The sequence below is a fragment of the Tyto alba genome, unplaced genomic scaffold, assembly GCF_018691265.1.
Source record: "Tyto alba isolate M040663 unplaced genomic scaffold, T.alba_DEE_v4.0 Super-Scaffold_21, whole genome shotgun sequence".
NCBI classification, from domain to species: domain Eukaryota; kingdom Metazoa; phylum Chordata; class Aves; order Strigiformes; family Tytonidae; genus Tyto; species Tyto alba.
In genome coordinates this window covers 6,511,465-6,633,267 of record NW_024881295.1, presented here as the reverse complement: position 1 = coordinate 6,633,267, position 121,803 = coordinate 6,511,465, and the positions used below count along the sequence as shown (strand labels likewise).

Genomic DNA, 121,803 nt, shown 5'->3' with positions numbered 1-121,803 from the left:
AAAATTGCAAGTTCGTGATGCTCTTGAGCAGAATAATGGTGATTACTTTTAGGGAAAGAAAACACAAAACTACTCTGGCTGTCATAGAAGCCAATCAAAGTATGTTAAGTGACGTTGCTACCTGCTGTGGGGAATTTCTCCACCCTAAATCTGGAGCAAAGGTCTGACTCGAGGAAATTCTTAGTGTAAAAGATTCTCGTGGCAATCTGTGGTTTTGGATATGTTTGTAGTTCTTTAATGTTTAAATTGGATTGGTATAAATCTTTCTGTGTTTCATTGGAACATTAACTAGCTAGTTATATATGTAAATGAGATGTATTTTTCAGTGTATCTCACTGCTTGTGACATTACGCAAAGTGCATAGCTAAGTCTTTGAAGTTCCAGTAATTGGTGTGAGCAAATGAGTTTGAAATTCTGTGTATGGTTGGTTGCCCTTCTTTCATTGCTTTGCCTAAAGAGCAATTAAGAACTGTGACTGTAAGTATCCAACCAAGTCATCATCCTGTCTTTGATGGGAGAATATTAATTTCCAGCAACTGTCTTAGGGACTTCTGGAGCTATAGGTGGTTGTTACTACAATTAGTAACTACACTGTAATAGAAAAGTCTTACGCTTTTTCAATCTACGCAAATTTAGCATCCAGGATGTATTGTTGCAGACTCTCATACCTTTTGTTTGTTTGTTTTTGAACCTGACATCTTCACACTTTGTTTGTTTCTTGTTAATCCTCTTATGAAAATATTTTAATAAAAGGTGAACAGCTGTTCCCTGTATTCTTCACAGTTTTTTAGACCTCTGCCACATCACTGTTGAATCTTCCTTTTTATAGGCTGAAGAATCCATAGTGGGTTCAGTTATTCTTCATTGAAAAGCCGTCACATAGATTTCTCAGTCCTTTTTACTCATTTCTGTACTTTTAAAAATTTTACTGTATAACTTTTTTGAGATGAGTGGGTCAGAAGGTTGTGTAATAGGGATATTTTCTTATTCCATATTTTCCATATTGTATGTGTGTATATATATGTATATTTTCATATAATCTCAAAATCTGTTTTCTTGAGCACTGAGATGCATTTTCATAGAACTCTATACTGTAACTCAGAGATCTTTTTCCTTACTGGTATCAGCTAGTTCACGGCCACCAAAATATATATAAAATTAGGGTTGTGAGGGTGTTTTTTTGGTATGCATTACTTAATGGTGTTTTCTTGTATCAAGCTTTACCTACCGTTTTGTCTCCCCATCACTCAGTATCACTAAGTTCTCATGCAGCTCTTCGCACCATCTTTTTACTACACAGGTAGGTTAATCTGATCGGTAAAGTATATGATCACAATATTTACCTCTTATTTCAGTATGTTGAGTAGCATTTTACTGAGGACAAGGGCTTGTGGGACTTCATTAGTTATTTCCCTTCAAAGCAGACCATTCTTGGCAACCTGTTACTGTCCATTGTGTATGCTGTTCTGTAATGTTTTTAATCAACATAATGGCTTGAGACATCTACTGATACATTACATACAATAAAGGATTCTGCTTTGGAACCAGCCCTACTCTTCTCCACTGTGAACACAGGAAAACAATCTCTTAAATCTGTTTGTAATGACCGTATTTCTTCTGACTCCTGCTCTTCCAAATTTCATCTCCTAAAGGCTTCTTTTTTCAGATTACCTGCTACTGAGGTATTCAGAAATTAATGCAAATTTTATACCTTTACTTTAGAGATCCTTAAACTTTTTTTGGTTTGTGTTGTTAAGTTTTACATTTAACTTGCCAGAGTTTGGGTTTCTTTTTTTTTTTTTTTTTCCCACTGCTTCTGACACCAACCATTGGAGGTAAGACAGCATCCTTGAAAAAGTTTACTTTGTTGCCTAATAATGCTTGGGGAAGCTTTGTTCTCTCTAAGGTCCTGATAATGTTTAATTTTGATTACTTTAATATTTTTAGTGGTTATTTACTTAACTAGGAATTTTCATAACCTCTAGAAAATGAATTTAAAAGATCATGTTAAAAATATTTCCATTGGTTTTATTTTACTATATAGGTGAGAGAGACATAATAAACAAACAAAAAACCCTGTTATCCTCATGCCAATGGGCAGTTTATTTTTTTTCCAAGAACATATGAATTTTCCAGTTTTATTGGTTAATTTGAAGTTTTAAGACAAACAAGTCTGCTGTTTTATTTGCTATTTTACAAGAAGAGATGGCTGAGTTACTAAGTTGTGATAATGCCATTTCTTTCTCCAACTTATAAAATTCAGAAAAGCCTAGTAAGAGTCATGTGGATATTAGTGAGCTTTGGATCAGAAGTGAGTACGCATGGTTCAGCTCTTTTTTTGTTAAAAAATCAGAAATTACCGCAATTAAATATCACAGTAGCCAATGAAAGACAGCTTTGAAGTAAAATTTAATACTTCTATTAAAGTTAGATTGTTTGCACAGTACAAGAAATGTGTTTAAAGTGTATCTCTAATGTAAAAACATGCTGAGAAACAAAGCAAATTTTCAGTTAAAAAAAGCCAACAGACCATCATAAATCCAAAAGGACTAAACAGACCTTATAAAATAGTTTCTTAGTGTTATTCTGGATGAAGGTTGACCCTTCACTAATTTTTTTCATCTGTTGAGTAAAATTAATCTCTAAATTGAAATAATCATAATTAAGCCTATTATATTACTAAATTTTGTATTTGGTTGGGTAGGTGACATATCACAAGCCATAAAATTCTATACAAATAGAAGACATGTCTGCTGGAAGACTGCAAATCTTCATGTGTAAAGTTGGTATACTAATATGGATTTGAAGTTCACTCAGTAAATTGCTGCTGTTATTTTGGCAAGTTGCATAAGTAAGTAGTGGAGACTCATGTTCATAATATTAAAGACATTTCTGCTCTTGTAAATACAGCCATTTCAAATACTGAAATTTGATTACAGAATAAGAAAAAGTAATAATTCTCTTCTTCTGTTTCATATTTCTGTGAGGATCTTGATATTTCTCTTTCCCAAATAATTCTTTTTAGAACACTTTCTCAGAACCAGTTTTTAGCTACGTGTGTTAAAGTGAAGATGATGTTTTGTATCAAATTCGATTCAGAGGACATTAACCTCAAAGCTTGGCAATGTAGATGCAAATGTTACATAATCACAAATTTAATTTGCAAATCAACAAAGTAAACTATTCATAGACAGAGGGGCATATAGATTTTTAAATTGAAAAAAAAATCATTTCTGAATGGGAAAAAAAATCAGTTTCTGAACGGATAAACTACATTTCACTAAGATTTCCTAGTTTCCCTGCTACAAGGGCAAAGTTAAGTTTTATTTTCAGCTATTAGTGAAATGTTATTAGTATTTTCTTCTTATCTAATGTTACTTTGGTAATACTAATAAAAAATAAAAGCACTTAATGAAGGAAGCCAGGTCAGTTCTGGGTTTACTACTGTAACTGTACTGTTCTTTATTTGCTTCTCATATACCTCCACATTTATTTCCTGAGGGTACTGTGTTCGTTCCCAACCTTGTAATACAACAAAACCTACTTCAGATTCCTGAAGCAAGGAAATACTCTGTATGAATTAGGAAGAAGTTTAATGCTAAGTCTGTTCCAGTAAATTGTATGTGTGAGTTCTGTAATACCATGCAACATACCATGTTGCAATTATCAATGGAGTAAAATGCTTTTCAGAAGACAGTACAAGGAACCAGGAAAAATCGAGTATCTAGCAGACATTCTACTCAGTTGAAGGCTGGTGATGTACTGGGAGTATGAGGAGTACTTCAGGTGAACATTTAACCAGGATAGATACTGCTTTTTGGAAGCAGACTTTTATCTAAATATTAATTTATTTAAAGGTTGGTTTCATTTATTGTTTTTTAGGTAACTATTAAATAGTTTGCTGCTAATGTTCTGTAAGTTTCTGTTGCTACAGATACATATCTGTGCCTATTTTTGCATGAAGCTTTGAATAATTTTTTAGTACTTTACCATACTTTTTGCTGGTTTAAATACTTTTTCAAATATACTGTCTTCTTCTTTTCTAGTTTTATTAAATAGGACTGCATTGCACAGCCAGGCACCTTACTGATTGTATGTACTGTCTGCATTTTATGGAGTCAGCTTCAGAAAAATACTACTTACTACTGTTTAAAGCCATAGTTCTTCATGATGAACTACCAGCCAGGAGAATTGATCAAAATATATACAGGAGACTAGTCATGAAAAGTGAGTGCCATATGAATATATATTTGTCCCAGGTCTAGAGAAATATGCATTAGTTACTTTACTGATGTATAGACAGTAAAGTATTTGCATGAGTATTTGCCAGTCAGGAGAGGAGGACATTACCATTAGAATTTGCTATTGATGCTCTTAACTCAGAAATGTAGTGCTGCTTAGCAAAATCAGAGTGAACTCTTACCCTGAGAAGTCTAATTCCTGTGGCTTCTTATTAGCAATCCTAATTCTTCACAGAAGAAACCACAAAAATCTTGTCTATAGAAGAAACCACAGAAAATAAACAGCAGCCACTAGACGTCATAGTAGAAATTGCACAACTGCAGTTAACACAGCAAAAAAATACTCATGCTAAGCTCCAAAAACTAATAGCCCCTATCCTTAGGAAAGATGGATAAGGGCAAGTAATTATTTTGTAGTAATATGTGATCTAATCTAATAATGCCACTTTGCAATAATACAAGAGAGTGGAAATACTGAGGATCCAGATACATCATCACACCAACTTGAAGCAAAACAGCACTCCAATATGTGCTCTGGCTTTCTTAACAGGATATTTGCCATTACAGTGGTGGTGTTTGAAATATGTTAAAAAAGGAGTACTATAAGTACTAGCTATCTATTTATGACACAGAACATAAAAATTAAAATTATTTAGCTGTGAGCTTTACCAAATTTTCTATGACCTTTTTCCATCAATACAATTTAGGAGTTAATTCATACCATTTCATTGAAAATGCTAGGAAGGAAGTGAGGATTGGAAAATACTGCATATAGTGGAAAAATTGATGAAAAGAAACAGCCGGCTGCATAGAGATATTACTGTTTTTTAAAACATTTCATTGGTAGTATTAAAATATTAGTTGCTGTTGTAATGCTGCCACTGGCAATTAAGTGATGAGATACTAAAATATAGATGTCATGAAAATTGGTTAAAATACTTTAAATCAATGATACTGCCCTGGAATCAGGATGAGTGGGGAAATTAGTGAAAAGATAGATGAGAAAACAGTAAAACTGGTGAACAGTTTATTACTGTAGTACATCAGAAAACTCTGTTAAAAGAAACTGCACAGACACATAATAATTGGAGTTTGATTATTTTACCCATTTGCAACTCGTCAGTCTCCAGCAAGCCATCTAGCTGGAAAATGCTGTCTTACTGAATTCAGAAGAATCCACTGTCATTTCCCAGATTCATGCTCCTGCTGGGGTAACAGTCTGAAGCAATGAAAAGTTTGAGTTGTGAATTCTGGGGACATATGGGTCTCCCTGTATCTGTTACCTGAGTCCAGCTCTAAGATCTGGGTACTAAGTCTATACTCTGGGTAACTGAAATTGCAGTGGATCAATTTTTTAGCCTACCATTGTACATATGAGTGTGTAATATGTAAGCGTAGATGCCTTTACATACACATAAATGAAAGTGCAATTTTCAAAGCCATCTGTTTAGCTTCTGCTGACCTAAAAAAAAAAAACAAAAACAAACCACCAAAAAACAAACCCCAAAAAGCAAACTAACAACAACAAAAAAAACAAAACAAACAAAAAAAAAAAAAAAAAAAAAAAAAAAAAAGAAAAAACTGGGCTTCCAGAAGGATGGCCAGCAACAGAGTACATTCCCACAGAGATCATAAGCTTTTTTCTACAAAGAAAATGTTTTTCACTGAAAGCTTGAATAACTGAAGAATGAGAGATTCTGCCAAGGCTAGCCAAGTGTTATGTAGCTGGTGTAGAGCTGGGAAATTGCTTATTTCTTCAATGAACTCCATTAAGGCACAGTCTAAAGGCTCTTAGGTCTCAAAAATAGAAAAGCTTAGTAGGATGTATAACAATTCCTACAAAACTGATAGCATTAGCAATGTATAGTTCAAACAAGTGAGCTCTGGCAGTGTATACCTATGTGTGTTTAAAAGGTATATAATATGTTAAAACAAACCAAAATTTCATCCAGTATCTCTCCCTATTGTTTTCTGTTTCGTTCCACCCCACCCCCAATAAGCTGTACATAAGGCCTTCACTAGGTGTGCTTTATAGAAACAAAAAGGAGATGATATTGGTAGGACTTCATTTGTTAGATTGTCCATATCAAATGATGGAAGAAAACATGAAGAGCGAAAGACACGGAGCGAAAAGGTTATAAACTCTTTTCTTTCTAGACCTATGTTACATTCCAAGATCTGGAAGGAATAGGAAACAAATCTAAACAATCAACAAATGTCAGTACAGTAAAAATGCAAGAATCTTTTTTAACAGATTTGAAATGCAAAGTAAATGAAAAACATCTAAAGCTTTTAAAAGCCAGCGAATTAACATGAGCACTAGTATTGTTAGTAAGAAAAAGTTTCTCTTACTTTTAAGTATACGTATACTTTCAATTTTAAAAGCGGAACAGTTCTCATTTAAAAAGTGTTTGTTCACTGTGCATTTTCAGTTAGCAAAATTGTGCGCAGACATTAAGAATTGTCGTGGTTTGAGCTTGGTCGGCAGCCAAACACCACACAGCCACTCTCTCCCCCTTCTCTTCCGGCAATGAGAAGGGGCAGATGAGCCAGGCTTGGGGTTCAAGATAGGACCGGGAGGGGTAGATCACCCTTTATGGTCATGAGCAAAAGGCAGACTTGTTAGAAGAAGAAAAAAAGAACATACATTTATTACAGGCACTAACAACACATAACAGAGTAGGACAGTGAGAAGCATTGCTACATCTTGAGAACACCTTCCCCCCACCCCTCCCTTCTTCCCAGGCTCAGCTCTGCTCCCGATATCTCTACCTCCTCCCCGAGTGGTGCAGGGGCAGGGAATGGGGGGTGCAGTCTGTGCTGCTGCTTCTTCCATCTTCGGTGGGGGGAGCTTCTGGAACTTGTTCCTCCTGCTCCATCGTGGTCCCCCTCTCACAGGAGACAGTCCCCCACAAACTTTCTCCAATGTGAATCCTTCCCACAGGCTGCAGCATTTCCTTACACTGCTCTGGTGTGGGACACCAACTTTCTCCAACTGGAGTCCCTCCCACGGCTGCAGCCCTTCCCGAGCTGCTCCGGTGTGGGACACCCCCGCATGCTGCAATCCTCCCAGCGCTGAACTACAACAGCGGCGCTGCCTTTTCCCACAAGACCCCAGCCTTCTTCAGGCACAGCACCTTGGTCAGCTAGGCGAAAATCACAGGCCATAAATCAGTGCCTGCTCCACCGCAGATCTCCATGGGTGGCAGGGGGGGGCCGCCCTGCCGTCTCACCACAGGATACAGGGGGGTCTCTGCTCCGGCACACCTCCCCCCTCCTTTCTTCCTCCGTTCCTCCACTGACCTTGGTGTTCACGCAGCTGCAGCAACTCCTCCTCACAAGTCCCCCTTCCCATCACCACGTCCCTTCTTAAATACGTTATCACAGAGGCGCAGCTGATGGGCTCAGTTTTGGTGCAGAGGTGGAGCTACTTGGAGCTGAGGGAGCTTCAAGAAGCTTCTCACAGGGGGACACCCCTATAGCCCCCTCCCCAGCTACCAAAAAACGCCACCACTCACTCAAACCCAGGACAAGAATATAGCTAAAGGACTTATGTTTCCTGAAAAATATTAACACACAATGTGGAGTTAACAAAACAGCAGGTTTTTTTCATTCCTACTTGCTGCTCAGTACTAGGATGAGAAGCCATTGTTATCATCTCATAGAGAATATATCTTTAGTTATAGATAGAACTTTGCTGGAACAAGGGTTAGTGGCAAGGTTTGTCTTAGGCAAGTAAAACCAGATTTCATGCTAGTTGAAAAAATTGTCCATGTTTTCAGATATCTAACCAAGAAACAGAATGAAGAAAATAGAAAATAATTAAGTAAATAATAATTGATGAAAAATCAAAACCAGCAAAGCATGGCTGTATGAAAATCAGTAAATAGGAATCAAATCATAGAATCACAGAATGGTTTGTGTTGGAAGGGACCTTCAAGACCATCTGGTTCCAGCCCCCCCTGCCCCGGGCAGGGCCCCCTTCCTCCAGCGCAGGGGGCTCCCAGCCCCGTCCAACCTGGCCTGGAACCCTTCCAGGGAGGGGGCAGCCACAGCTGCTCTGGGCAAACTCTGCCAGTGTCTCACCACCCTCACAGTAAAGAATTTTTTCCTTATATCTAATCTAAATCTACCCTCTTTCAGTTTAAAACTGTTACTGCTCATCCTATCACTACACTCCCTGATCAAGAGTCCCTCACCACCTTTCCTGTAGCCCCCTTTAAGCACTGAAAGGCCACTGTAAGGTCTCCCCAGAGCCTTCTCTTCTCTGGGATGAACAACCACAACTCTCTCAGCCTGTCTTCATAAGGGAGGTGCTCCAGCCCCCTGATCATTTTTGTGGCCTCCCCTGGACCTGCTCAAGCAAGTCCACGTCCTTCTTATGTTGGGGGGCCCAAAGCTGGACCCCGCACTGCAGGGGGGTCTCACAAGAGCAGAGCAGAGGGGGAGAATCCCCTCCCTCGCCCTGCTGGCCACACTTCTCTCGATGCAGCCCAGGACACAGTTGGCTTTCTGGGCTGGGAGCGCACATTGCTGGCTCACAGTCAGTTTTCCACCCACTAACACCCCCAGGTCCTTCTCCGCAGGGCTGCTCTCAATCCTCTCATGGCCCAGCCTGGATTTGTGCTGGGGATTGCCCCAACCCGTGGGCAGGACCTTGCACTTGGCCTTGTTGAACCTCATGAGGTTTGGATGGGCCCACCTCTCAACCCTCCCCAGGTCCCCCTGGATGTCATCCCTTCCCTCCAGAGTATCAACCACACCACACAGCTTGTTTTTGTCACATGAAAGCAATAATTGATACTTCTACTTTTTGCAGTTCTGAGCCTCTGAGAGGTAATATATGAACAAAATAGAGCAGAGGTGACTGAGGTTCTGGTCATCATTATGGACACTCTTGGCTGCAGCCATGATTTGAAAGTGAAAATGTGTACAGCTATGACCTCTCTCCCAAAACATGAGAAGCAGCATGTACCAAGATCAAGGCAACAGAAGGTGACAGTTTCTGTAACTTCTCTTTCTCTCTGCAATAAGTCTGCCCCTGTTATTCTGTAGTTTCCAAGGTGCACTGATTCATTAGAATTCTGCAAAGTTGTCATGGTTTGCTACATGCCTGTTACGATCTTTTCCTTGGTCATTGCTGATTTGGTTGTTTACACCTGTCAGTTTGACAAGAAATTACACATTCTGCACAGGCTTACTTAACACAGAAGGACACCTGAGGGACTTACTCCTCTTACAATCTGGATACTTTCTTGAGGAATTGAATAGAAATCTTCAGGTTCCTTCCTACATGATTATATTCAAGACCCATGTGTAGAGATGGAAGAATCACAGGCTACCAAATGGGCACGTATTTCACATTACATTCTATATTGTAGTAAATTAAGCACAAAAAGTGAATAGTACAGAAAAACAGAGGATGTCACAGCAATGTTCTCCTGACTTGCAGTTTTCTTTCTACTCTTCCTGATAAAACTCAAGTTTTGAGTTTTATTCTTTGAGGAAGCAAAGGGTTTTGCATCCTCAATGAAGACAAAAGCCCTTGTCATATTAAGTTTGGAGTACAGCATCAGTTTTAAATTTAGCCAGTCTATAAATAAGCTACAGAACTGTGAAACAATTCCATTTATGAGGAAATGCATCAGAGTGGAGCAGAAAAAAGCCTCTGTTAGACATAAGTAAGGCTGAAAAGATTTTAAAGTAATAGCACACATTTTTCTCTTCTGGAAATATGATTTGTGCTGAAGAAAATACGTTTTGCATTTCTGTAAGTTAAGACCCATATGCCCTGAAGTTACTAATCTATAGCTGAACATACCAAAGGCTTGGGGAAAAAGAAGGGCCTCAGCCTCCTTCTTTAGTGCCTTAGTAATTGCTAGAAGACTGTTTTAGGGTCATATTTCACTATAAAAGAAAAAGCTAATGAACAGTAAAAGTGTACCAAGTTCGGCCAGCACAGCAAATAACTTCTCTCTAGTTATTCTAGTACTATTTGTTAGTAAGATGGACTGTTAAAGATGCCTGCATAACAATCATTGTCCCAGGGTTTAATGACCTACCTTACTATGAAATTAAGTGTTTTTTCAGTTGCATTGTGTGTATTAATTCGTATGTTTCAGTTTACTGGAAAATTCTGTAGCTTATAACTAGCTACTCTAGGATTAAATATTGGATTGTTGGTGTTTTATTGAAGGTAAATGTCAAGATAAAATATTTGAGTAATGCTAGCATCTTCACTTAAATATCAGTTTGTACAGTAGGTCTCTAGCATATAAAACTTACTGTATTCTGATTTTATCATACAGTTATAGAAAAGATTTAATTGGTAAATGAAATAATGGTATTCAAACTTAACCTACGATGGTGCAATTTTGCAGTATAATTAATTCCCAGTCTCCCTCCTGTTCCACCTAACCAGAAACTGTGGTGTTTGTTCAGACGTACAAGTGTGCTGCCTGACTAGCTACAAAGCCATATTGAACAGAAGTGTTGAGCTCCTGCTTCATCCTCTCCCTAAATGGGACAATTAGCTTTGTTCTTTCTACCTTCTCCAAGCTCAACTTGTGAAATTCAAAGGAATTTATATTTGAAAACTTTACCTTCTTTTATTTGGGTTAAAACTGGCAAGAGGTTCAGTGTGTTACTGTGAAGAGAAAGCAGAAATGCAAGCTAGGCAATATGGGCACTGTGACTGTGCAAGTCTTATTTCCATAGGAAACAAGCAAGTCATGGTGATCTACGGACATAGCATAATAAATATCACACCTTCTTTAGCCCAGGTCTCTGAAAACATAAGACAAATTAGGAAGCACTTTTATATAATAGTAACTGCATAGAACAGGTTGCTGATAAAGTCAGTAAACAGCATGATGATATGTTAAACCTAGTGAAAGACAAGGTGTGCTATAAATACTAATGACACCTATTGAGTAGAAACTGTAGCCACTGAAAAAGAAGAGCTGAGACAAGTACAGATAGATGGGGGAAAGCTTAGAGCCAGTTTGACACTGCCCCAAAACCCAAACAGACTAAGAAATTGTGTAACTCAGTAACATATGATCCAATACCTTATTCTTGGCTCTGATTGTTCTCAAAAAATTCTAAAGGAGAGGGGTATTTTGGGGATGAGAAAGAAAAAACAGTTTGAATCTCAGAAAAAAATAGTTTGTGCAATAGTTTAGAACCGAGGAGACCATGATTACATATCCTTGGTCTGCCACACATTGCACATCTGACCACAAGAACATTCTTTAAGCTTTCTCTACTTTAATTTCCAGTCTGCAAAATGAGAATAATTTTGTAGCAAATAATATAAACAAATACTTAAATTAGATTTACTCTTAGTTTCTGTGCTTACTTGAAATTTGAAGAGACTATTTCACAATACTACTGTCAAATTATCAGATTAAATAATTACATCAAATTATAAAGACAGCTAAAGCAGAAGAACTGACTAGAACAAGATAAATATACCAAAGATTTTATGTCACCATAGAAAGATATAAAACCACGTAAGATAAATTGATAGGTACAATGGACTTCAAGTTGTACTGAACAACTGGTAGGCCCGAATATCTCAGCTAGCACACACATATATCAAGCCATTACAGGGGTCTCATATTATTTGGACTTACTAGTTCTGTAGTTCTTCTGGGCATCCTCTCAGGTTTGCAGAGACTTATTTAACTGCCTTCTGTGCCATGTGGTAACACCAACTGCTTCTGGAATGCAGCCAACCTTGAAAGCAGAGCAGTTGCATTCACACAGAGTTGCAACCTAAACTAAGCCTCGTTTGGGATAGCTCAGGTGTCTCCAGTCACTCAAGTTTTCTGCAAATAGTATAGCTGCAAACATAGACAAAGTAAATGGGCCATCTGATTTGTTCTCTCATAACATGAGATAGAAGACAATGAAATATTTGAAAACAACACATAATGCAAGTAAATAGAATCTTTGAGATGGTTTAATAAAATCTAAATTTCTTTATATGGTTAATGAAAATCTATTGAACTACTTTGGGCATGGTGTGAAACTTATGTAAACTGTCATGTTTCAGGGCTTAAGCTAATTATTAAGACCACTGTATGATAAATCACTAAAGCATGTTAAGAACACGCATGGTTTCATTCAAGGCAATGGAACTATTCATGCTTAAATATGGTATGCACGTAAGGGCTTTACTGGCTCAGGACCTAGTGGTTTAATGGTAGGAAGATAATACAACTATGGGCAGGTTCTTTGGCAAGTGTCTATTACGTCTTTATTTACTATCCCCTAAAACAAATAGTGTAAGTTACTGTCAAAGGCAGGATATTACAATAGATGGGCAACTGCTCTGATCCAATTGGTCATTCATGTTTTTATATTTTCCTGTAACGAGCAATTTTTCAATGCTAGTTTTGTTTTTCCTTTTTCTGCGATGTATAGAGGAAAAAAGAATTATGAGCCTTATCTTCTGCATGATCTATTTGACCTCTCTAAAAATAGAAGAGGTATATCTACTAGGAAATGTAAATTATTAGAAATGTACATACTAGGAACAGGCAATGGAGATTACCTTTTTAAAACATTATATAGCATTCAGGGTTTTTTAAGTAGATGGGAAAATCATTTAATTCTTCAGCAATGATGTCATTAAGCTTGTAGCCCAAATGGTGTTCTCATTCTTGGCAAGTGACATTAAACAAAGAATGTATGGTTTTCAAATGCTGTTCAGATTCAGTAAAAAGCATTTATTCAAACAAAAGCTGTTGTTGTGTCTAGAAACTGTTGTTTCTCTTTAGAATGGAGCCATGTTAATAGTTTTAATATGATAAACATGAGGTCCTAGATGCACAGAATAATTAAATTCTGATCATCTGACTAAATAGCACTGTCATATGGTGATCTGAATTAGGACTATGTGCAAGAGAAAGAAGAGATTCAGAATTTGAAGCCTCAGGCTCTAAGTTGTGCACAAATTAGATACCATAGATTCTTTTTTATTCTTACTTTCCATGGAAAGTGTAGTTGTGTTTCTAATTTTTAGCTGTATTTTCTTGAATGGCTAGAGAAAATGTATGGATAATGTGGATAATAGTCATTATGCTGCATCAATATACAAGTTTAATGATCTGATTAAACTGATGTACTTCTTTTCTGGAATCTTGAAGGAGATGTACAATTGAAGAGACATTGTGAATTTTGGTTCAAAGTGGTTAATGACCACATCCAAAATTATTAAAGTCAGTAGTGGGATCTCAGTGATTTCAGTCTCTTCTATTTCCCAATGAGTGCTTATAATTTTATCAAAGGATATGATGGCATTGAGTGCGAATATATAGAGTTATCTTCGTGTTCATTTTAAAGAGAATAAACAAGGACCAAAACTTTTTGGTGGAAAATAGTATCCCTAATAGTAAATACAAATATACAAATAGATATGAAATAGAATAAGCAGCATATTCCTGTGATGATTTACTTGACTGACAATATGAATTTTCAGTTTTAGCTTTTCTGGTTTTACCTAAGCATTTATATTACATTATAAAACAGTGTATAGTGCCATTTTTGCATGGGGCTGTCCTTTTGTACTTGGGATGGAAGTCATTCCCTTGAGAATGACAGAGCACTGGAACAGGTTGCCCAGAGCAGTTGTTGAGTCTCCATCCTTGGAGATAGTTCAAAAGCTGTCTGGACATGGTCTGGGGAAACCAGCCCTAGGTGGCCCTGCTTTGATTAGGGAGTCTCCTGATGGTCTCCAGAGGTCCCTTCCAATTGTAACCATTCTGTGATCTGTGATCCTCTGATTTCATTTCTTGCTTCTAAAAAAAGAAGGGAACATATGTGTTGGTGTTTAGATGAAGAATTCTGTTCATAGCAGCATTCAGAGCTATCTTTGTGAAGATACTCAATACATCACAGGGAAAAACTTTTAAAGTTTCCAATGCGGAAGAGTTAATATGGTTCTCAATTTTCTTAGTTATCCTTCAGTTTTTCTCTACCTATTAGCTAACAGGGGGGAGAGGAGGCAAATGTATGTTTACTGTACTCAGTGTGTCTCTGGTTGGGACCTGATAGGGACTGAGAAAATATTTCTCCTAATTGGTGGGTGCCACCAAATAGACAGTATGATACTCTAGCCTTTTGGGGAAAAGTGTATATGATTATTTTGTGTGTCATTTTATCTGGATGGCTACCCTAGTAAGTTGGCACTCCTTGGCCAATTTCAATCACATTTAACTGAATGGGAAAAGTCTCAGTGAGAAGTTCCCCTAAGTCTGAATATAGGTAATGGAGAAGTATTCGTTAGCAGTCTAGCTGAAGAAAAGCCTGCAGTTTTATTCATTGCCAAAAAAACTACATGGGAGGAAAAAAATCTTAATTTCTTCAGCCACAGGAAACATTTCAACAGGAGTTTGTATCTTTTTAAAAATCTGCTTGAAATAGTGACAGGAAAAAAAACATGTTGGGAATCGAGTGTTAATATTGATGTTTCAGTGTGACTTGTCTTAATATTTACCTAGTGTCCATGAAAAATTATGAGAAGAAAACAAGAAAGGAAGTGCAAGATTGGAGGAGAAAAGAAAATAAATGGTGGCTCTATGAAGTGGGATTTTTTTTCCATTTAAAATGTTCATGTATGTACCTAAGCATCTTTTCATGTCAATATCACTGTGATATTCAGTGGAACAAAGAGGGAACATCTGTGTGTCAGCCACGTACCATACCATTGTAAAGCACAGCCTCCAAACCATTTGGATAACTATGATGATCAAAGCAACTAAGACATTATAATCCATTTCTGAAGTAATATACAAACAGGATAGATTGTTACTTTCCATAGGTTGGTTTCTCATTGCTTTTGTTTGTTTTTCCATGTTACTAAATTGGTCTCAAAAAGTCTTGGACGGTGGAAAGAGAAAGGGAAAACATAACAAAAAAGGATGGAAAAAATGAAGTAAAATGAAAGAAAAGAGAAAAGGGGGGGAAAAAAGGTTAAATGAATATTGTAATAAAAGTAACAGCTATCCATTGAGATCAAAAAACTCCAATAGAGCAAAATTCTTCTGTGCAAAACCAGGAAGTTTTAATCCCTTCCAGGAAGAGTCCAGGATTCCAAAACTTACTCAGTAGTATTTTCAAAATGTATTCAGTAGTGTTTTTGTGGACGGAGTTAATCATTCTACCTTCACAATGAATCCACTCGTATACACATATGAAGCGCAGGTTTTCTAAAGACTCAAAAATCATACATTCTTGGTAGTTGTAGGGAAGCAGAACCAATATTTTCCTGTCATTTAAACAGCACTCCAAGCTGCATAAATAGTACCAATAGACTGCAACTGAAGCAGCCCTATGGGACAGAGAAGAAACGGGACCATTGTCTGGGAGACAGGGAAGGTGGTTCTTTGTCCTCTGCTGCTGTGAGACATTGCTCTATCCCAGTTGAGGTAGAATATTCCTTGTTATTTTGGAATTTGAAGAGCAAATATACAACTTGGTGGATTCATGCATTCTCAAGAGTATAGAAACCATATCATTTAGAATTTGAGGCAGCCATGGACTTGTGTAGATGCCACACAACTTGCCATTTAAAATTGTGAAAAAAAAAAAAAAAATCCATCTTTCTTCCATGTTTTTAAATGACATGGTTTTTTGTATTTGATGACAGAATCCAAGATCTAGTTGTTTATTTTTAGTTGCTATAGTAGGCCTATTATATACAAAAATGTACATTTTTTCCAGTATCGCATTCCAGTTCACAGACTCAGTCCCAGGGATTAAGAATTAATAATCTTTTCTACAGCATGATACAAAATCTTTTTTATCATCTGTACTGCAATATTCCTTATATAAAACTGAAATTAAGCAATCTGTGGATTGCTTCATCTGTTTCTGAGAATCTGAGGCAACTGCATATGATCATTTTGCAGTTTGCTATGCCAGTAACTAATTTATCACTAGTATTTTTTGTAAAATTATGTGCAAAATAATAACTAATTATGCTTGCTTCATATATATTTGTGTCTCAAATTTAAGTCAGAATTTCTAGCTGCTAATTTAGCTTTGCCCAAGGTTGAGAAATTTGTATGTTCTTTCTCTCACCTGCTACCTCTCACATTACAATTCTCTGGCATCTAATTAAGTAGTGACCTGAGATCAGATAAGGTCATTCATCCAAGTACCTATTGTCACAAGCCTTAATGGAAGTTTAAAATGTTTCACACATTCACGTGTCTATTGAATTTGGCCCAGGGCTGTGAAAACAATGTACAAGAGACTGAAGTGTGAACACACTAGGAAAACAAAAGAGGAATTTAATTTAGTTTTTAAAATGTATTTTAGACTATCTAAACTTTTTGCCTCCGTTTCTTTTTTTTCTTAGCCTTTAATGTTTGCCCTAGAAAACTTTTTATCTAATAAGATTGTAACAGTCCAACTAGAAATCACGCAGGAGAATTAAATGTAAAAGGAAATGGCATTAATGGACTTGGAGTACCACAGAGCAAGAATCAGCTGCCGGCAGGTAATTTTAATGTGCTGGGGTAAAAACTTTTTTGCAAATTTGCCAGTATGCTGAATAGACCAGTCTGATACATTGTCCTCTCACATTGGCTCCCCAAGGTGTAACAGAACATAAGTGTGCCTAGGGAAGCAGCAGTTCACAGTGGAAAGTATTTGCCATTCATAGGTAAGGCAAGTTATGATCATTTACCTATAGGTTTTCTGTTGTGTAGGGAATAGTCTTTATCTGATGCTGGGGTGCTGTATTTGTACTTCGAATTACAGTGTCTGGGTAGAGAAAGGATGGATTTCTATTGGGATTCTTCACATTTAAGAAGTTTATGCTTAAGAAGATTCTTTTGGAAAATTCTTGAGTCACACATTATAGGGTGCACTGAAGAGGCAGGTAAATTGAATTTCAAACTTGCACTGGAGATAAGCCTCCCTTATCAGGGACAGCTAAGTATTCCTAACAGATTAGTTTAGATAGAAATGTAACTATAGGTGCAGAATTGTAACTTAGGCTTTGTGCTCACAGGGGTGTTAAAAGCAAAGGATTCCTTTCCACCACCCAGTTCTTAAATCTAGATATAAAAGGTTATGTGGCACTGAATATCTACTTGCTCTACAGTATATTGGGTTGGGGAACAGACACTGGCCTGGCTATCTGAGTTATTTAACTGAAGTTAAATGGATTTTGCATCTTTTGCTACTTTTTTAGACAAAAAATATATTTATGCCAAAGATGTTTTTTGTTTGAGATGCCCTGCAAACAAATCAAACCTACAGCTCATTACAGTCTCAAATAATTACAGTACTTTGTAAGTTAAAAAAAAAAAATCAACAAAACTACACTTTTTTTTTCTATGCAGTAGTGTTTAATTGTAACTATTATTATTATAACCACTAATGGCTAAAAAGTTATTCACTCATGTGCACAGCTTCTATTGCCAAAGACCCAGCAACTGCCCCTAAAATATTCTGATTTTCATCTTGTTGCTATAGCTGCCTCTTTCATCCATGCTGACGAAGCTTACAGTAAAAATGCTGTAATTGTAAAATGCTCCTTGCTGTCTTAAGTGCTTTTCACACAGCAGTATTTTCAGAGTGTTTGTGAAGCTTACCATATGGTTTCCACACTTGAGTGCTAAGCAGATTCTGGCTATTACCAACAGACATGAACAACACATCCTCAGAAACTCATGTCCTTTACTCCTTGCATATTGCACCAGTTTATTTTTGCAAAAGATCTGTGATAAACTAGTCTTCATTAGAACAGGAGAAACTGTAATACATTTTTCTGTATATGTCAAGCTGCTGCCCGCACCCAGGACGCTAATCTGTGCCTGCTCTACTAGCGCTGTTTGTCCTTGTACACATCCTTGAATTTACTTTATAGTTACTTTGATGAATGACTTACTATTGATAAAAGAAAAAAAGCTGAAAATGCTCACTAAGAGGATGCTAAGCAGCTCAACTATTATGACAAAGACAACTAATTTATGAAAATGCTGCCATCTTTCTATTAGACTGTCCTCCATTTGGGTGTTCAAATCTCACTGTAGTTTTCTGTCCTGAATTTTAATAAGGAATATTTTGCACATGTGTGCTTTTGTTTGGCCTCTAAAAAGAATTCTGTTCCCCATTTTGTCCCACATGGTGGAGTTTTAAATATATTTAAGTGCTAATTCATGTTGAATTCAGAGAGAATTAAATGACTTAACAAATATCTTTACAAAAGTAGCCAACCTTAATATAATACTAATTAGAAATGTATCCACTACATTGGGAATGCCATCATGATCCAGACAATATTTTTTCATTCATCTTTGATTTTGCACGATAGCGAGCCTTCATGAATGGGCCTAGGAGACTAGTCATCCTCCAGACAGTAGAAAAAGAAAACATTGTTTAGATTGAGCTTTATAGGGATTATGAGCCAATATGATATATAGAGGATAGAGGGTAGTGCATCTAGCCATGCAACACTGGCTGTGGGTATCACTTAAAAAAAGTAACTTTAGTTAATGTAGTTATTTTAAAATCAAATTCGATCATAGAGAAGGAAAATATTCACAGTTAAATACTGTATTTTGAAGATTTTCCTAGATACGTTAAGTAACCTTTTGCCTGGCTAGAAAGGGTTCAAATAGTAACTATATGAGTTTACTTCCCCAACAATTTATCTTTCCCGGTTTCTAGGTTTTCACAATTAATTGTTTAATTATTTCCCTTCTTATGAATTAAAGAAAAAGAATTAATCATCTGACTTTACATTTTTGGTAAAACCTGTGATTTGGGCTTACAGAATGGTACATTCCAATGAAAGCGAAAGCAAAGCAATCCAGTTTATCATTCATGTAAACCAATACAGCTTCATCAGCTGCTGCTTTTGCATGCTACCAAATCTAATATTTTAGCAGCTTAAAGACTAGAAATAGCATGGCTATGTCCTATGCTATTCCTATATGCTATATGCTATGGCTACAGTGGTGCAGACAGACAGAAGACAGTAAAGCCATTTCTCCACCCTGAAAGATGTCTTCTAGAGTCTTCTGTCTGAGCTCACTCTGCAGGTTTCAGAAGCACAGAATGGCAGATTCTGCTGGGTGATCCTCACTCACTGAGTAACAAGGCCTCTTCCATGTGTTCACAAACCTGAATGGCAGTTTAGAAGATAACAACTTCAGCTGTGCAAAAAAGTTAAGGGTAAGACCATTCTACATCTTTCTCAACTTTGGGATCTGACGTGCAAATGTAAAAGCTGCACCGTACTCATTTGCTCCCCTTCCAGACCAGGCAGCCTGAACATAAATAAGGAGGATTAAATGCAGCTTTGTAGAGCAACTTGCTGAGGTCAGCTACTATTAGCACGTGACAGTGCAAATTTACAGGTAGTGCAGCCCATAAATCAGTTCGTATTCCCCAGAAGTTCCAAGATACTAAGAAGGAATTTCTGATTTTCTGAATCATAATTATTTCCTCAGCAGTCTAGCAGGATGATAAGGTATTGCCCCACCCTTTATACCTTGAGCTACTGGAACTATGGCAAGGATGCATTATCTAACTCTCCTTAAGTCACTGCCTTTCTTTCTTTGCCTTATTGCCCCATACTTGTAAAAACATTACCTGTTTGGGTTTGGAAGTACTAATTTGTTAGTGCTTATAATGTGCAGTCATCTGTTCCATGTGAAATTCTGTTATAAATTCATAATAAAGATTAAAATGAGTGGAAACCTAACTAAATATAATTTACACAAGAGACTCAATATGGCTTCTATAAAGTAAAGTTCTGCCTTACAGACCTGTGGGTGATCTTTCAGAGGATCAACACGTTTGTGGATGAAGTTGTTCCAGGCAATATCAAGTCCCTCACTGAAAGCTTTTAGGAAAATTAATCAGCCATAGAACAAAAAATGTCCTTTCATAGCTAAATAATTGACTAAAATATTGGCTAAGGAGGACAAGTGTAAAAAGTCTGTTTTACAATGGACTGGTCATTTGCAAACTCCAGCAGCAGTCTGTGCTAGGATCTGCTCTATTCAGTGTACTCATAACTAACTTGGAATCAGAGGTAAACACTGAGATTAAAAGTTTCTGGAAAACAGTAGGTTATTCAGGGTAGAATGGAGAAGAAAAGACTGAAGAATTTACAAAACTGAGCGAGGAGACAATAAAATGGCAGTTGAAATTCAGTGTAGATAGATGGGAAGTGATACACATGGTGAAAACAACTCTAGAGTCATGTAAAATTGAACCAGCTGTTACCACTCAAGAGCAAGATTCTGAGGTCACGATCTTTAGTTTCATAAAACATTGATTCATTGCTCAATGTCAGTCAAAAAAACAAATCAACCATTAGGCATTTTCAGGATTGAAAACAAAACAGAGAACACCGTTATGCCACACCATTATGCTCCATGTACATTTATACTTCAACCATGTTTTGAGTACGGGGCAAGTTCTGATCCCTTGTTCTCAGAAAGGAGTATATTAAAACCAGTAAGTGTTCAGAGAAGCCAAACAGGGTGATAGGGGTATGAAGTCTCTGTAGAAGGGATGGATTAGCAGGCTAGGCATTTTTAACTCAGAAAAGAGTGATTTAGAGGGCTGATGACAGATCCACAGAATTCTGGCTTTCGTGGGGACAATTGATGCAGATCAGTTGTTCACTGTCTCTTCTCATACACAAACTAAGGACCATCAAAAGAAGCTGGCTAAGCCAACTTCAAAACAAATATAATATGGAAGTTCTTTATGCAAAGGCTGGTAGATCCATGGAACTGCTCGCCAAAAGGCATTGCAGATGCTCATATTTATGTGTAGTTAGGGGACAGTGGACAAGCACTTACAAAAGAAATCCACTGAAGATTATTAAACAGAAAAACTCCATTAAGCTCAGGAAATTGCATGACCTGAATATAACTGGCGACTATTGAAGAGAAAGTCAAGTCTGTTTACCCTCTGCTGCTTTTCGCTGAGCATCCACTTATGGCTGCTGTTAGATACTAGGCTAAATGGGCCCCTGGTTTGAATCCATAGATGCATTTCTGATCTTATATAAGTCTATAAGTCTTATTTCTTTTGCTCAGTTGCAGATGCTGAACACTCACGCTGAGAATATAGGAAGTGCAGACAAGGTGTTTCTTTTTAAATAACAATAAAGACTGAAGTCACCCAGTTAGAGGTTGTTGGGCATGTGGTGTTCTGTGTTATTAGGCTATTTAGAGATCTAAGAAATAATTTAGAGCTGATATTTTCATAAAACATTAAGGGACCCTGGCTTCCAAATCTTACTGAATTGCAGTCAGGTTTAGATATTTAATTGTATTTGTTTTCCTTGAAAACTGGGGCATAAAATAACATACAGGCAATATTAGAGTAATGATTTTGGTTAAAATTATGTTGACTTTTGCACTTTAGTTAGCAATTCATCTCTCCTCTTATTCTTTAAGATTATTAATCTGCCATACATACTTTCAAAACCGAGAAAGTAGAAACTCATGTTTCTGTTTTAAATTTTCATTCACAAAGCCTAAAAAGAGAAAAATCCCAAAGAGCTCAAAACCAAGCTGATGTTAATCATGATTTTTCAGGCAACATGACTGTTCCATAAATGTATTCTCTTGTTCATTGGAGCAGAATAGTGCTCTCTGCATTTGCTGATTCACTGAGGCTCCTCCAGCACTCCAGAATGTGTAACCCTTTAGAATGTCTTTTTCTGAAGAATCAACTGGGTTTTTTTTTCAGCTAAGACTCAACAAAAAATTACATGGTTCCTTAATGCATCTATTTCTTAAAACCTCAAACTGAACAGTTTAAGATCTAGAAGAATATTGCTGTCCAAGACTATATTAATGCCTTCAAATATTTCATCTGAGACTTTATGTATGAATGGACATTCCCAAAGCATATGCATTAGATTAACATTCAGTCCACCACAGCTACAATGCGTAACATTTTCTTTAATGAATTCCAGGGATTTAGGAAGAGTATATTTTACATTAGTAACTTCAGCTTAATGCTATTAACAGCAATGGATCCTCCTTTGTGTTCAACTTCATGAGATTTATGCAAGTATAGGATTTTGAAAATAATATTTTTATATTAGCATAATACTACTAATGAAGGGATAAATGGTGAAATCACTATTTATTCACTGCCTATCCAGTGAAAATTCATTGTCCATCCAGATGCTACCATACTGTCCATCATTATGCCTACTTAGTTCACAGTTAAGTCTTCTAGTTAGCACACTAGGACTCTGAATTCCGCCTAAAGACTCCTGCTGACTGATTAGAAAATTAGTATCTTTTATATATATATATGTATATAGGGATATAGCAATCTAGAACAAACTTTCTGATAAAATTAGGAATTTTTTTACTACATTAAGACTTTAGCTTATACTATTTGTTGATTTCAGTGTATATTAACCCTCAATAATCATAATCTTCTGTAAGGTTAGCACATCCCTTTGGTTCTTAATGTCAGAATAACGTGCAATAAAACAACAGCCTGTGTCTTGGTCTGCACATCTAGTAAATAATAAGGTGCAAAAATTCAAAATTTTTGAGTTGTAATAAGAGAATTTTTGAAGTTTTGAATGAAGGAGGGAAAACTCACTAAGAATTTTGCTACCAACATCAGTGCATCCAAGACTCAAGTCTAAAAATACAAGCAGTGTAGATCATAATTTTCTTATTTTAATTTTTCTCTCCTCCTCTAGCTCTAAGAAATAATGCTATTAGAAGTCTGCTTGATGGCATTTTGAATTTTTACTATTTTAGCGTATTACTTAAATCATAAAACAGCACATGAGTTCTTGTGTGTTGGGACTTCATTCAGGAAGATGCTTAATGCAGTTTGGCACTTTAAACAGGAGTTGTCTTGTTTGATTAAGAGCATTGTTCAGGTACTTAAAAGTTACGCTCATGTTTAAATTCCTTGCTGCATAGGAGATTTCTTTCTTAAAGTAATGCATGCCACTTTTGACATAACCAAACGATTTCTATCTTGCCAACAGATGATGCATGTTTGGATTTAGGCAAATTGCCAAAAAGGCTCCACTATATTATCCTTCTTGTATTGTTAAAAAATTGCCCTTAGTACATCCGAGGGTCTAGTACAGGGAAATCTGTTTGAAATTCAGATTCTAAACTGGTTGCAAACGGCTAGTTTAGAAGCAATGAAAATTTCAGTCTACATCAGAAGTTGCATTGCCTTGTTTTCTTTAGTCCTTAGGACAGATTTGAGACCTGTGCCTGTGTGGTTATCTTTTAATGTGAATTGAATGTAGTCTGAGAATCGTACTTCTGATCAGCATAGTAGATTTATTTTGCCCGTTCCTCACCAGGAAGTCAAACTGGCTGTTTGAAAGAAGACACAGCAGGTACAAACAAAAAGATTTACTTTTAAATTACTTCAGGATGTTACAGTCTCTTCCTTCTCTTAGTACTTCTAGAAGATTGAGAGAATTGTAAAAATCCCATAATGTTGATTTTCATTCTCATAGTAATCTCAGTGTATTTAATTTTCATAATTAACTTAATATATAACTCATAACTAACAGTAACTACCAGTAATGCTTTGAGCACACTACGGACATCATAAAACCATTTGTACAAAAAGCATTTGTACCTTTTGCCTGCAACTAACGTTTTTCATTCTGACCCCTCCACAATCCATGATAAAATCATGTTCCACTCCTGCTAGTGCCTCAAGTGGGTACCTGTTAGACCCTTACAGACTTGATACAAACAGTCACAGAGCTGGAAGGGAAGACCCAAATTCCGGAGCAGCAGAGCAAGTACTTCTATGAGTTGCTTCTATCCCTTTGTATTCCTGCAGTACTAATTGTAAGACATCAGCCTCTGGTTATGCTGAGTATGTCTGGCTGTCCCTTCAAACAGCTGTAATTCATGTATTTCCAATGTTTGGACACACTGCATCTATATATTTACAATCTGATGGGAGCTGAGCAGCATATGTAGGTGTTTGCTCCAGTTCATGGGGAAAAAACCCCGTCACTGCACTCTGTGGTGATGTTGCCACCTCAGTGTTTTGTGTCATGAGGATCTGCTTTAAGTCTTGGGGCGAGCTTGTTGCATGCACTGAAAATGCCTGTGGCTGTGCCTGCTCCTGTCCCAGCCTGGCGTGGAGGGGTATGGCTACATAACATAATATAAGGCAGATACAGTGATTCCTATCATCTTCCTTTGCTTCCCCCCACAAGCCAAAGTTGCCATTCCTGCCACTGTTCAGGGTGGATACCATTTTGTTTCCTCATTAAATGCTGAAAATAAGACATTTTGAGCTTGAAAGGGCCCTTCCTTTGAGATACTGAAATAGCCTGTAAGACAAACTGGTGAAAACTTACTTGTGGCCTTGCCTGGTTCGCACACTTGCTGTAAGACAGCAGTTTGCTTTTCTCCATTTCACTTACATTGCTGTTAAGCCTTCAGAGCTCTTCTGTTTGGAGACTTTATATAAACCCATTAAAGAAACAGGAGATTAAATGAACAGAAAAGCTACAGAATCTTTTTAAACCAACAGGAAGATAACTCCATGTTAGAATTCAAGTGCAGCTGCCAGTTGCACCAAGTGAAAAATTTACATCAATTTTCTTTGAAGTGAAAAACTCAATTTTTGTGGAAATTAAATTTTAAGCTCCACCTCCCCTTCTCCTGAGCCAAGGCTTCCAAAGGGGATACACCTTCTTCGATGTCCAGTGGCTGTCTGGCTCCCACAATACATCACAGTATGTCAGTGAGAGCAAAGACTACTGTAACAGGAAAGGGAGTCAGACTCTCTAGTACTGCGTATCAGAATAATTATAATGAGCTACAGATACAGCAATAAAAAGTGATCTTGAAAAAGAAAATGGGATCTCACTATTTAAAACCTTTCTTTTCAGAACCAGTGCATCTCAACTGCACTGTTCGAATGCAGATGAGAATATTCACAAGACCATGAATTTAAGAGTAAAAAGTACACATTAATGAATGACATCCTAGAATAATAAATATATGGTTAATTAGTATATGTGTACATACCAACTGCCTGCTAGTTTTCATTTTATTTGAAGGACAGAGTATGTCTAAAGTAAACTCCACAACATAAGATGTTTCACATAACTTGGATTGGATTCTATTTCCTATGAAGTAAGGAGAATTTTGCCATAGACTTCAAGGGATTCAACTCTTGCCCAGATGCTCATATAGTCATTTGTGAAAAAGCAAAGAAAATGAAAGAAAACCCCCACTGTTATTCTGTCTTACTTGCAATTAGCACCAGTGTTAATGACCAACATGAGACACAGGACAGCGGATAATAAAGCTCACAAAATACTGTAATTTGGAGCATGCCAGCATTTATATGTTCAATTATATTGCTACATTGTACTATAGGAAAAAAGCCTTATAAATACTAATTCAACATTTTTAATTGAACACAAGTGCTACTATCTTACTCAATTAAATAATTAACAGGTAGTAAGCCATATCAGGCCATTTCAAGTAGCTGAAATGTGGTAAGAATTGTTAGTTGACTTCAGTGTTCTTTGGACCAAGCTCACATGTAAATGTACAAAACAGTCTTGATTATTTATAATTAGATGTTTTTATTTTTTTAAAGACTAGATTTCAAATTAAGTATGGACTGTTTTCATCCTGTGGGCAGTAAGTATTTCCATTGATTTGTATAATGCAACTGTAACGTAGTTAGCTTGATCCTTCTACCCTTCAAATTAGTGGCAAAATTCCTGCCGATTCCAGCAGCAGAACCAAGTCTACATCATAACTAACCACAATTCCCTCTACTCCTGCTTTCCTCTCCAAATATCTTGTTTATTACAGAAAAATAATTTTAAAATGTTCTTTAACTAATGATCTGCTGAAAGACATTTAACTTTTTCAATGTAAATTTACTTTTTAAACGTCGGAAGTTAAGAAACAGGTTGCTTGATATGAGAAACAAAATACTTTAATTAATGGCTTCTTTTTCAATCTGTGCTTATGCCAAACCTATGGGTAGAAAGGAGATGTTTACATGGTATATAGTATATTGCAAACACTAATGGCATTTAGAAAGACCTGTATTAATGCAATTTTCCTGCTTAAATGTGTCCTCTGTGTTTTGCATGGTACTAGTTAAAGCTTATTATCATAAAAACTAAATGAAAGAGCCTAGTGAAATAGGCTGTTGTCAGATCCCACATGATGAATTGTAACTTCAGGCATCTCTGTTTAAATCTCTCTGCTAACCTGTTCCCAATTAGTGACATCTGGGACCAGATTTTCTTTCATTTGAAGCAGAGACTTTAAGAAGTTTTGACTCTGGGGAAAAAAAAAAAAAAAAGGCATAAAAAAAGGAGACGGGAAATGTAATAACAGAAAGAACTTTAAATCCAAGTCCTATATATGATTTTACAAGCAGTGTCAGAATATTTTTAAGTATTACAGCTAAGTATAGTGCTTTATACCATAATGTGTTAAAGGTCTGATTTTATAGTGATTGGTATTTTTCCAAGTCTAAGTTTCAAAACTTTGGCTAGGATTTCTTAAAAGGCTTTTCTTTCTTTTTTTTTGTTTGTTTGTTTGTTTGCTTGTTTAATGAAGAGATGAACTAGAATATCTTTGAAGAAACACTAGAAAACTTCCAATCCTACATACAGAAATATAGAAATATGTAGGATACGACAGCTCCTTTTTTTCCAAGAGTTGGAAATCTGTTGTAAATTGGCACAGTTTTGTTGAAATGAGTGGAGCCATGAGGATTTACACAGTTGAGAATCTTGACATATATATATTTATACTTCCTTTGCATTTTTGGTTACGATATCACTTCTGTTTTTCTTCATGCCATGGATGACTTTTTAGACTATGTATCTGTTCAGTCTTTCCCTGAAATTAGGGCTGGAGTGCAGGAGTCCTGAAGAAAAAACATCTAACTTGCTGAAATGTACAAATGGTCTTTTAAACAAGAATTCTTCATTTTGAGAGACACTGAACATTAACCTCACATGCATTTCAGCTGGAACTGGAGATGTCTTGATCCAAAACCCAGGCCAGCATAAAAATGCATGCATATATACATAAATACACAAACAAGCAAAGAAAGACATGCTCAAACTCAGCATTTTTGTGGTGTTTCACAAATAATTATGGGTGCTTTTCATATGTATTAGGGTCAAAAGAGAAGGTGGCGATTTAAATAAATTTAAGTAATTTTTTTGTGTGTCCCAGAAAATACATATCCTGTTCTTATAATAACTAAGAGTGCTTAAACAATTAATTATATAAATGCAATTATACATGCTATAGTGACAGCCCCACTCCCACATTGCAAAGGAAATGTCAGCCCACTGTCCTATGTACAGTGGAAAACAGCTATTCCTTTTACTTTTACATGTGTCCCCTGAAGTAGAGAGGAGAACCATGAAAATGCCTCCAAATAAAATACAACCTGGGTAGTAAACGGGAATGCCAAAGCCAAAAGTAGTGCAAGCTAAGTAAAATGTGAACCAGACAAACTCACATTGGCTGAGGATTTTCTCATATTCTAAAAAAAAATATAAATTTTGAACAGTGTCACATGGGACAGAGAGAGACAGACAGAAATCATTCTGTGCGCATTCTGGTTCTCAAGTGGTGTATGACCTTTGCAGTCATAATGTGTAACTTAAAATTGCTGCAGGCTGCTGTATATGTTGCTTAATTACGTCTGTTAATAAGAAAGAGATTGTAAACAAAACCCTTTTGCATTACTGTAAACAGAACAAAGGAACTTTAAAGTGACTTTATTAATCAGTGTGTCACAAAAGCAGAGACTAACCGTGGAATACAATGGTTCTGTGACAGCCAAAGCAACCGTCAAAATGACTGTAAAGAAAAAAAAAAAAAAAAAAAAAGAGAAAAAACCCAAAGAATACCAAGTATGAAATAATTAAAACAACGGCTTGAGATGGAGGAAAAGTACTAATGACTTTATTCTTAAATTAAAACTTTATAGATGATTGTTCATAGATATGAGAGAAGCTTTCTCTAGGACCTATATTAGTTTTAAAAAAACAAATTTTAGGAAGATGTATTTTGAGGTTCTCTTGTCATCATATGTCTAGATGTAAGGGCCACATAGGACATAAGACGATAGGAAAACATTCAGAAAGTACTGTGAATACTCAGAATAAGCTTCAAAGAGCCCATGCTGGAAGCAGTATAAAGCCTGATAAAACCTTTCTGATAAGTGCTTTTTTGACCTTGCCATCCTGCTAGCATGATAGAGAGGACTGTATACAGTCACATACACAATTAAGTCTTGTGTCCACCCTGGCTGCGTGCTTAAGAGCAGACTTCTTCCAAGGGGAAAGATCTCTAGTTAATCTTGTATCTCCAAAGCCCTCAATCTGATGAGAAGCTGTTACCAACTTTGACAGCTTACTACTCAAGTATTTTAACTGTCATCTAAGGCAAATATTGAGTATATTGTATAAGAAGGTGCCATGGAATGTAGGAAGAGAGAACAAATGAAAGGAATTCTTTATTATATAATCAAAAAGGGATTCCTCTTGGTTTTTATTGAGCTATCATCAAAAAGGGATTCCCCTTGTTTTTTATTGAAAGTGCATATAATGTTATTACTATTATTAGTTACTGTTTATATCAAGGCAATATCTAGGGGTCTGTCTTACAAATGGGTTGCCAGAGTGCCAGATACTCTCACAGTATACAGCTAATGTCTGTGTAATCCAATAAAGGAGTGATCATGCCATGTATAACCATGCCTGAAACACCTTATATTTAGCTAACACAATGAACAATAGTCATGGTGATGTGACAGTGTATTTGCCTGTAGTCTACTGAAAGGCCCTACTGCTGCGTCTTCACTCCTGATTAAAGTGAATACGAGATAGGCTCTCCTGAGATAGAAACACACTCTTGTGTCTGTTCTTCAATAAAGTAATTTCTGAAGAAAACTTCAATGACAAGCTAGCTAGCTGTTTGCTTCTTTCACAGAAGGAATAAACTTGGAATATCACAGAAACAGACAGTTCCACCATTTCAAAAGCTAAGGTCAGTTTGAGACGTATGAAAGTATTGCTGACACTACTCATGTCCTCTTCCCCAAATACTGAGTTGAATAGAAATCTAGCAGTGAAAACTTCAGGTGCTCCCGCATGGATTATGTTACTAGAAACAGAACAGCGATACAGGAGAGAATTTACAATTTCTTGTAAGGCTGGCTTTTCCAAAAAAGGAAACAGATCGCCATAACAACAAATGAAGTTAAAATGACCTTAAATTGTGTGACCAGTCAAAAAATACAGAAGGAGGCATGAGTAGTGTGTATGTGAAAAATATTCTCTTGACCCATGGTGGAGTCTGGCAAATGCTAGCTGTTAAGTAGCATTTGAAAAATAGTAGTGAAAGACTACAGTTCCCAACATATACTTTGGAAAATGAAAAGCATGAGTAAGCTTTTCTGTTTAGGACACTTTATATAACCCAGTTCAGTAAAGAATTTAAGGGCGTATATAAATTAAGGTGTGTGAGTAATCCCACTGAAGTTAATAAGACTATTAAAAAATGATGAAGTGTTTTGCTATATTGAAATCAGACTACATACCATCTCATGGGAACAAGTCTTACAGCACTCCGATACAAGTATTACCATTTACTTCAGTGTCCATTACTTGCAAAGTTAAAGTTATTCTTAGCTTTGCTGGGTCAGAGCAAAGAGTCAAATTTCTTTCACCTAGGAGCAGAACAACAGTACTTCAACATCTACTGCAAAACTTCCCAGAGTTCAAAAGAAAAATGCATCTAAGCAGCTAGAAACACTTATCAAGGGGACATAGAGATTTATTTAATGACCACTAACATGTATCTGCATTCAGGATGTATAGCAAAGCACATTAAATATGGAAGATCCTCAGTATATCATTATGGAGAACTCTCCATGGCTGGATTTTTAGGGCTTTTGTTGCACTACAACATTGCTGAATTTTCTGTTACATGTTGAATGCAGAGTTTCTTGTTATCTGGTGACAGTTCAGAACCTGGCTTTTGATCCTTCTGCAGTGGTCAGGGAACGGGCAGAATTAATTTACACACAATGCATCATATAAAACATAATGCAACCAAACCAGTCACCATAATATAAAACATAATATAAACATAATGCAACCAAACCAGTAGAAAGTTAAGTTATGATTGATACAAATGCCCTGGCTTCAGTAAATGAAACAAATAAAATAGTGTTTACTTTTGGTATTGCTGCTGCTAGATGGAGCAAATCTGAGGAGCAAGACACATTATAACTAAATGAGTGTAGAAACTTCAGTAGATTACTGAAGTAGATTGCTAAGTATTTGAAGGATGGTGTGGGAGTGTTATCTGTGTGTCTCCATATTTTGTGCATATATGTCCTTTAAGTGCTTTTTTTTTCTATTCACAAAGTCATCTTTCCATTTTGATGGGAACAAGCAAGCTGAAACATACCAAGCATAGTAATGAATGGTCTGGTGTAAACATGTATTTAAATCATCCATGATTCTGATAGCTTCGGGAGATACAAAATAATATACTAATATTTCACCAAATTTTGTATATTTTAGTGTGTTTATAGTGAAATGTGAGGGCAAAACATTTAATCAGTGTTCACTTAAGAAACACAAGGTGTTTTCTGAAGCTGAGAATGAACTTTTAAATTTCTATAAAAGCAAAACTCACAGTGAAACTATTGGAAGATGTATGTCTGCATAGGTGTTTTCACGTATAAAGTTAGAAGGTTTGTTTTACTCCAGGGTAAAAGTTTGGGTATTATTTATGATGCCAGTTTTGTCTTAAAGATTTGGCAAACTCTCAAGAATAACAGCCTTAGTAATTGTACAAGGTCAGTTCAACTTGTGAGCAGTCTGGATCATGGTCTTAACAGAGGCAGGGCAGTTTCTGAGGCAATCTGGATTTTCCTTGTAGGGAAGAGTTAACAGCACTACTGGCCCCACTGAAGTCGGTGGGAATTTTGCCAATGATTTCCACAGAGCCAAGATTTCACTCATCTTTAGCAGAGCTATTAAATGCAGTATATTGCATAAACTGAGGGAAAAAGTGAAAGCTACAGATAAATAAACTTATTTTTCTGGATTCATGTTAATGATACTGCAAATGTTTTTCTGAACAGCTATCTGCTTTATGAGAGTTAAGACACAATTTATATTACTCCCTAATACAAAGTGAATACACCCATTTAATGGGAAATCTATAATGTTCAAACAATCCTGTTTTCTGACTTGCAATGAAGTGATTACATGCAAAAGTTAGATCCTTATAATGACATGCTCGACGTTTGTGGAACATTTCAGAAGTAAAGTACATATTATGAAATAAATTTCAAAGCAAATGTATATATCTGGTGTTCAGCTGGAAATCTGGCTGTCTGTACATTTCTAAGTTTAGAGAAAAGAATACGAGAGCTATTCCAAACACGGACGCTATCCTAATACAGATGACTATACAGGCTGCTGCTTTTAAACAGGGGAAATAGAAGTTAAGCTAAAATTGGCCTAAATTACTTCATACCACATTCATGGGAAGTTAATGGCTCAAGTTTGCTAGTTTATAACAGCTGACTCTTATGCAGTGTGTTTAATTTTATGGAGCTCAAAACATTTTACACATCAGGTTATTCTTATAGATAAAATGAGGCACAGAGAGGTAAATATCCTGCCAAAAGATATCTCCTATGCCAGAGGGAGAGCTGGAAACAGAACCTCTGTTAAAGTCTGCTCAAACTTGCTGTTTAGCAGGCCACATTTCTCCCAGATAATTAATTCCTAAACAGTTAGGACTTGCAGGGGTGGGGGGTCATTTTTGAGAGCAGACTGAGCATGTTTTTTCTACCTTCTTTTGGCGTAAGTTGCTGCTGTCTGTATGTATGTCACATCTTCTTTTTTATACGCTGCACTGGGGACTGTTCTTCCCTCTCGCAGGAGTATCTCACTGACCCAGTCCCAAACTCTATGACTAGATCTAAAAACAGTTGTGAGACCACATTTGAAAGAAGTGAGTGGTAGGAAAGGGTTTTCAGGAATAAAATGGGTAGTACAGGGCTGGTTGGTTTGAGCTTTTTTAGATGGAACCTAAATTCTGCTTCCAGAGCTCAGCCAAGAGCTAAGAAAGGAGTGTCAGAGTAGTCCCTAATGGACAGAAAACTAAATTTTTATGCAAAACTTGAATTATACTACAGATCTTCTCCAAAGACTCTGAGCCAGTCTCCTCATCTACATGGCCTTTGGCTAATGATGTAGTATATACAAATGAAAATGTCTGCCCTGAGACTTGGGAGCCACAGAATATATGCAGCATGGAACAGCTTAGCCCATTAGGTTCATTTAATAGGCCTAATCTGTTTATTTTTCATTTTGCAGCTACCCAAAGATAGTCTGATCCATCCACCCTTCCAACGAAGAGCCAATGTCCACCAACTTCGCATATCCCAGATGTCCTCCAGTTTCTGTAGAGTTGTGTCAGAAAATATGGTAAATTTATTACATTTTTCTTCCAGTTTGCTACACTACAATAACTTTTAAATTAATTTGTATTAAGGTGTCCTCCCATAGCCACTGCTCAGAACTGTGTAAGCATTGTGTAAATGCAAGCCCCACTCCCTGTGTATAATATTATTAACATGTGTTTGTGGAATCAGGCCACCAAGGATGATCCCGGGTTCCTGGGACAAAGATATTACAGCCCAAGGCTGTAAAGTTTAAAAGATGTGGTACATGAGTAAATAAAGTTTGGGAACCTCTATTAAAGAAACTGAGACTGAGGAAAAGAAACAGAGGCTGCCTATGAGGCTGAGGGAAAAGGAGGAAACCCAGTGTACATGGATTTGTTGTAGAGCTTTATCAGTGTTCATACTCTTTCCGCTGACTGTCTGCTTATATTATACTGGGTTTAAATCGCAGTTTCTACTGGTAAGATAAAAGTTTTCTGGCAGGCTGGGATTGTTTGCAGATGGATAGGACGGCTTCTTTCTTTATTAGACTTACGAAAACACGTTTGTAAATAATACAGCAAATTCACAGAACAATAATGAAATACCACTGAATGAAGCAGACTTTAAGCGATCGTGAGGAAACTTAGAGAACTGTGTGCTCCTAATTTTAAGCTATTAGATACAACAAACTCTGGAATTTTATTTATGCAAACCTGAAATGTCTTATATTCACTTGTATATTTTCTGTTTCCCAAAGATCATTTGGTCACATACTTGGATATTATTTTTGTTTGACAGGGATGAAGCTCATATTTATCAGGGATGTCAGGAAGGGAAATGGCCTTTTGCCAGAACAGCCATTTACTTTATTGATGACTTTTCCCCACCCTTTATAATGAGATTTTATTTTTGTTTGAACAGTGAAAATAATCATTGGTACAGATGATGACTGACAGATTTAAGAGCCACCCTCTGAGAGACCGCAGCTAAAATAATGATTGTTCCCTGCTGTTGTTAGATGTAGGGAGGCCCCAAGCAGAGTCTAAGGCAGATGCCATTGTCCCCTCCAATCCATGTGTGCACGACTCACAGTGCTCTCCAGCTCATCCGAACGGAGCCCGGCCTTCCAATGCCTCAGGTCCTGGAAAATGCCCTGCCTATTCATACATAAGACTAGCTCTGCCCACAGTGACTTGGGAAAGTCTAGAAGGGGAAGGGAAATTTATGGGAAAGGGGAGATCTGAGAGACTGGGAGGATGCATCTCTAGGAGAGGCAGGAAATGCCCCATGAATGTCAGATTGAGTTATTCCTGAATTCTACAAGTAATGCCACAAGGGAAATGACATGGATCATCAAAGCATTCCTTTATGCCCCAATAAACTCCTCCTTGTCTTAGAAGCAGACCCTATACATATTAATAGAAAAACAGTGTGTGTTTTGAGTGTCCCTGATAGCTATATATATCTTTTTCTTAATCAGACAGGAAAGCAGAGAAAATGAAGGCAACACTTACAAAATGGATACAAACTCTGAAATGGGTAAAAACTCAAAATGCTGAGAAGCAATATTGTTGAACAGGACTCAGGGTTATGAGTCCCAGTCTGGAATATTTAACTGATCCATGCAAAGAGGAAAAAAATGTTCAGAGATTAGTCTAGCAGTGAGAGGGTTTGTCTGTACAAGGAAAGGTCTATAAAGTAAGCCAAGCCTCTTCTAACAGTCCTTAGGTATTGGAAACATAGAGTGCAGGTGAATAGATACAAGCATGTGTATTGCTACCCATATAATGTAAGTGGTTTGGACTATTGGCATCCACATAATTACATATATGCTTATATATAATATTACTTAGATATGTACTTTTCTATATATGCAGTATTATTTAGATAAAGAGCAGTCCAAATTTAGGATCGTTATAAATTTCATCTGGCATTTTGATAGTACTGAAAGGAGTCCTGAGCCAGCTTCTGTGCCCGACTTCAGCTACAAGGTGCCATCACAAGCCAGATGGCATAGAAGTGGTGGCTAGGTCAGCCTTCTTGAACAGACTTAGAGGCAGAGTTTTGTACACACTGGGGAACAGAGGAGGCTCTCAGTCCTTCCACCTTCCTTTGCTCATCTAGGGCCTGGCGTGACTCGGGCCAGTACCCGTTTGGTGTGGCTAGACAGTAGTTTGGGATTTGAGAATGGAGATAAGCCTGTGGTGTGGGGGACAAACCTATTTATCTAAGGAGAGGTTTTATTCCAAGCTAATCCCTAACATATGGATATCCTATGGATAAGATAGGATATGGTAGGTGCGTATGAAGTGTCCACAAGCTACACTACCCTGAGGTGCTTTGATGGTCACTGATGATGTACAAAGCACTTAGTACATAGTGACAGTCACTTCAACATGAATACAAGCTGAGAGATCTATTAAAAACTAAACTAGATTGATTTAGACTCAAAATAAGCAACAAATTTTTATCCGTAATGCCATTAACAGTTTCAAGAAATAACCAAGGATTATGGTGCATTCGTTTCTGAAATTCTGACGTGTTTTTCTTTTGTAAAACATGTGTTCTAGTTCAATTGGAAAACCTGCTGGTACTGTTCAGGACAGGAGAGATGGTCAGAATAGTGTCCACAAACCTTAAAAATCAATTTCCAATATTAAGATGCTAAAACTGAAAAATTTCCCAAACTTCTAATATTAAAATGACTATGTGGCACAGTTGTTGCCACATGTCTTTTGGACAGAGGTCATCCTTATTATTCTAATTGAAAAAAGACTCAGGTAGTGTTTTCTCCACAAAGAAAGCCAAATGACAATTGTACTTTGCACATACTAGTACTTGGCGCTAAGCTCATTTGTACTCCAATAGACATGGATTTGCCTACTGTAGAGTTTGGGGTTTTATTTTTATAGTTGGAGATGGTAAAATCCACATGGGCTTTTCTTAATCCTTGTGCATTTGTAGCAGTTAGTGATGTAGTCTTCCTATTGAGAAGGAAAAGAGGTCTTTTTATTCATTTTTAGTGTGGCACATTTCCATAACAAGAGCCAATATGTAACTTCATTTTTTGCCATAGTGCCCAAGGAGCTTCCCTTTAGTAACTACAGCTAGATTTCATTTCTAGGTGAATCTATTTTCTGCCTTGCAACATTCTTCCTGAAAACAGGGAAAACAGAGCAATTTCCTTTCCCTCGCTTTTGCTCAACTTCTGGGACAGATGGGTGGAGAAAAAAATATCAGGATTTGGGAGCTGCAAGAAAACAGACAACCTCAGAGGCACAACAGCTGGGACTACAAGGCAGCTTTGTTTGTTAGGGAGAGGTTGATGTCCTTACGTAGGCTTAGTCAGGCCATCTCAAGAATTCCTGTTCCCATGAAACTAAGTAGCCAAATGACAACTGTGAACCTGCCACTATGGATGGTAATGGATTTGTCAGAGTATTTCTAAATTGTCAGTCTACTTGCATGTATCTACTCTCAATAAGACCCTTGGAAATGACTTGTGCAATGATTTGTTACGCTGTCACTACTCATTAATCTGAGCTTCTGCAAAAGATTTTTATTCTTCTGAAGTAAAATAAAATCCTCATTAAAGAATTTGTTTGTTTTAAAAGTTACACAAAGGATTACAGGGCCTTTGCAATCAGATGGAAGAAAAAATGTGGTTATGCAAAATGTTCCCTCTCATAAGCCCTTACTTTCCAGGACCTTTGAATTGAGCCCGAAGTGCATGGCTCTGCTCACTACAAAGCTTGGGGTCAGTAATTAGAATCACATGTACTCGAGGCCACTGAATCTGATTGTAGATGAGAGTGCCAATTTATACTGGAAATGTGTGTTGATATTATGCTAAAAAACCCTCCCCAAACCAAGGAAAAACCTATTATCAGATCTGCAGATGACCATAACCATGATGGTTTCTAGAAGTATTTCTTAAACTGTTACTTGAATTTGCCTCATTTCTGGTAAACAGCTTGTAGTGGCAAACTAAACAGGAACAAGGAATTCTTACTCTGGAGTAAGAATGTCCACACATGGTGTTAATCAGGATAACTCCGTGTGTGGACAGGCTAGTATGTGTGACTTTACAGTGATTAGTCAAGCTGGTGAACTTCTTTCTACCCACCTTTAATCATTTAGGAGAGCCTTTAACGTAAAGTGAAATAAGCCAATACTGAACTGAATCCAGAGTTTCTATAGAGAGGATTCCACCAGTTCAGTCAAGCTGGTACAAACTTTAGACAAGGTGTGATCTTTGTTAGTTGCCTCCTCCAGCTGATACGTGAAAAAACAGTAGCTTGGAGGCTGTGATGAAACATTGCCAAGGTCCCACTATAAGTGATATAAGATCCTCATAAACTGAGTTAGCGCATGTATTGAAGAGACAAAAATAGATGTGCATGTGTAGAAAAATAAAGCAAAAAATACCTCAAAGTCAGCCATCCATCCTTCTTGCCCTTTTCCAGGTGCCCCTTCCCAAGGGGGAAGAAAAAAATCAAACCATCAAAGAAAAAAGAAACAGCAGTCGAAAACAGATGACCTGGGCATTAAGAGTGTGGGTAGGGGGTCAATTCTCTGATGTCTCTTCCTGCAGCAGGGTTAGGAGGCACCAGGAACAGGTTGGTGGAGCCAGGGTCAAAAGGAGGAAAAGGAAATGGCCCTTCACACAGTCACTGGGAGATCCATGAAACCTGTTGCCAAAGGATATTTTGGATGATAAAGGTTTACAAGATCTCATGGGAAGACAGGATAAATACCTGGAATAGAAATTCACTGGAGGCTACTAAGTGCACAGAAACCACATTCCACTGTGGAAATGCTCCAAACTCAAAGCAGCTGGAGGCTGGGAGAGTGGTTGGGAGAATTACTGCACATGTTCTCCTTCTTCCTACTCCTCCTTTGGTGACCGCTGACCACCACTGCTGAAGACAGGCTATTGGGATAGTTGGACCCTTGGCTGTATGACCATTTTTATGTTCTTGTGTAAGAACAGAAAAGAGCAAGTAACCCGGTGCAGAACAAAACAGGCACACCTTCAACTCTTATTGCCTTGAATACTTTTTCCAGTTGGAAATTTTGAGGAGAGATACTCAGAAGTTGAGTTATTGAGCAGTAAGGTGAGGAACAGTCCAATCGGTGTCCATGGGGCACAACTACCAAGTAAACACGAACTGACTTCCAGCTGTTTGTCTGAGTAAAACCCAGGGCAAAGTATAGAGAGGTGATGAACTCTCCATTTGTTTCCAGTTGCATTTGCCTGCAAATACGATCCCACACATTATCTTTAAGATCTTGGCAACAGCTTAGCCAACTGGGTGCTTTCAACCCCAGCTTCCTTTGACCACTATCAGTGTTTGTGTTCCTGTTTAAATAAGATAAGGAGGTTTAAAAAAAAAAAAAAAAAAAGAAAAAAGAAAAAAGGAGGGAGGGGAGGGATAGGGCAGAGCTGCCTGCCTCATTTGGATTGAAATTCTCATCCCGACTTTTTAAGAGGAGGGGGAGGAAAGAAGGGAATTTCCCCCCCACACACTGAATTTCATTGAAAGATTCTAGAATCTCTCTCCTTTTTAAAACCCCTTTTATTGACAAAGGTGGTGTTGGAGTAAAATCCACAGAAAGACCAAGAACGGGGATTGAAAATCTCCCCTCCCGAGGTTAAACCTTTCCTTCGCTGCTAGGTGGCTTCTTTCTTTTGTTTTGCTTTGCTTTGCCTTTGTTTGTGGCTTTCTCCTACTTGGCACCGAGAGAAGTCGCTGCATTTCTCCTTCCCAGGATCAGTCACGCCGGCCCTAGGTTCATGCGGAGCAGCTGTAAAGTTTTCCGAGCTAAGGGGAGTCACTTTTACAGCGTGTGTGGGGGTGGCGGGGAGAGAGGTTGGGGTATCAGAAGCAACAGGGTCTGTCTGCCTCGGAGCTGCGGTGGCGGCTCTGTTGCGCTGAGCACTTACAGGCTGTATAATTAACCGGGAAGGCAGTGAATTAAATCTTTGTAAAGCCCACCGAGTGGGGGGTTCCTGCAAGCTCTTTTCCAACCGGTCTCAGGCGGCTGGGATAACATCAGAAACAGCAGCAGCAAGCCAAAAAAAAAAAAAAAAAAAAAAAAAAGGGGGGAGCCCGCTGGACGCCGCAGGAGAGCCAAGCCCCCGCTCGGTGCGAGTGCTCCCGCCGGCGGGGAGCTGCGGGCGGCCGATGGACGAGCTCCGCGGGGCCCGGCCGCTGCGGCTGCTCCTGCTCCTGGCGCTGGTGCCTTCGCTCCGGGGCCAAGGTAAGTGCGGGGAGCGGCGCCGAGCCGAGCCGCGGCCGTCAGCCGGGCCGCCACGCGCTTCCTCCCCCCGCTCCGTCCCCCCCCTTCCAGCCCGGCGCCCCCGGGCCCGGCTCTGCCCCCGCGGCGGGCGGCACGGGGGGCCCGGGAGCCCCGGTGCAGCCCCGCCTGGCCGGGACGGCTGCGGGCAGCGGGGCGCCTCGCCGCCCCCCCCCCCCCCAGCCCCGGGCTGGCCGCCCCGGTGGTACCGCTCCCTCTCCCGGGGCAGCGAGCGGTGCCCCGCGGCTGCGGGCCCACGGGCGATGGGGCAGCTGGGCTTCCACTGGTGTCACCCCCCACCCCACCCCGCTTTCCCCCGTACCCCTGGACGTCCCGGGCGGGCTTTAAAGCGCCGCTGCCACGTTCGAGTGAGCCGAAAGGCGTGGCGTGCACCGGCTCCGCCGCCGGTTGAGCTCTGCCCCGCGGGTCGGGACGCGGCTCCGCCGTGGAGCTGGTGAGTCGTGGGGCCGGGCTGCGCTGTCCGCCCGCGGCCTTTTCCCCCCCCCCCCCCCAAACCCCCCGGTCCCACCGGGCGGCTTGGCGGCGGGGACCGGGGCTTTGGGGGCCCGGGAATCGCGATATGTCGGGGCGCCGCCCGCCGTCGCCCCGGTGGCCCTCTGCGACGGAAAGCGGCCGGGGGCGGGCGTCGGGTTAAATCGCGCACCGCGGAGGGGATGGATGTGGCCTGAACCGGCCGGGGGGAGAGGTGTCAGGTCCGAACTGCTGGGGACCAAATTACACCCCAACCCCCCCAAAAAATGGAGAGAGCGGGATCGGCAGTTGCTTCAGATCTCACTGGAGCAGGAGGAGTAGTGGAGCAAAGGATGCAGGCTTTTTGCAGACAAAACGTGGAACATTTGTGAATGGCACTGTATGATGTGGTTGCTTTTCACAGGAGGGATCTGGGTCTGTGCCATGACTCCCTTTCCATACTATGCACTTTTTTCCCCCGATCTCTTAATACTGTATAAAAAGAGGATATTCACTTGATTTAATTCAATGTAGCAATCCAATGCAAATATAACTGGTAAGGTCTGACAAACCACTTTTCATATGGTGATAATGAATTTATCATGGCTAACAGGTAAGTGGCTTTTTCAGTTAGAGTAACCCCCAGGGGGCCATTCAGAGTTGAGGCTTGCTTATGTGATACTCCAGGCAAACACTTAGGAACATTTAGAAACCTACAGTCTCTGGCCTCGGCCCAACAATGGCAAACGAAAGCCAGTGAAGTAAATTACTGGTTACTGTCACAGTATTTTGGCTTTTAGATTTTCATAGAGCAGAGCACTTGTCACAGATATACTTCAAAATGTTTGCTTTTGATAGACAAATGTTAGCCACTCCTTTTAAAGAGGAGGGACAGAATAAAGAAGGTTAGAAAAGCAACATTTAGTGCCAGAATCCCAAGATGTCTGAGAGAAAACAGGAGCTAACAGAGTATATCAGCAAAACTGTGGCATTGATGTATCACAGGGAATGGACGTAGTAATTTTAAGCATTCAACATTATTGTAAAACACCAAAGAATTTAATTTTATAATCTCTGTACCTTTAACCTTAATTACTGGACTACTTTTTAGAAAAATAAGTAATTAGAAATATAAGTTTAGGTTTTCAAAGTGTGGGTTTTTTTGTTTTTTGGGTTGTTTGTTTGTTTTTTTTTTTTTTTTTTTTTAACAGAAAGTATGGACAAATTTGTCAGTAAAAGATATATCAGGATTTTATTCTCAAATAAAATTCCATACTCTAATTTCACTGAGAATTTCTACATCCTTAGAACTTTGAAAACAGTATACTGGAGATTTAATTGTCTAAAAGCAGATGAGGATCCTTGCTTACGATGCTAACTTTTGGAAGAGTAGACTGCTCCAATTAAATAATTACTAGTAATTGTGTTTAATAATTTAATTATTACTGGTCGTTGCAATTGCTGTAAGAAAGATCTTTTTCCTGCATTATTTCACATGGCTATCGGTGTTTTGCAGGGAAATTAAGTAATTATCTCATGAGATCTTGTTGCCTAAATGCAGGCTCTTTGGGGCAGAGCTTGTGTTCCTCTGTGTGACTAGAATAAGGGGGCTGGGGCAAAGATGAGCTCCTAAGTGCTTCAGTGATACAAGTGCCACCTTACTGGGACAACATATTTCTGAAATACGGCTTCTTCCTAAACTTGTTAGGATCAGTTTTCTTAATTGCTCTTCCTTACTACTGAATCATCAAACCATCAACACCTATTAATTAAAGTCCTCATTCTTAAAAAGCAGAAGGGGCTGCCTTCAGTGGAACTGCCCACTGCATATGCGCCTTATTCTTTGCAAGATTAAGGGTCTTGAAAGCCTTCTGAATTTTATAATGCATCTTTGTCTCATTGTAAATACTGCATTTTTTTTAAAACATACTATTCCTTATGATATAAACTACTATCTACTGAAGAAGATGAATTACTCACATCGTTTTGTCCAGTCAGTGTATGAATAGTTCATCCTCTAGCTGCGTCTTTGGCATGTCTTGGTACTTGAGGCACAGACAGTTTAACTCACTAAACATCTGGAAACATGTCTATTCAGGGTGAGCTTATAGTTTGTAATAAAAAAAATGTTCCACTGACTTTGTGGAATGAGTTTTATTTTAAGATTATGATTTTTACATGTGCTTTTATAGCAGTAAATTTATAAGAAGTATATGGGTGGAGGTAGGACTTATAAAAGGCTAAATCTATGCTTTCTTGCCTGCTATCATAGATAAAATGTCCCCCCAAAATCACACGCTATCAAAAAATACAGTTCTAAAATAGGAGTGTTACCTCTAAATTAGTTTTCAGTTGAGTTTTGCTTTAATAGTCCATTTTCAGACATGACATTTTATTGCAATCAGGGGAAGAGCAAAATGTTAAACTTGTTTTTCATCTGTGTAATTGAAAGCAGACATGTTAGTGAAATCCAAGATGAAAATCCATAAACTAGCTTATCAAGTTACCGCAGTATATTTATACTATTCTGACAGATTTCAGGCATTATCTCATAGCAGGTCAATGCATTTTCAAAAGTTATTTATTTATTGTTGCACTTTAGCCTATTCTGCAAGTTTCATATGAACTTTACATGTGCTTTTAATAAATAGTTGTGTTAAGAGCAACTTGTTCTACAATACTTCCATTAACATTTTCTGAAATGAAAGATGGCTCTTAGCCCTCTGGGACCTGACAGAAATAGAGTTACCTGGGACCATGAAAGAATTGAAGTTTGGTTTTGTGAGTTACGGGCAGATCTAAAGAAGTAGGTGGCAAAATCAATTCAGTAAACAGAGAATATGGGTTTACTTTATGTAGCAAAATATCTGTAGAGAATAAAAGGGATGGGACAGAGATGGATCAAGAAAGAGCTGAAATCCAGATTAAAAAACATCAGGGCATGGGAAAGAATTTTAATGGTAGTGGTTTAGTATGAAAGAGATAAATGAACAAAAGCTTTTGTGAAAAAAACAGCAGAAAGTGATGGTTGACAGTGACAGGGAGTAAGGAAAAAGGGTGAAGTTAAGAAAGAACAAAATAAGCAGGTCATTTTAGCCAGAATAGACAGAAGGTTTTGTAAAGCACTCAGAAAATGTCAGGCATGTGTATTTATGTGTAGATTCGATGGAAGGAAGTAGGCCAGGTGTTGAGATTTTAATAGCTAAGTCATCACATATAATTAAACTGGAAGAGTGGATAATATTGCTCCAAGATAAGATGTAGAAGTGGAGGCAGAAGGTTGAGAAGACTGCAGGGTGAAAGAGTAGAAAACATGTCCACAAAGAAATCCACGAAAAAGTTGTCAGGAGCAAAAGGGAAAACGGAGGAAGAGGACACAAGAAGCAAAAAGACAGAATATGAAGGAGAAAAAGGGTTAGTACAGACCAGTAAAGAGCCATAGAAGAATGTGAAGAATTGCTGGCCATAATGTTGTGTGAGTAAAAATTAGTTTAGAGATGCTTGGAATAAAGTGCAGAAGGAATAGTCAAAGTAGTGCCTACCTAAGATGATGTAATGGGTAATTTACAGTGACAGGGAGAGTGCATACAGTAAGGGAAAAATTGTGGCAGCAGCCCGCCTGTTTATCAGACTTGGTGAGGATTCTTGTCCTGCTGAAATCATCTCTGGCAAGGCACTGGGACAGTCCAGTAAAAGTTGTGTTGAAAGTCTTCTCTGATCAACAGGATGCAACAGTTCTAAAGAAAGTTCTCCAGTGGTAATGCTTTCCTGAATATACTGGCACATCTTTGGCTAATGCAGTTAATGAAGCTTCTTGCCTTCACTTTTTTAAACAAGTAACATTTTATTTTTCCCAGCACTCATGAGTACTTTGTCTCTGCTTTGTACTTAAGTATAAGCTGCTTTAGACTTAAAAGTTTTGAGAAATTGCCCGTTGGATTTCAACTGTGCTCTTGGACCTTAAGAAGAATCTGAATTTCTGGATTCTCAGAGGAATTCTTATTAAAATTCTTTTCAGATAATCCAATTAATTGAAAATTTTCATTCAAAAAAAGATGAATAACATCTCTGATGAAGTTGTGGGTACTTACCACAGAAGTATAGGAAGCACATTATCTTCTGGATTATGTTAGCACCCATAAATGACCCATGCTGCACAAGGATGTAAGACGTTCCCTGCTAACGGGTTCACTTCTGAGTCTAGTCAAATCTGGATTGAGACCTTAAGCTTAGGAAATGTATCAATGCCTAAGTAAGTGTATGGATATATAAATACTTTGTCTGGTATGTTCCAGGTTTTTAGGGTGTTTCCCAGGATTTACTAAGCACTGGAAAGATATACTGTAGAAATATGACCAGCAGTACACCCATTCAAAATATTACATTCTCCCAGCTTTGCAGCTCTTATGACTGACTAAATTTCAAGTGCTGAGTACCTCTAATTATCAATACTTTGGCAGAAAAACTGGAAGAGATAGATACCAGTTTGCAGCTCAGTATACGTAATTCCAAAAATGAGGAAAATCTTTTATAAGAAAGTTTTAGTAATGTTTTCTCCAAGAGGAAACCATCCCTAAATCATTGCTATATAATAACATGCAAAAAAAAATGGATCTTTATTTTCTCCCTGCATTATAAAATCTGTGGTTCCTTCCATACTTGAACCTTGTCCCATTGCGCTATAAAATTTGTCTCATCTACATAGTGTTTCCAAACCATTTTTTATGGCAGTAGTAGAATATCAGAATCTTTCATCATTGTCCATATATATATATTTTTTTAATATATTCAGCAGTAAATGTGCCTATAGAGCATATGTGTTTTGCTTAAGCAGTATAGAAAAGCATAGTTATTCTTGATAATTTTCTGGTCAGATGAAAATAGCGAAATCTAACTGTGAAAATGTTTTTCCTGTAACTATTTTACATTAGAAAATTTACATTTAGGAATGTCTGAGCGTATATATGTTTGATACTCTGAGATATGCTGCTCTGTCATAATCTCATATCATTCCTATTTCAGTTGCTTTAATTTGAATACATACATGTATTTGGACTTGATCCAAAGCTCTTTAAGTTCAGTCTGAAGACTGTAATTTACCACAGTACATTTTGGATCATGGCCTTTATACAAATGAACAGGACTAACAATAGAGTAATTGTAACACCTTATATAAAACTTTCTAATGACACTTTTTTAAGATTTGAAATGAGAAAGCAAGAGAAGATAAAAATATGTTCTTAAACAAGAAAGAAAAAGTGCCACTTCAGGCTACCAACACCCTATGAAGTAATTTCATCATTTACATGATTTTTTTCATACAGGGAGGGGTGAAGGACAAAATGTAGTGTGTGCTTGTCAGAAGGAGCAGTTGCTGTTGTTCTTCCAATGATGAGTCTTTTTTGTAAGTCCACCCATGTCATCTTGGTGAGACTGGATTCTTTAGGTCACCTCTGTCCATCAGAGCTGTGAACGTACCCTCTTTTTTCATGTTCTTTTGAGTATATAAAGTCTAGGACAGCCATTACTTATACTAAGCTGTTTACATGATGCTGACTCAGTGGACTCCAGTATTAAGTTCTCTTACTGTCTTTATGTCCTCTAGAAATCTTCAAAACAGCCTTCAGTCTTATAGTCTTAGTATCTTTCGAACTCCAGCCTCCTCACAGAAGTCCAAAAAATAACCTATCCAGAAAGATGAAAAAATTCAAGTTAATTTATACACAGAAAAGACATCCTCATGAAGTAGCAGTCTTCAGATACATAGAAGGTTGTTGAAGTGTGTAAGAGCCTGTGTGTAAGAGGTAGTAACAAAAGAATGGGTTTAAATGGACTTTTGGAGTGGACAGTGAGATAATATATTATCAAAAATAATCTGTCATTAGGGACATTGAAGCACAAGAGCACATTGCCTAGAAATGTTGTGGAATCAGCCTCACTTGATATTGTTTTGAACAACCACATAGAAATCTGCCTGCGAGTAGTGGGTAGGACTAGATTACCTCTTGAGGGCTCCTACATCCCTATCTTTTGTGGTATTTTGATATGTATATAGGATGCCTTATAGTCTTCTTGCAATAGATGGAGTTATGTTTTCTAACATTTTAGTAGCCAGTTGCCTACTTTTTTGAAAGATTTTTTTATTAGACCTGGGACAAAATAAAAAACCCACAGTAAAGCACTTCCTTTCCCCACCAGAGAAAATAAGGCATGTTGCAACATAGCGTTGCCTCCCTTAGGGCTGTTCTTATCACCAAACATAGCATCTACCTCATCACCAGCTATTGCCATGAACAATTTTAAGAGCTTCTTTTATAAACTGCAAACAGACACCTCATAAAATGAGGTTTGGTCATATCTGAAATTGTGTGATGGCCACTGCTGGTGCTACCAGAGCCACATTCCCCATAAATGAGTGTTCTCCAGACCTAAGAAAATTTCCAGTAAAATGTTGGCTGTTTTAAAACTAACCACAAAACACATTAACATACCAGGCATTTCCTTTGGGATGCTGCTGCTTTAGTTAGTGTGCTAACTGGGTTTCTTAGTGATTTCAGCTATCCTGAAATAATCACACTCAGCTGAGAATTCTTCTGAACATAAAGGTTCAAACTCTTTAAGCCTGTTCAGAGAGAATATCGTATTTCTTAACAGCACATGAACTGTGAGTAGTTGTCAGTCCATGAAGATCCCAATATGACCTCCGTGCTTGGAAGAGAGAAGCACTATTGTCATAGGGCCTCTTTGAGAGCAAACAGTCGGCTACAGCGTTACAGGAGAGGGACAGATGAATACAGCCGTGCAGGCTGCAACAGGTGCGTTTGGAGAAGGGCTTGTGCTGTTGTGGGTGTCACAAGAGAGGGCATCCTGGCTCCAAGTTTCATGCATTTGCTATGAAGTTCAAGCTGTTTTATTCTTCAAAGGAACCTGTAAGAACAACCCAGTGGAAGGACTAAGAAAAGTTTGCTGTCCAAAGGTGACCAATGCCGCAGCTCAGCTGTGTCTATTCATCTTATCCCGTCAGCGTATTGGCATATTTGATGTAGTCTTGAGGTAAACTAGAGTGTCTCTGCTGAAAAAAAGAAGGTCCTATTCAGTTTACTTCTCTCTCTCCATATAAAATGGAGGAGGGGCATCTTTCTTCCAACTCCAGCCTGAAGAGATCCAGCAAATATGTCATCTCAGATGGAGAGTGGTAATGCTTTCCTGCATTGCTCCATTACTCCCAATTCAAAGCATTTGTTTCAGGGAATCATGAGGCCAGATTTTCTGCTGTATGTATTTCATAGTTTCAGTCTCCCTCACCCTTTCCTCTACTCAGTATGCCTAATCCCTAGGTTTACATACAATATCAAGATACAACAAGGCTGTACCTATCATGTTAGACTGTTACCAGTTGGGCTTTTGAAGTGAGCTGGCTTCCCTCTTGTCTAAACCAGTCTCTGGGTCTATTTGATGCCTTAAGTGGCCAGCCAGAGTGTATTTGCATTGCCAGAAACAGCATTTCCACATCTTATTGTAAGGACAGCCAAAAAATCCAGACTACAAATCCCAGCTGCCAGCACTTGACTGCCCGCCCTGCTACAAAGGCAGTTGACTTGTCCACAGAATATTAGCCAGGTGTCATTGTTTCAAGAACAATTGGTTTGGCATAGCAGCACAGGCCAAGCACACTTTTTCTGCCCTGAACCTGTAGCACAGTGGAGCCTTGGCCAAAGGGATATGCAGTTGCTCTGGTTTTGTGTCAGGAGAGTACAGACATAAAGGGAGGTTGGAAGACAAAGAATGTGACTGAATAATATGGATGGCAAATCTGCCCTTTTGAGGATCAAATGCTGTATGTAGACTTGTTTTTTTTTTCGGCTGACGGATGAGCATCACTAGTAAGAGAGTTTTCTTGACAGAACAAGAAAGGTTTCGCCAGAAGGGTATGCTGTGAAAGTTGAAAGTACTTTTCTTACTGGAAATCTAAACCAGTGCATGTCTGTTGTAATCATGAGTTCCAAAAATTCTGGATGACATACTGCTACTGAAACGTGTTGGACTAGTGCTGAGCTTTCACAGAGTCCATCTGCTGCCTGTATCTGCATATGCTGGGAAGTGATAATCATGTTGCTTTCTCACATTCCATAGTGCTGAGTTTCTTACAGAGTAAATTAAGTGAAAGACAAGGCCTGCACCATATTTTACAAACTTAATCAATTAGTGTGCTTAAAAGATTGAAAAGTCTTAACAAGGAGGTGTGACTTTGACTCCTTGACCTGGACTGACTTCCAAATCCATACCCAATTATAGCTGGTTAAGCGGACTGGGAAGTCGATGATTTTGATGGTCACATCGCTTACGACGTTGAAGAACTGGAAAGTTTTATTAACACTGGCTTGATAAGCCCACCTAGGATCAGGTGTAGCTTTGATTTGCTATTATCATCAGCTTTATAACTGTTCCGTAGATCAGCACTGAGTAATGAACAGCTATCTAATCCCGGATTGTACACAGGCTTTTCCATCATCAGCATCTGTACAGAATAGCTGCTGTTGTAGATTGTTATTTAAAAAAATCCATCCCTTTTTGATCTAGCTAGAATACTACTACCATGAAAATTATCCAGTCCTTCTTACTTCTGCTTATTTTTTTGCACAATTCCCAGAAACAATTCAGGGTTTCTCGTTCCAGGAATCATGCTTTTGGGTAACATTCTTAAGCTTATCTTTCTTTCACAGAAAATATTCACTGTAGCAGCTGAATAAGCAATTATTACGTCACAGAAGTCTAAGGTTATACAGATTTTAACCACATTTCTTCCTTTGAACTCCCACACAGTATGGCAATCCTGTTAAGATTAGCAAATTACCCTTTTTTAAAACAGCCATATGCTCATACACATTTTGTCTATGTAAGCATAGTTCATAGCTAGCACATGAATGCATCATGTGCACAAAATGTTTGAATTTGTGTGACCTTTAATCACTTCTTGTCTGATAGGTCTTCTTCATGACAACTTTTGCAAAATCAGAGATCTGAGTTCCAGCTGTTTCTACTGTCCTCTTCTTGAGACTCCTGGAGTCTCTCTCAGAATGCTACATATACCACCTTAACATCAGGACAAGAATCCTTGCTGTTATCATACTAACACAACTCAAGTTCTTTTGGATGTCCTGTTGCACATACTTTTTTTACAGGGACAAAGTAGTGATAAAGCTGTGTTTGATTTTATCTAAGATAGACTTGGATTTTCTCAGTTAGTCAGTTAGCATGCAAAATTATTATACCTGAGTGAAAAGGAAGTAAGCATGCTACCATCCTTACAGATCTCTGGTTTATCTTAATATTTTTCTGTCTCATGGTATCAAAAAGCTGAACAATTGCTTCAAATGTATACAATGGACCAGACAGTGTATTCCCGCATATTACGGCTTTCCTGTAGGGTTTCTCCCTCCAAATAAAAGGGCACATTTCAGCTGAACACAGACAATATCATCAGCCTTTCCCAGAAGTGTTTTGTTGTGAGATTTTTCTGGCTGATTTGTATGAAACATTATGCACTTGGCAAAAGAGTTGAAGGGGCAACAGGTTCAGAAGAGCAGTACTGTAATTTCTGTTCGATCATCTTTGGCACTCCATTTCTGAGGGGTGCCACGAGCCCATCAGCTGCAGTAAAAGGCACATGGTCATATTCAGAGAGAAAAGAACCATCGCTTTCTGGACAGTAAGTGAGATTCTTCAAGATGTCGTAATCAGAATAGTTTCTACCATCTGCTTCCCACTAGCCCTTCCTTTCAGACACCCTGCATTACAGACTTCTAGTTATGAGAAACTGAAGAGAGGGCATGGCCCCTCCATGATGTTGGTCCCCAGAAGAGGGTGTAAGGAGGCACAGATGGCCTCAGTATGAACTGCTTGACCAAAAATTTCCAACTGGGAGCCACATGAATATGCACATGTACAGTTGAATCCACAGCACTGGAAAAATAGTTATGAGATGACAAGTCTGTCCTGTTTCTAAATATTCATTAACAGGTCTTAATGCCAAAATAGTCAGAATTGATTCCAGTGCAATCAGGAGCTGACACCCAAAGTGTGAGACACGTACTTTCTGAGAATTTGAAAGAGTAGAGATTTGCCCATGAATGACCATTTTTAAAAGCAAACTGCAAAGCCAAACGAGAGAAAATATTTTTCACTGGTTTATTGTTATGTTTTAGAAGAATGGCCTTGAGGGTGGAGTCCTTTTTTTACTGCTTGTTTTTTACTTCCCTCTATTCTCAGGAGATTTTTGGCAGGGTCTTTGGAGGATATGAATTGTGATGTCACCAAAACAATGAGCCTGGACCACAGTTCTCCCTCAACAAACTATCTGAAATCCTTCTCTGTCTGGATGCACTCCTACAGACGAGCTTGCTTAGCTTGGCTTGCTTTGAATTCTTGAGTTATTTGGTTGGAGTAGAGGTGTGTTGCCAGAGCCGGGAGGGAAGAAGTGGTGTCCAGAGCCAGGGATTGTCCTTCTGGGGAGGAACTTGGCTGAAGACCCATTTGTACAAAGCCCTGCAAAAACCTGCAGCCAGCTCTGCACTTCAGTTAAATGTGTATCATTTTTCAACACAGTTAAGATTGATTGCAGACAACAGCACTAAAAATACAGTTATTTGTAACACATTGTATGAAATTTGATGCATATAATATTTGTTAGCAATACACTGTCAGACAGAGAGCACCAGACAGGGTCCTTATTCCCAAAGAAGAGATCAGACACAAATTCATGTCTTTCACCACAGGCAGATATTTATTTACAAGACTGATTTGCTCTGTAGCATTATAAACTACACTTAGCTTTCAGACATTGGCATGAATTCTGGACGCAGTGAGGAATTCAAGAGAAATATTGCTTTGACTTCATAATGACAGAGTTTTGACCATTATTTTGGGTATGTAAGACTAGAAAAGTGACCTGGGTCATAGAACGCTCTGTTATAAACTAACATTTAATGTAACTCCATTTATAAATTTAATTATTTTCTTATTAAAAGATGTTTGGTTTACTTGATCCCATAATTCTGATTATTGTTTACAGTTGTAGTATTTGTTGACAGGAGCCACATCCTTTCGCAGTCTTTACTTATCTAAGCTTAAAATAGTCTATTTCTTCCACTTTCTTCTCATATAATAGGGCTTTGATTCCCCTGACTGTATTCCTAGCCTTCCTTTACACATTTCCCATTTTGATGTAATCTTCCTAAAGAGGGATAGCCAGAATTATGCTCAGCACTCAAGAGCTTTGAACTGTAGAATTGATAACTACCTTAAGAGTACCTACATTAAGATGACTGATGCATCCTAAAATCTCAATTAACTCTTTCCTTTTTGCTTTGAATTGTTGGATTATAATCACTAGCCAGGAGTATAAGATGTTCCCTGCAAACAACTGAGTTACAGGACGGGATTATTTTCTCTACTTTCTTTCAGCTGCTTTTACTTTTGCACATATGAAGATGTGTCAGTTGAGGTACACATGTAAACTGTCTGATGTGTGTTAAAGTAAGCATGATCATGAGCAGGTGAAATAATATTTCTGCTTATTTTGATAACTGCAGCATCTTCGGAGTTGAATACATGGACAGATGGAAGGAGCCTGTAACCCTCAAACATCAGGAACACCTGGGGGAAAAACAGCTTTGTAACTGGTATAGGAAGAGCCAGAGGAGACAGATGCTTGTCCTTACTATACTCTGCAGGAAGTCATTTGTGAAGATGGATAGTCTTGAATATAATACTGCTGCTTATTGAATTTTGCTCCCTTTAGATGTGCTTGGAGCAAAACTAAAAATGAGACAATCGTGTGAGGCAATTTATGATCCGGTGGAGAGTGGTGGTCTGGGAATGACCTGGTGTGTATTCCCTGTTTTGCCACCAGCTTGCTGTATAATTTGGGCAAGTCATTTCATCCTTCTCTACCTCAGTTTCTCCATCAAAAAGAAGTTAAATGAGATTTGCCTTCCTCTGTGTGGTCCAGCTACCTACAGATGAAAAGGTCTTATTTATTTTTCATTAAGTAATCAGTCACACAATCATTTAGGTTGGAAGTGACCTCTTGAGATCACCCAGTGTTTGAACACTCTCACAGTAAAGAAGTGTTTTCTTGTATTCAGATGGAACATCCTATGGTATAATTTGTGTGAATTGCCTCTTGTCCTGTTGGTGGACACTGTTGAGAGGAGTCTGGCTCCCTCTTCTTCATCCCCTCCAGTCAGGTATTTATAAACATCAGTCAGATCCCCCCTGAGCCTTCTTTTCTCCAGGCTAAACAGTCCCAGCTCAGTCTCTCCTCGTATGAAAGATGCATAATTATCTCAGTGGCCCCGCACTGGACTCAGTACAGTAAATTCATACCTTTCTTGAACTGGGGAGCCCAGGACTGGACACAGCACTCCTGATGTGGCTTCGTTGGCTCTGAGCAGAGGGGAAGGATCACCTCCCTCAACCTGCTGCCAACGCTCTGTCTAGCAGCCCAAGATGGTGTTGGCCGCCTGTGCTGCGACAGTGCGTTACTGGCTTACAGTTAGCTTGGTGTCCACTAAGACACCTAGGTCCTTCTTTGCAGAGCTGCTTTCCAGCTGATAAGCCCTCAGTGTGTACTGGTGCATAGGGCTTACTCCTTCCCAGAGGCAGGACTTTGCATTTCCCTTTGCTGAACTTTGTGATGTTGCTGTCAGCCCATTTCTCCAGCCTGTTGAGGTCCCTCTGGATGGCAACACAACCATCAGCTGCATCAGCCACTCCTCCCAGATTTGTATCATCTCTGGACTTGTCGAGGGTGCACTCCTTCCCAGTGTCCACTTCACTGTCCACTTACCTAACCTGTACATTGTCAGCTTGTTTATGACGAAGCCATGGGAGACAGTGTTAAAAGCCTTACTGATGTCAAAGTAAACAACATCCACTGTTCTCCCCTCGTTCACCAAGCTAGCCACCTCATGTAAAATGCTATGAGTTTAGTCAAGCATGATAGCTCCTTCCTAAGTTCAAGCTGACTTTTCCTAGTCCTTTTCCCAGTCACCACTTTGTTCTTCATGTGTTTGGGCATTGTTTCCAGGAGGATTTTCTCAGTCACCTTCCCAGACAATGAGAAGAGGTTGACCAGCCCGTAGTTTCCCAGATCTTCTCTCTTGTCCTTCTTGAAGACAGGGAGGCGTTTGTTCTTTTCCATTCTTCAGGAACTCCTCTCATTCACCGTGACCTTTCGAAGATAATCATGAGTAGCCTGGCAATGACATCAGCCACCTCCCTCAGTGTTTGTGGGTGCAGCCTGTCAGGGCCATCAGTTAAAAAACTTAGGAAGCAAAGAGAAAGCATTCGAAAGCTGTCCCTCTTGATAATCAGATGTTTTTTAACACAGATTGCATATTTGTCACACAAGGAGCTGTTCAGTGCCTGGACTACAAGATGATTAATAGGAAAATGTGACTCATGTTTTATTCCAAGTTCTGATACACCTGCTGTGCAGTGAACTTTTGCACTTGGAATATGAAGTAAGCCTGTAGTGTTTGTCAGTTCATTAACAGTATTTAGTTTTATTAAATTAGAGACTTTTGCAAAAATAATACTCTGCACAAATAATTATCTTCAGTATACTTTTCCCTTTAGTTTCAGTGTTGGTGTAAGCTGGTATCTATATTAATTTTTCTTTCATATGTTAAGCGATCAAAATACCATATACCTTTCTGTTTCTCTGTACAGTACTTTTGCATTTACAGACATACTTTTGAGTAAAACAGATTAACTGGATAGTAACCTCAGGTAAAAATAGTTCTGCAAATTAAGTTCTGTCTTTCATATCAGGCAGTTATTTAATTTATCCTATATTCTTCAGGATTTTAAAAGGTTGCTTATTGCTACTGCTGCTTTTGATAATAGAGGAGTACAATCCAACAGATCCTTTTATTGTGCAGGACTCTCTCTGAACTGTTTTCTGCTGGAGTATCAGTCCCTGGGCTGTGTCTTTATGTGCAAGGTTAAGGGAAACTGCAGATTGCTTCACCGAGCAAGGAAGACCTCCAGCACTTGGGCTTATTGCAAGGTGCTAACGGATACTTCATTTGGCCACGTCTGCCTTTTGGACGGGTGCACTATTCTGTGTGTAGGTTAGGGAGGGGAAAATGAACTGATCCTTGTTTTGTTTTAACTGGAAGATACAATACCATTTACTAAGGTTGTATTAAATATATTGTTGTGTTTTTCTTTCTTTCCTCGTTTCTGCAGATCTTTCTATGGAAGAATGCTGTGACAAGGGTATCGAATGGGCAAATAAAAACAGAATATGTACTTCTCTGCCATTAATATCCGAGTCCAGAGAATGCAGGTATATAATTCTGTATTATATATTAAACTATAATTTATATTTTCATGTAAAACCATGAGAATGGCATGTATGAAAACTGCTTTAGAAGATGAAGCACCCTGCTCTTAAATCCAGGTTTTTCAAATCCACATCTAGCCTTGGGGAGTACCTACTTGAGTAACTACTTTTCTTCCATTAAGTCCTTAAAACTGTTGCTGTTGGTTCAGTGTAGTGTCACCCAGCTCCAATCTGTTTGACACGTACTGTCTCTTAGTCAGAAGTTTTTCCACTGTACTGTACTCGCAGGGCTTGGACTCTGCCTACACTCAATACATGTCAGTGTGGCTCCACTAATGTCAGCAAAGCTTCTTCAGGTTATACTGGTTGTGAATCTAGCCCAGTGATGGTCCAAATTATTGGACAAAAGTTTATCAAGAAACAACAGATCCTGCACATGAATAATCTATGGATGGAATATATGTGTAAGACAGCCTTTTAAAATTGTTTCTCCTGTATGGCGCCACACAAATAATTGTTGTGCTGAATTCTTAGCTGAATTGCTGTGTGGAGGAACTTAAAGCTTAAGTCAAGGAGATTCCTAGTTATATAGAGTGTCCAACTATTTTCAAATGTATTTGACCGCAGGTAACAGTAACTTTTAGTTAATAAATAGATTTCTTAATTCTACTGACATTTAATAGGATACTAATATATATTCTAGCAAGTGAAATAATTAAGTTAAATGTTAAAATTATTTACACAGTAATATTTTGGTTATACTGAATCTCTTATATGGTTGGGGCATTCGTATTTTTTATGCCAATGACAGTTTGCATTATTTTTGCTGTTAAATGCACTTGTTACATTTAATTTGTGAAGCTAACAATTTGTGATTGGTAGTTTGAGGGGCAGTTACACAGAGGATTTTGTATTTAAAACTCATTACATTGCTTCCCTCTATCTTTTAGAATGGATTACAAAATGATTTAACCTTGGTAATTCTAGAAGTGTTGGATTGATCTTTATTACAGAAAGAATGTGTTTTGCAGGCAAGTCTGTCCATGTTTTCTGAGTTTTGCATTTATATTGGCATTGAAAGCAGTCTCTTATGCAGAAGAATTGACAGATAGGACTTACATCCCAATTTAGGAAATACTTGAAGAGTTAGAAGAGTTACACACAAAACAGAGGCAGGAAAAAGAAGAAACTAAGTTTATTGACCAATCTGGGAGCGAGAATCTTGATGATTTAATGATAATTTGATTAATGTGAGTTGCGATTCTGCTGTAAACGTAATTTATTCTTTTAAAGATTGCCATTTTAGAGTGTCTTTAGGACTTCACAGGAACTGAAAAAGCTTACTAATACTTTGTCTAGCTTTTGTGCATAAATGATATGTAATTAAGAAAATTATAGTGATGTAATGGTAAATCAGAAATCGGTAAGGCACATGTTCTGTGAGGGTCATGAGCACTTACTGACAAAGAAGTGGATAAATGCAGTTCAGTTGCATTTGTTCATGACTGTATGATAAATAAACATTGCTCCCCCTGAAGCTTGGCTTTACTCTGAAAATGACTAAAATTGGCACCTTTGACTGCTCTCTTTAATGGCAATAATTTTTTTACTCCAGTTATGATTTCAACCTGGCATATCTGTGAGAGGTGCAGAAAAATCACTTTATGCTACCATTTCAGACACAAAAGTAAGGGTCAAATTCTCCTCCTAATTGCTGGTATAACTGGAGCCAGAATGAACAGTGGGAAAGCATGATTCCCTTTGCAAGCATGTGAGGGTAATGACGCTGTTTTGTATATTTGTTCCTGCTGCTCGGAGACATGAATAAAACCAGGTTCATTGCACTTGCTGTGGTCTAGGCAGGTGAGAATATGGCACAGGATGCCTTACTGGTTACAGATTTCCCATTTAGGCACCTGCGTGCAGTGGGAGCTGCTGGGGGACGGATATTTATGATGTAGTTGTTTAAACCCCAGCTGGGATGTTTTGACTGTCTAGTGCAGCTCAGTGTTGGGCAGTGTTGATCATCTGACTTGGGGTGCGCTAAAAACCCATGGCCTCTGGGGTGTACAAACCCATATTACTTCATGCCAGATGGAGCTGTTTCCCTTGCATGTTTCAGCTTGAATTTGCAAGGTTAGCGGTTGAGTGCAAGGGAAAAATACATCGTGAAGTGAGCAGATTTGATGAAGTTACTGAAGTAAAAATGATTTTGTGTAGCTACTTTGCAAAGACCATGTGACACAGAACAGACTGGATGTGAGTACTTTCCCCAACACGCTTTACAAGAATTTACATGCTGGTTTTGAATCCTCTACTTAGAATAGTAATAACATAATGACATCTCAGATTCAGTCCTTCCCTCAAAGCAAACCCACAGCTAGAGTTTCTTTTGCTTTTCTTTTGTTCGTCTGAGGAACAAGCTGCCTTACTGAATTAGAATTGCACCCCCTTGTCTTTTTCCCAACCAGTTAAAGCACGTTCACAGTAATCAAAAAGGGTTGTCACACGAGCACTGACATTCTCATATTTGCGGTGCATCCTAGAGACAAGCTGACAGTTCTGGGTTTCAGCATCTTTTTAGGATCCTTCCCTCAAAGTCTCTGTGGTTCTTGAGGGACTTGCTGTCTGTGTGAGCATCACTTGCTGAATATGGTACAGTTCAAAATGCAGATGTGCTCACTTTCTTGTCCTATACCACAGGTGATCCAGCCCCCTGTCTGAAGTGCACATGAATTCGTAAGATCTATTTGGCTATGTTACTTACTTGCATTTAAGTTGAAACAGGTCTCCAGGCTCAATGTCCAGTCGTGTCTGCAATCTCTTATTGTGGTTACTTGTCCCACAAATGAGTATATTTCATTGTACTCTGGGCAATGACAGTGCTTTTCTCTGTGTCTTCATGACTCAGTAAATATGAGTGTAGAGTTTTAATGAATAATATCTTTGGCTGTCATAACAGCAGCTTTTTGGCCATTCATCCATTTTCTTGTGATGTGGTTAAACTCACAGCAGCTGGAAACGGCTGCCCTTTATTTTTGGAACTCAACCTGCCCAATAAATCTCCCTTTAAAACTGAAGAGTTTCCCCTGACCAGAGCTCTTAGCAAGGGAACTTAATTCCTAGGCCAGAAACAGCATATCTCCATATGAGAATTGCATGCCTTTAGCACTCTGTAAAGTCCTGTTGGAGTTACGTTGGGAATAACATTATTTATTATTAGAGTTGCAAGAAAGACGAAGCCACAGAACACTCTGCTAAGATACTGTGCAAAAACAGAACAAAAAGGTGGTTTGTGTTCCCAAGCAGAGACAAGTGGCAGCACTTGGGTACAGACCCAGACGGGAACGCAAGGAAGCAATAAGACAGGAGTGTTTGGAGTGATAGGCACCAGATACTTAACTGCTTATATTTGTTGATTTATGCCGTTGTAAGTCTTGATGAGCCTGAGACTTTGGACATCAAAGTTGTGACAGTTTTATATCTGAAACAGCTGCTTAAAGTTATTTTTGGAGAAGTTGTCTTTCTTAATTATTAGCTGTTCTCTGTAGCCAGCTAAGTGTGCCTCACGGTCACTAAGATTTTAGGCTTCACAGTCAGAGGGATAGAAGAACAGTCTGCTATGTTGTCAGGGTTTTATTGCCACTCATTTAGGATAATTTGCTTACTTCACTTTGTGAATAATGTGAGACTCAGTCCTCCTCCTCTGCCACAATGTTATCAGTATTGTTTCTCTACATATTGTATGCTATCAATATAATTTTACCCTTTAAGAAAACTTTTATTTTGTAATCTACATAGTTTTTTATGGATTGCAGCTGACTAGTTTTGAGGTTTGTTGATTCAATTATTTTTACTTGAGTCCTTTGCTAATTTATAACACATAATCAAATAGACACATTTTCATTGTTGAGGCACTCTTTATTATCTTCATTTGTCATATTGTATCATTCATAATACCAGATCTTGCTCTTGCTCTTAATTTTCCTAAATTCATTTCTGTTGCACATTAAACTACAAACTGAAAGGATTAAGGGTAAAAGACCCAGTTTGTTTTTTCAAAATAATCCTGGAGTGGAATAATTCCATTTTTAATTTTAATAATTTTTGTCCAAGACCTTTCACTGTGCACATGAATAGCACTGACATAGTTTGAAGACAGGCTAATAAGTAGAAGGGGAGAGGCAGAGTGTAATGAAATTAGGCTGACAACAAAGACATTGTTTTCAAGAGCAAAGTTAAATTTTAATGCTTTTATGGAAAGAAATTAAAGGAAAATTAGATGATTGCGAAATCTGTGCTGGTTTAGGAGTGGATCCTCTGGGAAGGAGAATAATAAATGTGAAGGGGTTGTGGAGGTAAATGGACCATATAGATTTCAGCTGGAAATTTATTCCTTGAAAATCAGTAACATTGGTTAAATTGTAACAGAAAATAAAAGTGAGACTATAAAACATGATTTCTTAACTTGATTTACCTACTATTTAAATAACTTTAATTTTAGATAAGCATTGGCAACAATGAATGAGGGTTTTTGAAATGCCTGAGTAATTTCTGTTCACTAGTGAGCCATGAATAAAACTCATCATTCAGGGATGTATAAATTTACTTTAAATATACAGAGTGAATGCCAGTTATGAGGCCTCGTGCTCCTAGGGATTCCATATTTAGTGTTTTAAGATTCCAGCCATATTTTAAATACTTATTTATTGCAATAAAGTGCTGTTGCACTGTTTTAATTGAAAATCAGAATATGGCAGATAAGGAAGAAGTAGCCTTTGGCTTTTTTAGTTATTAGGAGTAATTAAAAAAAAAAGCCAAACAAGAAAGCACTCCTCTACTTTCTCTTTTTTTAGAGACCAACATTGTAAGCCGTCCATAGGCATGAAGTTAATAGGAATGCTACATGGGAAGGGTTGAAAAGTTTTACACAAAGAGACAAATCTAGATGTCCTATTGCCCACTAGAGATGGCTCCTTTGCTGTGAAGTAGAAAGCGGGTATGTATTATATTAGAGTCTAAGCCAGGGAGACACACATAACTTAGCAAAGACAGGGAGTGATACTCTTCATCTCAAAAGTCTGGGAGTCTGAAGACTTGCTTGTGGTGGCATGCTCTAGTGACCATCAGCACGTGGGCTGGTGTGGAAAGGGAAGAGGATGGTCAGCTGGGTAGGCTAAGTTGCAGCCAGAAGACTAGGACTGTGAGGGTTTTTCTAGCATTTTTCTCTTCCATCTTTGAAGGATTTCTACCTCTGTTGCAGCCACACAAGTGTTTACAGTCCCAAGCAATATTTGCTACCAGTGCAACTTCACTGTAGGATTTGGGCAATGAAGCGTGATTTTATTATTGTTCTGAGAATGAACAAAGGGTATTTTAATCTAGTATTCAATTGATGCTTAATTCCTTATTACAGTTGGGGTGGGCCACATGACTTATGAATACAGCTGTGGGAAACGTTTTAAGACACTTTTTTGTTTTGGTTGAAATTGCCAACTTGTCAGAGATTTCAAAGAGATGACTTGTATTTGAAAGAAAAAAAAACACACTGGAAATCAAACAGATCTACTGAAAGACTGCTGTTGTTTGTTTGTTTGTCTGTGGCTAACATATCTAGCTCCTCAACGGGACTTGGAGGGCTAAAGGAGCTGGAAAGTCTCAGCTCCCACACTCTTGGGCTTGAAGTTCAGGTTTTTACAGGCTTCCAGAGTCCTGACAGTCAGACCACCCCAGAGCTGGGCAGGGAATGGAAATTCTGCTTCAGAGGGAATTTCAGCAACAAGAAAAGCTACATATTCTTCCAAACTGGAACTAAATCAAATGTCAAAAACTTCAAATATTCTGCCAAATAAAGTTACTGTCCTAGGCTTAACTTCTTGCTATGAATTTAGAGACTATTTTTTGAATAATTTGTTCATTAACTTATCCTGGTTTTTGTTCCTATGCATTGAAGTCTCATAGCTGGTTTTGTCTGACTGAGAACTGCACAGTCAGACCATTACAAAATCTAATAAATAAGAGTTGGGAATCTTCAGGAATATAGATTGACAACCTCGCCTCACCAGTATGCACAGAGATGCAGAATCTGAGCCTAATACCCACACGGCCTCTGCTTTTAGTGGGCTGGACTGGATGGCCCGACCTTAGAGCCAAGGGAGTCCCTCACGCTGCCTGGGAGCTGAAAGCTCATCCTGTGGTCCTCCAGAGCAGGGAAGCTCCTCCACAGCTGATGCATGGGAATCCACTGACCTCGGTGGATGACAGTAGAGAAGCCTGTAGTTCAGTGGTGCAACTAACCCACCCCTCTTCCTTCCAAAACTTCCAACAGTGTAAATAAAGACTTTGTAAGAGTAAAGGGTATTGGTTTGCTGAATATCTTTTTGTAATTTTATGTATTTGCAGGTAACCCTTGAAAAGATTTTACTTATCAGCTCAAATAACTAGAGTTGAGGAAGAAAAATAGTGAATACTCTTAACAGCAAAGAGGATGTGTTCAGTGTTGTTGGCCTGTAAGATGTATAAGATTTTCCCTGCTGAAAAAAGAAGTGCATTTTTAGGGTTTTTCTGTGCATTTCTTATAGAGCTCTAACATATCAGGGCATGTCGTTTAGGTGCCTCTGTTGTGCTGTAAATAGGATTTATCAGCTTGGATTGCTTTTGGGATAGTTTCCTTTCCCCCTAGCAACTCAGGTACCGTAGTGAAATTGGATTGTCACAAATCTGATTTGTTAATCTTTAACTTTTTTATCTGTTTCCCTGTGTCTGTTACAGGAGGTAGTGGTGGAAGAGCTTTAAATTGCAAGCTACACCCACAGTGCTACCCATCAAAGCAGAATTGCACATAAAACAAAGTGGAGGGAGGGGAGATACCTCCTTCAATGGGCTTTGCATTCAAGTGGCGGTAGCAATGGGAGTGGAGGAGTTTAAAGCCTCCTCATGTGGATTTTTTTTCCACAGGAAGGAGTTCTCAATTCATTCACTGAAACTGAACTAATATAGAATAATTTTATGAGCAGTGGAACTAAGCAAGCTGAGTGTCCTGCACATTTTAATCCTGTCTCAGCATCTTCCTGCCCTCTAGTACTTTTCTCTCTCTTGTTTTCCTTTGCCTCTTGCTTGCAAGACACTCTGTTTCTCACTATGACTTCCCTTGGTATCTTCACTTCTCCCCGTGTCTCCAGTTGTCCCACAGAGCAGCACCCTGAGCTTCCTTCAACATGCCATACCTGTTTGTTTGAGCAAGGGGCAGCAGGAGCGAGGGTAGGCCAGCCACAGGATTGCAGACTCTCACAATGTCCAGGGCCTGACTTCTCCCTTCCATCAGTTGGAGCACTGATTTCGTTCTTGCCATCCTCTCTTCAGCCACCAGCTGTCACAAAACCTGTGAGAATGCAAGTCCTGGAGACCTTGAACCCTGTGGCAAATGTGTTTCAAGTTACCCATTTGCTTAAAAACACTGTAAGGGCAGTCTGCAAGGTAGGCAGGCAGTTAAACTGTATTAAACATATCACCTAGACATTCTGCCTACTCCTAGAGGGTATTTTTACTTGGTAACTAAAATGTGTGCCCACAGGAACCTCTTTCCATGAGACTAGTACAAGCGTTAATTGTCAAAACTTGCATTATCCATTCTTGACATATATATGACATTCTTCTCCCATTGCTTCCATCCTTTTGTCAGCATGACTCAGGTACAGTGCTGCCACAGCCAGCTGGAGAAGCAGTACTGTTCAGATGGGATTGAATTTGCCAATGTTCGTGAGGAGTGTGACTCACATCTTGGTGAAAATTCCACTTGTGAAGATGAATACTTCAAGGTGAGATATCAGAGGTACTCCTGTTCGTCTTCAATAAATGGTATTGGCTGTTTAGATTGGTATTTAGGGTTGACCTTGAAGGTCACCATACCCAGTTTGATGCACATAAACGTTTTTTTCCCACCTACACCTCATGTCTCTGTTAAAGCTGTCTACTTCACGCTTCTCTGGAAGAAACAGTTCCTCACTGAGTGAAGCAGACTGTCTCATTACATTTAGCAGTGGCAGAGAGGAGAATGCAAAACGTTGGAAAGTCTTTAACAGGTAATTGGCTAGGAAACTACTTTTGCATAAAGAGAAGACATCAGTGCTGTAGGAAGGGATGGATAAGAAACTCAGATGCATTTCAGACTTTAGCTTTTGTTAGAGCTTCATGGCCTGGGGCCAAACTCAGTGGTTTTCACTATTGGTGGTCCAAAGGGGTAGGACTGGAGTTAATACTCTCAGTAGATTTATAATTCCACCTTGTGTATGTGTCCTTAGTTAACATGACTCCAGTTTACAATTGAATGGAGGCATCTGTAAGCTTGTGATAGTAGCGTTTGATATTAGAATAAAAATGCCTGTCATTGTCATCTGTCGTTAATCTGTGCCCTGCCCTCTGCTTTTATTACTGTCTTTGTCTCTCATTTCCTGAAAGAGAGCATATTCATACCACTCTGCGTAGTATTTTTGGAAAAAAGTTCCACCAGTAAGATCATGACCTTGACCATGACACAGTCATGAACAGCTCTGGTCCTGTTAGGGATTTCTTTCAGTGGTGATGAAAATAGATGAAAGTGACTTTAATTCTTCTTACTGCTCAAAAATGCTGAATGGTTTGGCTCATTCAGTTAAAAAAAATCTACTGTACAGAAGATGGCAGACAATGTCTGACTCACAAATTTCGTATCTCTTCAAAATACTGGCTTGATCATGTTCCTGGCAGTAGGCAGTTCCTTAGCTACAAACTAATCCACGTTCTTGCTGTGAGCAGCAGGAAGGTACCACACGCTGATGAGGCTGGCATTGTTAGGTTGTCACAGACTGGTCTGCGTGTGCAGCGTGATTTTGTCTCATGGTGGAGTGTGTCCCCCAGAGGGGACATATGTCACCTGTTGACCATGTCCAGGGTATGCCCTGCTCCTGGCATGGAGATTCCTCTGTGCAGTCTCCCTTTACCGTTAGGAAGCCTGTCCGCCCCCCTCTGAGCGTGGCGTGAAGAAATATTTAGTGCTCTATGTCAGTACTTTGAAAGGCTGTGAAGAGATGAACAAGGACTGTGATGGCAAGTACCCTGCAGATTGAAGTGTTTGCTGCCAGAGACAGGTTTATAACAGCAGCACTGTTTTAAACACATGCCACGGGACAACTCTAGAACAGAAGGCAGCTGTTCAAGGAAACCCACTTTCCCATCTATCGACTGATGTTTCCCTATGTGGGCTTGTCGGCACAAGGAAGAGGAGTTAATGATGAAGTTTTTTGAAATGGCCAGACTTCTTTAAAGATGGCGGGTTTTCATGGTGACAGCTGTATTATTAAACAAAATGGGCCGGGCCTTGATCTCTGGCCCTGAGAATAAACAGCTCAGCACAGCTCATGTCACGTAAACTGATGTTTTTCCCCTGCAAAACACAGTGCATGAGGGCTGTTGGAAATGCTTGCTGGCCTGTGCTAACCCCAAAATATGCTTCAGCATTGAGAGGATGTTAGTTGCCATTAGAGCTCACTAATATTTAAACATTACAGACGATTTCAGGACAATGCCCGAGCCCATATTCTGTTCCTGTTGAATTTACTGGTGTAAACATAGTCAGTGTTACTTAATCTTTATGAGCCATGTTCTGCCCCCCTGCTCCCTAATAGGAATATCCTACACTTAATAACTGTACTGAGGCAGCTGTAGGAGTACTTTTGTAGATAATGTCTTTGATCCATCATGGACATAGATGATTTTTGATCTAATATCAATGAACAATTCATCTTTTTTTTTGAATTTTGAATCTGGCAATTATGCCCTGCTATGATAAACAAACTCTTACATTGACACCATGCCCGTCTCAGACGGGCTTGAATTTTATTTCGCCTGAGTTGGTCTGGTTTTGTTTAGTTTAGGTGGCATAGGGAATCTTTTGGATTTTCTTTGTCTCCTTCAAGGAAGCAAAAAGAGTGATTTAGTATTTCAATTAGTAGGACTAATCACAGTACTTTGCAGCAGATGAGGCAGCTAATCTTTCTTTTGAATCCGAAACTTGTGATTGGAAAGAAGATAAAAAGACCATATTTTGAAAACACTTGCCTCAACTTTTACACTCGAAGGCGGTAGGCATAGTAATGATGGGCATAATTTTCCTCCTCTGCTTTTTTTGGAAGCATAGCTTTTCTTGCCTTGGAAAAAAGGATGCAAAATTAAGGATTCATTTTTAAAATCTTAATCAAAAGACATTAATCAATTTCCATATTTGTTGCTGATACAGGAGATGTAGGAATGATTTTTTGAAAGTTTCTACCACAAGAGCCCTGCAGAAAGGAGTGAAGCTTGTAGAAATTTTACCTTCTTTAAGGTGCTCAGACATTTTCCCCAAAATTTGTCATAGGTACTTTATGTTTCCAAAGATCAAGATAGGGTTTTATTTCCCCAGTTTTGTCAACAATACTTTGGTTGTGTATATTAGGTGAGCACAAAAGTTTTATTGCTTTGGACTGTTGAACATATTTTTAATTTTTGTTCAGATCTTCAAAAGTTCTGAAAGAATCTGATGAGTTATTTGTATTTTTCTCAGTCAGTTTTTCATAGCATCTACTAGTTAGTCTGGATTTCAGCAAGTGAGAGACCTCTTGTGGACAGATACACAAAACCAATGTTAATACGTTGTTCACCCTTCCAGATCTGGTAACTTGAATGGTGACATAAATAATAAAGAATTAATATAAAATCTAAGTAATTAAAGCAGCTTATTGATTAAAGCAATTTCTGGTGCTACCACAATTTCTGGTGCTATCACAAAAAAATCTTCAAACTTCTCAGGTGGAATGATTATTCCTTTATTCCTGCCATCTTTATACCTTCCTGTGAGAATTCAAGGTATGTGAGCAGTCAGCAGATCATAGGACTTCAAGTAGGGCACAGCTTTCTATCCAAAAATGAAGATTAAGGCATGGCTTTGAAGCTGCATGGGCTTTTGCTAGTTACAGTGGAGAGGGAAAGGAAAAAATGTTTGAGATTATTATCAGGATCACTTAAGAAGCAAAGGCTTCCGGGCAGTGAAATTGTGCAATAACAACTTGATCATCAGGTCGTACCATCCATGAAGGCAGTGATGGTTCTAGCAAATGGGTGAATGGTCATCACAACATGCCTCTGGGCAGCTGGCAACCGTTGGAAAATGGCTGCAAACACATCAAGAACTGAACTAATATGGAGTCTAGACTGCACTCTGGACTAAAGAATCAAAGTATTTCAGAATACGCCAACAGCCCTGAAAAATATAATGTGAAAAAGGATATATTGAGATTAATCTTACCAGGATAGTGATAGTTATAATGACATTCTACATTGTGTCTTCAGAAACCCAGAGTGCTGTGTGAACATGAGTTAAACTAGCCTTATGACTGCTATATTATTACCATTCCACAGCAGGAGAACTGAAAGAGAAGATGACTTTCCAAGTTCACAGGTGAAATATGTGGAGATGTATGCAGGTCTATAGAGTCCTGGGTGTGCTCTGAGCACAAGGCCATTCATCAGCTTCTCCACCTATTTTCTTTAGTTGAACAGAAATTGTTAGGTTTTGGGACTCCAGTTCAGAATCTTCTAGGGTCAATATTTAAAAGACAGTTACCATAAACATAAGTTAAGAAAACATTTGACACTTAACATCTCTGGATGATTTTGGCTGTGGTATAGCAACATAAATTATTATAATTATCAGGATGTTAAATCAAGATGTCTCATGCACAGAATAAATACAGGTTGGAACAAATGGTTCAATGCATACAATTATGGTAAATGAAGATACAGTCTCTTACAGACTTTGCAAGACTTAGCAAGCTCTGTACTTGAAGGTTCACATTAGCTGGAGACAGAGGTCTTTTGAGTGGTGGCTCAACCTGGAAGGAATAAAGAAGATAAGATTATTCAACACTTCAAGAATGGCAAGATTAACCATCATTCTTTACAAAAAAATCCAGAGAAACTCTGTAACTCCCAATGTGAGCATTGTGTGACAAGACAAAAAAATAGATTGAGTCAATACATATGCTTAACAATAGAAGCCAGTGAGGATATCCAGATGTAGATAGTCAAAATTTGGAAAGGCATCAGCTGTATTCAGTAACTTAAATAAGATTTGGTTATCAAAAATACATAAGCTTAAGTCAAACAGTGAATCTTCAGCTCAGTTTTAATTTCTGTCTTCTAATTTATGGTTGTGAAAATTGGAAATCTAACAAAATTATAGACAGAGGCTAAAAACTTTGACAAGGATTCCTCAGGAAAATATTAGACATGTTAGATATAATAAATATTCAGAGATGTTGCGGTTCTTGGAAGAGATCATCAAGTATTTACTTCTAAAGCCATGCAGAAAAGCCAAAAAAGATGGAAACATCCCAGACATATTAGTGATGAAACCAGAGTGTCTGCCACTGGATGGAAGTAGTTGAAGAACCAAGTAAGGTAGTGAGGAACCATCCCACCAAACAGTAGTTAATAAGGGAAGACATGTGTCTTAACGTTACGATGGTCATGAAAACAACAGCCCAGCACTGGCCGGAAGGGAAGAGTTCCTGCTGTACAGCATTCTGCAGCAGGGAAAGAATTCAGTTGTGTATTTAAAGACAAAGTACAAAATAGCATGCTTACATACTTCAGAATGCTGTAAAGTAAAAAACAGTTGAAAAAACAAGGAAAAAGGATTTTATTATTTTACTTTCACTCTGCTCTAGGTTTTAAAAGAACCCTTCCCTGCATTACAGAGAGAAAAACATGTATAATACCTTATAAAGGAAAACTTACAGGCAGAGGTATACATCTCAGCGTAATGAAAGAAATGTAATAGTTGCCTTCTTTTCAATAGGCATGGTGCTTAAAGCACCAAATTACAGAAATTTAGTTCAATGTTTAGTTATAGTCCAGTTTCTTCAAGCAAATAAAGAGTCTGTAAGAATAATAAAATTAACAATAAAAGTTTAAATCTGCTTTTACATGACAGTAGCAATTGGCAGACACCAGTTCCAGAGAACCAAACATCATTGCTGCTTTCTAACAACAAGGAAGAAAACTGAATAAATCAGCGGTGTCCCCTTAATTTAAAATAAAAGAAAACCTCCCCAGGATTAAATTGTCCCGTGTTCACTTCTATGGTGTATTCCAGGGCTGTAGTTCAGGAGGTCTGGAAGAGATGGATCATGTTTCATTGCTGGAAGCCATCTCAGAGCTGTGATGCTTTTAAATAATGTTTTGCTATGTAGTCTGTTTTTTGGAGCAGAACAGCTTCTCTTTATAACCTTTTAACATTAAGCTTGGATGAATCATGTTTATTCACTTCTTTGTCTGTTAGTTCAGAGAGGGGTAATTTTTCTGAGAAGTTGAGTAGGCAGTTTAATTATAAATTGAGTCATGTACTTCGTTGATCGTCTCCCATTTTAATTGAACTGGACATAAAAGGGAAGCTGAGGTGTTAAGTGTTCCCACTGTTTGCTGATGTTCAAAACTGTGCTATGCAGGCAGGGAGCAATGAAATTCCATATATACATGTGGACCATTTTGGCCCTCCACACATCTTGCACACACATTCACACATACACAGTATTTGTGAGAACTTGACCCAGGTTCTGTACTTGGCTCTGTGTAGGCCAGATGCAGAGCTCACTGAATTCAACTACACATTAAAATGTCAAAGCCTAAGTATACCAGGAATTCTTAAAGTTTGCAGAAAATTTTCCATCAGTTTGTCAAGGTGAGATAGCACTGTTGACACTACTGACAAAATTTGCATTGATTTGTTCAGGACTAATGTTTGACTTTTTTTTTTCCTTTTTTAACAGACATGTTGTCACTGTTGTTTGTTGGGAAAGGCTGCCCAAATTCAAGGACAGAGTTGTGAACCCAACCCGAAGATAGGATACCAGTGTGGAATTGTCTTCCGAGCTTGCTGTGTGAAGGGTCAAGAAGGCATTGATATGTCCATCAGTGATGATGCTCCTAAAAAGGAGCAAGGTATCTTATGTTGCAAATCATAAAAGAGTGAGACACAAAATGATGCGGGATACAAGGGGTGCTTGTACTTTCAATTATTTCTATTGGAATGCTGATAACTTGAGATCTCTGAGTAATTTAATGGTGCATGTTTTGGAGCTCTTTTTCTTTGGCTAGTGATAGCTAAACATATATATACCACAGGAGTCTAAAAGAGCTTGAAAGTGGTCACTCATCTCCTGTGGTCAGAATTTAACTATAAGGTAGATGATTTTGACCGCTAATGATCTTACCTACCTTGGAAACTGAGTATAAGCTATTCATTTTTAATAGCATTTTGCCCACTGATAAATTAACTAAAAAGAAAATTGACAACCGATTATTTTAATTGGATTTAAAAGTCAGGTGACGTTTGCCAGTTTGGCAGAACTCAGATGTTTCCTTTTGTGTGACAGGCAAATCCCCACAAGCTGGGGACATTTGAAATGCCTGGACTGTCTGGGAGAATTGAACATTTCCGGGAAATATGGTATCTGTGTTTCTTTTGACATTATGAGAAGAGAGAGGCATCTGGATGGCAGCAGCTCCTGACACCCTTCTTCATACCTAGTCCACAGAGTGAAAGAGAATGAGTGTTGACATACTGACCTTTAGAGACAGTAAGGGTTTGGGGTTTTTTTGCCTTTTTCACTTAGCAGACAGACTTGAAACTGCAGAAGAGTCATGTGGTGTAATGTTGCCTCCTTCATGGGCAGTTGAGCACCGAAAACATGAAGTCTGGCTTGCAATCACCAGTGACAGATTTTGGGAGACATCACCCTAATCAACCACTTACACTCAAACTCAAACCCCATCACAAGAGCCTGCATTGGTCTGCTTGAACCAGTGTGTTAGCAGACCTGTTTCAGGTCTTTCAAACCTGGCTTATGTCAGTGTATGCCCTTATCAGGTAACATTTAGAAATGCCCTGCCAGTTTCTTTGTCTACTGCTGTCTCAGTGGAGGAATTCCACTTGTGCATTAGCACTGTCTGAAGTGACTGGACTGGTAGACACCTTGTACTTAGATCACTCTGAAATTTGCAGACTGGGTTTACCTACATGTCACAAGAAGTATATCAACACCTGAAAATCCAGAATTGTGAGCACAATTTACAGTATCTCCCCACTTACCCTTTGTGGGCAAGTGGCACGCGTAATAACCGTTATGCATTGCAAAGATGGGACTATGTCAACAAGCAGAGCAGGACAATGTTCTCATCGTTCAACTAAGAAGCAAGCAGATGGTTGAACATACATCAGATGTCCCTATCAACAATAAAAATTGCCTGCAGAAAGGCAGAACAAGCAACATGAATTGACATTGAACATGAATTGACTTTGTTAGTCATAAAGATCAGTCTCCATTTTGTAAGGCAGCTTCATTCAACTAGCACCTTGTGTTTGTGTTATGCAATAGTAAGGCATGAAAGGCTTTCTGCTTCAGAGGGTAAGGCAAGCTGACTCTCTGTATGATGTTTCCTTAGTCACATAAAGAGTAATCTGGTACTCTGTCCTCAGAGATCTCTACAAAATCAGACCAGACTTGGGCAAACTGATTTCATTAGCTTTTGTGTGACCAAAACATACCCCTATGGCTTGAGGTCTCAATGTACCAACCTAGCTTTGTACCACTGCACCAAAACTTGCTTTCACATCCCTGATGTATTTCTTATTTGCTTGTAAGTGACTGCTGGCTGAATAGGCTTATAGACTGAGCTTCCTAGTTAATAACCAGAGTATTCTGAGATTGTGTTTTTACACATCTCACTACCAACCTATCATCTTCCCTGCTTTCAAAGTGGCAGAATTGGAGGAAGTCCATTAGCTAGTCCTTTGGGCAAGCAGTGGGCTCAGGCAGTGGATGTATTCAGCCCTTTTTACATCCTCCGTGTAGAGAGAAATAACTCTGAGGACACATGCATGTAGCAGAAGTACCCGCTGATCAAAACTCTTTGAGTTAGGGTGTATGAAGTACATTTGAAAGAATGCCACAAGTAGGTGCCCAGAAGTTGGGTGTGGAGTTCTTTTTGGAATGAAGTCTAAATAAATAACTGAGGTTAATCTAATTTTCATTAAAACTGTGAGTACCCCAAGCTACTATAAAGTCAGTGGAAGCCAAGCATGCCTCAACAACATGTCTTATGAAAATGAGGTTAAGTTCTGGTTAAAAGCCTAAGAACCTGCATTTGAAAATCTCAGCCCATATATAATCTATGATCACAGCATGACTTTCATATTGGATCAGTCAGATGGAAAATGCCCCCTGGCCATGTGCATTTGAATGTCAAATTTAAGTGTGAAATAGCTGTAAAATACGTAAATAATGCTCTTTAATTTTGTCCTGGTTTATACAAAACCCTGGTCTGAGTCCGGTCCCAAGCAGGCAGCTTTTTACTGTGAGAAGAAAAGTACTGTCTCCTGTAATGCCTATCTCTCTTTTTTTTAGTTGAAATTTCAAAGGAGGAACTAGACCAAGAAGATCCTTATCTGCATGATGGCTGCAGAGGTAAGTCAGGTGACTAGTCCTGTTAGCCAGCTCTTTTGTGATTGCCTCCAATAAAAGTGAAGCAAATTTAGATCTAGAGATTAGCCAAAAGCTTTTGCCTAGGCTAGTTATGGGTAAAAATAACAGAATGAAGATCCTTTCCAAGAAATAGTAGGCCATTATGTGATGCCTCAGTAGATCTTAAATACAGGGGAGGCATTTTCTCCCATAGTGGTTTGTCTTACCCAACTGAAGCTTAGGCTATACATAAAACTTTTATTTAACTTCTATTGGGTAATACCTCAGAGTTGTTACCCATTGAGCCCATGGAGTACTCTGGATTCTTCAGAACATGGGATCCTATACTAAACATACATTCTTTTATTCTCCTCTTGGGATGATCACAGTGATTGAATAGGAAATAAAACTTGTTTTCTTTTGAGATGCATCACCTGAAATAGAGGAAGAGTAGTGGCTATTGTCCTCATTAGTCAGGCTGTTCTGCCTCCTGGGAAGAATGTGTTACTGGGATATTGTTCTGCTAAGTATTCTGATTTATTGCTTGTCACATGTGATTTACATGTCTATAAACTTAAACCAGCAGTGATTTATTCTTTTCTACAAGCATTTCAAAACTAAGTAATGCATTTAGGATAAAATCAATTTAATAGACTTATATTCCAGTTGAGATGATTTACTGTGCTGCATGTTGTATAGCTATTACACTCTAGAGAGGATGGAAATGTCTACTAGGTCATTAGCTAGTCAAAGCCAACACTGGCTCTCCTCCTTGTCTCCAGCTGCTAATTGCAAAAGATGACATAGAAAAATGTGTTATATATTTTCCTAGTATTATTTCTTTATTTATTCAGTTGTTGCATTTGTCAGTTAATCAGCTGCCTGCAAGAGATGGATTGGTATGACTAATTACAAATTAGAGTTTCTGTCTACAATATATTTTCGGATAAACTTGTCATGCTGAAATTATTTGTGATTTTCCAAACTTCACCAGGGGAAACTTAAATTTCCTAGTCAGTGGAACTTTCAGCAGTTTGTTTTAAAGCACCTTCACAGTATATGAGGAAATGAATTCTGTTCTTCCAACACCTCCATGATAGGTTTTACCGTGGCTGACAGAAGCTCACAGTATCAGCAGAGGTTCAGAAAGCAGTAGCTGTCCATCTCAGCCACAAGACTATGGTTCCTTCTAACATCGTTGCCTTTGCCAGCACTGTGTACTGACCTGATTTTCTGTGGTGTATTAATGGCCCTGTCCTCATTACGAATTGTTGCACTTAAAAAAATTATTTTAATTCACTTAGAGGTTTAAAGTATTATAGCTGCGTTTGCCCACATTGATTGTGCTTATATCAAACCTTTTGTTTAATGCCTATCCAGCTACTCTGAAAAACAGAAGAAGACAGATTCTGTTTGTACTAATATCAATAACCTTAGAACAAATACTTGGAGATATATAACTTTTTCTCAATTGTGAGAATATGAAATGTTTTTAATATTTTTTTAACAAGATCAGAAAGAAGTAAGTCTTCTTAATGATGAGCCAAATTTTGTGTAAATTTCTTATAGTATCCTCTCTTTCTCTCTGCCAGAATAACACCAGCTCTCTTTCATATCCTTTGTGACTCCTGTGCACACCTCACTAGGTCCTTAGTACCCCAGTAGTAGGACTTGGTTCCTTCTTTGAAGCCTTTGTCACCCACAATACCCTGTTTTCTCTTTCATGTCTCCTGCCTGCTGAGTAGGAAAAGAGCACGTGCTATAGCTAATTCAGGAGCATGGTCCTAATAGTGATGGGCTAAAAATAAGGGCTAATGCAGCTAATACTCAAGATATTTCGTTAGCTTATGGCGATGCATCCTGTTTTCCTTGCTTTACAGTAATCACCATACAAAGTTTTAACTTGCAACTTGCCAGCCAAAACCTGAGGAGGTGTCTGAGTTCATCAACATTTTCCCTTCAACTTCTAACAATGATGGGCTATGAGTAACTCCTTGATTTATTTCCTTCTTGTATTCATTTTTAGAGCTAAAAGAATCCAGTGATTCCAAACACATCTTTCAGTATTTAGCCCTTTCCTTCTTTTGTATATGTGTGTGTTTAGTTATGTGCTTTTCTAAACAAATCAGCAAGCATCCTGTAAATGAATGGTTTGTTTCAGTTCCTGTGAAGACCCTAAGACTTCTTAAAATATCCAATTAGGTGGTGGTCCCTGCTCTCAGCAGTGCAGAGACACAGGATCCAGTTATGTCTGCTCCTGCTTTGTTGGGTATCAGCTTCAGCCAGATGGTGTCAACTGTGAAGGTAAAAGAAATAAAACCACTGACTCAGTTATCAACATCTTTGTTTTAAAAGAGCAAGAATAGGTATAAAAAGATCCAGACAGAGGAGATCAGAATATGCTTATGCCAGCTGGGGAAAGAGGTGAGATCATCAAAAGTTGATTCAAAGATTGTTGGAATGAGAATTGTGTGAAGATGGAGTTAAGAAATAATCAGTAGAAGAGATGGAGGATATAAAGTGGAGAAGAGGCATAAGATCTTTAATTTGTTGTTAATAAAACCAAAATAAAATACCTGTTCTCTTTTATAGTAGTAGGTAGTAATTTGTAAGGCAAGTGAAATAGAGTAGGGTTCTTCAGCTTGTTAAAGACACAACTGACAGAAAGGATTAAAGTTTTGTATCTTGTGAGTGGCATGGGAATAGTCAAGGGGGAAGAACTGTTAAGTTTTTCCCAGAAGAACTAGAGGGGCATGAAATTAAATGGGCTTGGATAGAGTTCATCGCACTTGACTTCAGACATGTGCAGTGTAGATATTTGCTTCTGAGCTAGTCAGCCTTGGATCCTTTTGTTGTTAACTGAGAGAAACAAGCACTTCTACTGCACAGTTTATCTTGCTTGTTCTGAGTAGCTATCCTAGGATGAAAAGCCTTACTCATCAGGAGAACCTTTATCTGTCATTGACTAAAAAGGGAGTCTGGGTGCGTAGCTCAGATACAACCTTCAGAATATAAAATAGATTTTAATGACTGGTCAGATTAACACTGACCTAGTGTAAAATATAAAAAGAAAGAATTTTTACATTTGATACACATGGATGCCACATTTTCTTATACATTCAAAGAGAAATTTAAAAATTAACAAAAATAAATGTCTGTCAGTAGCTATAAAGTAGAAAGTTGCAACTTGTGTCTCGGGGAGTCCCTAAGCCATATTTTGGTGGGTGGCAGAGCAAGGGAAGAATTTCTGAATGTTTGCCTCATTCATATAGTCACTATAATCATCTGCTACTGGACTCAGTCAGATGACGCTGGCCCTTTGCTCTCATTCAGTGCAGCTTCCTCCTCTTTCCTAAGCACAGTGAATCAGCAGTCATAAGTTCTGTTACCAACAGGGTCAAAATGTCTGTAGTGGCTCACGCTCTGACAACAGAGATGAGTAGCCACGTTGTGGGTTTGTGAGTGTGAGGCCAAATCCACAGCATTCTCTTTATCCTTAAGCTCAAAGTAATGACTGGACGGAGGTGTGCCCACAGCTAGCCTTTGACCTCATCTCTTCCCAGGGAATTAATGTTTGTTATTTACTCTCTTTTTCTTTTTTTTTTTTTTTTAAATAATTTTGCATATTCTAGATATTAATGAGTGTATCACTGGGACGCACAGCTGTGGGATTGGACAAACCTGTGTCAATACATTAGGATCCTTTCGCTGTCAGCGGGACACGAGCTGTGGAACTGGTTATGAACTAACAGATGACAGTCGTTGCAAAGGTATATCCTGCACAGAGAAACTGAAATCTACTAGACTTAACTAAAAAAATAAGTACATCATCACATCATGGTCATGCTCTTTTACTTTTGGTAAATACACGTGAGCTGTAGTTACACAGGGACACACAGACAGTGCTAGTTCTTCTGAGACAGTAGTTCTCTACCTGTCACCTTGCAGATACCAGATCAGGCTGCCTGTGGACTACTACAAAGCCTTCCAGGAGAGAACTACATTTATTTTACACTGGTGATTTGTGTTCCACAATAGGAGCTGATATGGGAAATGAAACAGTGGATTTTGAAGGCCCAGCACTCACACCATACACAGTTTTCTGGTGTTTACTTCTGGATAGCTCTAGTCTGGTTCTGTGAATTGGTTGTTCATTAGTGAGTGGAGTGCCTGAGTCCTGCTCCTGAGGCATATTTAATGTCTTAATTTCACCTGAAAGAATCAAGTTTGCATACTTTGGAGTGTGAAACGAAGTGTGGCAAGTGGAGTGACCAGGTGTTTCAATTTGAAAACGTTAAAGTAAATGCATCTTATAAAAAAGTAAGCCTTTATCCTCAGGAGGTTTAAATTTGTTACAAAAGGATTAATTTCTTAATCACAATATTCTTAAGGATTCAAAAATGAAAGAGTTTTAAAAACAGTGTTCTTGACTGGCTATGGTTGAACACAAGGGTAATAGTCTGTTTTTTTACTAAAGAAATGATTGAGTTCAAGTTGCATCTAGCTCAAAGTCTGCTGTTATATGTATCCATAACTTCATCTGACACACTACCTCCACAGGGATGTAATTTAGCAGCAAACTGCATTTGATGTGGAATTGGTTTTCACTATGAGAAAGTCTGTCCCACCAGAGCTTAGAATTGTTTATAAACAGACTAATTTCATTCCACTGAGTAAATTAACCAAAATTCTGGGTAAGGTTTTATTGTAGGAACTGATCAGTGATGAATAATAGATTGAATAAAAAAGCTGATGAACAAACTCTAACACAAAACCTCCAGAACATACAGACAATGTTTTTCAAAGTATGATGGTGTGACTTAGATCCCTTTGAAGTAAAATTTCTGCTGATTTGAATTACATGAGACTTAGGCCAACAAATAGCTTACCAGCAAGTATTAACAATCTTTCTGTGGTGGAAAAAAAAGGAGTGCAGACAGTAAATTATGCATGCCATTAATGTTAGAAATTTCTTATCTGGATAAGATATGTTAATAATGTTAATTACTAATGTTATTTTAATAGTGATGAAAATACAGAATGAATAATCTTCATGTATGATTTTTAAATGCCAAGTAAAATGACTGAGTTGTGCAACATGTAGAACCCTGCTGAACCCAATTCAGTATTAACCCATCCTAAACTTAAAACAGGCTCCACAATCATTATTTAAGTCTCACAAAGCTCTATGGATAAGAAATTGCATCTACTGTCGTTTAAACTGCATAAATGGAAAAGCTGAGGCGTCATATTTCTAGAAAGTTTCTGTATTTTACTAGCTTTAGGAGATTTCATCACATTGCAAGGCGTCAAACATTAAATTTTAGTTGCTTTTGTGTGGACAGGATTACATTCATGAATGAAGCCTCATTAGCCCTTGTCTGCTGTATCTGAACCATAAATTATTCACAAATATTTGTTGTCTATTCTGAACTGGAATGGAATATTCAAGTGAGCAGAAATCATATTTATTTACATTTTAAAGCACAGTAATTCAAGGATATTGCAAGCCTTAATATGGATGAGAATCAAGGCCAATTAATTTATGAAAGAAGTGAACAATGTCTGCATTGGATCTAAGGTTAAAATTAAAATTGCACTTGGGCATGTAATGAAATCTTACTGACTTCAAAGCTGAGCCCATGTATAAGCACAGTTCTGAATCAAGGCTGAACACTGCTGAACATGATGCTTCAGGTGCTCTATAATAATTTTGAATCATTTAATTTTGAGGACTTGTAAAGCATAACACACCACACCCCCCACACCCCTCCCCCCATATCATGTTAATAACAAAATCATAAAACCCCTTAACTTACTCTACCTCGTTTTACTGAGATTCTGTTTGAGGTAGTAGGTCAGATCGATCCTGGCCCACTGCATTGAATTGTATGAAGGTATGCTGGGGATTAATCTGTCTGACATTTTAAACTATATCTTATGTTTTCAAATGTGATGAAAAAGCTTCTGTCAAACCCCTGCTAACAATTTTTTTTTGTGATGTACCAGATATTGACGAATGTGAGACTGGTACTCATAACTGCCCCCCCGATTTTATCTGTCAGAATACTCCAGGATCTTTCCGTTGCCGACCCAAGCTACAGTGCATGAATGGGTTTATACAAGATGCGCTAGGCAACTGTATTGGTAAGACATATTCTTATCTCAGTGAATACTTAAGTGTTGCTTACGAGATAAGTTGTAGTTTCACTGGGTGAGTTCCGAGCTTCTCAAGTGATTCTTCATGCATGTGTGCATTGCTCTGTTATGCGTTTTCTCTGCTTCTTTAAAGGCAGGCGTGGTCCCACAGGTAAGATTTACAGATGAAAACCATTTAAATAAAAGACTTAAATACGAGATCTCTATTTTTAGTGAGATTTGGTTACTTAAGGCACTTAGCCGCATTTGAACATTTTCCTTTAGTCTTGGGGTATTTTATCCAAAACGAAATTTGTAAAAAATTTGTGATATATCTCCCTCTGTCCAAAAGGTTTTAGCTAAAGCTTAGTATAAAAAGCTGTAATTTATGACATCCTCTGTAACACACTGTTGATATAAGTATGTGAGGTTTTACATGTATGTAGGTCTTTCCAGACCTGTCCTTCATTAGTTAAAGCCTATCAAGAATCTTACTGTGTATGAGAGTGATGGGCTAGTTATAACACACTGTGGAGAGGAGTTTTATTTTAAAGACTGATTACAATCTGTCAGGCTAATGCCTTGTTTCTAAGACTCCTACAAAACAGAATTATAACCTTTATATAAATATGTTAGAATTAGTGGTTTCCAGCAGACTCTAAATGGAATTGTCTAATGTGACCTACAAATCTATCAGCTATTCCCTTGAGTAGTGTTTTCAAGTCTCAACTTAACTTTGAATTCTGCCATCGGCGTAGTGTGTCTTGGACTTGTGGAACTGGCTGAGCGGCAGCAGCTGCCAAGTCTAGTTCAGTGTCAACCCCTCGTTCTCCTGACCATACCATACCCTGTAGTGCCGAAATCCGACACTGCAAACACTGAGACTGAAAACAAAATTGCAGCCTTTAAAATGGAGGGGGCCAGTGCCTGTACGCAACAAGCCTTTTGAAGATGTGTATCTGCCATAGCTAGCACCAGGTCCATTGCAATTAGGAGTTAGCTTGCCTTCACTGACATTGATAAAGCCACATCACTTTGCAGCAGCAATAGTTATATCCCCTAAAAGGCATTTACTCAAAATATTTACCAAAAGAATTTCACAGGCTGATTTTACACACTGAATCAAATGCTGCCCTATGTCATGTTGAGGAGAAAGAGTATGAAAACTTTCTGGTCTTTCCAGTGTCTTTGTAAATTGAAAATTCTACACTCTAGTGAGCTGGGATAGGCCTGGCTGAAATGTTCATATTATACTATGTCCCCTTCCCCATCTTCAGGCACCAAACATTTTGCAGTCTGGGTGCTGTACTTAATACCATACCATACCAACTAGAAAGCAATAGCTCCTCAACAGTTAACAGTACCACTGTGTAAAATTAAAATATCCCAGTGAAACAGTTGAGAAAATTTTAGGCAGAGAAGTACTCACATGAAACTGGACTTTGCTGAAGGTTATGGGATGCAAGTGCATACACTCAGAAGCAGTGCTGCTCCTACAGACTGTCAGGCCTAAGTTACATTAACATTTCCAGGTAGCAAAGGCTGCCTCAGTACCTCCTGTAGTGACAGATTCCCAAGACTAATAGCACATGCTAACCTTGCATAACAGTGAGTTCCTTGCCTTCTTGGCTAGATACACCGCACTAGATCATACCCTAATACAGCTTAGTCTCTTCTCATTACATTTTCTGAGATTTTACTTTATAGGGTGTTTTTACCAGGCAAAAGTTACCTTTGTCACAGAGTGGTATGTTGTCCAGTTTGTAAAAAAAGAGACGTATGTTTGATGGATGGTAGAGGGCTGCATGGTCTTGTGAATACAGAAATAAGCTATTCGCATTCTTATGTGTTTCCATGACAACTACTGTAAGACATGGTAAAGTATTCATGATGAATACCTGTGAGCAGTAGTTTATCTCCCTGTAAAGATGGTGTCATCTACTACCTCTATGAGCATGTACTACCAAATAGCCCATTCACTGTGAGCCACAACCCACAGACTGCAGCAAAGCTGTTTGAGCTGGTGAATTGAATTGTTGATCATCCTTTCATATGTTTAGGGGAGACTTTCTAAGGCTTTTAAAGAAATGTAATTTCTGTTCTTGATTTCCACTGCTTATTATTGGGATTTGGGCCTCTCATACCTCTTCTGACCTTCACCCTGGAAGCGTTATATCGGTGAAGCTAAATAGCACGAATAGTTGTACTCTCCCACAGGCAGAACTTTGTCAAACTGTGAAGGATTATATCAGTATGTAAACCTCTGAAAGATGACATAAGGAAAGCATCTTACCTTAAACATCTTCAGACAGCAGATAGTTACACTGACTTGTTGTGCTCTTGTAGATATCAACGAATGCCTGAGCACCAACATGCCATGCCCAGCCGGGCAGATATGTATTAACACTGATGGCTCGTATACCTGCCAGCGTATCTCACCCAGCTGTGGCCGAGGTTATCATCTCAACGAAGATGGAACAAGATGCGTAGGTAAGTAACAGTTTGGAAGAAAAAACAGTTTGAAGAAAATAGATTACTGCTATTGTTTACCAGTTTCTTGCACATTGCCCAAGTTTCTCTCATTTCTACAGTCAGTTTGTGATACTGTTCTTTCCCTCATGGCAGTCCCAACAGGTGAGGAATGGCAAGGATCCACTCTCTGTCCTTCATATAACTCATGAAACCCTATATTCTGAGAAGAGAATAAATCATGATCAGCCCCCAGAAGTGGCGTTGTCTGTGCTTATATTAGTGTATTGGAACAAATTTTCTGTGGTCTCAAATCTCCTCAGCACAGAGGTATAACACAAGGTCCACTTAATGTCCCACGGAAGCCACTCAAGTAATGTTGAAAGGCATAGATGCCTTTGGCTGGCTTGTAACAAAGATGGCTTTTGCAAAGAGAGGTATTTTTGCATATGTTTTCAAGTTTTGTAAATGGCTTGTCAACGCACTGCTGTCTGTGGGTCTCTGGCATCTCATACTAGCTGAAGATCAGATCCAAGAATATTGAGTGTGCATAAGAAAATAATTTTGCACCTGATTTCCTCTAAAGATTGTCTGATTTTGTGATTTCTTTTCCCTCCCAAGTCCATCAGTAGTAGGATACCTGAGAGATAACCTGCTTCAGTAAGAATAGTTTGGACTTGTGATTCTGATCTTCTTGTAGAAACTGAGAGCTAGATCAAAATCTTGTTTTCTGTTTCAAAACACTTTATAACTTCTAGGGGACACAGAATCATGTTAACATGTTGCTCTTCTCTCAACTTGCATGCTCAGAAGTGTACTTGGAATAATTTCTCTCACTTTTTTAGATGTGGATGAGTGCTCATCCTCTAATCAGCCTTGTGGAGAAGGACATGTTTGTATAAATGCCCCAGGCAATTACCGTTGTGAGTGCAAATCTGGCTATTCTTTTGATGTCATCAGTAGGACTTGTATTGGTAAGTTGCACCTATCGACTTAAACACATGCAGCCATGGCATTTTAAAAAATGATCCTGTGTGAAGAATGTTACTGCTCTCTGCATAACCTCTTTCATCTGAATGTAAAATTGACTACTATATTATTTTGTATAAATCTAATACCGTATTAAAGAGCTGCTGATACTTCAAAGGAAACTGTATTAGTATTGTCAACATGTTATCTGTTATCCTGTTAAAAGGTAAGATTATGAGAGTGTGTGTAATTGTTTTCTATGATATTTTTATATGCACCTACAGCAAAACATTCCTTTGGAAGATCAAAGCAACTTTCTTCTTTATAGATCTAATTCAATTATGCTCTGGGGTGTTTCTAAGTGAGCATTTTGAGCAAGTCCTTCCCTCTCTAGTATGAAATTTAGATCTGGAAAATAAAAATCAAACTTTTATGACCACATTCGTGTCCGGACTACTACTGCAGAGAAGCCAGCCAATAGATAGATCTCTCTCTATATTTATCATTGCAGATATCAATGAATGCAGACGCTATCCAGGCCGCCTTTGTGCTCACAAGTGTGAGAATACTCCTGGTTCCTATTACTGCACTTGTACCATGGGATTCAAACTTTCAACTGATGGCAGGTCATGTGAAGGTACAGCTGTCATATGCTTTGGCTATATAGTGTGAGATACAGCTCATTGCTTTTTCTTTATTTCTGTTTGATTTTAGTTTACAAGAGTACACTAGAATGGCATGAGAAATAAACCCAGTGTGGTCTCTTTGATTACATAAATGCTGTTATGATTAATAATGGCCACTGTAGCCCATAGTTCAAATATATTGCCCTTAGGCTGGATCATGCAGAGGTCTATGTGTCTGCATTTACTGCATTTTGAAGGGTGATTCAACTAGATCAGATTCAAGACCTTCAAAACCAGTCTTGCTGATACCCAAAATGCAAGTGCGGTCCTAGAGACTCCCTCCAAGTCACACACCTTGAAGGACAGTTGGAGGTAATGGCACACTGCATATTAAGCTATACTGCCAGACCCTGCTGAGAGTAATACACCAAAGCTCCCTATTTTCAGCTTACTCAGTGACGTGTGTACCACACTTTTTTAACTAAAAAAATTGTCTTCCAAACTTTTGTCTTTGTCTTGTAATAGGAGTGATGAATATAGCAAGAAATTTGGGGTTCAGATATATAATTTTGCATTTCAGATTTAAATGAGTGTGAGAGCAGCCCCTGTAGTCAAGAGTGTGCCAATGTGTATGGCTCCTATCAGTGTTACTGCCGCCGTGGCTTTCAACTCAGTGACATAGATGGGATTTCATGTGAAGGTAAGCATTATCATTTTGCAGATGAAGCATGAGTGAGCATTTCTTATTCTCACCATAATGTACATTAACAATTCCATGTAGCTGCAATTGTTTCACTTTAATGTTTTATTCTCTTTAGTATTTTCCTGTGACACTATGAAACTGTATTTTATGAAGGTCTCCCAGCTATGTCCTAGTCTAGAAATATCTCTGTTTGTGTGGTGTCAGTTTTGCTGTTCACACTGAATTGTAGCTTGGCATACTTCTGTAACTTGCCAGAAATGTTTTGTTTGTTTGTTTGTTTGGTTTTTTCCTGAGGAACTAACAAAATTTGTAGTCTTCAGCAAGTGAAGATACAAGCACATGTACATGTTACATATGTAATATACAATATTACTAGGTAGCATTTTATATATCCTCTTTTTGTGGCTGGTTCTGAAGTAGTGTGTAAATAGGTTCTCCTCAAATACAAGGAGGTTGGAGGTGTGATCCTGTGGACACGATCCTGAATTTGGACATGGGTCTCCAGAACTTACAAGACAGTAGCACCTTGGGCAGAACACCTCATGTCGATTTCCTTTTTGTGAGAACAAGAATAAACCTATTTCTCTCCTTTCCTTTTGTAAAGTACTACGATACACATCACTGTACAGTGCTTGCTCTTATCCATTTACTTTGTTTCTTGAGCCCTTACATTGCTTTTCATTTTCTTCACACCTCCATTTATTCCTGACAGCCTTTATTGACTAGAGCCACACCTGTTTGATGATCTTTTTCTTTGCCCAGCAATTACAATAATGAAACTGTGTTTGAAGCTCACAGCAGGAACACCGTACATGTGCACTTGATTGAATGTCATGAATACATAGTAAATTAGTGGTGTGTTCTTCTTGCAGATATTGATGAATGTGCTTTACCTACTGGAGGGCATATCTGTTCCTTTCGATGTATTAATATTCCTGGGAGTTTTCAATGTACTTGTCCCTCCACTGGTTACAGGTTGGCACCCAATGCACGCAACTGCCAAGGTGAGTTCAATAACTGCAGGGAGACATAACTGGATTGTGGAGTTCTGAAGTTCTAGCAAGCTTTTACGTTTATAAAAAAAGCCTTTCCTACAACACTGTAGGCAAAGCAGTAAATATCAGCTTGAAATCTGAAGAAATGAGTATTTTATAATAAATATACAGGAAATGTATAAATGATAGAATGCAGTAGAGAATACTTTTTATACCATTATTAAAGTATTAGAAAAAATAATAAAGATTCCTACTGTGAAATGGTATGAATTAGTTTAGCCATTAAAAGGAAATATGCTGTAAACATTTCAGCAAATATTTAGGTCTTGTCCACTTAGTGGCACTGCTGCTCTTCCTTTTTCTGTTCTTGCTTGTTGTTTGGGTTAGTTTTCTTTTTGTTTTGCCCTCCTCTTCCAATTCTGTAATAATGTTTAATTGCACGCCATGTGCTGTAGACCCTAGTATGATACTTTTATCATCTTGCACCTGCAAGTAGAGGAAAGGCACGTGTTTGATCCACTCATCTTTTCCCCTTTGGCAGATATTGATGAGTGTGTTGCAGAAAGCCACAACTGCTCTTTCAATGAGACCTGCTTTAACATCCAGGGGGGCTTTCGCTGTCTGTCTTTGGAATGTCCAGAAAATTACCGCAAGTCAGGAGATACGTAAGTACTTTATTTTTCAAGGTTGAACAGTTTTTTGGTGACATGGTCTCCTTTATGTCATGACACTGCCAACCGAATACATAAGAGATTCTGGCAAATACATATTTTATTGGTAGGCCTACTGTATGTTTTGCACACACAGGTCTGGTCCCTTTGTCATGCTCCTGTTTCAGACTAAGAAAAAGGTATTACCTTAAAAATGCCATGTGTCACTGATTTGTATCGTAATCATCTCTAGAGCCATAAGCAGATGTGCTCTCTCTGGCTATCTTGCAGGCAACCTGTTAGGAGTGTTACATTCAGCTTCAAAATTCAGACTTTTATTTCCTTTCACATGTAGTCTTTCCTTACTATTACACTCCAGTGAAAGGGTTCTTTTTAGCTTCCCCTCTGAATTCTTACCAGTGCTGTTGCAAAGCATTGCGGCAATGTCTGCTTTTTAGTACCATTTCATCTGTTATAAAAGCTGTGAATCCTAGCAAGGGTGGTATGTTAGCTGCTGCTCATATTTGTGTCTCAGCCTAGCTCAGAGGAAGTCTATGCATTCTAGTGTTGAAAATATGAGACAGCTCTGGGAGGAGGGGCAGCTGGCAGCTGATTTGTACCCATCAAATGGTGCTATCAAAGTGCAGTTTATGGCTGATGCAGATAACTGCTTTTCCTCCCACCCTGTTGCTTTATGGCCACCCTGTACTCCAGCGATTCTTTCAAAGGCTGCTCCACGATCCCCCCCACGTGCCCCATACCCAGGTAAGTGTATGCTCTGCCAGCTAGGGAGGAAAGCTGATAAATCACATTTGTCATCAGCCTGCTATTGCTTTCACAGTCAATGCTCATGTGCCCACCATCTTTTAGATAAAATTGAGTACTCTGTGCTGCCTCTATAGAATGAAGCTAATGCTAATCATCATAGTGACTTTGTGGGAATTAGTTTGTTTCCATTTAAACCTTAATCTGTGAAATGCCATATAAGTGGCACAGCAGATGTATTTGATCAGAAATGCTGTAGAGGGAGTTAATGGTAGAAAAACAGGTATTTATAAAATATGCTTGTGTTCTGAGAAGTGTCAATAGTAATTAAATTTTAAATTATATTTGTCACATCAATAAACAAGCAGTGTCTCATGATGCAGATGTTCTCTCTATTTGTAATATTGTGGGTTCATTTAAATCCTAATTAAAAAAAAGTAATTTGCAATGAACCACTAAGCAGAATTATCATATTTCTACTCTTATGGACACCCCTGTGTTGCAAATATCAGTTTATAGAGTACTCATAGTACACACACATTCCATTTCATCTTCTTCCTTATCTATATTTTTTGTGCATGTGTTGAATATCGGCTATTTGAGATGTAAGGGATCTTTTGGGGAAGCAGTAGAATGTCTGAACTGTTTTCTGTGTCTGGATTGTTGGGGCCCTGTAATGGTTTACTCTGCCTAACTTGAACAGACTCACAGGGAGAGATTCTTCTGATGTGCTAGGGCTATAATTAGGCTATGAGTCAGACACAAATGCTGTAGCTGCTCAGTGAAGTTCTAATTATTTTAATTCCTTGAGTTATTATCTTGTTGGATTTATTAGGTTTTTCCCTCTCAACAGATACAGACACAGTTACTAAATTTATTCTCAAAACTGCATTTGCATAAACCAGAGAGAATACAAGTTCATTATCTTTATTGCTAAAAGTCCAAGTTAGTTCAATGAGGAGATAGGTACTCTCATACTTATCCAGTATACAAGTATTAGAACAACATGCCGGAATCAAGGTTTTTATGTATTGGGTTACCTTGTGCCCACTGGGGAACAGTTTCGTAAGACAGCTCTTTAGCACCCTTTTTTACATCCAATTTACATATTCTCGAATCATTTATTTTTATCATATCTAACCCATCATAGCTGATAGCTGGCATGTCTTCATTAGCTTTTTTGTGATGATGAAATTAAATGACTTTTTCACCTAACCTTGTGCCAGGAATCTAAAATCAAAATAGTTGATTTTTCATAACATTGTATCTATTACAGATAGCATTTTCCTCTATTTTTTATTCAAAACACATTCCAGTTTCACCAACTTGGCACATCACAAGAAAGGCAACACATTTTCCATTCCCTTCAAGTTGGCATCTCATGAGATTTTTTACCTTATTCTCCAATATTTTCTTTGGTACAACTGTAATTTAATAGGCCTCAATTATGCAAATCCAAGTTTATTCATTCTGTTTTTTCCTTAAAATCCTTATATACAGGCAACAGCCCTCAGAAATTTCCTTACCCAGTACCTTTAAAGCAGAGATTTTTGCATGGTGGCTATTGCAGTGGTGATTGTCATCAAGTGAAGTAATTGCAGGATCATCCCATGCTACAGGCTGAAAGCTCAGGATGTTGTATAGATACTCTGAGCTCCAGGAGGAAACAGCCTGTATAACCTTCCCCAAAGACCAGCAAAGTACCTGGCACGGTGTGATCCTTAATGATAACAATTTTGTTGAAGGTCTTATCTCTTTTGCTTAAATTCTGCCTTTTTTTTTTTTCCCCTTGATCAGCCTATAGACTTGGTATTTTTCCAAGGATAATTAAGATCTACTGCTACTCACAATAGGACTTAAGTTGCTGTACTGCCTTGCCAAATACTTTTTGTTTTCAAACTGCATAACAATTAAATTCTCTTTATGTGACACTGAAGTCTAACATTTGTAATATTTAAGCCAAGAAAAATAGTAGAAAAGATGAAGAAGCAGTTATGGCGGTGTGTCAGAAATGTGTGCCGCATTGAGCCAGATTGGGAAATATTTTTATATTCTAGACATGTCTGCATATTAAGATTGTGTGTCACTCCTCATCATTAGGACCTGTTTTTAACTGCTTAGCATTTTGCCAAAATGTAACCAACGGCTGAAATTTTACATGTAAGGTGTCTGACTCAGGCTCAAGTTTTGGCATATTTCAGCCAAAGCTGTTCACTAATTTCTAAGAACAAGGGTAGGGAGGAACACATTGTTTTGTGTGTTCAAGACATTTTGATGATTTTTTTTTTTTTTTTTTTTCCCTTTTAGCATGTTTTGGAGCAGAAATCTGAAATTTGTTGGGAGATTACTTATGTGCTTTTGTCATCCTTATCAGAAACCTCTGAAACTTCTGAAATTACAAACTGTAAAATTGCATTTAGGCTTTTTTCATAAACTTTAGGAAATGAGTACCATGATGGGTAATCTTAATACACCTCTGTATGCCAAAACAGAGTCAAGTCTACCTGGAGTATTTCTGAGAGTTGTTTAACTTTTGCTTCAGGTCCTTGAATGATAAGGATTTCATAGCTTCAGTGGCAATCTGTGTTTGACTATCTTCCTCAGTGCAATTTAATTCTTCCTATCAGTAGAGAGGTCTTTCTTTTTTAGCAACAAACAATGCTCTTCTGATTTGGCAGACGTGAGCTTCTTGCAGCAGTTCAAAGCAGTCTAAAATGTGCAGGTACCAACTCCACAGGCTGCCTGAGCCTGCTCCCACATAGAGCCACAGGAAAGAAGCCAGATCTTCCCCATAATGTCAGCTTCTATCTGTCCTGGGCCAGGTGCTGCTGGCCCTGACAACCCCAGGGCCTGTTTCTTCTGTGCTTTCAAAGAAGTCTGAAGGTATGACCAGGTGAGGAGAATGAATCTGTGAGATGCTTGAGGGGTAGAAGGTAAAATTGGGTAAAACAATTTAGAAACAAGGGGGAGACCAACCACAGAAGTCAGGAGCTTATGGTTAAGGGTGGATTGATGCCAGATTTGGATGAAGACCATCAGGGCCAGGAATAATTTGGGATGGCTGCATCCCCGAGGAAAGGGATGTGTGTTTTGGGACTAGGGCTGTGAGACAGAAACTGAGAGAACCGAGTGCCAGCGAGGAGAGGATGGAGCAAGAAGAAGAGAAGTGGCACTGTTTGAGTAGAAGGTCCTGATGCCAAATGTTTGAGTGAGCAGGAAGGGCAGTAGGCAAGGAAAGGGGATAGGAAGAAGGAGCCAGGTTGGGAAAGACAGATGAAAGAGGCAAGGATAGGACATAAAGGCTCAGTACTGGGGGCAAAAGGAAGATGGGTCTGTCTCTTCTATAGCTTGAAAACTCCTTGAGACTTTCCCGCTCCACACAGGAGGAACATACAGAGTATTTGTTCACCCTATCTACTGTACTGCTGTATACTGTAGTCCCGCTTGAGCCTGAAGTGAGACTCGAGATTCTCCTCTGGTTAAGGAATATCTGTGAAAGCCGACCATCAGCTGGCTTCATTCCCTTTAAGTTCTGGTCTGTTTAAGACAAAAACCACCTTCCCTACACAGCTACTCTATTAACATAAAGGTAGAGGACCACCATGTGGTGATACAGCCTGGCTGATGGCTCACCTGGGCCTCGAGGTGTGGTGCAACCTGCTGAAAACAAATACAGACAGATGATAGCATAAGTGAGTGCCTTTGCACTGGAGTATATTCTAGGAGGTTGAGAAGACTGTTACAGCTCTAGAAATCAGCAGGGTCGAATTTCAGAGATGTGTGGTGTGTAGTTCACTAATAATACTTGATTAGTCATTCAGCATGTTGAGATGGTTCCCCTGTATGAAATAAATTCCAAAGCCATAAATCCTGCTAAAAAGTTCTTTTCCCTTCAGTGCATGAGGAATTGTTGTATACCACTCAATTCCTTTGGGCACAATAGAAGAAATTGCCTCTGTACCAAGTGAAAACCAGCCTCAGAAATTAACAGGAGGGAAGGCAGAAAATATTTTCTCCTAATTTCTCTGTTAGGAAATGTTCATTCATTATCTAAAATGGAATCTCTCTAGTTCTGGTAGTTTTATTTTCCTCTATGAGTAACCAGTGTTTGATACATGAAATTCAAACGATGAGTAATTCCTTGAAACCGGTATTTCACCCACATAAATAAATCTAAGAGAACAGAGTAGTAAGTGAGCTAAAACAATCAGGAATGAATTTGGGGATAAGCGTTTAGCAGCATTATATGCTTATTTTTGTAGCCCGTGAGCCTGATTATGGAGGTTTGCAAAGCTGCGTATAAAACTGCCTCACTGCAAAGCAGTGAGTGTTTTACCTGAGCTCTCTGTCGGGTTTCTCTGGTAGCATCTCGCTGCCTGCTCAGCACAGTCCCCCATGCTCTCTCCCACAGCGACACGGCGTGGAGGCAGGGCACGGGAGCTGTGCGGCCAGCTCATCCACCCTGAGATGCCACGGACCTGGAGCAGCACCTGGGGCCTGGGGCTGCTCGCTCACGAGCAGTAGGCTCGTGGATTCCCCCACCGTATGATTTTCGTCTGCCCGCTGAAGGGAAGCATTTAAATGAAAGTACACTGGGATTTAAATGCTCACTGCTTATTGCCTTTGTGGTGCATGACCCCAGAATGAACTCTGGTTCTTGAAAGCAATAATACTTGCTATCTCTCCTTTGTGGTTATTTGATGGAACAATTAGCGCGTATTAACTGAACCTATAGTGAAATGTGCAGTGTGTAATGTGCACCACCAAAGAATAAGATAAAAGATGGTGAATTTTGAATAATTCTAGTTCCTAGCCGCAGGCACATCTGTCTCCACAAATAACTTTCTGAATCAGCAGAATGTCCTTTTTCAAATCTTAGAAAGCTGGGAGCTTCGGGGTTTTGTTCTCTTAAAAAAGTTTTTTTGCTATTATTGTAAAATTTATTTTACTTTTATAAAAGACTAAATCAGGGCATCTTTATGAGGATGTAAGTGCTCATGAACATGTACACGCTTCCAGAAAGATTTACGTGATGAAAACATTTCCAACTAGGAAATTAACTGTCTTGACTTGCTTCATGATTTCAGTAAAACCAAGTAGCCTCATGATTTCAACAAAACCGAGTAATTCTCTTTAGTGGAGTTATTGATGACATTTCAGAAAAAAATGCAGAACTCACTATACCTGAAAATATTCCAAGAGTATCCACACCTAATTAACTGGCCATCCTGTGAAGACTTGTGCATGTTCTTTACAGACATGAATAAAATTAAGAATGCATTTAAGTCTTCAAAGAATTGCTTGGTACTTTCATTTGCAAATGGTATTAAAAGAAAACATAGAACCCATCAACTGAAGAACTGAGGGTGCTTTTACTACTCTTTTTGAAAATACTTAATTTGCATATAATGAGAAGTTCCTGGAATTCAGGTCACTTTGCACTGGCAACAAAGTGGGGCTTGTTTACGAGTCACAGTTCTGTTGATACCAGATACTCCTGATAGGAGCATAATTTTGTATGTCAAAATAAAGTAAATGGGCAATCAAATTTCCTTGAGGTAGTAAGAAGCAAACCATGCTTTCATGCTGGAGCATTTCTTAGTAAAGAAATGAATAAATAGTTTAGGTTCCAAAACCTCAGCCTGTGGACTGAGTATTGCTTTTGAGTGGATAGACTCTTGTACATAATTGATTTATAGTTGTGCATGAGGAAATTTTGGAGCTAAACACACAACCTGATCAGCCCCAAATTTTGGATTATCATGTCTACCTCTACTTCCACACACCTGTCTGAGAGGACGTTTGGATACCAATTTGAATGTGGCAATTTGGGCATAGCTTTAACCTGAAGTTCATATAAATTTTCCTTGTATGCAATTATTTAAACACTTCTCAAACCCACCAGGTATCATGACATGTCAGATCTTCATTAGTGTGCTGGTAAACACCAACTTTCTTTAATAGCAGTGACTTGTGTGCCTATACCTGTCTGTGCCATATTTTACTGGACAAACTTCTCTCAGTAACGGAAAGGGAGGAGATTGCTCCCTTCATGCAGATCATGATTTCTAGTGCTGATGTTCATTGTTCACTTTCAGGCTATATGGGTGATCTCTTCCTAGTTCTCTGGATTTTTCACTGTAATGCAATGCCTATTGACAGGGAAAGGAAAAGGCAGAGGAAAATTTTCTCTCTCATCAGCATCATTCCTGTGACTGAAGGCTGGGTAAGAGAGGACTGAATGTGTAGGGCACATGCTGGAGACATCAGGCCATTGGATCTTGTTTTCAGTGCTTGCCTAGATGGGTGTTAGGCTGACTCAGGTTGGTTCTCCTGGTAGCACAGAGAAATAGTGTGCTACATCAGGAGGAAGGTTTGTCTTCGAAGCAAATAAACCTTAACATACAGGTGGTGTTGGAAATAAGTTTTACATTCCTCTGTATGCTGTCAGATGATGAACACACATAGTGAGGTATCTAGAGTGCCTCTTCTCTCTCAGGACTTACTCCTTGTACGTTTCTGGTTTTCAGAATACTTTGCTCAGTCTTAAAATCCAGCCAGACATCCCAGGTAGGACAGTCAGTAACTGCTGAGTATCTCTTCCTTTATTTAACCTACGTCCAGTCAACAAAAGAATAAAACCTGGGAGGGGGAAAAAAAAGCCAGTGTTCTCCCTAGGAAGAACTTAGCTGATCTAAATGCAAATAAACTCCTACCCATGTTGAGGTGCCAGACTCAATCCATCTGTGCGTGCAAAGAACAGGCAACACTTCTCCAAAAGCACCAACTACAGACATGTTGATCCTTATTTAATAAATGTCCATTTGCAGTATGACTGAGGTGCCAGGCTGAAGAATGGAGACAGTATGCAAGTCAACATATCTTTTCCCACCCCCACTGCCCTTGCTCTCCTATCACGCTTGCTAAATGTACGCTAATCTTCCTCTTGTCTTGTGTTCTCACTTTTCTTGCAGTCGCTGTGAGCGCTTGCCTTGTAATGAAAATAAGGAGTGCCAGAGCCTGCCTCTGAGAATAACCTACTATCACCTCTCTTTTCCTACCAACATTCAAGTACCCACCGACATTTTCCGCATGGGCCCTTCCAATGCTGTCCCTGGGGATAAAATTCTGCTGTCCATCATCAGCGGGAACCAGGAGGGTTTTTTCACCACAAAAAAAGTGAACAACCACAGTGGCATTGTGGTCATGCAGCGGCAAATCGCAGAGCCCAGAGACCTTCTTCTGACAATTCAAATGCAACTTTCCCGCCATGGAACTGTCAACACATTTATTGCCAAACTTTTCATCTTTGTCTCTGCACAGCTTTGATCCCTAACTTAACAGGCATCATTGGCTATTTTTTTCTCATCTAAGAGTAGCTTTTTTTCCCCAATTTTAATAAAGTTTTAGTTCATCTATTGCATGCTGCACTTGCATTTTATTTGCCATCACCATTATAGTTCTCCACTTTCGCCTATCACTGAATGTCTCAATTTGGGGAGATTCTTATGGGTACTCTGCATCGTTATAAAAAGCAGAAATTGATGTCCAAGAGCTTATTACCTGAATATACCAAGGACTGAAAACTATTAATTTACTTCACACAGTAGTGGAGTTGCTCTCATTTGATGATACACAGCTGCATATATTTAGGTCTAAATTTTCAAAACAAAATAGGTACGTAATTTGAGCTGTTTCAACGGGGTATCTTTAGAGATTGATCACTTTCAGGGCAAATACTGTGCATTTTCTGAAAATCTATTAGAAGGGTATAACGTAGGCCCTTAGGACCTCAGAGGTGCCCCAGCACACAAGTCCCTTTGAAAGCGTGGAGCCAGATTCTCAAGCTGCACTAGTTATCATTGTTCTGTTGTAGCCATTGAGCTTGTGCTGATTTCTACCAGGTACAGATCCCACTTCTAACTTTTAAGGATAGTACAAAAAAGAACCTCCTCTAAAGTACATTTATTTTAGAGATTTTTCATCTTTCTTTCTGTGGAATTTCCACTGAATTGAAAAACTAATGATAAGAAAACAGCAGTGAACTTCCTAACAGCATTCATCTAGTAGCAGAGAGATCCTTTCTGTTTCACAGGCTACATTCCGAGATGTGTCTACAGAAACATTTGAAAAAGATATTTAGTTCATCTCATACAATTTTTGTCCAACTTCCATATCAAAGCTGATAAATTTTTAACTGTAAAGACTTTACCCACCACCACCACCAAAAGAACCCCCATCAACCAAACCCTAGCAACCCTGAAATGTCAGCCAGAATTCCAATATCCAGATCTTTCTTCCTTTACTTTTATGACTTTCTTCCTTTACTTCTATGCAGTCAAGAACAACGTAGACAATACAACTGGAATTTATTTGGAATTCTTTTGTTTTGTGAGCTGGAAAAGGATTTATTTTACTCTTCAGTCCTTGTATTGATAAATATTAAAAGCTCAGTCCCAGAGGTATGATCTAAAAATTAATGTTTTTTTACACCATCCTGGGTTCGGGTATCTCTGCTGCCCAGTACATAGGCAGAACAGTCAGTCCATAGATGAATGAGGAATAATCCATGTGAATGCACATACAAAAAAAATGCTTCACTACGAAAATAGAGACAGCACAGGCAAGGTACGAGATTAGAAACCGGGAACCTAAACCAAGATCACAAGCCTTAATCACCTGAACACAAGGAATTACTCTGTTAGCTGAAAGCTGCGGGCTCTCAGGCTCATCATCAGCCACGGACTAGATTGGGGCATGATCGCAGCACTCTGCCAGAGTATTACATGTTCCCGAAGGCAAAGTTTATCCCAGCTGGCTGACAGGAGTTCAAGTCTCATGAGGAATGCCAATGTTTAATAAGTCTGTTGACACATACTTATAAAGCTGCCAGAAGTCGCCAGTGGGGATAGAGTCCCAGCTTTAAATACTGAAAGCACAAGCTCGTGCTGCTTGAGCTAATGGGGTTTCTTAACGCCACAGAAGATGCTTGTATATAAATGCCCTCTGGCTACCAGTTCATTATAAGGCCATAATTAAGTAGGATAAAGATTCAAAAATAAATTTCATTTTTGCAAGCATTAATATATATTTGTTTGGCAGGAAAAGAAGGGATTGTGATGATTTGGCCCTCAGTGTTGTAAAATGCTACCATATTAATTGCATTCAGCAAGTAATTCAAGAATATGGAGCTCAGATTCTGCTGTATTAGATGCTTTAATGCTGCAGTGTAGCTGGAACTTTCAAGAACACATATGCAATTATGTAGTGCCATTTATGTTCATGGTTCTTTCCAAATGAAAATGAAATCACGGCTCCGGGTCCAAAGAACTTCCCACTCAAATCCAACAGAGAATATGAAAAGGAATGACACCAGGAACCAAGAAAAACGAAAATACTATATTCAGAAAATGATTATTTACAAAATAACCAGAGCAACTGAACTGTTTCTTTACTTTTTTCTCTTTTAAATGAAGAAGGCCTGGAGGAGGTATCAGCTCCAAAGCTGCAATTTTGTTAGAGCGGGGAAAACTTGAAGGAAAGGTTTGAATACAGAAAGTTCTCAGCACTTAGGAAGAAACTTTTCTAAGTCACAGTCCCCACTATAGTAGGACATGAGCAAAAAGAAAGCATTAGCTAATCAGAAGATCAAACACAAAGATGATGTGTAAGGATAAAATAAAAAGTATTTTGAGATCAGAGCACATCATTAATATCAAATATCAGGATTTGAAATAGATGCTAGTTGTCAAAGAAATTATTCCAGAAGATGTCTAAAGATGTGCCGTCAAAGCAATGAGGGAACAAAGTGTTACCAACTGCACTTTGGATATGCTGAAGCAATTAGCAGGGATATCAAAAGAAAGATCAGAGAATGAATATTTAGGGAAAAATGAAAGCACAAACTCAAGTTTAGCAGTGTGGAAAGAGCATGCCAAAAGAAATGACTGCAGGATTTGTAAGAGGAGAGAGAAACAGTGCAAAGAAATAGAGCTGACACAAAGGTTTATATGTCACAAGTACGGTTACGAGCTGGATGGATCTAGAAAGTAGTTTTTACTTACCATTTGTTATGAACTAACACAAATCACTTGTAGTCATTGTGATCCTCCATTTCTGTTATGCAAGGTACCTAATTCATGTCAGAATGCTTTACTCCAATGAATCAGATTTGAGAGTTATGAACGTAAGTCTTACTTAGGACTTCATCTTAAATAAATTCGTGGCTTTATTGGATGAGAATTTAAAAAATGTTTGTATTTGCCAATTTTTTTTCCAGCTGAAGTCAAGACTAAAGCTCCCTATTCTTCCCTGGAAGGAGCAAAGGCAAACCAATACTGAACACTTCAGACACTCCCACCACAGTGTTTTTGCATACAAATGCTGTTATGTAAATACAGCTATGAAAATGTAGGATGCTGTATGTATTGTACCAGTACTTCATTAGTAATAATGTCCCAAAATGAGTTGTGCAAGCCACTGTTTATTGATGTGCCTAAAACCTTTAGACGATGCTACAGTTATTATTTATGTTATATAATGCAAAGAGGAAAACTTTTAAATAACTTTTCAGAATTCGTAAACACGTTATTGGAAGTAAAACCAGTCCAATTTGGCTGTTGTGGCCCCAGCTCAGCAGGATCCTGAGGAAGGATGCAGTCTTTGTATGGCTGTACAGATGTAAATGTCTACTAAACTCCTCCACATGCAGTAAAAAAAAAAAAAGGAGAGAGGGAAACAAAAATGAATGATACATATTTTGCCTCAGTTCTCTTTGTAACATATTTTGAAATAGACTATTTTACACTGGAACTAGACTTATGTAATTTAGGTGATCCTTATTTCATAGGCGTGAGGGTCAGATAGCTGGATGTCCTTTCTTAATTTGGCAGCTGAGGTTTAAAATAAGGAAATGGAATCTGTTATCATAGGTCAGACTATTATGTCCATATGTCCAGAATTATGTTGTTCTAAAATGACCAACATAAGGCATTTCAGCAAAAAGTCCTATTCTGCTTCCTTAGAGATGTCTAGGAAATGATGAAATTTCATACCCAGATAAAGGTGGGAAGTAAAATGTCTCTCCTGCCCTGTATCTCCTGGCCAGTCTCAAAACATCAACTACAGAGTGAGAATAACAAGCCAGACTCAGTTGATGTAAATTAACCCAGCTTCATTGCCTTCCCATGGACTATGCCAGTTCACATCTGTTGAAGCATGATTTCCTTAATGTTGATTCATGTTTTCTCTTTTTATTTTAGCTTCATACAATATCAGCGCGTTTGGCTTTGTTTTCTTTGATGAGCAAATGTGGGTAGCATATAATAAGAAGTTACTGAGGTACTTACTATTAATAGAGCCATAAGGTCCCTTTGAACATCTGAAAAAAGATGGCTTGTAGGTGTGGACTTGGGTAACACATTTTGAAAAGAGCAAGAACCATTTGTTTCTAGAGGTAGCTGACAAACTAAAGCTTCCATTTTTGTTTCCCTTTTACTCAGTGAATTTTTCTTCCTTTTAATCTTTTAATTCCCCCCCTCTGACACTGCAGTCTTTTCTTTTTTCCACTTAGAAATATGAAGAAATGGGCAGGTCAAAGTTGAGATCATTTGTGGGGCTTAGTCACATTGTGTCCCAGCATAGCCCTTTCATCTCTCATGAACACAGACCGGGTATTGTGCGAAGTTCTTGAACTGTAAGTGACTTTAAATTCACTCTAGTGGACAAGGGTGAGAAGAAGTCATTTAACTTTTAATAGACTTTCAAGGACGAATGAGCAGCTGGTTGAGATGGAATATGAAATGACCCTTACCATTTCCCCAAACTCAGAAGTCAATCTTTGAGGTTTTAAATGATGTGGTTAGCTTTTTTCCTCCCCAAGTTTCCATTTCTTTCTGTTTTCTCAGTTTAGAGGGAAAGGGGAGTGTATGAAAAAAAGACTTGAGAGGCTTTTCTGGCCCTTGCTCCACTGAAACTTGTGAAAGAAAGTTGACCCTCCAGATATTTCCTGCCAGATTTCCAGAATGGAAACAATTGTTTCTGCTTTATATGACTGATATCACATGGAGTACAAAAAGGCTTGTGCAAATAAGTGTAGCTCCACTGAAATTGGTGAGACCATGCCAGTGTACTGCAGGTGAGGATCTGGGCCTGGTTGTTTGGTCCTGTTTGTACTTGGAAAGAGACTTTACAGGGGATCTTATGCACTACAATTGTCCCTATTTTTACATTCCTGGCTTGAAGAACTGGGTTTGAAGGGGTTTTGGCTTCAACTATTATCCAAGCCAAGTTTTTCGGTGGTCCAGCAGTTCTGATGATCTGCATTTGTCTAAGCTTTTGAAATGAAGAATGAACACTTATATCATTATGGTTTCTATCTCCCCAGATTGCAAAACAAGAAGTAATTAATTTTCAGAATATATATGCATCTCTCTCATTTCTCTTAGTGTCAGACTTGAAAAGACAGATACTATCCGCTGCATTAAATCTTGTCGACCAAATGATGTCAACTGTGTGTTGGATCCAGTCCACACAATTTCCCACACTGTCATTTCACTGCCCACGTTCAGAGAATTTACACGACCTGAAGGTAAGTGGTTTGTTCCTTGTTCCATTTAATAGACTACAACATATAAAACTTCTACCGGAAATCCTTGCCTAAAGCCAGACTAGCTACCGGTGCAGTAAAATGTTTGCACAGTTCCAAATTATAGTGTACTATTCATTTAATTAAAACCTTCGATATCCAGGAGTTTTAATTTTATGGGGCAAAGAAAGTCATTCTGAGCTCTAACTCATACAGCTTCCCAGTCTAAGGAAATACTGAGTCTGAATTCCCATTTACCACATTTACTCACATAATAGCCATGTGCCTCATGACTTATTTTCTTCCATTTTTTGCAGACTTTGCCATAGGAAATAGGTGCTCATTATATTTTATCTGTTTATGGTCTGTTGTTCACTATTGACAGGTGGCTTGTTCCAAGAATGTAGCCTTTATCTACATGCAAACAATCACAAAATACATTATACTGAATATACTATCTGGTACTGTGATTTGCAGATTTTTGACCTATGGAAAAAAAAATGTTGTTTTTTAAAATACAGAATAAAGAAAGGGAAATTCTAAGGATTGGACAGAAAGATCTTAAGCTAAGATTCTCAAAAAGCATCCAAGTGTGTGGTTGTCCAGTCATCCAGAGTAGGTTTTCCAGCCCCAGATGCTGCACTCTCATGGGCACTCATGTATTTCTCTAGTTCCTTCAGCCTGTGCAGTACCTGCAAGTTCCATAAGGGTTGCACTCATTTTGTTTAGTTCACTTAGAAATTTACAGATCAAGAGCCAATTTTTGCTCCTTGGCATTTGTATTCATTTTCTGGCAGCTTCATGGGGAATTGCATACACATCCATAGGTGAGATGACTGCCTTCAGCCCTGCTTCTCTGTAGGACGAGCCACTCGGACACTTACTGTGTGGCGCAGACACAGAGAGAGAAGAAGAGTTTGAAGTAAGGGAAGACTACTCTGAAAGGGTTTTAAAAGACCTTAAATCCCTATTTCTGATGCACTGAGTCTCAGCCTTGCTATCTCAGAAAGTTGTCCTAAATGAAAGCGAAAGCTGGTTCTTCATTTCTGTACCAGGCAGAAGGAGTAGGGCAAGAGACGTCCCAATCTTTGTTCAAATAGGAGCAATTTAACCACCAATAACTCAGCTGCGTAGAGCTGCTATAGATTGCATCAGGCCAGTTTCAGGCCTTGGCTGGCCCTACTTCACAGGGAACAGAGGAATGGCCCATAGCCACTTCTACTCCCATACACACCTCTTCAGCTTCACCAGGTGTACTGGCAGCAGAGCTAAGGATTTGGCCCAGGATGCTTCCCAAACCATTCCCTCATTAGTCCATCCTCATGACTTAATAAAAAGAGATGAGACCCAGCGATCTGAGAGTACTACCAAAGCCCAGAAGACGTTCCTAAACTGTAATTCAGTGCATGGCCTTGGGTGAATTACAGCATCATGGTTTAGTTTCATCATCTGTAGAACAAGAATAATAATGAGAATAATAATACTTACCTCCCTAACAAGGGCCTTGTAAAACAGTCTCACCTTCCTTTTTTAAACATAAACCCCTCCTCCAATACTCAAAATGGCTGTAATTTGTAATAGCAATACTTTGTGTAACTGCCTAAGGGAATCAGAGTTCAGGGCTTTATCTGTCTGGTCCCGTGTCACTGCCTACCCTGTGGTTCGTCAGGGATCCCTCTATGGGTACATGCTGGAAGTCTGCCTGGTTTCTAAGAGTAGTCTTTCTGGACTCTAAAAGTAATAGTGTTTTGGCTTCAGGGCTTCTTGGATGGTGCAGGAGGAGAAAATAAATCTATCCAAATCATCCCTTCCCCCAGATCTTATTTCTTTCCATTTTAAAGGACAAACTGGGAATGGTGGGGGATAGGAATGTTCTCCACCAGCTTTGAGAATGAGTCATGGATCAAATTCTGTCAGGTTCTTCAGTGATGTTTTCAAATACTTCTCAGTACATTTCGTGATACGCTTTATTTGCAGAGATTATTTTTCTTCGTGCCATCACACCTACATATCCGGCCAACCAGGCAGATATCATATTTGACATAACAGAAGGAAATTTAAGAGATTCCTTTGATATCATCAAGCGTTACATGGATGGTATGACAGTGGGTGAGTAGAGTGTTTTCTGTTTACTTTCTTCTCTCAATAACGTTGTAGAACAAGGTTGAAGAAATGAACTCAAGTAATTAATACCCACCTTGATTTTCAAACCCACGTTGATTTAATATACTCCAGTCCAATATATGTAATTTGAACTAGTATCACAGGTAATTTTTTATTCAAAATACCAGAGGCCTAAACTTTAATTTGAGAAGTATTTTAACATTTTTCAGAACTAGTTCTAATTACAAATGCAAATGGCTTAGTTTTAAAATTATGAGGTTTGCCCATTATAATCAAACCAAATATAAAATATGTAGTATGTCAACAGAGAGACTGTAAATTTAATTAAGTGTTCTTTCTTGTTTAAACAGCATTGCACCAATTTTTAGATAATAATCTAATTTTTAAAGCAGGACTGAATTCATTGAAACTGTTACCTGTTTTAATATTTAATGACAGGCTGGTTTGGTTTTAAGTAAATACCTCTTTTGAGGGTAAAAGGGATCTGTCAAATGCTGTGGTTTAGAAGAAACTTCAGAATGCAACATACACGTTTGATTTACAGTCTCATCCTGGCAGGGAGGAGACATGGCAGGAGGTATACCAGTGTGTTTGGGTCATACGCTACACCTGCATCTCCTCATACAGCAGGGAGGGGCTGCAACACAGCATGGGGTCGTACTCTGATAGGCTTCTCTCAGAGCAGGGCTCTTTGGGGGGATATAATGCATACAATATCCAGTACGTAATGCGTATAATGTACCCAGGATATATGCATACATGTATACAGACATGTATTTCCAGTGTATGCTGTAGCTTGGCTCTCGCTCTGGGACCCAAGGCCACCAGGACTAGTTGGCAAATTACGTGAAGGTTGCAGAGCAGTAGTAGGTCCCAGCTGATGTGCTGCTCTGCCCAGTGTGAGTTGCTAGTGCAGTGACAGGGGAATATACAGTGATTCTCATGCTTAGAGAATTAATATGCCAGGTATTAAAAAGTGGTATTTGATTGCTCTTCATTAATGTTTATTTATGAAAGCAAAGGACCACTGTTCTCAGTGAACATTTGTGTTTCAGTATGTGAATGTGCAGGCTCTGCTCAGGTTTATACATGTGCTTCTGAGCTTTCTAGCAAGACTTGTCCGGATGAAAAGAAAAATCGCTGCTGTGCTTCGATGGTTTGTGAAAAAGTCGTATTTAGCATGATCCGTAGGTGGCACTGTTGCATTTCAGAAGCATGATAATACAGTGTCAGCTGTGCAAAGGCTTTATGAACTGTAGATAAAAATCATAAGTCATTAGGTTTATATTTCTTTCTTTATCAAACAGAAGTATACATTTGAATACTGAGAAAGAGGGAGAGTCTGTTAAAGCAGGATGATAAGATTACAGATTTCAGGTATTGGGTTGATTCTTTAGAAGAGTATAAATGTTATCAGATCCCACAGTAGTTACAGTAGTTTGCTTTTCGTGCTGCGTGCTTCTTTCTGTCTGAAATAAGAAAGAAGGATGTGTTTAGAAATTTGACTGGCCACGGTATTTGCCTGAGGGAAGCGTTTCCATTTTGAATAATAGGACTGCGTGTCAATGGTATTTTACTTGGTAAATTGGATGTCTGCCTCACAACGTTAGGAGAGAAATGATGTTCTTATATACCAGGTTGAGAAGACCTTATATATGTCTAAGTACATTCCCAGGTCTGCAAAAGAATTGGGCAGCTCTCTCTTCACCTCAGTTCCCCCATGTGCAACATGGAGATGATAAAACATGCCTACTACTGTCTTAATTAATTCTTGTATGTAAGAGTCTTAATTAATTCCTCTATGTAAAAGTACTTTGAGATTAATGGATGGAAGCTGCAAAGTAAACTGCCTGCAGCAGAATTGGAAAAGGAAAAACAAAACAAACCCCCAGCTGATATTACCTGGAGGGACAGAGGTTCAGGACAGCATGTTGTATGTGTGAAATTAGGATTGCAAATAATTCTGCCAGCAGCGGTTCTGCTGCTCTCATCATAATATAATTTTTCTTGTTAATAATAATCAGTATGTTAGGTGTTCCCATAAAAATGTGGGGAAGTTTTCAAGACAAATAAGATGGGGCCCTAGTCCACAGGAGTTCACAAAATGAGGGTCTCCTGTAAAGAAAGGGGAAAGGTTTATAAAAGGGTGGAGAAAGACGAAGGGCATAGATGATATCAGAAAGACTTATTGGTTATCAGAAAGCTTTTTTGGTTTATCCCACTAAGTTACACTGTGGGGATGTAACGTAGGGACTCTAGCAGAGCAAATGCCCAGCTGGCTCAGTAACCAGTGTCCATCATATGGGCCAGTAACAGACAGCTACACAGGAATGTATCTCCAAAGATAATGTTCCAGCTTGCTGCAACCATCAGTTTATACGTTTTTGGGAAAACACACCTGGACCACCATGCTTGATGACCACTGATGGTCATATGCTTCTTGAATACATATAGCCTATTTTTATTTTTTTTTTTCTGCCTATATTGTAGAGGAAATAATACATTTACTCTGATAATAAATCATAGATGCATGGATTAAAGGAATAATAAGCGTGTTTCATTCTGTTGTAATATTTCAGGAGAAATGACCAGAGTATTAAAGCTATTTTATCTGCTAATGTAAATTAGATCATCAAATATCTTTTCTCTACAAGAAAATTTTATTTACAAGAAAACCTCTACAGGAGGGTGGGGTTTGTTTGTTTGTTTGTTTGTTTGTTTGTTTGTTTGTTAAGAAAATACATGAACTAGCTCAGAGAGAGATTAAATGTGTAAGAGAATATGGAAAAAAGCAGGAAAATAGTCACTAGTGTTACTGAAAGAGCTGAATGTAATAAACCTTGTCTTGATGTCAGAGCAGAGGAAATCAATGAAGGGATTCAAAGAAAGGAGGCGGCACTGGGAAAAGAGGGGTAGAAAGGACAGATCGGTAGAGATGCTCTTGCAGGAAGTCCTTCATTAGCAAAACACCTTTTTGCTAGGTTGTCACAAACAAGAAGAGAGATGATGCCTTAAGAAGAACCTGCTTCTAAACTGTGTTTGTGTGAATGGAAAGGAACAAGATGCTCTTGAAAGTATAACACTAAGAAAAAGTGAAAAGGTACAGGTTCCTTTTGGTAAAGGTTTAGAGAGTGGGAGGAGCTGTTAGAGGTGAAGTTACAGAAGAAAAGTAAGGACTTCAACACTGACAGAGAATTGTGGACTGAAGAGAGTCAGGTCATCAGTTTTAGCCATTATCCCTGGAAGCTGGCACTGAGACATCAAGGAGAAGATGCCAGTGAAGCTGAGAAATATGTAGGATTGGATAGAGAGTGGCTGATCTGGCTGCTTTGTGTTTTGTTGATGGAGAGATAGTAGCTGAGGTCATAGGAGGAGATGAGAATGTATAGGAGCAGGTTGTGATGAGGGAAAAAGAAGAAACTCGAAAAAGAGGAGAGAGCTTCCCCAAGGAATGTTAGAATAAGAAAGAACATGGTCTCCTACAGGAGATGTAGGAGGAACAGACACAAAGGTAGGAGAAGAAAGGGTCAAGGACAGTACTGCAAAAACAAGGAAAGAAAGTATATCAAATGGGAATCGATGATTGGCAGTATCAGATACAGAGGAACGAAAATAAGTAAGAACAGACTCCAAAACTAGCTATGCTGACCTACAGAGAATAGCTTCCAGTGGAAGAGAAGGAACGAAAGCTAGCCTGCTGGAGTGGCAGTGCGTAGACTTCATGCAAGCCAAAGAAAAAGAGTTGTGTAAAAAGTTGCCTCCAATATTTCTACTTTATTGTATTAAAAAGAGATGCAAAACAGCATTCTTTCCTGGTTCAAGAAGTGTTGTAGACTCTCTGTTGCCTGGCGTGGTAACAGGCCAAGGTGGCACTGAATCCGAGAGATACTGTTAACAACTGCACATCACTTACTAGCATGGGCGGGAGAAAAACAGAAGTGCAGACCTATCCAGGTTTTTTTTTAAAAGCTTTTATGGACTTTTCACTGCATTCCTCCTTTAACCAGCTGTCAGTGAAAAATGAAGAATGCATTTTCAGCCTGTACAAAAATGTCCTATCAATGCCTAAGGTATTATCAGATACTATAAAACATTTCCCCCTCAGCTATGCATTCATTTCCTTAGGTGACTGTAATACCACCTTGTAGTCTGGTAAACTTCAGGAAGATTTTAAAATTTTGTAATACAGCTAAAACAGTTTTGATAGGTTGCAATCTTCCATATTGCATTTGATACTAACCTAAGCATATATTTTTGCCTATTAAGCAGAACGGTACTACTCTTGTCAAAAACATCAACAGCCAATACAACTATAACATTTCACTTGTACCTATAGAGCTACTCAGGGATGTTACGCTGATGCTTGAATACACTGATATCAACAGTTACTTATAATTTTACATATATGTACTGCTGCTTTCCATTGTTGTTTGCAAGGATTTCACTGCTATTTCTGTCCTGACCTTCCAGACTTTTTACACGTGTGATTGTTCATGATGTTACCTTTGAACCATTACAGAAAATGTCTCAACTACTGATAGCATAACACTGGATTTTTTAGTAGTCTAATTTCAAGTATGGTATCATGATTGTTTAGTTTGTTCCAGAGACTGGAGAGAGACTTTAAAAAAATGACCAGATGATAAACACAAACAGATACCATAAGAAAGTGTGCTTGTGGGATCCCATATTGGTTGGGGGCAGGAGAAGGAGACTGGAGGTTTATTTGACTTTTTGGGAAATCTGTCCTTAGCGCAGGGATAGTAGTTCTGTATCTCAGAAGTAGTTTGGCCATTCCCAGTGTGGCAGTCTTTTTACAGTTTGTCACGCAAATGCTTGTATGATCTGATGTTAAATTCAGAGTCACTGTATTGCAAAAGATTTGGTTCTGAACTTTGTCCCTGGACCCACTCTGCACTGCTGGGCAAGTACCTTCACATTCCTCTCTGCTTCTCCCTTATCCTCCATTGCTCTAGACTCTTTATCTTTGGGCCAGAGGCTGGCTGGCTCTTACCATGCATTTGTTAGAGTGTTTAGCATAATGAGATCCTGGGACTGATTTGGGTTGTGATGCTGAAAGTAGCAGTTCACCTACAAGTGCTTTTCTGTGGGGAAGTAGAGGATAGGTGTAGGCAGAGCCAGGGCATCCAGGAGATCTCTGCTGTTCACAGGGGCAAGGATTTCAGCACATACATTATCTCCCCTTGTGGATACTCTTACTAGAAAGTAAGCAACAATAGCCACCTTTTGTCATGACTATAATGTCATTAGCATGAAACAACAATGGTGTCTGGCAGTACAAAACCAATGCTGTCCGGTCATTCACAGTGAGCGCACAGAGCAGGAACATAATTCAGCAGGTTTTTCAACAGGCTCTTGCAGCCTTACATTAAAAAAGACACAGTCCCTTTCACTATCTTTGTTCTGGTTTCATCTAGGCTTGCCCCTTTCACAAGAGGAGCCCCTCAGCAAAGAATATTTTGTGAGTTTTTCTCTGTGCCAGGTTGCCCTGTCGAAATTAGTAGCTACGCATTTGAGACGAGGGTGCCCAGAAGCCATTTGGTAAACGGGATCCTAGATTTATTGCCTGAACCTGCCCTTTCGGGATGCTGATGACTGTGCTGTTCAGTAGTCAAATCTCTCAACACCCTCCCTCCCCTCCAGAAAAAATGTCAGGCTGGAGAGTTCTTCTGGAGGCAAACAGGCAACTCGAGCAGGAGGTGAATTTTCATTTCATATCTGAGAAGTGCTGAAGGTGCTTTTCTGGTGAGAATGAGTCTCGTACTCAAGTGGAACAACTTTCCTAATGCCAAATTTCACTCTACCACATTGCAAGTATCTGGTTAATCAAACTCTCCTCCTTGATCAATGTTCATCTCACCCTTTGGGTAGGAAGGTGTAATGTATTACTAAAACATTCATACAGACCACCTTCGGTTACAGTTTCTATAAAGCCAGCAGACAAATAAATCACACTGCAACTCTGATGAAGTTTTGTGAACTGTGGCGTGAAGTATAAACCCTGCCAACCTGAAAAAGAAATGGACTGAGTCAGGGAACAGCTAAGGGGTCCTTGGTTCAGATTACATAGCATGCATTTTTTGGTATTAATGTTAAACAATGGGCTGAGATACTACATAAATGAGAAAATAAAGCCAGATTCAGAACCTGGTACACTGAGAAACATACAATAGCAACTCCTCTGAGAGATGCCTATGTGAATTCAGCCTTCTGAGGTGTTTTGCCCTGGTTTAGAGTAGTCAGAGACCTGCTTTTCTGAGGATCGCCAGGTGTGAAATATTTGTGTGAGGGATTCAGCTGCTTCTGCTGCTGCTTCTGAGTTTGTGTGTTGATAGCAAGCATCTCATTCCTGCAGTAGCGCCTACACACCCTACAAAAATGGGGACAGAATATAAGAGACTCAAGGCATATGGTAAATCTTTTCCAGTGTGATGCACAGATGCATGGCTCACTTAAAAAAACCCACCCTAACTTTTATTTTTAAAGGGGGTCAAATGTGATGAAGTGACCCCTTATTTCAGCCTTATTTTGAGAATTTGGTCAGGGATTAACACACGTTAAGATTCAGAAAGCTTCTCTCATCAGAAGTTGTGCTAACAATACCAGCAGACCTGTCGCCTCTAGGTGATGACTGAGCAGCTATATAAAGGCTTTCATGTCAAATCCTCAGGATTAGGTACTTTTTCTTCCATGGTAAGCTGAATCAGAGAGCCATATCGTGCTGTGTGCCATAATGTGGCTCTTTGCCAAGAAATGCTTTGGGTTACAATAATTAATTGCCCAGGTGTCATGGATATGCTACTGTATCAAAACTTGACTGGATCGGAATAATGTGGTTGTGGGACAGGGAGGGTAAACCAAGCCTCTCTCACTAAACGGAGAGATAGCATGTACATGATGATGTACCATGATGGACACTAAACCTCCTGTGAATAAGACAGTGGGAATAAAGTATTGGGAGGATGATATATGTGATTTTGCATGTTTTAGACATTCAGCCTTGAAGCTTTTCCACCTGTTTTTGTAATATGTAGGGTTCTTATACTACATAAAGCATGTCACGTTCTCAAAGGTGGAACAGGAAGGATTAAAAAATATATGGTGGAAACTATTTTTTAATGAGGCTACTTCAAGTACAGTTATTGCATTTTAGGCATGAGTGATTTCGCAGCATTGTCAACATTAAAACTCATTGCGAGGTTTGGCTGGAAGGCAAACCAGAGATCTAAAAGCACTTCAAGTTTGCCAAGCCAAGATAAGAGCACATCTCTCTGAAGTTATTTGGTGTCCTTAATAAAGATCATAGTATTTGTAAACTAGCCAAACCTCAGTAAAATCAAAGGTTGTTTTTAATTCTTTCATAATACCAAGGCTCCATATGATCCAACATGACAGATAATAGCTTTGAAAATATTTACCATTTGTTTCTGGCCAAAAAATGTATTAATACCATGAGGCCTCTTTATTGCCTCTTTATTTGATGCATTTCAGCAATCAAAGCTTTCTAGAGAAGCCCAAGTGTTAATGAAATTAAGCTTCATTGAGTAGTTGAAGGATAACATTTATAATAAATTGAATCCCAAATTTCTGAACTGTTGAACAAGTCAGAAAGATCCTTTTTCATGATGAAATGTAATTCCTGTACTGTAATTTCATTTTTCTTTTTTTTTTAGAAGTGAAACAAAAGGCAAAAAGAGAAGCAGGTTCAGTTTTAGCTAAACTTAAACTGACACTTGTACCCTAGGTGGAAACTTCAAAGGCTATGAGTACCTGGAGAGTTTTAGATGCAATTGTTTGGACAGTTTTTAAAGGAGAGCTTTGTCTTTACGTGGCTTATAAGTGATTACTGTGATAAACAGATATGCTGAGCATGGCAGAGATCTGAGCAGTAGGTGTTACTTATGGTCACAGGCACAGGCTTACCTTGTTATGCTACTCTTTTTTTTTTTTTTTTCTGAGAGGCATCTTGCCCTACCTCAAGCCTCTTTTACACCTCTCAGAGAAGGATACAGTACAGCTTTGAGCTTTGAGCTGCACTGTAGGGTAGTGGTTATTGAATTGCTCTGAGGACAAAGGCATTTTTGCCTGTTCCTGAGGTAACACGCTACTGTGGTCAGCACTGCACCAGCTGGCCGGAGACACGAGGATCCCTGTTTATGCTGCTAGTGCAATCCTCACTGTTACAGTACCTAAATCACTGCTGCCTTTCTGTTCCCTAATAGGAACACTGGGGTTGCACTAAGTGATCTCGACCTTTGTTGGTGCTCAGAAGGGAAACCCCTCTATCCTGCCTACCTCTGGACAAACACTCCAGCCCTTTCCCTGTCATCAGCATTAGTGCTTCTGCAGCAAGCTACATTTTTGGTTCTTTTCTTTCGGGTGTTAACCTAAGGGAAAGGGTGGAGGATATATCAGGACCGCTATTTTTGATCAGTTTAAATCAGCAGTGAAATTGCCCAGTGTCATGTAGCTTATGAAAGTGCAATTTTATACATCCAAACTGACCTCTGAGGCATTTTATAAGCACTTGGTTGCTCAACGGTTGAAAATTAGGACTTTTTTTTTAGAAATTTAAATAAAGATCTGGGAGGTCCGTGTGTGAAAAGTACATGTTCTTGAAAATCTTGTCTCCAGATACTTCAGCAAAGATATGTATAGCCAGCCACATTCCTGTGAAGCAGTTCTCCATCAGCATGGAAACCTTGTTAACATCCAACTCTAACTTGATTCTCCAAATCTATTATTTTGTGAAGTGTTCACCATCAAACTTGAATGAATGTCTAATTCACAATGTTATGAGGGCAATATACTTCAAAGCAAGAGGAAATCTATTTCAGTACTTGTATTTTGATTAATGAGTTTTCTGAATCCTTTAACCATATTTATGTTTGTCAGGTGTGGCAGCTCAAGGATTAATTATATCTTCAGAGCTATTTTTCTGTATATGATTTGATGCCTGCAGTGATGATTACCAAGAAATATTTCATTTTCCAAAGAGCAGCCACTTATTAATAAAAAAGATCATATCAGAAACTATATAGCACTACATAGCAGGGGCCTACATTGTTATTGTCACAAATAATTGAGAGAAATATAGGTAGCTTTCACAAAAAAAAAAAAAAAGAAAAAAGAAAAATAAAAGGGCTATTTAGCTTTTGAGAGATGGCAGAATCTAAGGTGTACATTAACTTTGTGAAGTTAGCAGACATCTGGTGGTCTGGGAAATGCCTGCAGTTTGACAGCTATATTGTGCCTTTAGGCACAGTCATGAACTAGAGCGGACTGGAGGAACATAATGCCTGTGAGACTGCCTATGGAGGCACAGCCTACTGCTGTGAAGAGCAAGAAGGGCTTCTACAAGTATATCAACTGCAAGAGGAATACTAGGAAAAATGTGGGCCTGCTTCTGAATGAGGCATGACACTCCCTGACAACAGACATGGAGAAAGCTGAAGTATTCAATGCCTTCTCTGCCTCATAAGACTGGCCTTTAGGAGTCTTGGGGCCCTCAGAGCAATAGGAATGTCTGGAACAAGAAATACTCACCCTCAGTGGAGGAGGATCAGGTTGGGGAAAGTTTAAACAAACTGGACATACCTGAGTCCGTGGGAGCTGATGGGGTGCCCCCACAAGTGCTGAGGGAACTGGCCAGTGTCATTGCAAGGTCACTCTCAATTATCTTTGAAAGGTTGTGGTGATAAGGAGTTCCTGTGGACTGGAAGAAGGCAAATGTCACTGCAATCAGTATTCAAGAAGGCCAGGCAGGAGGATATAGGGAACTACAGGCTGGTCAGCCTCACCTCAGCCCCTAGGAAGGTGATGAAGCAAATCCACCTGGAAATGATTTCCAAGCATATTAAGGACAATAAGGTGACTGGGAGCAGTCAGCAAGGATTTATGAAGGGGAAATCATGCCTGACCAACCTGGCAGCCTTCTACAAAGAGATGACCGGATTAGTGGATGAGAGAAAAAGAGTGGATGTTCCTTATCTTGACTTTAGTAAGGCTTTCAACACTGTCTCCCTTAATATCCTCGTATGCAACCTGAGAAAATGTAGACTAGATAAGTGGACAGTGAGATAGATGACTGAAGAAAGGTTGAACTACCAGGCTCAAAGGGTTGTGATCAGCAGCACAGGTAGCAGCCAGTCACCAGTGGTGTATCTGAAGGATCAGTACTGGGGCCAACTTATTCCTTAATGGCTTGGATGATGGGACAGAGTGTACCTTAACAGGTTTGAAGAGGAAACAGAACCGTGATGAGTGTCTGATACACCAGAGGTTTGTGCTGCCATTCAGAGGGACCTCAACAGTCTGGAGTAATGAATGGGCTGACAGGAACCTCATGAAGTTCAGTGAAGGGAAATGCAAAGTCCCATCTGAGGGGAGCAATAACCCTATGTCCCAGTACACGCTGGGGGATTACCAGCTGGAAAACAGTTCTGCAGAGAAAGGCCTGGGGGTCCTGGTGGACACCAGAGTTGATCATGCGCTAATGATGAGCCCTTGTCCCAAAAGCAGCCAGTGGGCTGCATTAGGAAGAGCGTTGCCAGCAGGCTGAAGGAGATCATCCTTCACCACTACTCAGCACTGGTAAGGTCACCACTGCAGTGCTGTGTCCAGTTCTGGGCTTCCTGGTACAAGAAAGACATGAACATAGTGGAGAGAGTCCAGAGGAGGGTGATGAAGATGATTAAGGCACTGGAGCATCTGTTGTATGAAGACAGGCTGAGAGAGCTGGGACTGTTGAGCCTGGAGAAGAGGAGGCTCAGGGGGAATCTGATCAATTTAATGGGAGGGAGTAAAGAAGACAGAGACAGGCTCTTCTCGGTGGTGCAGGAAGGACAAGAGTCCGTGGGCACAAATTGAAATACAGGACATTCCATTTAAACATAGGAAAAAGCTTACTTTCTTTACTGTAAAGGTGGTTGAACACTGGAACAGGTTGCCTAGAGCTGTGGAGTCTCCGTCCTTGGAGATATTCAAAAGCAGACTGAACATAGCCCAGAGCAATATGCTCTAGCTGACTCTGCTTTGAGCAAGGGGTTGTATAGATCATCTTCAGAGATGCTTCTTGCCTCCACTATTCTGTGATTCTGATTCTGGATTGCAGTGATGTTGAAAACTTGACAGGACTGGATTGCTATGAAAGGAAAAACTTTGCAGTTTCACTCTACCACATGCAGTAGGACATTCCCTAATGTGCAATGTTTGAAGCATTATATTCTCAAAGCTAGGATACATTGAGCAATTACCCAACAGTTGATTCACTTCCCTTCTCCCCTAGCATGGTATAGGTCAGTAAGTACTCTAGTAACTATGTTGGCAAAGCAATTTAAGCACCAAAAATCATTAATTGGCATAACCTTTTGGAATGAAGTACAGCCTTTAGGAAAGGAATTTAATTAAACTTTAATGTATGAAAAGCCCCAAAGCTTTTTGCAGAAAAAAAAAAAGAAAATTAAATAGCCTAAAATAAGTATTTTCTGTTTGTGACCCCAAGATGTGAATTATTTTTCAACCTTATTGATGAACTTTGTATATTTGTAATGAATACTGAATAAGAAATAACTTTTTTCTTGCAAATCTTAACATGAATTCTTAGAGTTGAGGTCTATAGAGCCAAAAAACTGTTTGGCTGTGTAGTTCTGGCTTCACACTATAGATATGTATTTACATGTTGTAGACTGAGATAGTCTGGTATTCAAGCCTAACCTGCAACTCGTTGTCTGTGATTTGATCCAAGGAAGCATTTATTCATGGCTGGATTTTTTTTTCTCTTGCTCATTTCTAGAATGTTCCTATCAGCTTTGCCTTTTAAAACAGCCACTGCAACAATCATTTCCCTACTCCTAAACTTCCTAATTGCCTAAACATCTCTTTTGAAACTATGACTTGGTTCTTAAGTAACACTGATGCATCGGAGATGTTTACTCTTAATTTGGAAAACCTTGGCCAGCGGTATAAAGCAAGAGGCCTTGAGGAGAAAAGTAAATTTGAAATTATAGTCCAGGATCTTGCATTAACATGAGGAGATCGGTCTTCTTGTATTGCTTAAGGGAAAGTCATAAACACGCATTTCCCCGACAGAAAGTTGTGCACCATGCATTACCTCTAGCATGCCCGTGTTTTGGGCTACTTTTCTTTAATAACCATGCAATGGCTTTAGGTCCCAGGAGGCTGAGATGATAGCCTCTCAGCGTTGTTACTGCAACGTGCACATGGGGTTAAAGAAGTTCACTAAGATTAGGGGAGAGCCTCTGTCCATCCTTTGTACATAATCATACATACCCGTGGCCTGACACAAACTAGCAGACTATTTCAGGGTTATTTTTGTGATTCCCAAAGATCCATTGCTTAAAAAATGGTAGTTACTGTTGTGGTGTGGCAGCTAGGACTATACATCTCAGACAAGGCGGTAAAGAGGACCAGAATGTTTTTTGTGGGGAAACAGAGCAAAATGGAGCAGCCAAATGTAGGACTTCAGAACACAGGCTGAGATTATTTGGAAGTTAATATAAAGTGCAATAATTTACCAGAGTTTCAGCTGAGTTCAGGCTCCAGCTCCAGATCCACAGCTCTCACCACATTCTCTGGTACTTGAATTTTTCCAAATTAATCATTTCATGTTCCAAGTATCCATTTAAAGCACATAGAAAATAGCTAGAGGAAAAATTATAAGGTGTTTTTTGTGTCATTGAAATCTCTCTGTTGTAGGTGTCACTAGCAGCTCATCCCAAAAGTTCTGTCTGAAAACAGACAGCACTGTCTTTCACCATGTTATAGCAAGTTCTTTTGACAATCCTTCCTGTTTTTTTTTCAAAGGGGGCACATTTTATGATGGACTTTAGCTTTCACTTACAATCAGACCTGTAGACTTGTAGCCCAAGGATTAGGAAATTTAAGGGAAAAACTGATTTGCTTGGGCTCTTATGCCTCTCATATGGGCTTTTATTTATCTCTTGAGGAATAGAAATGAATATATTGTCACCAAATTGTCATACATTCTGCATGAACAAACTATGCACTTTTTAGCCCCAGTACGTATTCTTGCCTCTCACCTGTTAAGCTTCATAGCCTGCTCAGCTTTTCGACCCTGCTGTCCTGCCTGCCTTGCTGGGGTGTACTTGATTAGAAATTGCCTGGGGACCTCAGAGCTAGGCAGCCAGTGAAACAGGCTGTGTATCAGCAGCAAAGAAACATCATTGCACATAAGAATTACCAAGTTGGTCCTAGGAGCTTCTTTAGCTTTCCTCAGACCTTAGTCCCTTTGCTGTCTATGACTGTATTTTACAATGGAGCTGGTATTAAAATTCTTACGGAGCCGTATTCCACACAATAATTCATATCATATTTCATATTCCAAGTTGCTGTTGATTCTAACTAATGCAGATATTCTTTTTTTTTTTATATATATATATGGCCAGTATTTCCACTTGCCGTAGAGTGAATGTAGACTAATTCTCAGTTTACCTATTAGTTTCTGATTTGTGAAAATTAGTTTTAATAGTAATGGCTAGGATGCAAACACACACACAAAACATTCAACAGCAGTGTGTGTTTATTTTGAAGGAAAAGTGAACAATGAGATATGCTCAGACTTGCTTGTCTGCCTCTGGTATTTCAAATACATATCTCATTATTTTAGATATTTTTTAGAGAGTTTTTAATTTAAAATAGATCTCAGAATGAATAAAAAGATGTGTTTTGTTCTACTTTGGACCAGATTAATATGTTAACTATAGATTAATGATTCAGAAAGGTGGATTGTTCTTTTCACCACTCTATGCTCTCTCAGTAACTTCTCACCATCCATCCTGAGTTTAGTCAGTTTGTGGTCAGTTTTAGCTGGGGGAAAAAACAAACAAAAAAAAAAGGCAATTTTTCCTAAATAGTTTGTTCTTGGAATGACTGGCTAAATTAGTACCTGCCTATAATGTTGAGTGTGAAGTCTTGCACTAATGAAAAAGGGGCAATACTGTTGGATTCAGCTGATAGTAAAAAGCTGTATGCCTCTTTGTTATCTTGCCACCTGAGAAGAATCACAAAAAGGAGTCTGTGTGCTACCTGTGAGCACAAAGGGAAAAAAAGAGGTAGTTTTGTTACTATCCTTCAGCATGTGATGACCGGAACAAAACAATATAGCTGTAACCCCATCTATGGGGGAAAGGATGGGAAGGTGGTAAGAGGAAAAGAGCTCTTGTGCTTGTTACTTAACACAAAGCTTGAAATGTGGTTGAGGGAATTGATCACATTTTTGATAACTGTGTTTATTGTATTTTCCTGAGCATAGCCCACAGGTTATTTGGAGGAACAACTTTTGATTTGGCAACAGTTTGGATTGTTTAATATATACACAAATACATATGCCTGCATATGCATATGCAGGTAAGGCAAGAGGAGGTTTACTTCAGCACATCCCCTCTTCCAGCAGCCATCAGTTACAGCTCCCCAGTAATCAGCACTCCCTCTCGCCTCTCCCTTCAGCCTCTGATCCCTTGTCTACTCCACTAACACTTCTCAGCTTGATTTTGGGGGAGTTTCTTAAGAGTTTAGGCTTTCCAAGGCTTTCTTTTTGAGGAATGGGTGCAGCTTATGCCTGTACTGTGTTCTTATGATGATATAGGTTCAAATATTTGACTAGACTCAAGAATCAGTCCCTGTGGAAAATCCAGCCTTCACCTCTGGAACAGAAAACATAACAATGCATCCTCTCCACCAGATCCAAGCAGCCTTTTCTAGTGGCAGTGTAAAGATAAACTTCTTTGGTTCTGCCTTGCTTTCCAGCAAGCCATGGAGATCCCTGAACTTTCTCTAGAGAAAATGCAAATGCAGTGTTCAGCAAGAGGTATAAGGAACACAATGATCCAGATTCATTTCAATGAATCTGCAGGTTTTGTGGTTAGAAGTTGGGGGGGGGGGGGGAGGAGGGGAGGGGGAAAGAAAAAAAAAGAAAAAAAAAAAAGTAGTTTGAAGAGATTTGCAAGTGCTTCTTCAGCATACTGGGCGGTGACCTTACCACAGAATTCAGACTCAGTAGTCTGGATTTCTGGAGACAAAATGTTAATGCATGATAATGCAGAGACTTGTCATCCAGAATGGGTTAATGTGGTAAAAAAAATCAGTGTTTCTCCTAAGTTCAAAATGGAGCTTCTTAGCAAATCAGCTGCCTAATGCAAAAATACAAGCAGAAACCAGACACAGAGGTGAATTGCCCGAGGGTCTCACATATTTCAAAGCAGAGAAATGTAATGATATCTTAAAGAGGTATAGACAAGCCAAGGAATACCTGTGGCATCTGATTACAATAATAGAAATTCTGCTGAAAGGCTTAGGAAGATTAACAATATTAACCTTGCTGTCTTATTTATCCCATCTTCTTTGATAAGCAAAACCTCAGTAATCCAGTGACAGTGGCTCTAAGACTGTTGGTTGTTGTCATTCTCACTTGAAAATAAGTATTATATATTATTTAGGTTGATATCTTCACTACACACAGTGACATACTTTCACCTTAGACAAAATTGAAATAGGAAACATGAAAGAAGAACAAACAGGGCAAGAGAGCAGCTCAGTGTATTAATTACAGAGCTTTACAGGTTCTGGGCCATGGTCAGACTATCTCTGCAGAAATAACTGTGACATCCAAAAACTTACTGCCTCTCAAGCCAAGGCTGTTTGCTTACACAGATCAGCAGATGGAGAGGATTGACATAGATGCTGTTTGCAAGAAGGGCAAAGTGCGGATGAAAAAAAAAGTCTTATCATTGTTTTCTAAAAGGAGGTCAGCAAACCATGAAGATACCCAAGCAGATTTGGGACATGTAGTAACATCTCTGCTCAGTTAACAAAAAAGCAAAACCAAACAAACGTGAGCTGATGGAAAGTAGTCTGCCTGGCCTGTGACACATAGTGTTTTCTGTAGATTGAGTCTGTGTTTGGGTCACAGATTATGAACCAAAGAATATAAACAGCAACAGCAGCACATCAGGCTGAAGGGTAACAGCGCTTGCTTGCATAGATGTGCCTGTAGGCAAGACAACACAGATGCTCAAGATTGCCTGTCACATGGGATTCAGAAGCCGTGTGAATCTCTGTGTTCATTTATTATCAGTGATTCACCGTGTTTTAATACAGACAAATATTCTCCTGGCTTTTTGTGGTGCAAAATGCTAACATAGCTGAAATTTAATTTTGTTGGAAAAGGATTTGGGCAAACTTGCTTAAATAAACTCACCCCTTTTACCAACTGTAGAGTCTTCAGCTTTGGTCCCAGAGAGGACCAGCTGATGGTGGTATTTGAGAGCCCTCTGTTTTCAGGTCATTTAATGAGCAACACCATTGTTCTACTGGCATCCTATAGAGAGTGACTCACAGGACAATGTGCACTGCGACAGTGATCCAGGAACAAGTCATAGTCTGCAGTTATCCCCATGTCAAATCTGAGTGGCTCCATCCAGCTACTTTGGATTTAGAGTGGTAAAAAAGAGATCGAAAAGCAGCTGCTTTATTTCTACATTTCCTGACTTTTCAGTACATTTAAAAATTGTAACCTTCCTATTACTATGAAGTATGTTTTTATACTTAATATTCAGTCATAAGTGCTGAGGGATGCCAGACCACAAATCTGGACCCAGCATTAGTCTGCCAAAAGGCATAGTGGAACAACATGTTTATGCAAATATTGCAGTAACTGATAAATCCACGTTGCTTAAAAACATCCAGAATTATTATACATGGCATCTTCAAATGTGTCCTGTGCTAAATGTTTGTTAGATACTGAATGATTTACTGAGCCATGTATGTGTATTACATGGACCAGGCCAAATTCTCAAGCTTTTTCTTTAGGTATCTGTTTGTGAGAGTAGGCACAAGGCACTGCTGGCCTTCTTTGGGTCTGGAATAGCTGTGCCTCCCTTGTACCAGACATGAAATGCACAAGACATTAGAGAATTAGACACAGGTAGCATCAAAAGGCAGTGATCCATTATAGCAGATATTTATACAATATAATATAACAGCATTTCCAAGACAAGTCCTAGGACTACTGCAGCCGGATCACTGGGAACTGGATAAGCGTGTGGCCAGGCTTCAGGCTCTGAGCATCTTTGTTATTGCATGGTTTCCACCCACATTTGTCATTGAGTTTGGTGGAGAAAAATACTCAGGTTTTCCATTTTAGCACTTCTCACCAAAAGAAATGGAAAGCTCTTATGAATAAATCTGCCAAGATCTGAAAACCAGTAGAATGTTTCAATGTTTTTACCTTACTCCTTTTTTTTTTTTTTTTTTCCCTTTTGCCCATTTAGAATAACTGCATCCTTATAGACATGCTGTAGTGCAAACCCATCCGACTGCATCATCCTATTTATTCAATAAGAGAGGAAGGAAATTAGTTCTTTTGCATTGGTCGTCATTTCATGACCATCTAGGACATTGGCACTATGAACTGGATAAGTAAATATTGTGAGAGTATTGTGTTTCTTTGTATATTCCTTCAATTTCTTGCTTCAATATAGCCATCTTAACATGTGCAACGTTCGTTTCTAAGACCATTATTAGGCATGATTTTAAGAGTGTAGCAAGAGAACTGTGTGAAAAGGTGCTGCCATGTGGATCACAATGTGTTTGCCCATTCCACCTTGAAAAGAAATGTTCCATTTTTTCTGCCTATTAGCAGAATACCTCCGAAAAAGAACGAGAAAGTTACTAATTGCTTTGAATGCTACATCAGTAAGGTACAGATAGATGCCATACTGTGGCATAAACCATCTTGAATAGAATTGCATCACATCAGATAAAAACACAATTTGCAGTCCCACTACTACACTAGAGTAGACTCTGGTAGTGTAGAGCAAGGAAGTGTAGAACACTATAAAAAGATTGCTAAATGGAAACAGCAACCTTTGCCATCTGAGGCTTGGTGATCACTGCATGAACCGCTAACAGGGTGGGTTAAACAGCTTGCCAGCACTGAGTGATTCCAATGCTGTGTGTTTCCGTGGTTGTCAGTTAAAGCAGTGCCTGCAATAATGTGATGTGTTGTTAGCAAAATGCTTTAAATGTTACCCTAAAGGGAGGGCAATTTTAAGAAGGCTTTTCTTTTTCAATATATCATCTGCCAAGCCCAGTCATTTTTATAAGGTGCAGAAGAGTAGCCAAGAAAACTGGGGAAAAAAAAAAAAAAAGTATGTATGTACATATAAATTGTGGGGGGGAGGGATCCTTAAAAAGCGTATTCATCAAATATGGCAAGGAAAGTGAATGTGGTGAAAAATTTTCAATTTTACTGCATGTTGAAGATATTAGTTAGCATTTAAACAGGACAAAACTGTAATGTCATCACTGCCTTAGAAAAAGGTGCTGACAGCCTGCATAAGCAAACGTTTATCTCTCCCATCAGATCTCAAGCCAGTGTGTTCGTAGGGGACTGCTGTAGGAGTTCGGCTGGGACTCTGGGAAGGCGCTGGTGTGCTGCCTGCTTGTGAAACATAACCCTCAGCACGCAGAAGGAATGCATCTTAAATAATCCTTTCTTAAACTGTGTATTTCCTTCTGAGTCAAATGCCCCGTCAGATAAGTCACTTGTCAGAAGGAGATGTCTGAAGAGGGAGGGTCTCCACCAAACTCCCTCTGCCTGCTGGCTGACCTTGGGTTTACGTGATTTTGACCTTTTGGACACATCCTTTCAGATGAGAGCTGTTTGGTAGCTCCCTGCTCTGTAACACTGGACCTAGAAGGTAGCCATGAAGTGAGAACATGTTTACGATCTGATCTTGAGCCTTTGGAGTCAATGGCAAAGCTCCTGTTGACTTTCTTTTGTGAAGGTTGGAAGCTGTAACACTATTCTGTTTAGTCACATCATGTCAAGGCACCAGTAAGACCTCAAGGTCCCGATGGGCCTCCTTGAGGTCCTCTCCCACAGCCTGCTCAGAGGCCAGGGGGTCCATTTCAGCTTCAGTCCCTGCCCGAGCAGTGCTGGAAGAGAGCTGGTCTCCAGCTCCATCCCAGCCGTCGCTCCTCTTGTTCTGGACCCTGACCCACACATTGCCTCCACAGTTTGACTTTGGCCCAGTGTCATCACCATGAACTTGCCTGGTGATCTGGATCCTTGGTTGAACCTGGCTGCCCCCTGGCCTGCCCTGCTGCCTGGCTGGGGTGGTGGGACAAGCCCTGTCTGGAGAAGCCCTGCCCTGCCACCCCCCTGGGAACCCCCCCACCCTCAGCCCCCATCAGTCCTCATCCTGCTGGACCCCAGCACTGGAGATTCTCCGTGTAAAACAGACCAAAGGACTAGAGCCTTAAAGACACGACTCACTTCCTTGCTGCTTCCTTCCTCATTATCAAGCCCTGATGTTGGTGAGGGAATGGCCGCCGTCCATGTGAGGAATGTTGCAGGAAGAGATGCTGTGATAGTCCCCCTTTCCTCATTAAACTCCCCTGCTTTTATCCTCATTGCTTCCTGTGGGGTTGTCCATCCATGATATGGCACACTAACAATTTCCAGACTAGTGTCATCTGATGTTTATAGGGAAAGGGTTGATTTTACTACTGCATGACAAATAATTTCTACTGTTTCAAATGAAATGCTGTTTTCAACACAGAACCAGAAATTGCATGGTATTCCCAGGTGTGTGAGCTCATGTACTCCTCAGGGAACTGTGTGTACTGGCTTACCTAGGGAATGTCTCATTGTATCCTGCTTAAAAAGCAGTGTCACAGACTGCTTACAGAGTTTATCTTTCTGAATAAAAGGTAAAAAAAAAACCTCACTCATTTCAGAATATATAGTTTTTCTGCCATTAGCAGCATTTCGGTGCTCTTTCAAGATCTTCTTCAAGGTATTTTGATTCAAAAGTTATATTTTATTTTTATTTTGCAAGCTTTTTTGCAAGCTATTTACAGATCCAATAGATAATTTTCCACCAGCTATACTGAAAATGAAGGGGAGTGTAGCTCATCCAAACCCATCTGACTTACCTGTTAATCTCAGCAACCTATTTCTACCCCAACAGGTGTAGTTCGCCAGGTGAGGCCCATTGTTGGACCTTTCCATGCCATCCTGAAACTGGAGATGAACTACGTCATGGGTGGAGTGGTATCTCATCGTAACATCGTCAATGTTCACATCTTTGTCTCCGAGTACTGGTTCTGAGAGAGCGTTTAAAATCCCACACAGGCAAGCCACTCCGACCTAAATCATTACCACAAACTATTACATCATATACTTGTTTGTAAAACCCAATAGTGTTTTTGTTTGTTTGTTTTATTTTTAAATATTTGGTTTATAGTTTAAGACAAATAACAAGCTATTATGTTGATTAGACATAGGGTGGAGAAAATTAAGTGAGACTGATGTAGTTGTCTGTATAAATAAGTAGTGTGTAAAAGTGTTCAGCTGCCTAGTGAAACTTAAAACTTTTCTAAATGTTTAGGCAGATCTTAACTATTGCTCCTTGGCCAGATAACCAGAGCAACTGAGGATGTGGAACAACTTACATGTCAGAGTTCATTGGGATAATTATACGGTATCTTTGGATGGAGAAGTTTGGTACCTCAATATTAACTACCTTGAAGGAGTCAGATTGTCAGAAAGTGCTAAATATTCACTTTTGGGCCCCAGTAGAATAACTCTGATTAGACACCCACAATTGCTAATAGTTTCTGAAAAGTTTAGCCTAGATATTTAAAAAGCACCATTCAGCTACGGCTACAAGAGGAAGTGCAGAAGGAATTAGAAATAGTAGGAGACTAACAAGCTATTGCACATATTAAAAAAATACTCCTTTTTTTGTACTTATTATTTGATTGTAAGATTATGTTTGATTCTAATTAAACAAATACCTCTCATTGAAATTAACCTGTTACAAGGATAAGGCATATTGCTTAAATGCCAATCTCATCTGTACTCAACAATACATGGGAAACTCAGACCTCTGTCTCCTGTCTGTTATAGAGCAAAGCTCCATACCTTTCTAAAATTGGTAATAAAATTAACATGTTAAACTGTACACTTCTTATGCACCAAACCAAATATAATGAAACTCTCACAAATAAATGAATGTTTAATGTATTTTCTGGCCATCAAAGTAACGTATCTTTTTTATTACAGAACAAAAAATAAATAGTTCCATGTTTCAGTTTGTTATGTTTGTTAAGATATGAGGAAATAAAATCAGATGGGAAATACTCAGAAGTACGGTATTGTTTCTGCTTATCAGAAAAATGATATATCTCCTGAAAGTAAGTTAATTACATGTATATATACACATTCCCCACTCAAAAAACAGTCTGCTATTTCGTCAGACATTATTGGTGCTGGGCATTTGTCTCTTCCTTTTATACAAAAGCCCCTGAAGCTTAAGGGCATCTTTCCATTGACCTGAATGATCTTTGAATAAGAATAATAAATATTGTCCTCTGTGATCAATTGCAAATGAAAGACCATAGCAACTCCACTGTGTACATACAGAAGTCTTCATTCCATTTTCTGTGGCAGTGAAGCTTCTCTGCCAGCAGCATTCTCACTCCTTAAATTAAGATTTTATGATAACACATTCTCATAAATAAAATTTGATTAAAGGATACCCTCTTGATGGTATTTGTTCCCCCACACACTTACAGAGCATCCCAACCCCATACATAGCCTGGTTTTCAGGATGCTATCAGCTTAAAATGTGTTCGGTGTTGTCAGTGGCTACCTCTAAAGTCCTTATGATTTCAATAAATACTTACATATTTCTGTAGTAAATTGATGTGATATTTGTAGCAGGTGACCTTCATCATTCAAGTAACTGATGGAGATTTTGGAAAGCACCAGATTACAAGAGGTACTGTTGACTTCAGGGATTACTAGCCTATGTAATTCTCATTTAGACTGGAAAGTAAAATTTTTTCTTATACTAACAGAGTTCAAGAAAAGGAGGATGAAAGACTCTCCTGATATCATCAAGTTCTTTTTCTTGCCAGTGTAGGAAAAGTAAGTAGCCTTAGTACCAAAAATACAAAAACTGTTTCCACCTGATTTTCTAGATTGTAAATTTTGATCCTTTATTTCCTCTGTAAGTGGTATTTAGTTACAGTGAAAAGAACTTTGGGACAGCAGAAATCTGATTTTAGGATCAAACTGCTGAACAAACTAATTTACAAACTTCTCCTTTCTGTAAAGAAGGCAGACGCCACCACAGAAATACACCTCTCCCTTTCTTCTGTCTGCATTTCTGAGTAAAAATAGGATAGAAGAAGGATTACCACTACTTTCTGGAAAACTGTTTTCCTACATTGTCCCAAATAATCTTTGAAAATTGCAAGCAGCTTTTTAAAAATTCCTGATGTCATATGAGAACGTTGATCCAGTAGATTATTTTATGTTTTGTATATAATGAGTGCTTCGTGCCATTGTCACTGTGATGTATCTTAACTTTTAATAGATCAGCATAGAAAAACAAGATGATTTGGTAATGATAGGAAAGATTAAATATTTCTCTCATCCGAACCTGTGACAATAAAGTTTCATTTGTTGAAAAGGGGCGAAGTAAAACTTTGTAATTTTTATTGGCAAATCATCAAGATTGTTCGAGTGAAATTGTCACTGAGATCCACTCACTTTGAGGGCTTTTCTTTTGCTGTGCTTTCTTTGGATTGATTAGGTCTAAGTTCAAATAATTTTAATTGTGGGGAAACAGAATCACAAGTAAATGAGCATTTAGAAGTAGATGACAAGTAGATGACTGCTGAGTGATCATTAGTCTGCTTTTTAAGAGTCATCTGCTTAGTCATACACAGAATGATATAAGGTGCCTTGGAAAAACAATCATACACCATTAAAAGAATGAGTAATAGTAACACACAATTACGGATACTACATGGGATCAAATTACCTGATAAACTGTCTTATTTGTCACTAGGTGAGTGTGGAGAGACAAAAAACACTCGAATAAACAAAGGCTCACAGGTGCTAGCCAGATTCCGGACAGGAGGAGCAGCAGGTCTCAGGTTGCTCTGCCAAAAGTCAGGCATCCTGCGTAGATGGGAAGACTTCTTGTGTGCTACAGGGACTGCTTCAAGGACAAGACTTATGGCAGGAAAAATTGCCTTGGAGTTATTTCTAGTGAGATTAGGACAGTTTGCTGGAGTAAGCATTCAGTAGACGGTTCTGAGTAATCAGGGCCATAGCCTTAGTCAACTAAAATGATAACAAACCAAACATTTCAGCTCAATTTGCTGATAGACTGATCTACATTCTACTTCTTCAGTTTAAAAATCACTTGATGGAACTATAATTTATTAGCAGATAGAGAAGGCAAAGCAGTTACTCTTTTTACAGAGGGAGGGCACGACAGCCAAGGACAATAGCAATGAACAAG

At 38.9% G+C, this 121,803-nt stretch overlaps 1 protein-coding gene across 3 annotated transcripts; it reads left to right on the top strand.

Annotated features, from left to right (window-relative positions):
* Window positions 1–38,511: 38,511 nt before the first annotated feature.
* FBLN1 (fibulin 1) lies at window positions 38,512–120,967 on the top strand. Of its 3 annotated transcripts, none has more exons than XM_042795547.1 (17): window positions 38,518–38,993; window positions 53,757–53,856; window positions 61,535–61,670; window positions 67,698–67,869; window positions 70,335–70,394; window positions 72,594–72,695; window positions 74,024–74,161; window positions 76,401–76,538; window positions 78,876–79,019; window positions 79,844–79,972; window positions 80,479–80,604; window positions 81,174–81,293; window positions 82,169–82,300; window positions 82,833–82,956; window positions 96,153–96,295; window positions 98,270–98,401; window positions 118,453–120,967. In XM_042795547.1, exons 1-17 carry the CDS (start codon window positions 38,918–38,920, stop codon window positions 118,590–118,592), a joined length of 2,112 nt encoding a protein of 703 aa, XP_042651481.1. In that variant the 5' UTR covers window positions 38,518–38,917; the 3' UTR covers window positions 118,593–120,967. The 3 variants fall into 3 exon arrangements, with proteins under 3 accessions (XP_042651482.1, XP_042651481.1, XP_032842334.1); XM_032986443.2 differs by lacking the exon at window positions 38,518–38,993 and adding an exon at window positions 39,392–39,483; XM_042795548.1 differs by lacking the exons at window positions 96,153–96,295; window positions 98,270–98,401; window positions 118,453–120,967 and adding an exon at window positions 90,681–91,126 and having other exon boundaries at window positions 38,512–38,993.
* The last annotated feature ends 836 nt before the right edge of the window (window positions 120,968–121,803 follow it).

Excerpts from the sequence above, each read along its gene's own strand:
- FBLN1 (XM_042795547.1), top strand. The coding sequence starts at position 38,918 with ATGGACGAGCTCCGCGGGGCCCGGCCGCTGCGGCTGCTCCTGCTCCTG. Across the intron at positions 67,870-70,334 it reads TGCTCCTAAAAAGGAGCAAG|TTGAAATTTCAAAGGAGGAA; the intron begins GTATCTTATGTT and ends TCTTTTTTTTAG. Across the intron at positions 98,402-118,452 it reads CATGGATGGTATGACAGTGG|GTGTAGTTCGCCAGGTGAGG; the intron begins GTGAGTAGAGTG and ends CTACCCCAACAG.